The 139,725-nt window shown below is 39.3% G+C and overlaps 4 protein-coding genes, 1 non-coding gene and 1 pseudogene across 6 annotated transcripts; 5 read left to right on the forward strand and 1 right to left on the reverse strand.

The window, feature by feature from the left end:
* The first annotated feature begins 32,862 nt into the window (after window positions 1-32,862).
* On the forward strand, window positions 32,863-62,421 carry ACTL6A (actin like 6A). The gene is made up of 14 exons (XM_030329411.2): window positions 32,863-33,054; window positions 44,122-44,198; window positions 44,362-44,536; window positions 47,509-47,609; window positions 48,711-48,808; window positions 51,855-51,949; window positions 52,270-52,376; window positions 52,474-52,563; window positions 54,168-54,229; window positions 54,506-54,620; window positions 54,776-54,856; window positions 56,538-56,633; window positions 59,776-59,862; window positions 61,943-62,421. Exons 1-14 carry the CDS (start codon window positions 33,030-33,032, stop codon window positions 62,021-62,023), a joined length of 1,290 nt encoding a protein of 429 aa, XP_030185271.1. The 5' UTR covers window positions 32,863-33,029; the 3' UTR covers window positions 62,024-62,421.
* Window positions 36,740-38,454, forward strand: LOC115523790 (annotated as a pseudogene).
* A 327-nt stretch (window positions 62,422-62,748) lies between the features above and the next one.
* MRPL47 (mitochondrial ribosomal protein L47) lies at window positions 62,749-97,812 on the reverse strand. Its single transcript, XM_030329412.1, has 7 exons — window positions 97,679-97,812; window positions 94,710-94,861; window positions 94,075-94,135; window positions 75,843-75,939; window positions 70,257-70,387; window positions 67,402-67,497; window positions 62,749-62,958 (listed from the first exon to the last, which is right to left on the reverse strand). Exons 1-7 carry the CDS (start codon window positions 97,774-97,776, stop codon window positions 62,835-62,837), a joined length of 759 nt encoding a protein of 252 aa, XP_030185272.1. The 5' UTR covers window positions 97,777-97,812; the 3' UTR covers window positions 62,749-62,834.
* LOC115523401 (non-histone chromosomal protein HMG-17-like) lies at window positions 70,458-70,798 on the forward strand. The gene has a single exon (XM_032594709.1). The coding sequence runs from the start codon at window positions 70,526-70,528 to the stop codon at window positions 70,796-70,798; it is 273 nt and encodes a 90-aa protein (XP_032450600.1). The 5' UTR covers window positions 70,458-70,525.
* Window positions 97,813-97,883: 71 nt separating the features above from the next.
* On the forward strand, window positions 97,884-112,900 carry NDUFB5 (NADH:ubiquinone oxidoreductase subunit B5). Of its 2 annotated transcripts, XM_030330075.1 has the most exons (6): window positions 97,901-98,097; window positions 104,911-104,999; window positions 106,051-106,117; window positions 107,698-107,759; window positions 108,974-109,080; window positions 112,645-112,900. In XM_030330075.1, exons 1-6 carry the CDS (start codon window positions 97,974-97,976, stop codon window positions 112,763-112,765), a joined length of 570 nt encoding a protein of 189 aa, XP_030185935.1. In that variant the 5' UTR covers window positions 97,901-97,973; the 3' UTR covers window positions 112,766-112,900. The 2 variants fall into 2 exon arrangements, with proteins under 2 accessions (XP_030185936.1, XP_030185935.1); XM_030330076.1 differs by lacking the exon at window positions 108,974-109,080 and having other exon boundaries at window positions 97,884-98,097.
* A 24,736-nt stretch (window positions 112,901-137,636) lies between these two features.
* Window positions 137,637-137,779, forward strand: LOC115524428. Its single transcript, XR_003972104.1, has one exon. It is a non-coding gene; the product is annotated as a U4 spliceosomal RNA (small nuclear RNA).
* Window positions 137,780-139,725: the final 1,946 nt, after the last annotated feature.

The raw sequence follows: 139,725 nt of genomic DNA on the forward strand, positions 1-139,725 counted from the left end.
ATTTTTGGCATCATTCCCAGAATTAACAACAACAAAATATGCTTTTATATATGACCAGTACAAATGGTCATGATAGAATGCATAAGGAGGCTTAAGGGAAAGAGGAAGAGAAGTTCTGTGAATAATTCTCCAACCAGAGAATAAGAATGTTGTATGTGCATTGCTCTGGAAAAAGGGTCATTAGCAATTAAATAGTTAAACCTTGAGTGAATGCAGGCAGCAGCTGGAGAGAGTGTTTATAGTGCAAAGCAGGAAGCCGGGAGTCAGTGACTTCTGCTGGCAGGAAGGAGTAGAGAAGGCGGAGGGAGAGCTGAGCAGGGCACCGAATTTTTAGTTGCTCTCAGCCTGGAAGACTTTCTTTCACAATTTGAAGCCAGATATTGGCCAGAAAACTTCTCCTGTTCCTGCACAAAAGATGAAAAGGTGCTGAGTGCACATGGAGTGAAGCCAGAGTTGGGAGATACAGGCATTGTGACCAGAATACATTTGCAACTTCCAGCATTTGAATGGAACTACATGAAAGTAGAAATTGAGATGCTTAGACATCTAGAAATACTGTTGATGAAGTCTTCTTAAATAATAATCATAATACCTAACATTTATTTAGCCGTTCTTACATGCCAAGAACTATAATAATTGTTTAGCATTTCTCATCCCATTTAAGTCTCAAGAACCCAATGCGGAAAGTCCCTGTTTTAGAAGTTATTCCTCATTTTATAAGTGAGCAAACTGAAACTTTTCACGTTAAATCATTTGCCTGAAGTATAAATTTAAAGTTTGACCCTGTCAAAGTACACATTTTTAAAACTAGAAAAATGATCTTTATACAAACATATAATGTCCAACATTTACTTGCCTCATTTAGGAGGGAACTAGCTGGTTCAATGGAGAGGATACAAGATTGTGTGTGTGTGTGTGTGTGTGTGTGATCAATGGAAGAAAAGAATGCTGGACAAGATTGAAAAGATAGAGAATAGAGAGCTGACTAATGTTCTACAGAGCAATAAAACTAAAACATTTAGGGTAATTTTCTATCATATATAAATCATTTTTATCTCTAGAGGACAAAAATAACTTGCAACTTAACAACTTCTAGACATTATCTACTTTTTGAGGGTTTTTAAAAAATGTAGTTGATACACAATGTTACATTAATTTCAGGTATACAGCATAGTGATTTGACAAGTCCATACATTACGCTATGTTCACCACAAGTGTAGCTACCATCTGTCACCATACAACACTATTTTTTTTCAAATCTTTTATTTAAATTCTAGTTAGTTAACATATAGTGTAATATTGGTTTCAGGAGTAAAATTTAGCAATTCATCACTTACATAAAACACCCAGTGCTCATCATAAATGCAATCACCCATTTAACCCATCCCCCACCTACCTCCCTCCATTAACCCTCAGGTTGTTCTCTATCATTAAGAGTTTTTAATGGTTTGCTTCCCTCTATCTTTTTTTCCCCTTCCCATATGTTCATCTGTTTTGTTTCTTAAGTTCCACACATGAGTGAAATCATATGGTATTTGTCTTTCTCTGACTGAGTTATTTCGCTTAGCATAATATACTCTAGCTCCATCGACATCGTTGCAAATGGCAAGATTTCATTCTTTTTGATGGTTGAGTAATATTCCAGTGTGTGTGTGTGTGTGTGTGTGTGTGTGTGTGATATATGCCACATCTTCTTTATCCATTCATCAGTAAATGGACGTTTGGGCTCTTTCCATAGTTTAACTATTGTTGATAATGCTGCTATAAACTCTTAGGTGCATTCCCACCAGCAGTACAAAAGTGTTCCTTTTTTTCTGCATCTTTGCCAACATCTATGGTTTCCTGTGTTGTTAATTTTAGCCATTCTGACAGATGTGAAGTGGTATCTCATCGTGGTTTTGATTTGCATTTCCCTGATGGTGAGTGATGTTGAGCATCTTTTCATGTGCCTGTTAGCCATAAGTATGTCTTCTTTGGAAAAATGTCTATTCATGTCTTCTGCCCATTTTCTTAACTGTATTATTTGTTTTTCCGGTGCCATACAACACTATTTCAATACCATTCACTACAGTCTTCATGCTGTACCTTTTATCCTCATGATTTATTCTTTTTGTCACTGGAAGCCTTTACCTCCCACACTCCTTCACCCATTTTGCCCATCCCCTCACCTCCGCTCTGGCAACCATCAGTTTGCTCTCCATTAACATCTACTTTTAAAGGCTTGGAACCCTAACTAACGAAACAGAACAGATCAAACAAAATTACATCCCCACCAGGAGATCTCAGGTGGACTTATTAGACAATGTTGTCTACAGCACTAATAGAACTTTCCATGATGATGAAAATGTTCTACAGCCGCACTGTCCAGCAAAGTGGCCACAAGCCACATATGGCTATTCAGCACTTGAAATCTGACTAGTGTGACTGAGGAACTAAATTTTGATTCATTTAAATTTAGAGTCATGTATGATTAGTGACTACTGTATTGGATGTGGTAGATGACACAGCTCTATGACTTTGGAAGTCCACCGTCTGCAGAATATGCAGGTATATTTTTATTTTTTTAAATGTTTATTTATTTATTTTGAGACAGAGAGTGGAGGAGGGACAGAGAGAGAGGGAGAGAGAGAATCCCAAGTAGGCTCCATGCTGTCATGCTGAACCTGTTGAGGGGCTCCATCCCACAAACTGTGAGATTATTACCTGAGCCAAAATCAAGAGTCGGGCACTTAACCAACTGAGCCACTGAGGTGCCCCCAGGTAAATTTTTAGAAGCACTGTTATAGGCGATACTGACAAACATTGTTTGTTGACCACATTTTGACAAACACTGCTCAAATACATGCTCTTCTAGAATCCACTTTCTATAAGAGGAAAAGGTGTTGATGATCCCATTAAAGGGACAGATAATGGAGAGTCAGCTGCTGAAGGCAATACAATTAGTCAGTGGTAAAAGTGGGACTTGGACCCAAGTCTGCCTGGTTGAAGGGTTGAAATCTCAAATGCCTACAGAGGCTAAGTAGGTCAAACAGATGGGTCAAGTGGTTTGGTTATAAAACAAACTGAAAGCAGCTAGTTTCGATCCAGTTGATTTGGGTCCAGAATTTCCAGATCTTGTAATTTTTCAGAAAATTCATAATTCTGGACTTTTCTGTGAGATCATCTTGATTTTTAAAACCATGTATGGATGAACCGAAACAAATTTGTAGTCCTAATATAACCCATAGACCACCAGTTTTCAACCCTGGCTAGATCTACAGTGTAAAAACTTTTCTCTTTGCCTCACTGTTCCTACAAGGAATTGAAAACAAGGATTTGGTCTTTCCAGACCTTTCCAGGCAGAGTCAAGGACTTCTCACAGATATATGACCCTTTCAATATTTGTCACATATCGCTAAATGGTTATATACATGTTTGTCTTCTTGACTAGATTACAAGTCCCTGGAGGAGAGGACATCTACTCAGCTATCAACTGCCAGCACAATGCCTGGCAAATAGAAAGCATTTCATATGTGTTACTGAATGGGTCTGCTACCATCTTTTTAAAAGCCTGTTATGATAAATATATGATAAATAAATAAATAAATAAATGCCTGTTATGTGTAAGGTTTTCTATATATTATCTTATTTAATCCCTCCAGTAAACCAGGGAAGTGAGCATTATAACCTCTATTTTACTGAAGAGAAAACATGTTCAGAATTGTTAAGTAATTTGCCCAAGTTCACACATTTAATTCTGCCTCCAGTATTAATGCTCTATGAGTTCTGCTCAGTAACTCCCCCTCTACTTTTTTTTTTTTTTAATTTTTTTTTCAACGTTTTTATTTATTTTTGGGACAGAGAGACAGAGCACGAACGGGGGAGGGGCAGAGAGAGAGGGAGACACAGAATCGGAAACAGGCTCCAGGCTCTGAGCCATCAGCCCAGAGCCTGATGCGGGGCTCGAACTCACGGACCGCGAGATCGTGACCTGGCTGAAGTCAGACGCTTAACCGACTGCGCCACCCAGGCGCCCCCCCCTCTACTTTTTAAGTCTATCTGGCATAAGCTAACAAGTGTAATCTTTTCCTCTGGGGAGAAAGCTGGGATGGAGGAGGAAGGTGAGGCAGGGTTGGTCCCTGAGGCTCGGGCAAGTAGGAAGTGGCTCTCTTAGTGGGAATAGCCAGAATTAAGTGCCAGAATTAAGCAAATAGGGCAGGCGTGCTGCGGGAAGTGCAGAGCTGGTGCTGGTGCTGGTGAAACAAGGCAGGAGGTCTGAGCAGATCACTGCAAGGAGAGTTCGAAAAAAGAACACAAAGCTGGGGAGAATTTGTGAGGGATAGGAACTTAGGGAGGGGCAGATTGTGCCTGCATTAAAGAGTGAAGCTTGATACTTGGGGAAATCACAGGAGGGCACAGATACTGTAATATCCCAGTGTGGTGCCAGGCACCAAAGCGGGGACTCAGTTAATAGTCATTGACTGATTACCTGTCATAGAGTTGCCCATCAGGGATTCATTTGCAGATGTTTCTTACCCTTAAAATTCGAGCAAAACAGAGGTTCAGAAAATTTGAGAAAGGTAACATAATCCAGTGGGTATTTCGAATTGTAACTGTCTCCTCCCCACCCATTTCTCACACCGGCTGCTTCCACCCCATGGAGACTTTACCATTCGAAATTTATTAATCCACTCATTTGTTTTAAGGATCAGCCTGAAATCCATTTTACATGCCATGAAATAGTGATTACTCTCAAGGAAGACATCATGGAGCTGGGGAAGATCCAAAGCAGAAATTCCAAAATGACCAAAGGATAGAGAATGACCGCCAGGAGTCGTGGGCCTGTGGTAGAGACTCAGGAAAGTGGTATGATTCAGTCCTATGAAGTGAGGAAAGCAGTGGCGCGTGTCAATGGAGACAGAATTTTCCATCAAACTCTATACCCAAAGGGCACATGATTTGAAGCTTGAAAAGGGGTATGCTATAATCTCACACACTTGGGACTAAGTCTACGGAATCTTCTGCCCAGGAAATGGCCCAGGCTGAAAATAGAAATTGTCTCAAAAAAAGGTAAATATATTTGATCATGAAATTCATAATGGGCTCTTAAGAGAATCTTAGGGTGTTTGAGGACAGGTATATTTCTGATCCTCTATGGTTCACATCCTAGAGGCAAGCAAACTCAAGAACAAAGAGTCTCTGTATCTCATATAAATAATTTTCATTTTTTTATTAAAAAAATTTTTTTTAGTATTTATTTTTGACAGAGAGCGAGAGTGAGCGAGGGAGTGAGCGAGAGAGAGAGAAAATGGAGGAGGGGCAGAGAAAGAGAGAGACAGGGAGACACAGGATCCCAAGCAGGCTCTGCACTGAGAGCTGAGAGTCTGGCACAGGGTTCAAACCACAAACCATGAGATCATGACCTGAGCCAAAGTCAGACAGTTACTAGACTGAGCCACCCAGGTGCCCTTCATATAAACATTTCTTAAATATTCGTTCAAACATAAAACGACTTCTGTATTTTCCAAAAGATTTCCTTAGAAAACAACTTTTGCTTAATGTTTTCAGATTTCATTTGAAATGTAAATAAATGAATTTCAATAACACCAAAGCATACTTACTTAAGAGTGTACAATAATAACTTACTTTGAAATGAGTCACCAACAGAAATAGAGTATCGATGGGCACGCTAGAACTTAATTTTCTAATATTAGATTGCGTTCATTTCAAAACAGAATGAATTTCACCTTAACTGTGATGGGGTTTCTCCTCAACCCAGAATGGTTTATTTATTGCGGCCACAAAATAAGAACATATTTATTAATGTGTAAAGTTGTAAATCTTACACTTGTCTTGACATAAAACTTAGTGTGCTGTGACAGGTCTGTCCCATTAGAAACATATTAAACATGTTGACTGATAATCCCAAGTATTATTTCTTAATTTATTTTTAAAAATCAACTACTTTCCAGAGAACATGAAATATTCCTTTTTTTGTTAACAGATCCCAATTTTTTCCCATGCCTGCCATTGAGGTATGCTAGATCTTTCTATTGACTTTGCCAAAATGATTTTATGAAATACAACTGTACCTCCTCACATTTTTTCCCAGGAAGAAAAGAAAACTGTGGCATATATAAAAGCCTATATGTGCAGTTTTTGAGAAAATCCAGTCTTTTAAGGCAGAGCTGAAAAGACAAGGGAGGGGGAACTCTTTTCTGTACTGTGAAGTTTGGTTCTCTGTGAAGTAGAATTTCATCAAACTGAATGTGTTATGAATTTTAAATATATTTGATGCTAAAAGGGAAAAAATAAGTATGCTGTCCTTTCTTGTAGGCTTGTCTTTAGATGTGTCTGGTCATTACCTTGGCAACCCTTACAAATGGCAACTGACGTCAAGAAAAGAGGAAAAACACTGCTGAGAGCATACACTCTATGCATTATAGATCATTCTGAGGACTTCGAATTCTTAGGCTCATACAGACACTAAATGGCTTTAAGATGAGTACAAGAAATCTTCCATTTACAAACATTCTTCATAAACTTATTAAGATTGTGAGATCTGAAAAGAGTATCTTTGAGTTTTTAATTTAAGCAAAATACAATTCAGCTATTAGCTTAGATGTTAGGTCTCACAATAACTGACAAGTCCATAAAAATGGCACTAGCAAATCTCAAAAAAAAAAAAAAAAAAGGAAGCTGATCTTTTCTTCTGAAAGTATTTTCCTCAACATTTTAATATGAAAAGGTTCAGGCATAGGAAGTTGGAAGAATTTTACAGTGAACACCTGTATATTCATCACCTGATTACCCAGAGTCATCACCATTCTACTCTTCTGGCCTTATTACATACATATTCCTTTTATCTATCTCTCTCTCTCTCTCTCCATCCATCCATATATCCATCCCCTTATCCATACCTTAAGCCATGTATTTTTTAAAATATTTATTTATTTTGGGCAGAGCCCAAGTGGGGAAGTGGCAGAGAGAAGGAGACAGAGGATCTGAAGTGGGCTCTGTGCTGACAGGCTGACACAGTGAGCCCTATGTGGGCCTTGAACTCATGAACCACCAGATCATGACCTGAGCCAAAGCTGATTGCTCAACCGACTAAGCCACCCAGGTGCGCCCAAGCCATCTATTTTTTGATGCATTCCACATCAAAATTGCAGACATGAGTCTACTTCCCCTTAAATATCTCAATATGCATATCATTAACTACAGTTCAACATTTCTTTTGATATAACATTTATAAACAATGAAATGCACAAATATTAAATGTACATTTGCTGAATTTTGAAAAACACATACACATTTCTATCAAGATATAAAACACTACTATCAACCCATTCAGGGCCCATATACCTTTCCCATTCAATCCCACCCAACCACCTTCCCTAGGCAACCACTCTTCTGATTTCTGAAAGTATTTTTTAGATCTTTGTATTAGGGTTTATTACTTCTAAGAGCATTCTCCCCTGAACTGTCCCAAGAACTTCATTCATCTTTCAAATTATAAGTACACATGTTCAGTGACATTTAATATTAGTATATCTAGCATTTACTTCTGCTCTGTTCTAGCTTTCCCCTACTTCAAACATGTAATCATAATACTCCATTTCTGGGGATGAAAGGCAAAATCAAAACAGACTGCATAATTTTTTTAAAGTTTACTTATTTTGAGAGAGAGAAATAGCACATGCACGCACACATGAGCAGGAGAGGGGCAGAGACAGAGGGAGAGAGAGAATCCCAAGCAGGATCTGTGCTGTGAGAGTAAAGCCAGACAAGGGGCTTGAACCCACGAACCGGAAGATCATGACCTGAATCAAAAGCAAGAGTGGAATGATTAACAAACTGAGCCACCCAAGTGCCCCCAGGCTGCATAATTTTTGAGGCTGAGTGAAACACAAGGCCCTTGTTCAAAATTGATTAAGAATTCCAAGATGGTGGCAGTCAAGTATTAAACTAAGGGTAGGGCCCTTCTAAGTGCAGGGTCCATTTGGTTGCACAGGTTGCATACTCATGAAGCTGACCCTGGTCAAAATACAGCTGTTAACAGTGTAGCCGAGTCGGCCATAGCAGCCAAGCTGGGTGCTAAAAACTTCTCTTTGAGTAGCTGGATGATGAAGGGTGGTCCAGGGAACATGGCATGGGTAAACATAACTGGCAGCAGACAGGTACTTGGGGAGTCCAGCAGTGGTTCTATAACAATATATATGGATGTATCAGGATATCAGCCTTAAGGATGGCCCTACTGGTGTCCATGACTGATCAGCCCAGTCTGTGGCAAGTGAATCTGACTTAGCCTTTCTTGTCATCCATTCCCCTGAGTAAGTCATGAAGTAGGTTTGTAATGCAATCTGGACCCATCAGCTATGATTTTTCTGTTTTAAGCTACAGAAACAATACAATACCTTCCCCTCTCCCCCTCCTGCATCCCCATATGTACTGCATTCTTACAAGAGTACCAAACCAGGATATTTTTTCAGGGTTCTGATTACTTTCGAGTTTAGTGGAACAGTTTTTTCTAGGTTTATGGTCCCCTTTTCTCCAGGGTCTCTCTACATACTCTTCCTCTTTTTTTAAGTAGACTTTATTTTTAGAGTATTTTTAGGTTCTTAGCAGAATTGAGCAGAACGTGTGTACAGAGAATTCCCATATACTCTCGCCCTCTACACATGCACAATCTCCCCCACTACTGACATCACAAACTAGAACGGTAAATTTGTTGGAGTCATTGAAACTACATTATCACCCAAAGCCCGTAATTTACATTAGGGTTCACTCTTAGTATTGTTCTACGTTCTCTGAGTGTTGACAAATGTAGTATATTGGTACATACCCACCACTATAGTGTAATGCAGAATAGTTTCACTGCCCTAAAAATCTTCTCTATGCTACTCATTCATCTCTCCCTCACCCCTACCCCCTGGCAACCACTGATCTTTTCATTATCTCCATAGTTTAGCCTTTTCCAGAATGTCATACAGCTGGAATCATACAGTATGTTGTCTTCTCAAACTGTCTTCTTTCATTTAGTAATATGCATTTAAGTTTTCTCCATATTTTTTTGTTGTGGCTTGATGTAGCTGATTTCTTTTTAGTACTGGATAATACTCCACTGTCTAAGTGTATGGTAGTTTATGCATTTACCTACTGAAGGACATCTTGGTTGCTTTCAGGTTTTGGCAGTTACGAATAAAACCGCCATAAGCATCTGTGTGCAAGTTTTGTGTGGACTTAAGTTTCATCTTATCTGGGTAAATTTGAAGGAGTGCAATTGATGGATCGTATGGTAAGAGTGTATTCAGTTTTGTTAGAAACCATTAAACTGTCTCCCAAAGTGGCTGTAACATTCTGCATTCCTACCAGCAATAATGAGAGTTCCAGTTACGCTACATCCCTGTCCACATTCGGTGTTGGCAGTGTTTTGGATTTTGGCCATGCTAATGGGTATTTAGTGGTTTGCAATTCCTTAATGACATATAATATTCAGTGTGCTTATAATATAATATTCATGTGCTTATCTTCCATCTGCATATCTTCTTTTTTTTTTTTCATTGAAAAAATGTTATGGGCCTTTTGGATAGAAATAGGAATTTATTTGCAAGGAAGGATGATCCCATCATATTTCTATTGGAATCAGCATATGGCCCTCCTCTTTTTTTTTTAATGTTTATTTATTTATTTTGAGATAAAGAGATAGAGAGATAGAGGGAAAGAGAGTGCACGAGAGGGAGGGGAGATAGAGGGAGGGAGTGGCAGAGAAAGAGGGAGAGAGAAAATCCCAAGCAGGCTCCATGCTCAGGGGCTTGATCTCACAGCCCTGCAATCATGACCTGAGCCAAAATCAAGAATCAGATGCTTAACTAACCAAACTACCCAGGAGCCCCAGCACATAACTCTCTCTTTTCTAATTCTGTGATTGGCAGCTTGTCCCCTACTTCTTGTCTGCAGTGTTGACACCCGGCCTACCCAGCACCACATAGGAGCCCAGGCTGTGGATACCAGTGCTTGGGTCATATTTGATTCCCAGATCAATGTGTTCTTGGATCCCAAACCAAAGTTCCTAGCATCTGAGAAGTTACTTTTCTTAATTCATACACTCATGCCTTTAGACCTTTCTCCGGAATTTCTTCTGCGTTGGCCCCATGGACTGTGCAGTAGACAGCAATCTTTTCATTTCTTCTGATGCCAAAGGATCTGATGGTATATCTAGCTTTGGAGAATGCAGGGGTCTGGTTTTGAGCTGCTCCAGCACCTTGGTTGTCAGGATCAGTCTGTCTCCACTCTCTCAAACACAGACGTTGCGGCAGTTTGTGGATGCAAAGTTCCCACATGGGGTTCTCTTTTTCATCTGTGCCATGGGGTTCTCTTTTTCCTGATCTGTGCCATGATGGAGAATGGGAAAAGCATCTGTATATTTTCTTTAGTGATATAGTCTGTTCAGGACTTTTGCCTATTTTTTAAATCAAGCAGTTTGTTTTCCTTATTGTTGAAATTTTAAAGATTCTACATATATTTTTGACAATAGTTTTGGTTTTTTGTTTTATCAGATGTGTCTTTTGTAAACATTTTCTCCCAGTCTGCAATGTGTCTTCTCATTCTCTTAGCAGTGCCTTCCACGGAAGCATTATTCATTTTCTCATTCAAGAAATAGTCTATTCAACTGAGGGGACAACTCAGTAGATGAGGAGATCTCTGCCTTCATGAAGCCTACACTTTAATGGAGAAAAGGACAAAAAAACAGACAAGGAACAGACATATATCAGGCATTTAAGTGAAGATAGTTGCTGGGAAGAAAACATAAGTGGGGTAAAGGGATAGACACTGACTAGGTAGACCTAGTGGGGCCAAAAGTAGAATAGACCCTAGTGGGGGTAAGAATGGGGTAGGAAACCAGTTAGTAGTCCATTGCTCTCATACAAGCAAGACATGATGTGTGTATGTGCTGGGGTAGAAGTAGTGGAGGTGGTGAGAAGTATCCAGATTCTGGACACTTGTTAAAAGTGCAGCTGACGTAACTTGCTCATAGATTGGGTGTAAGAGAAATAAACAATTGGGGAATGAAAGTGAGGTTTGGGCCTCAGCAACCAAGTGAATGGTGATAAAACTGGAAGGGATTGGGGAAGGAATAGGATAGGTGGGGACCAGGCCAGGCAGGGGAAAATCAAGTGAAAATTCAGGTGAAGACGTTCAAGCAGGCCATTGTGATTCAACTTGAAATGTTAGGGTTAGAGCTATACAAACTTGGGGGTCTTCACGATATCTTTGTTGGCCTTCCAAATTCTCTCTGTGTGCCTCTCCACCTTTCTCTCTGCCTCCATACAGGCTAACCAGTATCAATTAAGTGGATGGACTCCAACCTTCTGGTTTCTAGCTGGATTCAGCCAGACTAGCAACAGATCAGAAGGGAGGAGAGTAGGATGGTGTAGTTTACTCGCCCTGCTCCCTCCCTGGACTTCCCCCTCAATTGTCTGAGTCCTCCACGAAAAGTCTCCACACAGCTGTCTCTCTTCAGATGCAATAGTTGCTTCCTCCCTTCACCCCCATGGATGGAGACAGCTCCTCCCCTGACTAGTCGCAGAGTACTGATATCCTTACACTTTTGTAAACAGTCCTTTAAGTGGACTCTGCTTGAATGACCTAAGTTTGAGTTTGCTGTCTATTTCCTGCTGGTACCTTGACTGAATTTAAAACCAGAGATTGGATGAGATTACTTAAGGAGTACAAAGAGATAGAAAAGAAAAGAGATTTGAGGACTGACTCTTATTTAGAGGTTGGAAAGAGGAGGTGAGTTCCACAAGGAGGAAGTCAGTGACACGGGCAGACAATCAGGAACACAGAGTATCTGGGTAGTGGCTCAGCGAAGACAGGTTTGAGAAAGAATCCTCCTAAAGTGGCCCAAGCCACCATTTCCCTGGGACTCTCAGGATCCCTAGCTTATCATCCCTGACTCCTTTGTACCTCTCAGGGGTCTTGAAATTGCTTAGTAATTAACTTCTGATATCCCCAGATCAGCCGATTTGTTGTATGTATGTACCTCAGCCCTAGTGGAAATGGTTTGAGTTCTCCTTGGAGGCTCTCAGCAGCCGCGCAAATCTACAGATGCATTAGGTATGGGAGGGAGAGGGAAATGGATAGGAATTGCCAAGGAGTTGACACACATGGGTGCACAAAATTCTGTACACGTTTCAAGTACTATGGCCAAAGCAGAAGCTGTTTCATATTCACCACAGATGTTGAGTATCTAACCTAACATTCAGTACACAGTGGCAGCTCAGTAGATTTTTTGGATGAATAAATGCTTGCTCTTGGTGCATGAAACCTCCTTTATAGACTTGACAACTAATTCCTTGAATTGCGCTATTATAATATGCCCCCTGATTATTCTTTTGTATACCCCATAATGCCTGGGTGTGAATGTTCTTTTCTTTTTTTAAAACAGAATTGTATTGAGAAGATGACAACATAAACTCTGCAGAAACAAAGGCTATGGATTTTGGTCACTTGGGCTCTGGGGCCATCAGATAAATGTATTACTAATGTACTTCTAACAACTATCGTCTTTGTTTAAAGTGTGAAATTGCTCTTCAGTAGTATCTTTTGCCACTCCCAGAAAGTGTGCTTTGTGTAACTGGCAAGTTTTTGCAGAGACTGTTAGCTGCTTGCAGCCTCTGTGTTAATGTGCTTTACTGATTTCCTCAAGTCCCTTTATCGTATCCTGACTCAGTATAGGTGAAAACAACTCCCTCTTCTACAAAATGGAGTTTGAATCCTGGCTGTGCCAATTTTACACACTGTAACTTTGTCTAAGATTTTAACTGTTTGAGTCTTAGTTTCTCTATCTATAAAATATTTCCTTTTTTTTAAGTTTATTTATTCATTTTGAGAGAAAGAGACATTTCTCATTTTGAGAGAAAGAGAGAGAGAGAAGGAGAGAGAGAATCCCAAGCAGGCTCCACACTGTCAGGGCAGAGCGTGATGCTGGGCTTGAACCCATGAACTATACGATCATGACCTGAGCCAAAACCAGGTCAGATGGTTAACCGACTGAGCCACACAGGCACCCCATCTATAAAATGAAATTAATAGTACAGTTGATTCTCATTTATGGATCCCTTATTTGCAAATTCATCTACTTGCTAGAATTTGTTGGTAATCCCCAAATCAATGTCACAGCACTTTTGCAGTCATTGGTCAACGTGTGCAGTGCAATGAAAAATCTGAGTCACCTGACAGACATGTTCCCAGCTGAGTTTTAACAAGGTGATACTTTGTCTTCTTGCTTCAGCTCATACTATAAACAAGTAATCCTTTTAGATCTATTTTGGACCACATTTTCCAATTTTTGTGATTTTTCTCAGTGATTTTGCTCTTTAAAATGGCTCCTGAGCATAGTGCTGAAATGCTGCCCAGTATTCCTAAGCACAAGAAGGCTGTGATGTACCTTACAGAAAAAAATACATGTGCTACATAAGCTTTGTTCAGGCATGTGTTCTAGTTCTGTTGACTGTTAGTTCAATGTTAATGAATCAACAATATATTTTATTTTATTTTTTTTAACGTTTATTCATTTTTGAGAGAGAGAGAGAGACAGCATGAATCGGGGAGGGTCAGAGAGAGGGAGACACAGAATCCGAAACAGGCTCCAGGCTCTGAGCTATCAGCACAGAGCCCAACGCGGGACTCGAACTCACGGACCATGAGATAATGACCTGAGCGAAGTCGTCCGCCCAACCGACTGAGCCACCCAGGCGCCCCAACAATATATTTTAAATAAGACATCTTTAGGGGCACCTGGGTGGCACAGTCGGTTAAGCGTCAGACTTCAGCCAGGTCACGATCTCGCGGTCCGGGAGTTCGAGCCCCGCGTCGGGCTCTGGGCTGATGGCTCAGAGCCTGGAGCCTGTTTCCGATTCTGTGTCTCCCTCTCTCTCTGCCCCTCCCCCGTTCATGCTCTGTCTCTCTCTGTCCCAAAAATAAATAAACGTTGAAAAAAAAATTAAAAAAATTAAAAAAAAAATAAGACATCTTTAAACAGAAACACACATAAAAGATTACATATTAATCAGTTGATGATACTGTGACCGGAGGTTTGTGGGAACCTAATCCTGTATCTCCTTCAATTTTTTTTTTTTTTTTTTGAGAGGTTGAGAGCAAGCAGCAGGGGGAGGAGCAGAGGTAGAGAGAGAATCTTAAGCAGGCTCCATGCTCAGCACAGAGCCTGATGCGGGGCTTGATCCGACAACCATGGGGTCATGACCTGGGCCGAAATCAAAAGTCAACTGACTGAGTCACCCAGGTGTCCCCTTGTATACCTTTTAGTAGCAATGGTTCAACATTAACTAATTCAGTGTTTGCAAAGACTTTATGAAAGATAACTAGTATTAAGATTAGGACGCACCTTAAAAGACCTCATTTTCATTTAATTACCTCTTTTTTTTTTAATGTTTATTTATTTTTGAGAGAGAGAGAGTGAAAGAGAGAGACAGAGTGTGAGCAGGGGAGGGGCAAAGAGAGAGGAAGACACAGAACCAATGAGGCTCTAGGCTCTGAGCTGTCAGCACAGAGCCTGACGCAGGGCTCAAACTCACAAACTGTGAGTTTATGACCTGAGCCAAAGTCAGGCGCTTAATCGACTGAGCCACCCAGGCACCCCTAACTTAATTACCTCTTTAAAGAATCTGTCTTTAAATACAGTTACATTCTGAGGTACTGGGATTAGGACTTCAACATACAAATTTTGGAGGGGACCCAATTCAACCCATAGCACATCCTATCCGTCCTCATTTCCCACACCTGGTTCTCTAGCCAGCCAAACTGGCCACTCAGCATCCCCTGAAGTTTTCTTGTTTCTGGGCTTTGCTCACAATATTGCATCCCTACAGCATTCTTTATCTCCGCCTGTTTAAGTCAGAGCTACCTTTTAAAAACCAGCATATTGATGAATGCTCATCAAAGAGGTAATTAAGTTAAAATGAAGTCTTTAAGGTGGACCCTAATCCAACATGATTAATGTCCTTACAAGAAGAGGAAATTTGGACACAGACACGCCCGCACACAGAGGAAAGACCATGTGAAGACAGAGGTAGAAGATGGTTATCTACAAGTCAAGAAGAGAGGCCTCAAAAGATACCAATCCTGTTGGTACCTTGATTTTAAACTTCTCAGCCTCCAGAACCATGAGAAATAAATCTCTGTTGTTTATAAGCTATCTAGTTTATGGTATTTTGCTATGGAAGCCCAAATGGTCTGAGATGCCAGGCAAATGAGTTGGGATTGGACCCTGTAGTTTGAACAACGAAATGTTTTAACTTTCTTTTTAATGTTTATTTATTTTGGGGAGAGAGAGAGAGTGTGTGTGTGTGACAGTAAGGGGCAGAGAGAGGGGACAGAAGATCCCAAGCAGGATCCATACTGGCAGCCCGATGCCATACAGAGAGCCCGATGTAGGGCTCAAACTCACAAACTGTGATATCATGTAAGCCGAAGTTGGATACTTAACTCAGCCACCCAGGTGCCCACATAACTAAACTTTTTAAAGAGGGGTAATGTGATCCATGCTGCCCTTCAGGAAGGGAACCGGAAACAGCTGAAGAGAACGAGCTAAAAAGAAGAAAGGTGGGAAGCTGGGTAGATTATTGCTGTTGAGGATTATTCTTCTAGGTTTATGTATCTGTATTTGAGGCTCACATAATGTTGTACATTGTTAGGCCCTGATACAAAAGGATAGTAGTGGAACAAGGTCATAGAGTCTGGGACAAGGCTGGGAGAATGCTCTAAGAAAACAGTGAAACTGAAAACAGGTTTCTGGAAAACTTTCACAACAGCATGTTTGAAATTTCCAGTGGGGAGGACTACAAAGGAATTGTGTAGCAATGGTCACTGAGCTTAAGATATACTATTTCCACGTGTGCCAAGGATATCATTGGGGATAGGAAATACTGAGACCCAAGTCATGAATAACAGATCTCTGGCAGGCATTCAACAGAGAGTCCTGAGCTGATATATGTGCCTGGACAAGAAGCAGCAACTTAAAACTTACTTTAATGTGTATTTTTCTCCATCATTTTGTTTCTTGCCTTCTGGAGTTTGATCATTTAAGGGAAACTGAGGCAATGATTGCCTCAGAATAACTTAGAGTTTGAATTTTGGGACAGCAGAGTAATTTCACTTTTGGACATGTTGAGTACAACGTGCGTTTCCAACTGGGACTTGTGAATGCAAAAGTCTAGCAGGACTGGACTGGAATACATAGATTTGAGAGCTGTTTGCTTGTGGGTGACAGATAGAGCCAAAGCTATCTGGGAATCTGCACTGCAAGAAAAGAAAGATAGAGGCTGTGAATAGCTCTTACCAGGCTGCAGTCGAAGGAAGTGAAGGCACAGGAGTGGTCAGAGATAGAAGAGGAAAGCCATGACACAAAAGCCACCAGCGGAGGAACCAGTGATGTGGTTATCTTTGGAAAAAAGATGAATAGATGAAAATACATAGGAATGGGGTTAAAGTGGAGGAAGTTTAAGACAGATGAACTTGATTTCAGAGAAGTGAAAAGCCAGCTCATCTTGGAGAGTAAGAAAGGAATTAAGGAGAATAGGAAGTGTTCGGTAAATAGGCACCATGAGAATATAATAGGAAGTAAACAAAGCTGAACAAAAGACTGCTCATCCCCGTGAGAATTCAGTAGATAGTCTATAGCATAAAAGTACAAGGAAAAATTCTACGGTGCTCTGATGTTTCCATTAATGCCTCAAGCTATTTTAGTCAGCACTTTTTCGGTTGCAATTGAAGGAAATCCCAACTCAAACTAGAGTCTAAAGGTAATCTATTGGCATATATAACAGGAAAAGTCTAAAGAAAGTCTTAAGACAAGGCTAAATCCAAGGCCTCAAATAATTGTCATCAAAAGTACATTTCTCTCCATTGTTTGGCTCTGCTTTCCTAGATAGCCACTGGCAGCTCCAAAAACATAGTCTCGCTGCTTTAGCAAAAGCCCACACAGAAAGAGCACTTCTTTCCCAATTTTTCCAGCCAAAACCTAGTAGAGACTATAATTGGCCCAGCTTGGATAAGGTGCCCAACATTGAACTAATCCCTGGGGCTAAGGGGCTGGGACAGTTGGATTGCCTGAATCACCCCTGAAGTCATTCTATAACATGGACCCAAAGTGAGGGAGGGGTGGTTTTTCAGAGGAATGCCAGTCAGGCAAAACAACCAGGTCCACTACAGACTGAGAACAGGAGTGGAAAAAACAGGTGGTAGGACCAGTATCTTTCAGGACAGCTTAGGTTATGCTATAATAACAGACACACCTGTAATCTCAAAGGCTTAAAACAGCAGAGATTTATTTCTTCTGTTGTTACATGCATTGTAGGTCTGTTGGGACCACTTTCCCCACTTTAGAGCGTGTTTCTTATAATATAGACAAAAGGAAAGAGATCATGACAAAGGAAGCATTATCTCTTTAAACGTTTATATTTTTGAGAGACAGAGAGAGACAGGGGGCGAGCAGGGGAGGGGCAGAGAAAGAGGGAGACACAGAATCCGAAGCAGGCTCCAGGCTCTGAGCTGTCAGCACAGAGTCCGATGTGGGGCTCAAACTCACGAACCGTGAGATCACAACCTGAGCCGAAGACAGAAATTCAACTGACTGAGCCACCCAGGAACCCCAGGAAGCACTATCTCTTAAAGCTTCTACCTGGAGATATGTCTTCTCAAAATTATTGACATTTCATTGGCCAAAGTAGAGGAATGGAGAAGTAAGACACTACCAGGTACCTGGAGGGAAGAGAACTGAAAGTTTTATAAATGGTCTTAATAATTATCCCAGGGACTAGCCAGGTTTGGAATACTGGCAGAGAGAATATGGCAGAGAAATCAAGACATGAGAGAATCTAAAATGGTTGAAATGTCCTGGAGCAGTGAGGGAGCGGTGCAATAAAGAAGTAGAGAGTCTGTGGGGCAAAGTAGATATTAAGAGACTAGAGAACAAAGGGAGATGGAAAATCTGGTTTGAAAGGAGTGAGAGAGTGGTAGAAAGCTGTGGGGGTGGGTATTATTGTATCTCCTTTCCATAGCTGGTCACAGAAAAGTTCACTGCAGCTTGGTGAGCTAGACTGAATTGAAGTTGGACCAGTCTGCTTTGGTGAGCAGGTGCCAGGAATAAAGATCCAGCTGTTGGTACCAAAAGAAAGTCTTGTCAAGCAGGCAGAACACAGTGTTAGGGAATAGTTGAACCTATAAAATTGAGAGCCCAGTGATGAATGGTCAGTCTCAGGGTGAACGCGGCTACCGGGATCTAGACCCAGGTAACATTCATAGAGTTGAGACAATACAAAGAGACAGGTTTTGGTACTAGGAAAGTTGGCCACAGATGAAGCCCCAGCCTTGGACTGCAAGTTTTGTTTTGTTTTGTTTTGTTTTGTTTTGGGAGAAGGAGGGAGGAAGAGAGAGAGGGAGAGCCCATGCCCATACAAGCGGGGAAAGGGCAGAGGGCAAGGGCAAGGGAGAATCTTAAGAAGACTCCATGCCCAGCGTGGAGCTCAATCTCACAAACATGAGATCATGATCTGAGCTGAAAAATCAAGAGTCAGACGCTTAACTGACTAAGCCAACCAGGCACCCCTGGACCACAGTTTTAAGGGAGAAGGATCAATTACTAAAAAAAAAATAAATAAACTTAAAAAAATGGGGGGAGCACCTGGCTGGATCAGTTGGAAGAACATGTGACTCTTGATCTCGGGTTTGTGAGTTCAGGCCCCATATTGTGTGTAGAGATTATTTAAAAATAAAATCTTAAATAAATACATCTTTATTCCTTGGTAAATTCTTGGTATCAAGTCAAAGCCTAGTTCCTAGAACTGAAAAATAAGAGTTCAATTATAAGGAAGTCTATTTGATTTTGAACTTTCCAAATGATGATGCAGAGCTTCTTAAAGCCTTTGACCGAGGAAAGTTGGGGCTGAATCACTGAGTGAGGGTTAAGTGGACCCAGTTGTCAAGGAGGGGAGGCATGTGAAGGCTAAGGAACATGTTGGTCCTAATAAGAATTGTTAGCCAGACTGTTGGAAAGTTGGCATGTGGCTGTTGAGATTGATGGCAGTGCTTCAGGTAGAGAGAAGGACTGAGATCCTGAAATGATCAACAAAAGTGGAGAATATTCTGGAGTTCCATAGATGATGATAGGGAAAGTGGGGGAAGAGGAGTATAAGTGAGTGGTTTGGGTTTCCTTCCAAAAAAAGGTACAGTGCTGAGAGGAGAGGGCAGTGGAGAGACGGTAGGAAACATGATGGGAAGTGGACTCCTTTGAAAGTGACAGTGTATTGGGGGAAAACCCAATCACATGAAGTAGGAACTATATTTAAAGGAAACTGTGTTCAAGGATGTAGGGGAGCTTGTTGACCCTAGGATAGGGAGTTCCTACTGCCCAAAAAGGAGATCCTAGTTAAAGGCCAGTCATAGGAGATATGAGAGTGGATGGAGCCAAGGTATGAAAGGGGGGAGCTAGCAGAGAGGGCATGTGGTTGTGTAATTACAGAAATAGGTCATTACAGAAGTATATTTGCCCTAATCTCTCCTTTTGTCTCTTTTCATGGGCGTAGCTATTGTCTTTATACTTTTTTTTTTTTGATGTTTATTTATTTGGAGAGAGAGAGACGGTGTATACACGAACAGGGGAGAGGCAGAGAAAGACAATCTGAAGAAGGCTCCACACTGTCCATGCAGAGCCTGGTGCAAGGCTCTATCTAATGAACCTTGAGATCATGACCTGAACTAAAATCAAGAGTTGAACGCTTAACTGACTGAACAACCCGGGTGCCCCTATACTTCAGTTTTAAAGGCAGAAAATATTAATGGTGTTTTTCTGTTAGTGTGTTAGTCTGGGCAAAATTATAGAGCAGATCAAGTATCTGACTACATTAGAACTCTGTCTATAATAGATAGAATAATGGTCCTCCCAAAGATGTCCATATATCCTAATCCCTGAAGCCTGTGAATACATTACCTGCCATGGCAAAATGGACTTTGCAGATGTGATTAAGGTAAAGATTGGGAGATTAACCTGGGTGGGCACAAGAAACCTTATGAAACAGACAGGAGGGTCAGAGTTAGAGAATGGGATGTGTTGACAGAAGCAGAGGACAGAGTGATATGGGACCATGAGCAAGGAATGCATATGCAGCCTCTAAAAACTGCAAAGGACAAGAAGGGGACTGTCCCTTGACCCTCCAGAACAAACACAGCCCTGCAGACACTTTGCTTCATTCCCTTAAGACCTGATTTTGGACTTCTGACCTTCAGAAACGTAAGAGAAAAAAATTTGTGCTGTTTTAAACCATTGATTTTGTGATACTTTGTCACAGCACCAATAGAAAATGAACACAACATCTAAGGAAAGAATGAGGAGAACCCAGGTTTTGACTTCCCAATGTTAGGAAAAGGCAAGAAACTGAGGGCTGGAGTTAGGTGAGAAAATAGTGTGGAATAGTTGTTTGCTATTCTTCGTCTTTAAAATCTAATAGGCTAAAATTCTAAAAGCTAAATTCTCTCCAGAACTAGTGTAATGGCTCTATGCTTGTACGCAAATTTCAAGGTGTTTTGAAGTTATGTTTGTCAGTTTGCAAAGGAAATTGGAAAATCTTTCTGAAAAGACTCAATGCAAGAGAGTTGTAAATGGTAAAAGAGAAGTTACAACAAGTAAATACTGCCCTTTAGAAATAGCTCTTCCATGCATTTATGTTTTTGCAAGATATTCTGTGCAGTTTGGGGGGAAATGGATTCTTGGGAGACCAGGAAAACTTGTGGCTGTAAGTTCTCATAAACTTTCAAGAAAGTTTTTTAAAAAAATTTATTGAAAATACCATTTTTGTAGTATAAATTATTATGCTGTAGCCCTTCTAGGTCTTCAGAATCAGTTAACTTTCCCTAAAAATGAGCTCATTGTAGGGGCGCCTAACTAACTTAGGAGAGCGTCTGATTCTTGATCTCAGGGTTATGAGTTTGAGCCCCACATCGGCTGTAGAGATTACTTTTAAAAAAAACAGCTAATTGGGGGTGCCTGGATGGCTCAGTCGGTTAAGCGTCTGACTTTGGCTCAGGTCATGATGCTGAGGTTTGTGAGTTCGAGCCCCTTATAGGGCTCTGTGCTGACAGCTCAGAGCCTGGAGCCTGCTTCAGATTCTGTGTCTCCCTCTGTCTCTGCCCCTCCCCTGCTCATGCTCTGTCTCTCTCTGTCTCAAAAATAAATAAAACATTAAAAAAAATTTTTTAAGCCAGCTAATTTTAAGAGTTAATTTTATTAATATAGACGTGTCCTTCTCACCTTTCTCACTGGTGCTCCCCGATCTTTTTTGGATGGTATTTGAGGTTCGCTGTCATTTAATTCAGGATTTTGCAGTACATGTGAGGCTTTACTTCAGAGGGCTAATTGGATTTTCCTAACATAATGGATTTTTTTCTTGAGTAACAAATAACACATGTATACAAACCCCATATACTGAGAGCTATTTGAAGAGGAATTTAATTTGGCAATGATTCTGTTAGCCTTTCCAAGTTGGTGACCACACAACAAAGAAGGCAAGCCAGGAGTTAAACAGTTGCAGTTAGGGGTGCTAGGTGGCTCAGTTGGTCGAGCCTCGGACTCTTGATTTCGGCTCAGGTCATGATCCCAGGGTCATGGGATCGAACCCCACATCTGGCTCTGCCCTCAGCATGGAGTCTGCTGATTGTGAAGCCTGCTTAAGATTCTCCCCCGCCTCGGGGGGCACCTGGGTGGCTCAGTCGGTTAAGCGTCCGACTTCGACTCAGGTCACAATCTCACGGTCTGTGAGTTCGAGCCCCGCGTCGGGCTCTGGGCTGATGGCTCAGAGCCTGGAGCCTGCTTCGGATTCTGTGTCTCCCTCTCTCTCTGACCCTCCCCCGTTCATGCTCTGTCTCTCTCTGTCTCAAAAATAAATAAACATTAAAAAAAAAAATTAAAAAATAAATAAAAAATAAAAAAAAAAAAAGATTCTCCCCCGCCTCCCTGTGCCCCTCTCCCCTACTTGCATGCTCCTTCTCTCTCTCTTTCTCTCTCCCTCAAATTAAAAAAAAAAAAAGTTGCAGTTAAGGGTATGAGACAAATTGGAAGGCATGAGCAAGTATGGAGTCCCAGAGGTTGCACGCTGAGAGCTGAGCTATGCCTGGCTAGCCAGGGGCACAGGCAGAGTAATGGGGAAGCCAAGTGTGAGACAGCCAGGCCAGGCAGGCCCCCAGTCAGGGTACTTCCGTGTGCCAGTCAGATTTCAGAGTTAGCAGGGAGATAAAGGAGTTCAGCCAGAGCCTGGAAACATCAACTCACTTGCCAGTAGTTGGAGCACAATCAGGACAGGGCAGCTGAGCCCTGGGCAGCAGCTATCCTCTGCTTGCTTTGCTTTTGAGTGGTTTTCCTGATGTAAATGGAAAGAGGAAAAACAGACCCATCCAAGTATTGAAGAATGCAGCCGAGGGCTAGACATTCTGAAAAAAACAAACAAAAACACACACACCCCCATTCCTAGTAGTTCTGGGTTGACTATTTTAACAAAAGTAAACTACCCACCTTTCTATGCATGATACTAAAGGCGAAAATCATAAAGGAAAAGACTGATGGACTAATATCAATGTCAATGTAAGACATTTTTAAACTTCTGTATGTCAGTAAATATTCACAAATATGCAAAGACAGACTTCCAAGATATTTACAACTCAACATAAAACTATTGTTTTATGAATGTTTATAACTACAGAAAATTAGAAATGATTGAAATGTCAATCAAAAGACAATTGCTTAAATTATGAAATATCCCGACAGTGAAACTTGAAGACTTTCTTTTTTTTTAAGATGCCAGATAAATATCTTAGGCTTGTGGGCCATGAAGTCCCTTTTGCAACTACTCAATTCTACAACTGTAGCACAAAACTTGCCATAGACAATAAGGAAACAAAAGAGCATGGGGTGTTCCAACAAAACTTTATTTATAAAAACATGTGGTCCATCTACAGGCTATAGTTTGCTGATCCCTTTTCTAAACAATAATTTTTGTAAAAATTAGGTAAATCTATATATAATACAGTGGAAGCCTGTTTAAATTACATTAAGCAAAAAAATACATGTTTCAGAACAGTAATTAATATTAAAATATTGTAATTATATATGTATACCCTTATATAGATAAAGAGATAGTACAAAGGAAAAAAGCCTGAAATAATATGTACCAAAATGTTAACCTGGAGACTAGTATCCCAATTTAGGATTGTAAAATGATTTTCCTAGTGTAAGATTTTAAATGACTTTTTAAAAATAATAATGCTTAGGGGTGCCTGGGTGGCTCAGTCAATTAAGTGTTCGACTTCGGCTCAGGTCATGATCTCATGGTCTGTGAGTTTGAGCCCTGTGTCAGGCTCTGTGCTGACAGCTTAAAGCCTGGAGCCTGCTTTGGATTCTCTGTCTCCCTCTCTCTCTGCCCCTCCCCCACTCGCATTTTTTCCTCTCTCTCTCTTGCTCTCGTTCTCGCTCTCACTCTCACTCTCTCTCTCAAGAATAAATAAAATATTTAAAAAAAATTTTTTTAAGTAACGCTTAAAACAATTTATGATGCTCGAGCGCCTGGGTTGCTCAGTTGGATAAGCATTGGACTTCAGCTCAGGTCATGATCTCTAGGTGCACCAGTTTGAGCCCTGGGTCAGAGTCTGTCCTGACAGCTCAGAGCCTGGAGCCTGCTTTGGATTCTCTGTCTCCCTCTCTCTGTCCCTCCCTCACTCATTCTCTCTCTCTCTCTCTCTCTCTCTCTCTCTCTCTCTCTCAAAAATAAACATTAAAAAAATTAAAAAAACAATGATGCAAAACAAAACATTAAAAATGTACATATAACTCTATTAGCTATGTACAACCATTTTTATTTCTCTGTGTTCTCTTTCAATCTTTATCTGCACTATATGCTTTCTCAAGGTGTATATTTTTTTCCTGATTTTCTTTTTTTTTTATTCTTTTAAAAATATTTATTCATTTATGAGAGACAGAGAACATAAGCAGGGTAGGGGCAGAGATAGGATGAGACACAGAATTGAAGCAGGCTCCAGGCTGTTAGCACAGAGCCCACAATGGGGCTTGAGCTCACAAGCTGCGGGATCATGACCTGAGTCAAAGTTGGACGCTTAGCTGACTGAGCCACCCAGGTGCCCCCCAATTTTCTTTGCCTTATTCCTGTTACATCTTCAGGGTCAGCAGTTTCCAATAAACACAGTTCAATAAATGTTAGTTAAGGGACACCTGGGTGGTTTAGTCAGTTAAGTGTCTGACTTTAGCTCAGGTCATGATCTTGCAGTTCGTGAGTTCGAGCCCTGCATTTAGCTCTGTGCTGACAGCTCAGAGTCTGAAGCCTGCTTTGGGTTCTGTGTCTCCCTCTCTCTCTGCCCCTCCCCTGCTCACACTCTGTCTCTCTCTCTCTTTCAAAAATAAACATAAAAAAATAAATGTTAGTTAATAGTTGTGATTATGATCATAGTGATAATGATGTGAAGTAGACCATTTTTAGGTTAAGTTTTTAATAAGACTTCTTGGGAAAAACTAGCAACCACATTCACAAAGGTTACTGTCAAGTGTTACTCAATAACCTTTCAGAAGGATTCTAAAATCCCTCAGAGTCTCTTCGTTCAGATGTCCCAGGGAATAGACACCAAAAAGTTTCCCAGAGCATTGCTATCTCCGTGTTTCTTACTATAGCCCAGTTGGCACAGTAGGAATAACTTTGATGCTTCTAACAGCTGACAGAATGATACAAGATGATCAAAGGTTTAGCTTGTGAATTATTTTGCTTGCTTGTGTTATCCAGAGTCTAGAGTCCCAAAAATGTACTCCCGGATTTGGTGCACCACTGATGGTACACGCAGTGAAATCAGAGGCTTTTTAATCCCTGTGTGACTTTATCAACGTCTGACAGTTGATAAGGTGAGTAATCTCAGTGTAGCATAATGTGATTCTGTATAAGCTATATCTGAGGAAAAGGGAGGGTGGGAAAGAGAGGCTGGACTCAAGGCTCAGAACTCATCATACTGATTAGGTACAATAGGCTAATTATGACCGAGTTTAATGCTCAAATTCTTCACTGTTTGGGTTTTTCCATCTGCATATGGGCACTTTTGACATTTTTATCAGAAATCAACAAACATAATGGTAAGCTTAAATACAGGTTTTCTTATAGTCAGTTTAGGTAGAGCCGGAAGACAACAGTTATTTGAATTATCTGCAAAGACTGATGGTTTTGATTTTTTTTAACGTTTTTTAATTTATTTTTGAGATAGAGAGAGACAGAGCATGAACGGGGGAGGGTCAGAGAGAGGGAGACACAGAATCCGAAACAGGCTCCAGGCTCTGAGCTGTCAGCACAGAGCCTGATGCAGGGCTCGAACTCATGGACCGCGAGATCGTGACCTGAGCCGAAGTCGGCCGCCCAACCGACTGAGCCACCCAGGCACCCCTAGACTGATGGTTTTGTAATTAACAATTCCTCTGTTTCTCATATATTTTTTCTAGAAAACTTTAAGCCCTCCCCTCCACACACAGAAAAACAGAACAAAAGAAACACCTTCTCACACCTACCAACAAAATAGACTATAAGCTGTTCCCCGGCTAGAGCCAGAGTGCATACTGCAATTAAGTGTGAGTACCTCCCATTAGGTGTGCCAAATGCTTTCTCTTTTCTTTGCAACTGTCTTATTCATATGCTAGAGTGGAGATAAAAGACTTTAAATGGAAGGATTGCACAACCACCACCCACATCTTTGCAAGCTCTGGTGGAAGCCTAAGCCTAAGCCTAAGTGAACATTTAGGATCCATTCTCCAAGTAGTAACTGGAATGTGTTAGCAGCCATTTTCATACACTGTGGGAACTGTTATAGTCCTTGAGTGCAGCCATTGCTCATTTCTCCTTGTATCCTCAGTGCCTGGCCTAGGGCAGGTATTCAATAAGTTAGGTGATCAAAGATTCAGCTTGCTTTTGGCATCCAGAGTCTAGAGCCCCCCAAATGTACTGCTGGATCTGGTATACCATTAATGATACAGTTGGTATAATTAGGGGCTCTGCCTAAACTACTAACGAATGAATGAATGAAACATAGAAACTCCACTGTGACAGAAGTTTGATAAAGTTCTGCGCTGGTGAGGTTTGGGGGAAAAGTATATTCCCAAACATGTTAATGGATGAATGTAAATTGTGCAATCTCTGAGTAATTTGGCAATGACCATTGAAAAAAAGGCATATACCCTGTGACCCAGCAATTCCACTTCGGGGAATTCATCCTGCATAAAAACTCTCTCACATACGCATACAGTAAAGAATAATCTCGAAGCATTCTTTATACCAGCAAAAGACTAGAACCAACTTAATGTCCGTATGTAGAGAACCGGTGAAATAAATTATGGTATATACATATCATGGAATTCTTTCTGATGTTAAAATGAATACGATAGAATTATATATACTGACATGGAATGATCTCCAAGGTATCATGGTTGAGTGAAAAAAGTCAGGTGCGAAACAACGTGTTCAGTATGCTATTGCATGTGTAAATAAGCAAAAAGAGTAGGGGAAAGGATACAAAGATATGCTTTCATTTAAAAAAACTGTCTCTGGAAGGTTACAAAAGAAACTGGTAAGAGTGGGTCAATCTGGATGGAGAAACAAGGAATTTCAAGGATTAGAGGGAGAGAGACTTGTTTTTTTCACTCTTTTGTATTCAATTGAAGCTGTGTATATAGACTACTAATTTAAACAAAAGTGCTCAAAAGTAAACATCTCAGAATTAGTTTCCCAAGAGAATGCCTTTTAGAACTCATCATAGTGTGAGTTACCATTTATATCAGGAAAACTGTGAGGAGGGGAGAGATATATCTACATAATTACTCATAGAAGCATAGAACATCTCTGAAGAAGAGAATGGGGCAGCTAGGGATCCAGGTGGATGGAAGACATTCCTGTATAACTTTTTGTACCTTTTAATTTTAAAAACATAGGTATATATAATAAAAATTAAAATTGTTTTTGTTTTTAAAGTTTACCGGACACGTAGAAGAAGTAGAAAGGAAAAGGTGTCTTGGGAAGTAGGAACAGCATGCTTGGTAGGATCAGGCAATCATAGTTTCAAATCCTGACTTTTTTTTTTCAGTTTATTTATTTTGAGAGATGGCAAGCGAGCAGGAGAGGGGCAGAGAGACAGGGAGAGAGAGAAAATCCCAAGCAAGCTCTGTGCTATCAGTGCATAGCTCCACGTGGGGCTCTATCTCACCAACTGCAAGATCATGACCTGAGAGGAAATCAAGAGTTCCACGCTCAACTGAGCCACCCAGGCACCCTCTGACTCTTTCAATAGCTGTGTGATGTTGGGCAACTTGCTGAAATCTCTGGGCCTCTTATGAAAAAACCCACATGGGAAGTTGTGTGGATTACACAGAAAATATAAAGCGTGTTTCCTATGATAGCACTTATTAGGAGGTCAGTAATTTGTAGTCGTTGTTACCATATGGCAGAGGCATTTGTTCTGTGTATTCCAAAAATAGTTTCAAGGATCTTAAAGAAACAATACAGAACAAGAACTTTGGACTCATTTGAGTGTTGCTACATGATGGAGGTAACAGCCCCATCACATAGCTCTGGTGCTGACCTAGATCAGTGGGAAATCCATGATTGGCCCTGAAGTGACCCCAGGTGGCATGGTGCCACTTTATACTACCAATTGATTAAATGTTGACAATGTTTGCTAGTGTTGTGATTTCTGAAAAGAGCCATATCAAGTGAACAAAGAGATTTTAAAAGCGATTATGAAATAACAAACACATGAAATCCACAGAGTATCTAACACTTCATCTTCTTTTCTTTCCTTATCTGTCTTTTCAGGATCACATTGTGAATATCATGACAAACCTGTTGATGTGTTACAAAGGTACAAGCTATAACCACATGTATTTTCATTTGCTTCTTTGTCTAGCTAGGTCATATTATCTGAAATGGTTAGCAGATCTCTTACTATTCTAATGGAAAACAGATGTATCAGTCTGACTGATCATATTTCTTTTTTTTTTTAAATTTTTTTTTTTTAACGTTTATTTATTTTTGAGACAGAGAGAGACAGAGCATGAACGGGGGAGGGTCAGAGAGAGGGAGACACAGAATCTGAAACAGGCTCCAGGCTCTGAGCTGTCAGCACAGAGCCCGATGCAGGGCTCCAACTCATGGACCGCGAGATCATGACCTGAGCCGAAGTTGGCCGCTTAACCGACTGAGCCACCCAGGCTCCCCTGACTGATCATATTTCTATTGGTGAAAAGCTCTAGGCTTCAGATATTTATCCTTTATCTCAGTAGTGCTTGCATTCATGTCACATTTTTGGAATTTCACTAAACAGAGAGTGGTACTCTTTATGCACACACAGAATTTCACTAAACAGTGGTACTCTTTATGCACACACAGATCCATCCACACAAAACTGCTTACAGTGAAATTAGTTTTTGATAATTATTTAAATAATTTTTTAATGTTTATTTACATTTGAAAGAGAGAGAGAGACACAGTGCATAACAGGGAAGGGGAAGAGAGATGGAGACAGAATCTGAAGCAGGTTCTAGGCTCTGAACTGTCAGCACAGTGCCCGACACAGGGCTTGAACCCACAAACACGAGATCATGACCTGAGCCGAAGTCTGGATGCTTAACCAACTGAGACACCCAGGTGCCCCAGTTTTTGATAATTACTAATGTCATATATTTTGCTGCATGAATAAAATAACTCTAAATGGACATAAGTTGTGTCATTATTTGTAACAAATGATAATCTCCTGAATTTGTTTCCTAGCTTGCATTTGTAAGTTGAAGTTTTTTTCAACTCTGAGACTGATAAAGGCGGAGATGGGATGAGATCGGTAATATTTTGTAATGAGTGCTGTAATTCCATAGTCTGAATTCTGCCAGAGCTGGTGAAAAAAGGCGTGAGGTACAGCGTCTTGGGCAGGCTGATGCAGCATTACAAGAATGGAAGACCAGCGACCCAGTGAGGCAAAATCAAGTGTTACACTGGGTCCTCACTCAGAAGACATTCTTGCTGCTTGGAGATTACAAAGGATTTCTAAAAGGGCGCTTATTTTTATTGATCTGGATTCAGAAGCAACCACTGAGCATCTACTAAAGGCTAATAAGTTTACATACATGTTACTTCAATATCTTTTATTTTTAGGTTGATAGAAGGAGAATGCTGGCTCAGGCGGGAAAATTGTAAGCATTGGTTGTTTTGGTACATTATGCCCTTGAAAATTGGCACAGACAATAATCTTGAGTTGCTGTTGTTGTTGTTGCTTTTTAATCCAACTAGCTCTCAGTAATGTTAATGTAGGCTCAGCCAAGACTTTAGGGAAAACATGTTAGGCTGCAGAGGAGAAATATTAACACACACACACACACACACACACACTCACATATTTTATATTTCACAAAGTAGATTCTGTTGGGTCAGTATTTTCCTTTTAATGTATTTTCTACTAGCTTTCCTAATTATGAAGAATGGAAGAAAACAAGTTGCCACAGTATAAGTCTTGCCACGAAAGAAACAATGTCATTATTACCAAGCATGTACAGTTCTCTGACATTGTTCTCTTGGGATACTGAATAGGTTTCCTTTCTCAACAGTCCCTCCAGCAATTCAATACTTTAGGGCCAACAATCTTAGTGCCCTATTACAATTTTGCTGATTAAAATTAATGAAAGACTTAAGTGTGCACTTTTATCTGCATTAACATGTCATTAGTCCTGACATACCAGATGACTCTGAAGTTCAGTTCATTTGAAGTTCATTACAATGGTTTATTATCATATAAAGTAATGTGTCCCGTGATACATCAAGAGAACAAGCTGACCTGAAATTATGAATGAATGATCTGTTTTCTAATATCTTTTTGAATTATCAAATAAAGCCAAGCCCTTATTATAAACAAAAACAACTAAGCATGACTTTCTAGCATTTTCTCAAGCTGTGTTCTTTGTGTTGTCATACTAAAGATTCTCCTGCACTCCAGTGTGTTCTTTATGGGTGGAGACATTCACAGCATCTCAGGCCTCCCTGAAGGCTAGCAGTATGGTCCTCATTAACCCTACTGAACTGTTTTGTTTTCTGACAAACACTGAAGTTGTAGGACAAATATTTTACTTTTACTTTTTTTTTTTTTTGAGAGGGAGAGAGAGAGAGAGAGAGAGAGAGAGAGAGAGAGAGAGCAGGGGAGGGGTAGAAAGAACGAGAGACAGGCTCCACACTGTTAGTACACTGTGAGATCATGACTGGAGCCGAAATCAAGAGGCAGATGCTTAAGCAACTGAGCCACCCCAGTGTCCCAACTTCTTCAACCCAACTCTATTTCTCCATGGATGGGAGAGGTTGTAGATAATACTGATGAGAGATATCAAGATACATAATCCATTTTAGTTGGTATATTGAATTACTATGCATTTAAGTTGGTATATTGAATTACTATGCATTTAAACTGTAAACTGATTTAAATGAATTACTGTGTATTTTCAACACAAATAGTATTGCTTCAACATTTAATTATTACCAAAGTACCACATGTTTTATAGCTCATTGGCTTTATTAGTCAAACAGCATAAAACCACAGAGTGGAAATGGAAATATTTTTGAGGATTTGATAGGTATTTATACAATGAAAGCTATTAGTCAAACAGCATAAAACCACAGAGTGGAAATGGGAATATTTTGAGGATTTGATAGGTATCTATATACTGAAAGCTATAATCATGGGGCAACAATTAACATAGAGTACTTAGTGCACTGTGCTAGATGTGTTACATGCATTATCTCAGGGGTCAGTAAACTCTTTCTACAAGGGGTCTGATAGGAAACATGTTCTCCAGTTTAGTGTCTGTCATAACTACTCAACTTGGCCTTATACCCCAAAAGCAGCCATAAATGAATAAGCTTGGCTGTGCTCTAGTAAAGCTTAGTTTATGGTCATTGAAATGTGAATTTCATATAATTTTCACATGTCACAAAATATTATTCCTAAAAATAATTTTAAAAACCATTTAAAAATGGAATAAACATTGTTAGCTCATAGGCCATACAAAAACAGAAAGCAGCTTGGGTTTGGCCATGGGGCTATAATTTGCTGACCTCTGCTTTATCTCATTGGGTTAATGGGAATTTCCTAAATGATCAGATACACTGAGATTATACTATTAAGTGAATGGGACTGTTTTCTCACTAGCTTTGTTCCTCACCCTACTACCACTCTGCCGCGCTGCTGGCACTGAGACTTACGGGACTTTATTCCATTATTCCTAGGGCTAAGAGCAGCCTATATGTCTAGACTTTAGATAGACCAACTCCAGGGAGAGATATCAGTGACCTGGACTGGGCTGGTAAAAACAGAGGACTAAGAACAACAGACAGGCTAGGTATATATTTAGAATCAGGTACTTGCTTGGATGAGGATTGACACCTGTCTCACAGGATAAAAAAAAGCGATGATACTTTTATGGGGTGTATATCAAAGCGATGATACTTTTATGGGGTGTATATCGGGCTCTGTGCTGACAGCTCAGAGCCTACAACCTGCTCTCCATTGTGTCTTTCTCTCTCTGCCCCTCCTCCACTCATGCTCTGTCTCCCTCCCTCTGTCTCAAAAATAAATAAACATTAAAAAAATCAATGATACTTTAAAAAATAATTTTAGGGGCGCCTAGGTGGCTCAGTTGTTTAAGGGTGTGACTCTTGATTTCAGCTCAGGTCATGATCTTCATGGTTTGTGAATTCAAGCCCTGCCTCCAACTCTGCACTGACAGCAAAGAGCCTGCTTGGGATTCTCTGTCTGCCTCTCTCTCTGCCCTTACCTTGTTCAGGGACCACACACTCTCTCTGTCACATAAATGAATAAATAAATAAATAAATAAATAAACAAACATTAAAAAAAAATTTTTTTTAATGTTTATTTATTTTTGACAGCGAGACAGAGCATAAGCGGGAGAAGGGCAGCGAGAGAGGGAGACACAGAATCGGAAGCAGGCTCCAGGCTCTGAGCTGTCAGCACAGAGCCCGACGCGGGGCTCGAACTCACAGACTGCGAGATCATGACCCGAGCCGAAGTCGGACGATGGACCGACTGAGCCACCCAGGCGCCCCTAAATAAACAAATATTTTAAGGAATAAAGAAAAAAATATTTTTTAAAGTGCTACCTAAATTTAGTTGGGAAAATATGTCATCTCTTTCTTCTTCTAATTATTAATAGCCATTTAAAAAATTGCAGGATCCTATAGGTTTATTTGATTTACTGTTCCCCTACCCCAAAGTTGAGCTTTTAACATAAAAGTTAGTTGAAAATCTTTTTAACATAAAAGTTAGCTGAACATACTTTTTCTGGAAAAAAAAAATTATGTATCCCCCACAACCCAAAACTGGGAGTCGCTGCGTGGAGACACTGTTATTTCCAGACTCTTTTCCAGGGTTTTACTTTCTTCTACTAGTGTCCCACCGCAGCTCGGCGCCCAGCCACACCCCTGGACCCGCCCGGACACTTCCCCTCTGACTCTCTCCTCCCTCTGCTGCTCCCTCTGCCGCACTCTCCCGCCCACTCAGGAAGCTCCGCCCACTCAGAAAGCTCCGCCCCCAGCTACCCCTCCCGCCTGGGGCCAGTTCCGCAACCCAACTCCTTCCCTCCTTCCGTCGCTTTACCCTTTCCCCGCCTCCATGGCTGCCCTCGATTGGCTAAACTGGCTGTGCCGCGGCAGGGATGCAGCACAACCTCTTTCTGATTGGCTAAAGGGTGCCCGGGCCTCTTGTGATTGGCTGATAAGAGCAGACAGCAAGTGTGACTGAGCTCCGGGGTGTGTGGACGCGGCTTTGTTGCCCGAGGGGGGTGGCGGTGGAAGTTAAGGGGGTAGGGGGTTAGTGCTTCTCGGGATCCACACTCGCGGCCGTCGCAGTCACTTCGCCCGGTGGCCTTTAGCGTAGGAGTCGCGCGGACAGCAGCCATGAGCGGCGGGGTGTACGGGGGAGGTGAGTGAGTGCGGCCGGACGAGAAAGCGCGCCTTTTTAGCGTGTGGGTTTTGTAACCGCCGCCCCCAGCCCTCCCCTCCACGGCGGCCCCTTCCGGTCTCCCCCGCTCGGGACCCCGGCCTCCCCGCCCCATCCCCGCCCCGCGCTCTGCCCGCCCCCGGAGCCCACCCGGCTCTTTTGAGAGCCTTGGGCGCCCGGAGTCGCCGCCCCCTGCGGTTCCTTCCAGCCTTGGCCCCCCGGAGGAGCAGGGTTTTGGGGGTGCTCTCCGGCCTCGGGCTGGGCGGGCACTTCATCCAAGGGGGTCGGCCCGCAGAACCCCGGCTTGAGTGGCCAGCCGCAGGGTCGCATCTCCTCCGGTGTCTCCACAAGTCTGCGACATCGGGGCGCGCGCGTGTGTTTAAACTTGGGAGGTTCCAGCAGTTTGCAAGTGTGGACGGAAGGTGTCCGCAAAGTCCCTTGGAGGGTAAAGCGAGCCGAGAGAGGTACCACTGCCTGGAGGAGTGGCGGCCACTCCCGACGCAGCCTCCTCGTTCCGTGCTCAGCAGCCTCACACCTTTCCGTAATTTCTGCCTGTTGACTGGGTTTTCCATAGTTACCCATGGGAACACCTGTAACTTACAGATGCTTTTCTTGGGCAGGCTGTAGTGTGGTGGAAAGACTGACACGGGTCTGGGAGTTACGCAGACCCGGCTTGTACTTTCAGCCCCACCATGTATTGAGCGCTTTAGCCTTGGGCAAGTTACTTAACTTTTCTCAACTTCGGGCTCATTTTGGGAAAGATAATTCCTGCCCAGTGGTGAGGTTGTGAAGATTCAATGAGATGATGCTATACGTGGCTCCGCAACGTGTGGTCCATGATCAGAAGAGTCAGCATCACCTGCAAGCTTTTTAGAACTGCAGACTCTCAAGCTCCAGTCTACATATACTGAATCAGAGCTTCCATTCTTGCTAGACAGGTAGAGGAAGCACTGATGTATATGATTCTGGTTTGTGTTGTGTTTGAGGAGTTTCCAGAACAAGGAGACAGATTTGAAGTGTTGCTTTTGTTACTGTGTCTAGTAAGGATGGATACTGTTTCTGAAGAGGATGGCATTTTACAGGTAGGGGATAGAAATTGGGTTTTCAAAGTTCTTAGGAGTTTTTGGAGTGTAGCTAGAGTCTCTTTGAAGTAATATGCTGACCCTCAGCCCCTTCTTTCCCGTTTATGTTCTTGGTTTTGATTTCTCACATGTGAGCGTCCGTAGTTTCCCATTTTTTACTTTGGAGAAAGCCTAGTGGATCTTCATGATTTACCTCTTCCTCATCTGAAGATGCAGTCCTGGATCTTTGTGCCTTTGCCTTACGGAGGCTGTTGACTCTATTCTGACCTTTAGGTTCACTGATCCAAGGACTTAGAGGCTGTCTGGGAGTATTTCCTTTGAAGGCATTGTTTAATATGACTGAGGCAGAAATGGATATTAATGATACCAGCAGCAAACATTTATTGAGTGCATACTGTGTACTAAGAACTGTTCCCAGAGACTTTTCATGTGTTGCATTTAATACATGCATTAGTCCAATCTATAACAACCATATAGGGGATGGTAATGCTGTCCCTGTATTACGGAATAAGAAAGTAATATGGAAAAGATGAACTGGCCAAGAGTTATCGAACTTCCTAAGAAATGGGGAACAAGAATCTCTGGGTTGAAGATGGCATTTCAGTAAAAACCTTTCCTATTTTAAAAATAAAAAGTTTTTTGGTTGTTTCTCCATAAGTCATTTTTCAGTTGTGTAGCCACAGCATATTCATGTATGGTTTAGGTATTCAGAATAAACGTCCTTTTTCTCATTTGCTTAGGAGGGGAATATGCCATAAAGCCTATTCCACATACAAAATATTTAAAACTTACGAAAATAAGTGTATGATTTTGTGTTTGTGCTACCACTGTATGGTCAGTATTTATATTGGGTGACATTTTCCAAAGGGTGTATTGTGAGAAGAAACCAAACTTCTTCTCTCCTAGGTTTTGTATAATTAACTTAAGAAGCTGTATTTTTAACTGACTTGCTTATTGAAAAGATCTTTGAAGTTTAAATTTTAAAATTTATGGCTGTCTTATTCTAATAATGATTTCTGACTAGATCTGACATTGATCTTTAGCGTTAGATATAATGCATAATTTACCCAGATTTCTATACTTTCTAACTGGTTTCTGGACCTACTCATTGTTCCTGTGACTATCTCTCATGGTGCTCCTTTACTTCAAACTCTGCATTATAAAAATAAACAGGCCATCTTTGATAAATTGTTTCATCATTCCTGCACTCCTGCCCCCCAGATCTCTAACCTTAAAATTTTCTCAAAATCTCCATCCCCATGAGTTGGGTGTACCCTGTCCAAACAAACAAACAAAAAATGATCTTCCCACTTTCTCCCAAAGTTATTAGCCTTCAGTATTATCTTGGAATGTTTTAAGACTAGGTTAGAAAATTGCCACCATTGTTTCATGTTTTCCCAGAAAAACCACCACACCTTTAAACTTGGAACCCATTTACTCCAGAAAAGCATCAATATCTTCAGAAAAGTGAAAACTGTGTTTTTAGTAGATAAGGGATCCAACTCTTGAGGACTTTTATCCATTAGAAATTGTATCCTGGTTTTTAAATATCCAGACCTCTGTGGTTATGGTTTAAGTCTCCTATGTCCCTTTGCCATTCTGTTTTGTGTTCATTGGTTCTAGTTGTTAACAACACGAGGTACAGGAGATAGACCTATACCTTTGAAAAAGGAAAAAAAAGCAGATGCAAAATTGTAAGCATCAGGAGTCTTACATTAAAATTCTGTGTCTAGTTTGCCTCTCATTAAGATAGGAACATAATTGATTTATTAGATTTTTATTTTTTTATTTTTTAATGTTTAGTTTTGAGAAGAGAGAGACTGTGTGAGCTGGGGAGGGGCAGAGAGAGGGGGAGACACAGAATCTGAAACAGGCTCCAGCTCTGAGCTGTCAGCGTAGAGCCCGATGCAGGGCCTGAACTCATGAACCGTGAGATCATGACCTGAGCCAAAGTGGGTGCTCAACCGACTGAGCCACCCAGTACCCCTAGATTTTCATTTCATAAAAAAATTTACCAGTAGGTATAGCCTCTGTCTCCAAGAAGCTCAGTCTTACAGGTGAGGCAGTCAAATAAATAGACACTGCATTTTATTTACTTCAGTTGTACATTCCCCCCTCCCCATATTTAAAGAGCTGAAGTTGGAATATTTCTTTTCTTTTTGAAGTTTTTCTATTTTACATATTAAATTTTTTTAAATTTTAATTCAAGTATAATTAACATGGAATATTTCTTAAAAAAAATTTTTTTTAATGTTTATTTATTTTTGAGAGACAGAGCACAAGCAGGGGAGGGGCAGAGAGAGAGGGAGACACAGAATCCAAAGCAGGCTCCAGGCTCCTAGCTGTCAGCACAGAGCCAGACGCAGGGCTGGAACCCACAAACTGTGAGATCATGACCTGATCCGAAGTCCGCAGTTAACCGACTGAGCCACCCAGGCACCCCGACATGGAATATTTCTTGATGGTGTGGCAGAGTTTAATTGGCAGCATGCTTTTTTTCTTGGTGCATGAAGAGATGGTGTGTCTTATCATTTATAAAATTTTATATTGATGAGAAAGGGTAATTCAACAAAGTGTGTTTGGTAATGACGATATGTCGAAGGTACAAAGGTAGAACAGAGAAGAAAGTTATTAACTCATTGTTGGGGAGTCAGAGGACTTTACAAGAGAGGTTGTAGGGATGATGGAAGAAGAGTAGAGAAGGACAGCATATGCAAAAATTAGCTGAGTGAGAGTATGTGGTGTGTTTAGGAGACAACATTATCCAGTCATACTAGTGTGTAAAGTGGGAAATGAGATTACTGCCAGATTTTGCTAGGTCTTGAATATCAACTGGGTGAAATGACTTGAATTTTATTTTGTAGATGATGGGAAACCACCAGATGATTCTCTTTTCGTTGAAGGATTTATGTACCAATATGTTGAGTTGTAATTTTGAAAGATCACAGTGCAGTAGTTTGTAAGGTGGATGGAAAAAATGAAGAGATGGGAAATACAATACTTACAGGGAATTGTAGTAATTCCCTGTTGAGATAAGAGCTTGACTCAAGACAGGGGCAATGGTAGTAAAGAGCAAGGGAATTGAGAAATATTTAGCAGAATGTTTGGCAGAACTTGGTGAGGGGTATGAAAATATGAAGGAATTCGCAATTCTTAGTTTTTTGTCTCTGCTGATTAGGCCACTAACTGGGATAGCACTGCTAAGATTAGGTTAAGTAAGATGGGGAAAGGAAGACAGTGCTTCAGATATGTTGAATATAAGGTAACCATGGGACATCAGGAGGAATCAATGTTGTACACTAAGAAGTTTGTCGTATGGCCTTTTGGCTCTCTGAGTAGCATCATGGCGGTCATCAAGAGCAAGTGCCTTATGAAAGGTGGCAGAAACGGAGTCAAGAAGAAAGTGGTTGATCTGTTTTGTTTTTCTTTTTAAAAATTTTTAAAAATGTTTTTATTTATTTTTGAGACAGAGAGAGACAGAGCATGAGCAGGGGAGGGGCAGAGAGAGAGGGAGACACAGAATCCAAAGCAGGCTCCAGGCTCCGAACTGTCAGCACAGAGCCTGGCGCTGGGCTCAAACTCATGGACTGTGAGATCATGAGCTGAGCTGCAGTCAGATGCTCCTGATCTGTTTGCTAAGAAAAATTGGTGTGATGTAAAAGCACCACCTGTGTTCAGTATAAGAAATATTGGAAAAACATTAGTCACAAGAACTCAAGGAATCAAAATTGTATCTGATTGCCTAAGGGTCATGTTTTTGAAGTGAGCCTTCTGCAGAGTGATGAAGTTGGCATTTAGAAAATTTAAGCTAATACTGAGGATGTTCAGGGCAAAAACTGCCTGACTAATTTCCATGCCATGGATTTTACCCATGACAAAATGTGCTTCATGGTCAAAAAAACGGCAAACCATGGTTGAAACTCCTGTTGAGGTCAAGGTTGCCGATGGTTATTTGCTTCATTTAGTTTATGTTGGTTTTACCGAAACAGGCAACAATCCAATTCGGAAGACCTCTTATGCTCAGTACCAACAGGTCCACCAAATCCAGAAAATGATGATGGAGATTATGACCTGAGGTGTGCAGACAAATGACTTGAAAGAAGTGGTAAATAAATTGATTCCAGACACCATCAGAAAAGATCTAAACAAGGTTTGCCGATCTATTTTTCCACTCTATGATGTCTTTGTTAGAAAAGTAAAAATGCTGAAGAAGCCCAAGTTTGAATTAGGAGCTCATGGAGCTTCATGGTGAAGGTAGTAATTCACTTTTCTTTTAAAAGGAAAAGCTACTGAAAATGAGACCAGTGCTAAAGTTTTTGTTTGTTTTAAAAAAATTTTTTTTAATGTTTGTTTATTTTTGAGAGAAAGAGAGGCGGAGGGACAGAGAGAGAATGAGAGAGGGAGAGGGAGAGAGAGAGGGAGAGGATCTAAAGCAGGCTCCAGGCTCTGAGATGTGAGCACAGCCCGACATGGAGCTCAAACTCCTGAACCATATAAGGTCATGACCTGAGCTGAAGTCAGACACTTAACCAACTGAGCCACCCAGGCACCCCTAGAGACCATTGCTAAAGTTGAACGAGCTGATGGATATGAGCCACCAGTCCAAGAATCTCTTAAAATCCAGACATTTAATGGTAACAAATAAAAAATCTTATTTGTGATGTTTTTTTAAAAAAGTTTGAGACATGGATCTAGATAAAGGTGAGGGCTTGAGAGAAAGATTTGAGCTTGAAATTATTAGTAGAAGTTGATGCCGTAGGAGTGGAGCAGATATACCTAAGAGAGGGTAATTTAAGGGAGGGGTTCCAGTGTGGGGTCCCTCACCTCCCCAAGGAATCCACAGGTAGAATTATGTTTTGTTATAATTGGCTTCTTTTATAATCTACTTTAGAACATTCTAAGAAGGGAGTCCTAAGTTTCCTAATGTATCTGTATTAGTTTTCCAGAGCTGCTGTAACAAAGTACCACAGACTGGGTAGCTTAAATAACAGAAATTAGTTTTCTCACAGTTCTGGAGTCAAGAAGTCTGATATCAAGGTGCTGGCAGGGTTGTTTTCCTCGGAGGTTTTTCTCCTTGGTTTGGAATGGCCATCCTCCCCGTGTCTTCACATGGTCTTCCCTCTGTACATATCTGTGTCTAAATTTCCTCTTTTTATAAGGACATCAGTCATATTGGGTTAGGGCATATCCTAGTGATCTCATTTTAATTTAATCACCTCTTTAAAGACCTTATCTCCAAATACAGTCATATTTTAAGGTACTAGGGGTGAAGACTTCAATGTACGGATTTTAGGGGGAAACACTTCAGCCCAGAGCTTTGTGAAAGGGGTCCATGATACAGAAAAGGTTAAGAGCCTTGATCCTTGAGAATGAGAGTTGAATATTTTGGTTAACCTGGCAAGTAATTCATTTAGTTAAGATATTTCTTTACCCAACATTGTAATTAGTCAGTCAGTGTTAAAGTTTATTAATTTATAGTCATTTGTTAACTTTACTGTTTGTACTTGAGTATACGTGCTATGGTGAAAACAAATGCAGTGTTCTGCTTTTTTTTTTTTTTAATTTTTTTTTTCAACGTTTTTATTTTTATTTTTATTTTTGGGACAGAGAGAGACAGAGCATGAACGGGGGAGGGGCAGAGAGAGAGGGAGACACAGAATCGGAAACAGGCTCCAGGCTCCGAGCCATCAGCCCAGAGCCTGACGCCGGGCTCGAACTCACGGACCGCGAGATCGTGACCTGGCTGAAGTCGGCCGCTTAACCGACTGCGCCACCCAGGCACCCCTCAGTGTTCTGCTTTTAAGGACCCCTATTTTCAGACAAAATAATTTGGATCAGAGAATTGTATCGAGAATGGGAAGTATAATAAATGAAGAAACTTCTTTTCAAATTAGGAATAAAAATAGGTGGCTCTTTATTTAAATAAAAATGAGATTATTATTCTGTAAAGATACCATCTCTTCACTATGAATATCTGTATAATCATTGGTTTTTCTTTATTTTAAAACTCAATTTTTAGTACTTCAAATATACTAATAATGAAACATATATGTAAGTTTGTATGTGATAGATGTAATATTTCACCATATTTGCCTGAGATATTTTAAGAAATAGAATGTTATTCATATAGAGTCCCCTTTTCTCCCTCCTTAGAGGTAACCACAGAACCGAAGTTGGGTATGCAGCATTACCAGGCCCCATGCATATTTTTAATACTAAGTGTGTGTGTATCCATAATGAATTAAACAGTGTCGCAGTGTGTATGTATGTATGTATAGTAACTAGCCTGCTTTCTTCCTTCCTTCCTTCCTTCCTTCCTTCCTTCCTTCCTTCCTTCCTTCTTTCCTTCCTTCCTTCCTTCCTTCCTTCCTTCCTTCTTCCTTTCTTTCCTTTCTTTCCTTTCTTTCCTTTCTTTCCTTTCTTTCCTTTCTTTCCTTTCTTGTTTATTTATTTATTTTGAGAAAGAGAGAGAGAAAAACCCAAGCAGACTCCGCACGGTCATCACACGGCCCACCATGGGCCTCGAACTCACAAACTGTGAGATCATGACCAGAGCCAAACATTTAACCTTCTGAGCTACCCAGGCGCCCATAGTAGCTAGCTTTTCAAACTAGTCATTTTTTTTTTTTTTAGATTTATCCATATTGATATGTAAATCTAGATCATTCATTTTAACTGCTGTACAGTATTTCATGGTATGAATAATTTATAGTTTATCTATTTCCCTACTGAGAGGCCATTAGATTATTTTTATCTTTTCCTGTGACAAGTAGTGTGGTGATAATAATGATAATGGCAGCTCCCACTTATTGTGATTATTATGTGCTGTTCCTGTTGTAAGTGCTTATGTGCATTAAAGCATTTAACACATTTATTTATTATAACATCCTATGTGTTAGAAACTATTATGTACGTTTACATACAAGAAAACTGAGGCAGAGAGGTTAGAAATCACCGAAGGTCACATAGCTAATGAACATTCTTTTTTTTTTTTTTTTTTTTTTAAATTTTTTTTTTTTTTTCAACGTTTATTTATTTTTGGGACAGAGAGAGACCGAGCATGAACGGGGGAGGGGCAGAGAGAGAGGGAGACACAGAATCGGAAACAGGCTCCAGGCTCTGAGCCATCAGCCCAGAGCCCGACGCGGGGCTCGAACTCCCGGACCGCGAGATCGTGACCTGGCTGAAGTCGGACGCTTAACCGACTGCGCCACCCAGGCGCCCCATTTTCTTTTTTTTTTTTTTAATTTTTTTTTTTCACATAGATAATGAACGTTCTTAAACGTGTTTCCTTGTGATGTGTGTGAGAGAGTTTCTGTAGAGAAAATAAAAAGTGTAATTTCTGTGTGTGTACATTTTCTGTGTGTGTGTGTGTGTGTGTGTGTGTGTGTGTGTCTGAATTCTCTATTTTGTTGGCTTATATGTCCGCTGATCTACATCATAGTATGTCAGTAACATAGTGTTTTGATTACTGTAACTTTAAGTCTATAAATAAGGTACTGTGAGTTTCCCACTTTTGTTCTTCCTTTTTAAAATAGTTTATTTTTTATTTTTTAATTTTTTAAAAATATATTTTTTTATATTTGAGAGAGAGACAGAGACAGAGAGAAAGAGCAAGCAGGGGAGGTGCAGAGAGATAAAGACAGAATCCAAAGCAGGCTCGAGGCTCTGAGCTGTCAGCACAGAGCCCGATGCGGGCTCAAACTCATAAACCACGAGGTCATGACCTGAGCCAAAGTCGAATGCCCAACGAACTGAGCCACCCAGGCGCCCGTATTTATTTTTAAATTTATATCCAAGTTTGTTAGCATATGGTACAACAATGATTTCAGGAATAGATTCCTTAATGCCTCTTAGCCCATCCTGCCTACCACAACCCCTCCAGCAACCCTCTGTTCTCTATATTTAAGGGTCTCATGTTTTGTCCCACTCCCTGTTTTTATATTATTTTTGTTTCCCTTCCCTTATGTTCATTTGTTTTGTATCTTGAAATCCTCATATGAGTGAAGTTATATGATATTTGTCTTTCTCCAGCTGATTAATTTCACTTAGCATAATACCCTCTAGTTCTATCCACGTAGTTGCAAATAGCAAGATTTCATTCTTTTTGATTGCCAAGTAATACTCCATTGTGTATGTGTGTGTGTGTGTGTGTGTGTGTGTGTGTACATATATATACCACATTTTCTTTATCCATTCATCTGTCGATGGGCATTTGGGCTCTTTCCATACTTTGGCTGTTGTCAATAGTGCTGCCATAAACGTTGGGGTGCATGTGCCCCTTCAAAACAGCATACCTGTATCCTTTGGATAAGTACCGTATCCTTTGGATAAATTGCCGGGTGGTAGGATAGTTCTATTTTTAATTTTTTTGAGTAACTTCCATACTGTTTTCCAGAGTGGCTACACTAGTTTGCATTACCATGTGTGTGAACATTTTCAACTTTAGTGTGTAGGACTAAATTGAGCGTTAGGGTTGTATCAGTTTATAGCTTTTATTAGTAAATGTGTAGGAGCTCCTCTTTCCCTATGTCTTTGACAGTACTTTGTCTTATCAGATGGATTTTGCCAATTTAATGGAGATAATAGCTCTTTATTATTTTTAATGATTGAAACAAATGAAAAATTAGTGCCTGGAAAACCCAAGTGTTTTGTTTTTGGACCATTGCTGTTTTGGGGGAAATATTTTCAAAGTATAATTAGAGACTTTTCTCTGAATTTGAATGTGAAAAAAAATCAGCTTTCTTTGCAGCATTAAATAAACTTTATCTACTACAAATCTTTGAAACGTGCAAACTTTGATAACTTTTTACTTGGCCTATGTAATTATGTTTTAAACTCTTACTCTTCAGGGTTCCTCTTTTTTTTGGGGTTTTGCTAAGTTTCTATCCTAATTGCATGGGATATAATTTCTATTAACATGAAAAAATGGCAACTAAGTGTACTGGATATCTTCCATTTGCCTCTCCACTTTCCACCATTTCCACCCTCTTTGTGCCCTTGAAGAGTGACCCTTACTGACTGTCTCAGTGGGTCTGTTAACCTGTGGTTTGGCCAGTGGTAGGGCAACCATGTTTCCTGCCTTATGCCTCTTGTCCTTGTATAATTATGAATAGGGAACTCTTTTTGCATTCAGAAGTGGCCCAGTTTGGGTGAGAAATTGTAAGATTACCCTAGGCAGTAGAGAGGAGGAAGAGAGAGGTTGACATATTTATTAGTCTGGTTCCTTCCCCTCAGGGTCAGCCATGGCTTACTGCATCCCTCAACTGAAGGTCACGGCTCCTATCAGGTAGCCCTCCCAACACAACTCTCTCCAGGTTCTGCTAACCATTCTTTTTCCGTGTTTCTTCAGTTCTAAGGGTGGCAACAGATCTGTTATTAGTGCTAGGGTAGCATACTATCCCTTTTGGTTTTCCTGTGTTGTGCCTATATCTTTATAAATAGTCCCTTTAATAAGTAAACTCTTGCAAATTACCCAGTGTTAGTGTACCATCTCTTTTCTGATTGAGCCTCTACTGATATACAAGGTATGACTTGTTATATTTTAACCGAATGAATCTTTATTTTAAGGTGTATTTGAAACTAAGTTCAAGCTTATAATAATAAGAATGTAATACCTGTTTTAATTTTTAATAGAACTTTTTTACATTCTCGTATTAACCACATTAAGTACTCTTTTTTATTAAAAATTTTTTAATGTTTGTTTATCTTTAAGAGAGAGAGAGCACACGAGTGGGGTAGGGGCAGAGAGAGAAGGAGACACAGAATCCAAAGCAGGCTCCAGGCTCTGAGCTGTCAGCACAGAGCCCGACACGGGGCTCAAACCCATATACTGTGAGATCATGACCTGAGCCAAAGTCGGACGCTCAAACGACTGAGCCACCCAGGTGCCCCAGCACATTAAGTACTCTTAATTTTCATATGAGACCTGTAAGTTGTTAATGTTAATTGTCCTTTGTTTTTTCAGATGAGGTTGGAGCTCTTGTTTTTGACATTGGATCCTATACTGTGAGAGCTGGTTATGCTGGTGAGGACTGTCCCAAGGTAAGTGTAGCGTTAGTTAATTGGATATGAAAGGATCATTTACTTGAGTAGAATTAAATTCATGCAGAAATTCTCACTCAGTTATGGTAAAAGATTTTAGTTGGGAAAAAATGACTACTTGATAAAGCAGGTAAAACTTGTATTATGTTTTTGACTCTTCCAGGTGGATTTCCCCACAGCTATTGGTATGGTGGTAGAAAGAGATGATGGAAGCACACTGATGGAAATAGATGGTGATAAAGGCAAACAAGGCGGCCCCACCTATTACATAGATACTAATGCCCTGCGTGTTCCCAGGGAGAATACGGAGGCCATTTCACCACTAAAAAATGGGATGGGTATGATGTTTGCTTGTATGGATTTGATTTATAGAGTATATATGGTACATTTTAGACATAAGACAATGGCTTCTTATAAGTTGAATATCAGGTATTTTGTTTTTAATTCCACAAATTGACGTTCCAGGCACTGAGAATACAAAGATGCATCAAACATGTTCCTCTTCCTCAAGAAACTCATAGGGAGGTAGATGTAGATATCCAAATATGTGGGATAAATGTTGTGTTTGATAAGCAGTGGGATTGGAGAGGAGAGGTATTTAACTCCCATCATTGGGGATCAGTGGTGGTTTTCATAAAGGAGGTAACTTTTGCACTGAATCTTGACGAATAAATAAGGATTAGCCTGACTAACAAGGCTCGGTAAAGGAGAGCAGCCAGCATGTGTGAAGAGGTGGAGCTGTGGAAGCGGCTTACATGTTTATTAGAAAGATCATCAATTAAGTATGGCTATTAACAGTGGGGTGCATTAGCATCAGTTGCAGGAGTGGTGGACAGAGAGCAATCATCATAGGGCTTGTAAACCATGCCAGGGGTGTATTAAGCTGGCAACTGAAAGATAACTCCAAAGGAATTTTTTTTAATTAAAAAATTAAAAAAATTTTTTTTCTAATTTGAGAGAGAGAGTGCGATGCAGGGAGAGAGGGGTGGAGAGAGAGAGAGAGAGACTGACTGACTGACTCATAAGCAGGCTCCATGCTCAGTGTGGAGCCCGATGTGGGGCTCAATCTCATGATCCTGGGATCATGGCTTGAGCCAAAATCAAGAGTTGGCTGCTCAACCAACTGAGCCACCCAGGCATCCCAACCCTAAAGGAATTTAAACAGTTGGGTGTTTGCCAGCTGGAGAGATTATTCTAAGAACAGTACATAGGCTAGATTGGGGAGAGATACTGGAGATAGGAGGATCAGTTAGGGAGGTGAGAATTCAGATGAGAAATGAAGAGGGTTTAAATTTTATCACTGATGGCCGAGATCTTGAGATGACTTTGAGAGATATCAAAGAGGTGAAAGGAGAATAATTGAGTTTCCTAGATTTTTGACTGGGGTAATTGAATAGAGGGTACCACACATTGAAGTAGGAATAGAATGGGAAGGAACAAGTTTTACCGGTCTTCAAAGGCAAATGTATTGGTAATATCTGCGGTCCCTGTTAGGTTCATTTATTCATTAGAAGGAACAGGACTCAGCATATAGTTGTACTCATGGCTAAGGTTTATTACACTGAGAGGATACAAAGCAAAATTGACAAAGGAAAAAAAAGGTATGGAGTGAAGTCCAGAGGAATCTAGGGCAAACTTCGCAGGGTCTTCTCACAGTGGAGTCATATGGGATGTACTTAATTCCTCCAGCGATGAGTTGTGACAACGCGTATGTTGTCTACCAGGGGAGCTCGTTAGAGACCATTTTTACTGGGGGAGGTCATGTAGGTACCACGTGTCTAGAATTTACTAAAATTCAAGACTCCCAGAGGGAAAGAAGGTGTTCAGCACAAACCACATTGTACAAACAGTTTAGGTGCAGTGAACTACTGTTATCATTTAGGGAAAGTTTTCTATCACTGTAGGGAACTGGTTATCAGTCAAGTTCTCAGATGGCAACAAAAGGTCAGCCTTATAAGCAGGCCTTTTTCTGTACAGCAAGTAAATGAGTTTGTTTTTGAGTTCAAAGTATTTGAATATAGGTGCTGTTCTATTCAGCAGGTGAGAAGATTTTAAGACATGGAGTTGCATTATTTATTAGCCAGAAAGAGTGTGGAATATGAGAAAAAGGTTGAGGATGGGTTTCCATGTGAAAACCTGTTCTCTGTTTAACCAAAGAGAAGAAAGGGTGCCCATGAAGGAGAATGAGAAAGAACAGTTAGGGATATAGAATATTCAGAAGGCCAAGAGAAGAAAAAGTTTTGGAAGCATAGAAGTCCAGTGATTCTCATTGTTCTCAGCTGTGACATTGAGAGTTACACTAAGAAGGGAAGAGAAAAGTTAGAATGACTAACGCAGTTCATTGACACCCGCCCTCCACCCCCCCCCCCCCCCCCCCCCCCCCGCCACCGCCTCCTCCAAAGCCTCATACGACTGTGGGAGTATGTTGTACAAGTAATGACATTTCTTCTTTGGATTGTGGCAGAACTGGTTTGCAAACTTTTGAGCAGTCAATAGTGTCAGATAATGTAAAGAGGTCAAGCTATATTACAAGTGAAGTTTCCACTGGATTTGTCTGTTAGAAGGTCATATCAAGGGGCGCCTTGGCGGCTCATTCAGTTGAGTGTCTGGCTTCAGCTCAGGTCACGATCTCATGGTTAGTGGGTTCGAGCACCGTGTCGGGCTCTGTGCTGACAGCTCGGAGCCTGGAGCCTGCTTCGGATTCTGTGTCGCCCTCTCTCTCTGCCCCTCCCCCACTCATGCTCTGTCTTTCAAAAATAAATAAAAATGTTAAAAAATAACATTAAAAAAAAAAGGTCATAGCGAAATGCAAGCACTTTCAATGGAATGTTTAAGTGGAAGCCAAATTGAAGGCATGTTATATTCTCTGAGGGTTTATATCTATATCTGTATCTATATTTATATCTTTTAATCTTTTTTCAGGTAGACTGTAAACTTTCTAAATATCAGGTTTAGATCCTACCATTCTTTTGTATTTCCTCTTACCATTCGAATTGTATACTGTGCCTCTAGTAAGTACTTAGTGAATAATATTTATTTGGTATTTTAGGTCTATTAGATGCACTGATTACATTTAGGACAGGTCTTAGGGGTTGTGATACTGTTGGGGTTGGATGAACAAAAAAGAGGTTCCATATTTTATAGAAGACAAAGATGGTGTTTATATAAAGTGCTATCTTATGAAATAAATCTGTAAAATAAATAGGTTCTATATATTAAAGTATTCTAAAACATAGAAACAGTCTCTTAAAAGATTCTGTATTCATCTTCAACTAAGCGTTGTTTTGAAGGTATTAATCTTATATTGTAGTTGAAGATTGGGATAGTTTCCAGGCTATTTTGGATCATACCTACAAAATGCATGTCAAGTCAGAAGCCAGCCTGCATCCTGTTCTCATGTCAGAAGCACCGGTAAGACAAAGACTTTCTTTTCTGAATTTCTCTAGTTGTTGTTGTTGTTGTTGTTTTTAACTGATTTGAAGAATGTTTTCCTTTTCTTTAAAAAGGCATAGAAGTTCATGTTTTGAATTTTGAAAATTAGGGGAAGGGGGATTAATTTTTATATACTATTAAAGTTTTTATGGGGCGCCTGGGTGGCTCAGTCGGTTGAGTGGCCGACTTCGGCTCATGTCATAATCTCGCGGTCTGTGAGTTCGAGCCCCGTGTCAGGCTCTGTGCTGACAACTCAGAGCCTGGAGCCTGTTTCAGATTCTGTGTCTCCCTCTCTCTTTCTGACCCTCCCCCGTTCATGCTCTGTCTCTCTGTCTCAAAAATAAATAAACGTTTAAAAAAAAATAAAGTTTTTATTATTTTAATAATTAAAATATTCAAAGAACAATAACAAAGCACCCTAAATGGGGTTCGGTTATTTATTTTTTCCAGGGATTTATTTAACATTTGAATTCCTTGGGCCACTTCCAATTTGGGTTTATGAATTGTCCCTTGTGCCCCAAAGGCAGAGTGTATCCACTTTTATATTCTCCTCTTCAGGAGAGGAGTCAAATATGGAACTAGGGCTAGAAATTACTAGATCGAGGTCTCTTGTGAAATACATTTGGTACAGAGTCCATAAAGAGCCCAGAAGGCTAGCATAATGATCATAAATTATCAATATTTTGTTACTGTTTTTAACCTCTAGTTTCCTTTATGAGTAGCAACTCTTAAATAGGAGAATTTGGTGGTTTAAAATGACTGGATTGACTCTTAAGATTTAATAATACTTCATAAGAATCCTGATTTTGGTACTGTGGAAAGTCTGTAACCTGTAAAATTCCTAGCAACAATTTTACTTTTTATTAAATAATAAATTTTAAATTATATTTATTAAATTTATTTACAAATAAATATAAATATACACAATTTTCTATGGTATTTTCTATGGTTATTTTCTATGGTATTCTGTTTTTAATGTTTATATTTTTTTAATATAGTGCTGTATTGAATCTTGAGATAAATCAACATTTTAGTTTTTAAACAGTAAATAACTTACATTTCTTTTTCCCCCTTCTCAAGTGGAATACTAGAGCAAAGAGAGAGAAACTGACAGAGTTAATGTTTGAACACTACAACATCCCTGCATTCTTCCTTTGCAAAACTGCAGTTTTGACAGCGTATCCTTGAAAGAGTAACATTCAGCTTTTCTTTAGAAGTAAATGTGGTGGGGCATGTTTTGTTTTCCAAAACCAAAAAAGTTATGAGAAGAGTGGAATTATTTTACTTTTTTTTTTCAAATCTCTTTAGGGTCAGTCTTAATAGGAAACATTGGATTCTCATATCTGTCTTTTGCATTCATTCTCGAATTTATGCAAATGAATATATGCAAATAAATTCATTCACACATGACATGGTCTCTGGAAAACTCCCCTATACACTCATGAGAGAGTGACCGTGAAAAAGGCAAATAACATCTTAGTATTACTTTAAAAATTCTTTTGGCTTCTCAAACATTATTGGCCTCAGGACCCTCAGGACTCCTGTACACTTTAACAAATTACTGAGGACTCCAAAAAGATTTTCTTTATGTTGGTTATATCTGTCAGTATTACTGTGAGAAATGAAAACTAAGAATTGGTTTAACATTTATTTATTCACTTAATAATGACAAAAAAAAACCTCCTTAAGGTTAACACAAATAACATTTTAATGAAAAAGATAATTATATTTTCCAAAACAAAAATATTAGTGAGAAGAGTAGTATTGTTTTATCTGACTTCATTGATAGCTGGTTTCTTATATCTGCCAACCTCAGGCTCTGTTCTCTTGACAAGTTAAGCTAGTAAGGAAGGTTTTCTGCTGTCCAAGCTGCATACTGTTGGAGAATGCATTTATCTAAAAATGTAGCAAAATCACAGAACTCTTAGGTGCTGCTCTGATTTTCAAGAATAGATTACTCTGGGCACCTGGGTGGCTCAGTCAGTGAAGTGTCCGCCTTTGGCTCAGGTCATGATCTCATGGTTCATGAGTTCAAGCCCCTTGTCGGGCTCTGTGCTGACAGTGCGGAGCCTGGAGCCTGCTTCGGATTCTGTGTTTCTCTGTCTCTCTGCCCCTCCTCCATTCGTGCTCTGTCTCTTTCTTTCTCAAAAATGAATAAACATTTAAAAAATTAAAAAAAAAAAAAAAGTGGATTACTCTCTGTTCTCCATGTTTTTGTTGGTCCCCCTGAAGTCCTGCTCCTGAATAGTATAGCAGTCAGTCAGAGATTTGGGTACCTTTTATACTCTGATTTTGGTTTTCACCCATTCTGTGGTTCTCTGGCTTCTAGGATTTCTACCTTAAGTGTCCAGCTTTTCTTTCAGCCCTGAAGTCCTTTACTGCTCCCTCAAGGTGGTAAAATTGCAGTTTTCCACCACTGCTTTCCCAAGCCATAGCCATGGAGCTGGGGAGCATTGTTAGCTATAAACTTCTTACCCCTTCCATTTGCAGTTTTATGAAAATAAATTTTGGGTAAATTTTGACTGCTTTTGAACACTTTCCAGAATCTTAAAATGATCATTTAAGATAATTTGTCTAGATTTTATGATTGTTATTTATAGGAAGGTCCACATACCTTCATGCCACTTTTTAGTGTGTTATCACTGTATCTGACATTGTACTTACAGAGCATAAAATTAATGTTTTGTATATAGTTGGCCAGAGGTCAATAAAGTACCAGTAATAGCAAAGATAACTCACCAACCTTTCTGGCCATCGATTTCATGGATTCTGATCATCCTTACCCATTGCTTGCTTTTCTCCCGTTAGCCCTTCATCTCTCTTGACATGCTCTTTCTGGTTTCAATTATCCATTTTCTTGGCTTCAGATCCCAGTTACACACTAACAAATTCCAAATCCGTATCTGTTCTGTGTCCCAGACCTTTCTTGTTCGCTGCAGGCCCACAATCAGCTGCCCTAGTAGAACTTTTTCTGTTCTTTGTTTAAGCACTTGAAACTCAGTATGTCTAAAATGGAATTAATCTCTCCCCTCGAATTTATTCCTTCTTCTTCTGTGTAGTTGCCCAGACCAGAAATCTTTCTCTTTAACCCTTCAAATTTAGTCCTTCATCAAGACCGATTTTTCTTCTCCCCACTACCTCTCAGATCCATTTATTTCTCTCCATTGCCACTGCATTACGTGCAAGCTCTTTCCGGGATTACTGCAACCCTTCCTCCTCTCTTCCCTGTTCTTCCCACTGCCATGCTAATGATCTTTGTTAATTGCCAAGCTGCTTTAAGCCAGAATCATCGTCCACATTCTTTCAGGCTCTGCCGAACTACTTACACTTCCCTGACCTCAGCATACCCTTGCTTCCTGGCCTTCCCACATATTCCTGTGTTCCCTGTCTTCTCCCTAGCTTACTTGGATTTCCCCAGGATTGCTTAGGTGGCCTCTCCTGTATACCCCTGGGGCACCGTGAGCTGTTATTTTCACAGCTTTCCTGATCTGTACTAAACAGGATATCCTTCAGGGCAGAGTCAGTTTGGGGTCACCTTTTTGTGCCTTCTGTGCACAGGAATGCCAGTGCCAGACGGACTACCCTCCCTTATTAAGCACCAGACTTGTCACTAGGCACATAATGCGCAGTAAATATTTGGTGACCAAGTGCATGGCCCTGCTCCTGATACTGGCTTATGATGCTCACGTGGTATGGGCCTTCTGCAGCTCAGAGCTGTGGAAGATGGGATCTGCCAATATTTGCTGACTGTTGAATCCACCTGGAATAGCTTTCCCATTGACTTGTGGGAACTGCCACTCAGCTGCCAAACTGCTGAGATGGTTTTTCTTTAATCCTATGTGGAGAATGGTTTTAGTTCCTAGCGCAAATGCCATAGCCCCCCACTGTTTTTACCCACTTTCTGTTAATTTTGTTCATTGCTTCTTAATTTAAGTCCTTTACTCTGGCTCCAGAGAGTTTGAATGATTGTGCTAATTTTGGCCAGTTTAACAGATGTCTCTCTGGGATAAAAGGTCTCTTTAACTTCCTCTCACCATCATTTCGGAAGTCCTGCCTGTTGTTATTTGTCTTTAAGCCAGAGTTTCTTCACACCAATATTTATCCCTAGATTAACACATTTTAAGCCATAATACACATTTAAAAATGCCTTAATGAAATTTTCCCTTTATAATAAACATTATTTTGGAACCTTGATACTTTCTTTTCCTTAATGCTTTATACTAGATTTGCTAATGGTCGTTCCACGGGTCTTATTTTGGACAGTGGAGCCACTCATACCACTGCAATTCCAGTCCATGATGGCTATGTCCTTCAGCAAGGTAATGTATTTAACTAGGGTACACGAGTTAAACAGGAGATGATGTTAGCTGTCATGACAACGTAGACAATGAAATAGAGCAGTGAATTGGACTATCAAGTCATATCAGTTTCCAAGTAGTATCTCTTTTTTTAGGAGTTTTAAAAAACCTTTAGTATATAACACATGTTTAAAACTGATGCAAGGCTTCATTCACGCTTAGAGAGATAGTTCAGTTGATTCTACTTGAAAAGATTATTCATATATAAATACACAGAAGAAATTTGTCCCAGGGAGTTTAGTTTTAATGCTGTCTTAGCCTCGTTTAATCTGTTTTCATAGGCATCGTGAAATCCCCTCTTGCTGGAGACTTTATTACTATGCAATGCAGAGAACTCTTCCAAGAAATGAATATAGAACTGATTCCTCCATATATGATTGCATCAAAAGTAGGTGATGCTTGAATTTTCATTTTGGAATTTATCTCCAGCTCCCCAGCCCCATGTCATGAACTCTCTTAACCTAGTACATGCTCTTGGTACTCAGGAAGCTGTTCGTGAAGGATCTCCAGCAAACTGGAAAAGAAAAGAGAAGTTGCCACAGGTTACAAGGTCTTGGCACAACTACATGTGTAATGTAAGTACCCTTATTTTCTTTACAGGAGTATTACAGGCTCTAAGTTGTGTGTGTGTGTGTGTGTGTGTGTTTTTTAATCTTTTGAGAGAGAGAGAGAGAGAGAGAGCGAGCGAGCGAGCGAGCATGTGAGGAAGGGAGGGGCAGAGAAAGAGGGAGAGAGAATCCCAAGCAGGCTCTGCACCGTCAAGCGCAGAGCCCAATGAGGGGCTTGAGGGCATGAACTGTGAGATCATGACCTGAGCCGAAATCAGGAGTCAGATGCTTAACTGACTGAACCACCCAGGCACCACCTAGGCTGTAAGTTTTTGAATAGAATGTGAGCACTTCATATTTTTAATGATATTTTGCAAACAAAATTATTATTTTGAGAAGAAAGGGGTGTTTTTGTGTTTGTCAAACTAATTATCTCAACAAACTAGTATATATTCATTTGGATTACTCTGATGAGACCTGGAAGGAACTTTGGTTTTGGAGTAAAAACAAGCATTATGTTATTCTGTACCTTTTTTTGTCTAAGAAAATGGTTTTAGTCTATAGAGACCTGGTAGTATGGCTCAGTTATGTTTGCTTTAACATCAGTCAGCCATATAAAAAAAGTGTCCTTATTCATAGCAAGGAGACAGTAAGAGTTTCTTTTACTAAAAAATTCCTCTCTGAACATATGCCTTACTGACAGGAGGACAGGTGAGTAAAACCTCTCACACTACAGATGTACATTCATTTCTAATAGTAAAAGGATTTGAAAGTCATAATTTATTATGTGAGGGATATATCCTATCTCACATTTTTTTGCACCTAAGATGAAGATTTTTTGTGGGTGTTCAGTAGAAGGAAAAATTGTGAAGTTGATTAACAGTTTGGCCTAGCTATTAGGATTTTTCTTTAGCAGCCCAGAGGTCACATGTATTTCACAGCAAAATTTTTAATTGTTTTAAACTATGTGCAGTCATTAAAAGTTACATATGATGCCATGTATGTGCACATGTATATACATTCAGAAAATGAAATCTTGCCTTTAAGTCTAGGCTTATTTTTAAGGAAAAAACAATGTTCTGAAACCAGTTTTGTAATGCAGGACTGTGGTAGGTATGGGGGTTTCAGATTGTTTTTATCTCATCAGTGTTCCATAATTGTTGTAATTTAAACATGATATAATTTAGCTTCTAGTTCAAATACTTAAAATTGGGTTTCTTGATACTCAAGAGTCCTTGCTAGGTAGGTTTATAGCCTTGAAATGACATAGCCATCCAGGAATGTGATCCGGTTTCATTAAGAAAAGTATTTTAAATACAATGTTACAAAATTATAGGGGCGCCTGGGTGGCTCAGTTGGTTGAGCAACTGACTTCGGCTCAGGTCATGATCTCGTGGTCTGTGAGTTCGAGCCCCACGTCGGGCTCTATGCTGACAGCTCGGCCTGGAGCCTGCTTCGGATTCTGTGTCTCCCTCTCTGTCTGCCCCTTCCCTGCTCATGCTCTGTCTCTGTCTCAAAAATAAATAAAAACATTAAAAAAAAAAAAAACAGCTCTACAATGTTACAAAAGTATAGATTGCCTGTTTCTAACCTGTTTCTTAAAATTTTTTTTTTTTTTTTTTTATCCATAGTGTGTTATCCAGGATTTTCAAGCTTCAGTACTTCAAGTATCAGATTCAACCTATGATGAACAGTATGTCTTCTTGTCTACAAGACTTAAAATAGCTCGTTGAAACCTTCATACTAATCTTCTAAACACCAAATACTTATAAATGAGGAAAGAAATTGATTCGTTTTGTTAAAAATTGTGGAGTATGCTTAACTGGTCTAAACGTAAAAAGTTAAGAACTATTGATTAACATAAAAGAAAGATTCTCTCTCTGCTTTCTTACAAGTTGATAATTTCTTAGTTTATAATTTTGAAGAATTTTTTTGGTCTTTTGTTTAATGTTGTTTAATATGTTTTCAGAGTAGCTGCACAGATGCCAACTGTTCATTATGAATTCCCCAACGGGTACAACTGTGACTTTGGAGCAGAGCGGTTAAAGATTCCTGAAGGGTTGTTTGACCCTTCCAACGTAAAGGTGTGAGCACTATTTCATAATCAGCTTGGCCTTTCCTGTGTGTGTGCACATCTTGTGTAATTATATAAAACCTACATAAGACCGATTGTAGAGATTTTTGGGTGTGCTGTGTTTGAAGTTCTTCTGTGTGACTACTCATTTTCATTTTGTTGTAGGGATTATCAGGAAATACAATGCTGGGAGTCAGTCATGTTGTCACTACAAGCGTTGGAATGTGTGATATTGACATCAGACCAGTAAGTGTCAGCCTCCTGTTTACGGTATAAAGGTATCTTTTAGGGTAATGAAATGCCCCTGAATCCTTATTTAAGTTGGCAACTTTGGCCATTCACTTTGAAGTCCATTTTAGAATGTGTAAAAATATGAAGTATTAGAAAAGGAAAAATGTAAAACTTTAGAGCTACGGTGTCCAGTGTACTAGCTACCAGCCACATGTGGCAATTTAAATTAAAAGAAGTAAAAATTTAAAATTCCGTTCTTCAGTTGCACTAGCCACATTATAAATGTAACCAATGGCTACTGTATGACACGCAGATAGGGAACATTTCTGTCATCACAGGAAGTTCTTTTGGACAGTGCTGTTCTAGAGAGTTCCTAAAATGTGACAAGCCAAAATATATATTATTGATTTTTTTCTATGTAGCAGTTTTGCTGTTTTTATTGTTCAGGAAGGTATGGATTTAAATTATGTAACTTTTACATGGAGTTTAGTTTAGATGATCTTCTTACCCTTCGTAATTTTTGTGTTTTGCCAGCTTTTAAATACTAACTCCATATTATACACATATTAATTATTAGATTGATTATATGTTATTTAAACCCTAGATTCAATTTGTAGCCAACATATGTTGCCTTGGTATTGTTGGAGTTGATTCATTTGCTTAGAGCATAGTACTGATAGCTAGGGGTGTATAAAAACCATGTTGTTTCAAAAAAGACTTTTGGATGACTATGCAAAATGTTTGTTTCAACTAGCCACCTAGCAGGCACTTGCTGCTTCTAAGATGATAGGGAGTAAGTATGGAGTAAGTTATAAGCGTGTAATAGATAACTTTGTTTTTAGTGCGATTTCTCCTCTCGTTAACTAACGTTAATTGCAGAGGACATGCTTGTTTTCCATTTTTCTTTCAAAAGTTAGATGACTTAGACATCTGGAATACATTTTTAAAATAGGAACTTAGCCACTAAAAAAGCATACAGGCTGACATGTATATTGACTAACAGGAATTCAGTAAGAACTTAAAAAAAAAAAAAGGCTGACATTTAGCTTTCTGATCCATACATGTAAATTACAGATAAATATACTCATAAGTAGATTGATTTATTTTTTTTTAGGGAGGTATCAGCATGTGGATTTTGAAAAAGTTCCCCATGTGGTTCTGATGCCTAATACCCTGCAAAAAAGAAAGGTCACAGTCATTTTGGCTAGGGATGTTATCAGATTATGCATTATCCATCATAATCATTAAATAATCTCATTGTCTAATTTTAAATACTGCAACTTCTACATGAGCTTTCTAATATGAAGCCAATATAAAATATACCTCTAAATATTGGCAGTTATCTGCCAAAAAATTATGCTTGGGTTTTAGAATAATTGCTTTAAGTTAGTGGTTCTTAAACTTTAATGCACATTAGAATCATCTTGAGTTTTAAACAAACTAACAAAACCTTGATCTGGGCTCCATTCCCAGATTTTTATTTAATTGCCCCCAGGCATTTGACGTTTTATAAATCCCATAAATGAGTTGAATGTGCAGCCAGGACTGAGAGCCACTGGATTAAGCTACTAGGTCTGTATAGAAGTAAAAATATTAAAAAAGAAAGGGTAAACTGTAGAGGAAGACAGTTTTAGTTGTAGTTGTGATTAAAACTTGGAAACATTTGGAACTAATTTGTTTCTGTTTTTTATCTTAGGGTCTCTATGGCAGTGTTATAGTGGCTGGAGGAAACACGCTAATACAGAGCTTTACTGACAGGTTGAATAGAGAGCTCTCTCAGAAAACTCCCCCAGTAAGTTGTTTGTTCTTTAGTGGTATTCTTCAGTCACAGGTATCCTCATCGCTGGTGTAGTCTTATAGATAAGGTTTGTTTTTCAGTAGTCGATTGATATTCTGTGTGTGCTTGATACAGTGTTACTTAAAGTTAATATCCCTTGTTAACCAGATTTTCATAGATGACATCTTTTAGTTACTCTTGTACTATTTGAATCTTTTATTCGTTGATTCCATCCTTAAGTACCTATAGTGTGCTAGGCACTAGGGCTGTAAATACAGTCCCTGCCCACTAAGGGCTCAGTCTGCTAGGATGAATAGAAATGTAAAAATAATGTGCTAAGTGGTTCAGTATGTCATGAATGAGACACCCTAGGGAACACTGTGGAGCAAGCACTTAACTCCCTCATGAAGAAGCTGCTTGAAGGAATAGGAGTTCAACTGGTTGGTAATTTATGAAAGAACATCTAGGTGGAAGTTATACCATGTGCAGAATATGAAGGGAGGATGGCATATTCCAGTACTTCAAAGTAGCTGGCTTGTAGTCTGCAGAAGTGGGAAGAGTGATGTGGCTGGAAAGATGGATGATGTATTGATTTCCTAGGGCTGCTGTAACGAAATACCACAAACTAAAGTAGGTGGCTTCAAACAACAGATAATTTATCCTTTCTCCATTCTGGAAGCTAGAAGTCTGAAATCCACATGTCCACAGGGCCATGCTCTCTCTGAAATGTAGAACTGAGAATTCTTCTTTTCCCTCTTCTTAGCATCTGATGGTTTGCCAGCAATCCTTTGTTGTTTCTTGGATTGCAGCTCCAACACTTCAGTCTGTCTCCATTGTCAGAGGGCATTCTCTCACAGATCTGTTCTCTTTATTATAAAAACTCCAGGGAGGTGCCTGAGTGGCTCGGTTGGTTAGGCATCTTGACTGTGGCTCAGGTCATGATCTCATGGTTTGTGTGTTTGAGCCCCGTGTTGGGCTCTGTGCTGACAGCTCAGAGCCTGGAGCCCGCTTCAGATTCTGTGTCTCCCTTTCTCTGTCCCTCTCCCACGAGCTCCCTTTCTCTCTCTCTCAAAAATAAACATTAAAAGAAACCCCAAAACTCCACAGTCATATGGGATTAAGGACCCACTCTGCTCCAGTATGACCTTATCTTTTTTTTTTTTAAATTAATATTTATTTCAAGAGAAAGAGTGCAAGTGGGAGAGGGGCAGAGAGGGGGGCGGGGAGAGAGAATCCCAAGCAGGCTCCTTGCTGCCCAATGCAGGGCTTGATCCTATGAATCATGAGATCATGACCTGAGCCAAAATCAAGAGTCAAGACACTCAACCAACTGAGCCATCCAGATACCCCACCAATATGACCTTATCTTAACTTGTATCCTAATTACATCTGCAAAGAACCTATTTCTAAATTATGTCACATTCACAGGCACCAGGGATTAGAACTTCAACATATCTCTTTGGAGGACACTGTTCCACCCACACAGTTGGGTATCAGGTCATGTTGCTTATTAATAGGGAACTTACAGAATAAAATTTGGCAGGGGACTGCAGAGCTCCTATGTTTTAAAAAGATCACTGGGTGCATTGTGACAACTTTTAAAAGGATTAGAAGAATGTGGTTTGGGGAGAAAGTCTGGTACCCGTTGATAACAGAGTAGTAGTCATAATCTTTATTTTTTAAAAAAAAAAATGTTTGTTTATTTTGAGAGAGAGAGAATGCACAAGCAGGCAGGGCCAGAGAGAAAGGGAGAGAGAGAGAATCCCAAGTAGGTTCCACACTGTCAGCACATAGCCTGACATGGGGCTCGATCTCTCAAATCATGAGATGACCTGGGCCGAAATCAAGAATCAGATGCTCAACCCACTGAGCCACACACGCTCCCCTACTCATAATCTTTTAAAACTTTTATCAAGTAGTTTTTTGTATGGTACTTTGTATTAGTTATTACATCAAAGGAAACTTAGGGGTTACATGGGTCCTAATAGTATCTGTAGAATTTGTATATTTGGCAGTCTTTTTGTTTCTCATACAAAGGAACATTTTACATATGGCACATTTTTGTAATTGTTAAGTTGTTATGTAAATACTGATATAGGCACAAGATTGACACTTGAATTGTATTTACTACATTCTTGGAGATACAGTCTGATCTGGAATAGAACTTAATTATAATACTAATCATTAGATTTGATAATAAGTCCCAGAATAACAAATACAGACCTGGGCTGTCCAAGGTCTTGGTCAAGAGCAGTTAGATATTATCCATCTCATTTAGGAGACAATTAAAAATAGATGAAATAACAGGAAAAAATTCCATTGCAACAGATACCCAGCAGTTCCTCATCTACAAAAATCCATATTCATCCCTCCTGCTCCCAGCACCCTCTCCTCCCATATCACTTATTTTACTCCTGAAACATATACATTTATTTCACTGTTGTATGAACACAAACTATGTGTTCATATAAAATAATAGAGTATCAACAATTTAAGAACTATCCCTGGAAACAAAGTCCTAGGTAGGGGGAAAATCTCTTGATGCAGGGAGACAGGAAGCAATAGTACTGAGCCACAAAACCATGTTTATCAAGAGAGTGTGAGTTCAAAACATAAACACTCATTTGGGAGGAAAGCAGTTATGAATAAAAAACCTGAGATCTAATGTCTGCATTTTGATGTGGAAGTGGAGTGGGGGGAGTGACCTTAAGATAGGAGGAATTAGGATAAGATACTAAAAAAGTAGTTAGAAAGGTGAGGACTATAGAAAGGGTGGCAGGTTGGGACAGTAATGGTATTTGGTATTGGAAGAAATGGAATACCACATGAAGCACTTAGCACGATACCTGATTTATAGGTAAGTGTTAAGTATGTGTTTACTGTTATTCTAGGATATTGTTGTGAATGCCATACTCTTTAGTATGCAGTTTTCTAAGGTTGATGTAATTATTAAATATTATACATTAAAAACCATAATCAAAGTACTTTCTATATAGTAATTCAACCTATGCCTACTATTAGCCTAGCTTTTGCAAAATAATCACGTGTAACTGGTGTTTGAACCAATTGTTAAGAAGTCCTCAAAGTTGAATTTTTTGAATTGAGTCACCTGTTTTACTTGATTGTACTAATACTTATTCTCCCCTCTCTATTTTAGAGTATGCGGTTGAAATTGATTGCAAATAATACAACAGTAGAACGGAGGTTTAGTTCATGGATTGGTGGCTCCATTCTAGCATCTTTGGTTAGTAAACTACTTTGAAAAATAGTCTTATTGAATGATTTAAGTGTACCAGTGAATATAAACTAAGTTTAGTAAAAAGACTAAAAATAATTTCAGTGCATCATTTATCTTTGTATAACTATCAAATGAATTACATGTTCTAATTTAACAAAATGCTTTAGTGCCTTATCAGTTGCTATTTGTCAGCCTAATTTCAGTTTCCCTTCTCAAAGGTGGGGATTCTACTAACATATTTGTGCCCTTTCGTACTCCCATTGGAACTGGTCAGGACTTAAATCATTCCTTCTCAGGTTCTGGTTGTTCCCTGGCCTCTTGGTGAGGTTGAGGAAGTCAGGAGTTGGTTCTTGGGGCAAATGGTTGAAGTCATGGTGCTGGGTTTTTCACATTGCTCAGATGGGTGCTTGCCTTGAATCAGGAGGAAAAGTCCTTGTATTTATCTGCACCCTAGACTTGGGGAATTTCCCCTTCACCTCAGAGCAGCCAAAGTAAATGTCAGGAAGTACTTCTTTTTTTTTTTTTTTTCTTTTTTGAGAGCAAGAGAGAGAGGGCACAAGTGAGCGAAGGGGCAGAGAGAGAGAGAGAGAGAGAATCCCAGGAGGGGAAGAGAGAGAAATGGGGCTTGCCTGAAGCAGGGCCTGTTTTTGTTTTTTACCAGAAGCAGGGCTGGTTGGTGTTTACCTGATGCGGGGTTCGATCTCATGAACTGTGAGATCATGACCTGAGCCAAAGTCAGATGCTTAACTACTGAGCCACCCAGGTGCCTTCATGAAGTATTTCTATTAAACAATTAAAAAAAATTCTTTTTTAACATTTATTTTTGAGAGAGAGCATGAGCAGTAGAGGAGCAGAGAGGGAGATACAGAATCCAAAGCAGGCTCCAGGCTCTGAGCTGTCAGCACAGAGCCCAACGTGGGGCTTGAACCCACAGACCCTGAGATCATGACCCAAGCCAAAGTCGGACACTTGGCCAACTGAGCCACCCAGGAGCCCCACTCCTAAACCTTTTTAAGCTAGTAAAAGTTTATAATAATACATGAGTGTATTATTATAAATGTATTATAGACATAAGTGTCTATGTATTCTATTTCCAGTCTTTTAATAGATCTTAGATCAAAGCTGGATACCACTGCAAGTCCACTTGAATAGAGTTAATCTTAGAGAATGGATTTCTCCTGCTTATATGTTTTTATTTTTAATGTAGCCTAGGTTTCTTCCTTCTTTGGTTATTTTCCTCCTTTCCATCTTCTATAGTGCTTATGCACTATATTTATTGTGTGTGTTCCTGTAAAACTTTATCCTACTCCTGATGAGCACTTTTGAGGGTTTTTTTTTTTTTTTTAAGTTTTATGTTTATTTTAGAGAGAGTATGAGCCAGGGAGGGGGCAGAGACAGAATCCCAAGCAGGCTCCTTGCTGCCAGCGCAGAGCCTAACACAGGGCTCGAACCCATGAACCATGAGCTCATGACCTGAGTTGAAATCAAGAGTCAGACACTTAATTGACTGAACCACCCAGGCACCCCATGCACTTCTGAGTTCTAAATGCTGCCATTAGTTAAGTGTTAGAACATCAATTCTGTACTGGGAGGAAACCTTCCGATAGTTTCTATTGTTGCCTCAGGTTGGCACCAAGCCATCATAGCTAAACCATCCATCTTCCTTTCACAGCCATTTTCTAAATCCTCATGACAGTTTAATAGGTATAGAAAGACTTATTCTTTCTAAATCATGTTTCTGGGTGTTCTAGAGGAGGGCAGAAATAAGGGAATAAGGGAGTACTATTTGGGCGAGGGGCTTAAGCGTTCTGCAAGATCAGTTTATTTTTTGAGAGACAGAGTGTGAGCAGGGGAGGGGCAGAAAGAGAGGGAGTCACAAAATCCAGAGCAGGCTCCAGTTTCTGAGCTATCAACAGAGAGCCTGACGTGGGGCTTGAACTCACGAACAGTGAGATCATGACCTGAGGCGAAGCTGGATACTTAACCGAGCCACCCAGGCGCCCCAAAATCAGTTATGAAAAAGATAATTTAAAAAGTATGTTCTAACAAAAAGGCACAATATATAATTTTTCTTTCCATTTTACAGGGCACCTTTCAACAGATGTGGATTTCCAAACAAGAATATGAAGAAGGAGGGAAGCAGTGTGTAGAAAGGAAATGCCCTTGAGGAGAGTTCCCAGACCTCTGCCTTCCCGTGTCACCTTAAGTTCCACAGCTTTAGTGTACTCAGGAAAAGAGTGACCATCTTTTGTAGAATGTTTATACATTTTTGCATATTTCAATTTCCACTTAAATTTTTTAAGGCTTTAACTGGCTCTATAAATTAAGATAAGTTTGTGCTTTCCTTGAAATGCACTTATTCTTATTACAAGCATTTTATAATTTTGTATAAATGTCTATTTTCTCTAAATATTTTGCTTTCAGTAAAATGCTTTTCAACTCTGTTTAGTATATTAATTACCAGTGATTGGTAGAATTGGTTTTTATTGACTAGTAAAATTTACTGCCTATGCTTTTTACCTTAGGCTTGCAAAATTAAATAAAAGTTATTAGCCATTCCAGAAATGTTTTGAATTATTGTTGTGTTGTGACTTAACTACTTTAAGTTTTACTAAATGTATTTATATTATTTTGAGTGAAAGTACTCATTGTTTATTAAAAGTAATGTCCACACCCCCTTCGTATGCTATTAATATAATAGTAGAAATGTTACCTGAATTCCAAAAATGACCTTACTGCCTTTGCTATTGCAGTTGACATCACTTTCCCACTGTAAGGTACAGGTGATGTTAAAGTTTGCTTAGATGTCAGAATTTTTAACTTCCAGAGTTAGCATGCCATATTAACCCTTAAACCAGTTGAGATAGTCATTTAACTAAAAAACACAATTTCTTTATAAATTACTTAATACATATTTACTTTTGTATATAGATTGTTATCCAAGGAAAACAAAATAGTAACTTCAGAATTCAGACATCTTAGACAACACTTGACTTCTGGGCTTCAGAATGACGTGGAAACTTTTCCTGAAGAAATTTTTCTTTCTTTTTCTCTAAACTTTTCTTCCTTGCTTCAATGCGGGCTTGTTTCTCAATTCTCAATCTAGAATAAAAGCATAACACCAATTTATACAAAAATATTTCCCTGTTACTCAATGTTCTCAAAGGATATCCAAATCAATTACTTAAAAGCCTCAATAATGCTAGTCTTCGTATTAGGTGTGTCATGTATATTATTATTATTTTTTTTTAAAGACTATTTTTTTTTTAATTTTTTTTTTTCAACGTTTTTTATTTATTTTTGGGACAGAGAGAGACAGAGCATGAACGGGGGAGGGGCAGAGAGAGAGGGAGACACAGAATCGGAAACAGGCTCCAGGCTCCGAGCCATCAGCCCAGAGCCTGACGCGGGGCTCGAACTCCCGGACCGCGAGATCGTGACCTGGCTGAAGTCGGACGCTTAACCGGCTGCACCACCCAGGCGCCCCTTTTAAGACTTTATTTTTAAGTAATGTCTTTACCCAACAAGGGACTCACAACCCCAAGATCAAGAGTTGCACGCTCTACTGACTGGGCTAGTCAGGTGTTCCCATGTATGTTATTAAACTTGAATAATCACTGTAAACCTACATAAGTCAAAGATAAACTTACAATCAAAAGCATTTGTAACCCTACACCAATGCTTCCTATTTCCTACATAGAAATGAACAGATCTTATGAGCCTGTAGCAGACTGGGCTACCTTTTCTCCTCTTTTAAAAACACCAGTTTTATTGAATACAATAGATTTTTTGTATCGTGTGATACATCCTGAGACTTTCTTGAATTCCTTAATTCCAAATACCTCAGTCTACCATATCATTTTCCCTACAACAAAGAGAATAAAACTATGCTAAGAGATGACGGTTAGGTGCTAGAGTGGTCCCTATGTGAGTTTGCATTCCAGAGCAGGAAGCATTTGTGCCTCAGCTAAATTATTTTGACCTCTAGGGTCACTTAAGACAAAGTTGCAAATGATAAATTCATAGATGCCAAGCCACTACTGTACTTAAGACAAGATTTTGCAGGATATTTTATTGATCACTAGGCATGAGTATATTTTAAAACAACATAAGAGATCATAGTGAGTAACTTACTTAGTATGGTCACAGAAATTTGAGCCAAGAATTCTATTTGGGTGAAGACCAAGATAGGTGTGTACTTTAAAAATATGAGCTATTTTGTAATTTAAGTATAAAGATCAAGCAAAGCTGAAATCAGATTACTCATGATAGTCCTCAGTCTTTGCTCCAACTAAATTTTGGCCGTTAAAAAAAATAAGCCCATAAAAATAAAGAATAAAGGTTTGCTATTCTGATTTTTTTGACGTTAATTTTTGAGAGACCGCATGCATGAGCGCAGGAGGGCAGAGAGAGAAGGAGACAGGATCTGAAGCGGGCTCTATACTGACAGCAGCGAGCCGGAAGCGGGGCTCAAACTCATGAACCATGAGACCATGACCTGAGCCAAAGTTGGACGTTTAACTGACTGAACCACCTTGGAGCCCCAAGGTTTGCTATTCTTAAGAATATTCAGAAGATTATGATGCATGCCCTGAAGGTAAGGCTAAAAAAGATAGGTTCAAAAATAGAACAATTAGGACATGTATTAGGCCTGTAAAAGCAACACTGGATTCATAAATTCTCATAGTCGTTTATAGCTTCACCTTATATGACTAAGGGACAAAAGGACCAATGGCACGGTAGGTCTAGAGAAGTTGTAGAGGAAAAAAAAAATGCAGTTAAATGTCTTCAACTACTTAGTATCTGAACTGGGCCTTAAAATGTGAATGGTGGATGGGTCACTTGGGAGGCTCAGTCAGTTAAGCACCTGACTTTGGCTCAGGTCATGATCTCACTGTTCAGGAGTTCGAGCCCCACGTTGGGCTCTGTGCTGACAGCTTGGAGCCTGGAGCCTGCTTCAGATTCTAGATCTCCCTCTCTCTCTGTTCCTCCCCCACTCGTGTGTTCTATCTATAAAATAAAGATTAAAAAAAATTTTTTTAAATGTGAATGGTAGAAGGATTTCAGAGCTGTACATAAAAGAGGGGAAAATGAGCAAGACTGTTGAGGAAACAAGGAGAAAGGTCTGACTTTGATGAGGGTAAGCAGGTAAGACTTAAAGTGTGGGAACCCTGGGTGGGAAGGAGTTTGGATTTATCTGTAGACAAGAAGCAACTATAGGTTTCTGAATAAGTTATGTGATAAAAAGGTTTGAGGAGAATTAGCCAGGAAGCAGTATTTGAATGGACTGGAGTGAGGAAGAGGTTCAATAATTCATCTTGATGAAGAGGGAGGGCACCAGGGCAGAGACAGTGGGAGCACAAAGGACAGATCCTGGAGACCTTCTGCAGGAAGAATGAAATCAAAGACTGACTGTTTCTAGGGCACTGATGATGAAAAATGCCCATGTAGAATGGATATACTATTTAAGGGGTGCTGGACCTCATTCCACTGGTGGTGGTCCCCCCACCTCTACCCTCCCATCAAGCAATTCTCAGACACCAGCAGAATGAGCAACAGTTCAACTCCATTCTGACACTACGTGGAGATCGTGTCAGAGGATGTCACACATGCTTCTTAACCAACAACTTGCCACAGATCAGACGCTCCCACAACTCCCTCTTTGGACTTCAGACAGCAGTCACAAGTCCAGGCTGTTACCTGTACTTTCAATCAGAGGCTACCAAGACCTCCTCCGTGGGTTCGATTAATTTGCTAGAGTCACTCACAGAACTCAGGAAACCCCTTTACTCACTATTATGGATTTATTATAAAAGGATATGAACTCAGGAGTAGCCAGACATGAGGTACACAGGACAAGGAGTGGGGAGAGGGCATGAGGCTTCCATGCCCTCTTCTAGGCACGCCACTCTCCTCCAGTCTCCATATGCTCACCAACAGAAAAGCTCTCTGAACCCTATCCTTTTTACAGAGGCCTCATTACACAGGCACAGTCAATTAAAGCAAATCATTGTCCACTGGCTACCGATTCACCTCCAGCCCTGTTCCCCTCTCCAGAAGTCAGGCTGTGGGACTGAAAGTTTCAACCATCTATTCCAAGTTGGTTCCTCTAGCAATTAGCCCCCATTCTTAGGTGCTCCCCAAAAACCATGTCATTAACATAACAAAAGATACCACCCCACCTAGAAAATTCCAAGGGTTTTAGGAGTCCTGTGTCAGGAACAAGGAGGAAGACCAAATATATGTACCTTTTATTATAAATCACATCACAAAGATAAAACTGAAAATGAGGAGAGGGAGCTGGTTTAATGGGGAAGATAAATTTTTTTTTTTTTTAACATTTATTTATTTTTGAGACAGAGAGAGACAGAGCATAAACGGGGGAGGGTCAGAGAGAGGGAGACACAGAATCCGAAACAGGCTCCAGGCTCCGAGCTGTCAGCACAGAGCCCGACGCGGGGCTCGAACTCACGGACCGCGAGATCATGACCTGAGCCGAAGTCGGCCGCTTAACCGACTGAGCCACCCAGGCGCCCCAAGATAAAAATTTTTAATTGTGATTCTAAAATGTACCAAGACACCTTAAAGCCAGTTTAAAGGTATATTTCATTCCTGTTTAAATTATTTTTTTAAGTGTTTTTATTTGTTTGGTATGGAAACAAGCTCTTGGGAGAGAACATCAGTTTTTAAAGAACTCTTGATGAAAGTAGACTGTATTATCTAAGGCAGTTGTTACAAGCTGTGGTTTTTGTGCTGCTAGAATTTCCTTCTTAAATTTCCAGCTGCTTTCCTGCTTGAATTCTGACCTCTAGCACCTTTAGCCAGTAACTTTGAAGTTTTCCTCACCCAGCTTCTCTCTGCAGCCACAGACAGCCATGGAAGTGGAGTAGCATGCTTGCCCTGAAACCACAAACTTGTAATTCTCTCCCCTTCCAACTTCAGTTTGGTTTCTGTCTGCTTTTGGATGTGGATCCAGTGTTCTAAAATAGCCATTTTCTAAAATCTTTCATTTTTATAATTATTAGCTGGGGGCTCGTGGGACCACTTCATTCCTCTATAACAGAAGCCCTATAATAAACCTCATGCAGAAAAAAAAATTGTTGTACTAAATATTTGGAAACCACCATTCTGCAGGGTAACATGACAGCAGACATAATGCAGCAGGCTCGTCTCCTCACCCTAGCCCCTTTTCATTTCATCAACCTTGCAGTAACATGAGCTCATATCTTATGTAACTGAAGTATTTAGACCTTCCTTTTCACATTACAGAAAGACTTAGTAACGTACTTACATACAGACTGATGAATAGAAAGGCAATAAAACTTTTTGAAAGGATATACACTAGAATGTTAACAAGTTATTTTTGGATGATGAGATTATGTAAGATTTTAATTTCATCTTTTCTACCCGATTTTTCTATTTTTTCCACAATACACATGTATTACTTATGTAAAAGCTTAACTTATTACTTATGTAAAAGCTTAACTTGTGTTATCTGATATAAAGGTAAGTTTTGTTACTAAAGGGTATTTGGGTTGTGCTCACCTCATAAAACGTTCCACATAGGGCATTGCAAAGAATCGTTTCCTGTTGTATCTTTTATTTAGGTACCAAGGTATAGGCCACTGTTTGAACTTGTGCCTGCCAAGAAAGCAAAGAGATATTGCCTTAATAGAAGATATTTCATACATTTTTCATTTTTTACAAATAGAGTTTTAGCCATCTTTGAGCTAAATATATTTTCAATAAAATGAGATGTAGTTGGCTTTTAAAAGATTTTTACAATTTTTATAAATTATGAAATACTCTAAACTTAGAAAAAAGTACAGACATGAACCCACTGAGTTCATGAGTGTACGTATGTTTTGCAATGTCTGCTTCAGATCACTTTTGAAAAAATATATATAAAAACTTAAAGACGCAGGTTAAGTTCTGTATTTCCACAGCAGCTCTGAGCCATACACTGGAGTGTATCACTACCAGATGTATTTCACACTTTTACTCCATACATATGTATGTATGTACTTATATACACATGTATATACATACATACATAATATATAATACATACAAGTGTATGTATAGTTTTTTGCTTTTAAATTATAAATAAATTGCACCAACTGATGTAGGTATCTACATTTACCTCAACACAATGAAACCTAAAAAATCATAATGTTGAGCGGGAAAAAGAAAGCTGTGAATTCATACTATATATAACATTCATTTGAAAGTACTTCAATGAAAAAAGTAACAAAAGGATTAATTTCAGGCCATTTAACCAATCTTTTCTGATTGGTTTAATCCAGGATTAATCTGTAATATTAGAAGCCAAAGTTCCAATCTCTTTATAATTTCAGCCTTTACTATATAATGTGACAGTGCCACAAGAAATTTGGACCACTGCTTTAAGCAGGATAGATAACGGTACTGTATTTCCCTCAGTTCATCAGGATGACAATCTACCACTCCTCAATAGACAAGGGCATGACGTGTCCAAAAAGTAATCTCCGATATTACTGCCACATGTTCTTTTGACAGAAAAAAAAAATTTAGATGAAATGTTTTTAAGAAGGAGCTCTGCATTTAAAAGGCTACCTTAAATATTATAACATGGAATAAAAAATTAGGGAAAAGGTACTGGAATTAATAATGTTTGAGTTAATAAGCTATGTTGGAAAGATGATATAATTACTACTTTGTTTAGCTCTGGAAAAGTTAAAAAGCAAAATTTTAAAAACCTAGAAGAGACTAGCACTCATACATATTCTCTCCTCTGTCCTCACCCTTCCCTAACTGACCTCAATTGTATTAATCCAAATAAAAATTAGAAAATAAAGTTTCTAGCTAGACATTTTGGTAATTTCTCTTTACCATTACAGACATACAGCTACTCCCCTACATTTTGCTCCAAGCAGCCCTATTACTGCAAACTCAATTAAAAAAGACTACCAGGTACGCCTGGGTGATTCAGTCAGATGAGCGTCCAACTCTTGATTTTGGCTCTGGTCACGATCCCAGGGTTATGAGATTAAGCCCCATGTCGGGCTCCATGGAGCCCGGGGAACCTGCTTGAGATTCTCTCTCCCTCTCTCTCTCTCTCTTACTCTCTCTCTCTGCCCCTACCCCCAACTTGTGCACTCTCTCTTTTTAAAAAAAAAAAAAAAGAGCCTATCAAATGAATAAGCACTACTATGTGGTATAATTTCAAGAGTACAGGGAGTGTCTCTTATTTTGCTATGCCTCTTTTGCTGACCCTTAGCAGCTCAACCCAAATGTAAATAAAGCCCTGAAGACAGAGACTACACTGGGTCTCCTCATTTATTTATACCTCAGTTTGAATGTTTATTATCAGATCCTTTCCCAGGGTCTGACAGGACTTCGGGAGCTAGACACAGGGGACAAAAGGTGGAAAGACTAATGAAAATAAACAGTTTCATAATTTGAACTAGGGCTTATCCTGATATGGCAGCAATGCTTTTTTTGAAAAGGGTTCATGTGGCCTTATTCCCTGAAAACTCTTTTTTTTTTGAGAACTTTTTTTTAATCTCAAGTTCTTTTTTTTAATTAAAAAAATTTTTTTATTTATTTTTGAGAGAGAGACAGAGCGTGAGCTGGGGAAGGGCAGAGAGAGAGAGGGAGACACAGAATCCCACGTAGGCTCCAGGCTCTGAGCTGTCAGCACAGAGCCCGACACGGGGCTCAAATTCACGAATCATGAGATTATGACCTGAGCTAAAGTCGGCAGCTTAACCAACTGAGCCACCCAGGCACCCCTAATCTCAAGTTCTTAATGGGCAGGTACATGTCCTAAAATTAGCTTCATGGTGTTTGTTAATGCTCTATAATTCTATGTGCATATGTACATTTCTCTGGGTAAAAGATCTATAACTTTCACCAGATTCCCAAAAGGTCACATGATTGACAGAAGATTAAGCACCACTGTTATAAAGAACCTACAGGGTCACCTGGGTGGTTCAGTCGGTTGGGCGTCCGACTTTGGCTCAGGTCATGATCTCACAGCTTGTGAGTTCAAGCCCTACGTTGGGTTCTGTGCTGACAGCTCAGAGCCTGGAGCCTGCTTCAGATTCTATGCCTCCCTCTCTCTGTATCCCTCCCCTGTTGTACTCTGTCTCTCACTCAAAAATAAATAGATAAAAAAAATTAAAAAGTAAAAAAAAAACTAAAAATAATTGAATCATGAGAATGGGGTGCCTGGGCTACCAAATAAAGCTACCTTCATTCATATCTTGGGGTTCCAAAGGGGTCTGGGGACTTCTGTTTACATTAGATACATCTGTAATAAATTTCATATAAGAGTTTTTGTAAAAGATACCGGACAGGAGAATGGGGCATGAGATTTCCATTCTCATCTTAGAAAAACCACAGTGGAAACTATGTACCAGATGATTCTTCCAAAGATGTCTCTTCTCCAGGCACCAGGTCTAGCTTTTTCTTGACCAGTCTGAAGAAGTCTTAGGGCATCCTCTCTTTCCTGGACAACTTTATCTAAGGCATCCATGGAATCTATTACCTGGTAAGAGATTAGGAAGATACAATTTCAACAATCACCTACAACAGAAAGGTGGGGAGAAAGACCCCGGGCCCCACCAAAGTTTGTGCTCCACTGAATCCCCACATCCAGCGCCTATGTCCTGCCACAGTCGCCACCATGCCCAAGAGAAAGAATGAAAGGGATGCTAAAGGACATAAAGCCAAGGTGAAGGATGAGCCACAGAGAAGATGTGCAAGATTTCCTGCTAAACCTGCTCCTCCAAAGCCAGGGCCCAAACCTAAAAAGGCCCCTGCACAAAAGGGAGAGAAGGTACCCAAAGGGAAAAAGGGGAAAGCTGATGCTGGCAAGGATGGGGATGGCCCTACAGAAAACAGAGATGCCAAAACAGACCAGGCACAGAAAGCTGAGGGTGTTGGAGATGCCAAGTGAAGTGTGTGATTTTCGATAACTGTGTACTTCTGGTGACTGTACAGTTTGAAATACTATTTATCAAGTTTCATAAAAATGCAGAATTGTCTTCTACTTAAAAAAAAATTTTTTTTTAATATTTATTTATTTTTGAGAGAAAGAGAGACAGAGCATGAGCAGGGGAGGGGCAGATAAAGAGGGAATCGGAAGCAGACTCCAGGCTCTGAGCTGTCAACACAGAACCCAATGCGGGGCTCGAACTTGTGGACCATGAGATCATGACCTGAGTGGAAGTCGGATGCTTAACCAACTGAGCCACCCAGGTGCCCCATGTTTTACTTTTTTTTTTTAAGCTATGTTGTTAGCACAAAGAACACTTCATTGTTGTTTTGAGGGAGGGCATATGTCACTAACAGAGTATCTCCAAAGCTAGATTGATACAAGGGGAAAAACACCCTTCCCTTCTAGTTTTGAGAAACTTCCTCATGGCTTCCAGGAGGAGGGATTCCTTGATGTCAACCCACATTAGCCACCTTGGCACAAATGCCTTGTGGTGTGGAAAAACTAAAATTCATTAAAAAAAATTCTTTTTGGATGTTTTTTATTTTTGAGAGAGGGACAGTGAGAGGGAGAGGCAGAGAGAGGGAGAGAATCCCAAGCAGGCTCCATGCCGTCAGTGTAGAGCCTGACACAAGGCTCGATCCCACGAACCCGTGAGATCATGACCTGAGCTGAGATCAAGAGTTGGACACTTAACCAACTGAGCCACCCAGGTGCCCCGACACAGATGTTCCTACCTGATTGGCAGCTGCTGCTATTACAGAGAATGGAATATCGGTCTACCCTGATCCTACTCTCCAATGATCCATCAAGATGCAAGAAGATCCTACTGGAACCCCTATTTATTTTTATCTCTTTCTTTTAACATTTCTATTGAAGTTTAAAATGTATACAGTAATATATTAGCAGGGCAAAATATATTCTTTATAAATAAATATTCATCTTTGGGGACTCTAGTGACAGATGAGCTAAATTTTTTCATAGCTCTAAATACTGAGGCATTTTTTCAGTTATGTGTATTACCTGTGAGCATCATAACAAATAGAAATACTGTATACACACATTTGTTTCTTTTAAGAGCCCTCAAAAACAGGGTGGCAGATTAGATTATAAAGGTAAACTTCCAGGTAGCTGCAGCATCCAAAAGAGATGTGAAAACCACAAATTTAGATAGACTACCTCATAACCTGTATATGCAGCTCACACTCTATGTATCTGCTCTCCCCTACTTCAATCAAAGCCACACTGAGCAGCTGATTCCACACGTACCTCCTCTTAACTGTATGAATTTCTACAAAACCCCTGAGAAATAAAAGATGGGTGAGAATGGTGAATCCTATTTGGAAGACAGACAAACTTAGAAGAGTGAAGTGCCGTGTAGCCCTTAGGAACCTAGTGAGCCTGGCTGTTCACCGACTACATTAGGGTTTGCCCATGCAAGGTTGCTGCTGGGGCTCCTAACGGAAATCATACCCGATTACTCATGCTCATGCCTCCAGATGAGAAGGAAAATCAGAAATATCAATTAGATACACTTTATTCAAAACAAGCCAACCTTGGAGAGCTTTCTTTCCTTTCAGCTTAACTCTTCTAGAGCCAAGAATGTCCTTACACACTTCCACACCTTCAATTATATCTTGAGAAGGATTCTTTTTAATTTTTTCTCTTGATAAATTTTCCTTAGTAGTATGTCACAAAACTGAGAAGATGCATACATTTGAGGCTTAAAAACAAAATCATGATTGGGATGCCTGGGTGGCTCAGTTGGTTAAGCATCTGACTTTGGCTCAAGTCATGATCTTGCAGTCTGTGAGTTAAAGCTCCACGATGGGCTCTGTGCTGACAGCTCAGATACTGGAGCCTGCTTTGAATTCTCTGTCTCCCTCTCTGTCTGCCCTACCCTGCTCATGTTCTGTCTGTCTGTCTCTCTCTCTCTCTATCAAAAAAAATAAATAAATAAACATAAAAACTGAAAAAAAAAATTACAATCACGTTCAGTTTATCTGGAGAAAGCTTTCATTATTTTTGGAATTTACTAATCCAGAAAGTGCAATATATATGACCTATGGGGATGAAGCTCACTTCTGAAATGTATTTTTTTATAGCAGGGAGATGGGGTAATCTATTACTGAAGTTTAAAAGTCTTACAACAGCACCATTCTAACAAAAGCTTATTCAACAAATAAACAATGCGCTATCCATAACTTTCCTTATAGCAGAATTAGCAAATATCCTGAAAATAAAATCTCAATGCTTTATAAATGTTATGTGGCAATCATCAGGTCTTAGTTTCTAAATACGTCATTCGTCATTAAAAGGAATCAGGGTATTCCTCTGTAAAATGGCTGATTCCAGGGATGGGGCAGGAAACGTACAAAATGAATCCAGAACAACTTGCTATGCCTCATAAAAGTGATGAGAACACAGGGGCGAGCCTGAAGGAATCCACACTGGTCCTTAAATCTGGGATGAAGGTATTCAAGAATTATAACTCACTGAATAAAACTGAAATCCCTGAGTCCACAGTGATAGGATAGAAGAAAGTGAAGGGAAAGCCATTCCTTACATAAGAAAGCTAACCAATAAATGTAGAATGAATCATGGGATGAAAAAAATGCCCATTTAGCAAACATTGTAGTAATAACTAATCAATAGATGTTAAACTCAGTGAGTGCAAGTTTGAGAAATTACAGGATGTTTATATATGATCTCAATACAAAGAAAAATTAGTAACTATATACACCGTGGAGAAACCTGGCAGACATCACACTAAAAAATTATTTTTACTTAAACAAAAAATTTTTTAATGTTTATTTATTATTGAGACAGAAAGAGACAGAGCGTGAGCATGGGAGGGGCACAGAGAGGGGGAGACACAGAATCTGAAGCAGGCTCCAGGCTCTGAGCTGTCAGCCCAGAGCCTGACGTGGGGCTCAAACTCACAAACCACGAGATCATGACTTGAGCCAAAGTCGGATTCTTAACCAACTGAGCCACCCAGGCACCCCACACTAAAAAATTATTGATGTGAACACCGGTAACAAAACAAATCCACATCCTGTGCCTCCTAATATTATGTACTGTGAAGAAAACTGTATCACTTCTATGATACTTCCGCCAATCATCATGATTATAATGAGAAACATTAAACAAACCCAAATTGGCCTACACTCTTCAAAAAGAATCAATGTTCTGATACACAAAGAAAGACTGAGTATCCAGATTAAAGAAGACTAACGAGATAACAACTGGAAAATGATCCAGAATTTTATTTTGCTATAAATTAGAGGACAACGTCCAGATAACTGATGAAATAGATCTGCAGATTAGATAATAGTATTATATCAATTTCCTGATTTTGAAAGTTGTACAGTGGTTATGTAAGGAAATATCCTTGTTTTTTCGCAACACATACTTAATTATTTATGGATGTGTATAACTGATTCAAACTTCTGAAGAAAAAATGTGTTATTTCGAGAAGGAGGCAGAGAAGGATAAAGCAAATGGGTAAAATATTCACTTAGGGAAACTGGGTGAAAGGTACCTTTGTACTATTCTCTTAACTTTTCTGTCAATCTCATGTTGTGTCAAAATAAAGTTTCAAATAAAAATAAATATGCTATGGAATTCAATTTTCATTAAGTCAGAATAACTTCTTCCTAGTGAGGCTAAATAACTAAAACTTTACTCCCTACATTCTTTGACTCTCTGCAGGGATATTAGGTCCGCCCCTCTCAGAGGCAGTGTGGCAATAACGGCTGTGAGTAGCGTGGGGAAACGAACGAACGTGAAGCAGCTGAGGTTAGGCAAAAAGCTGAGTTCTATTTACGATGGCACAGAAACATCAACAAAGAATTAACCTCGTAAGCAATCCAGGCAAAAAACCTTGAGAAATTCAACTAAATAAAACACAAAACTTCTACATGGAAGAAATAGCTTAAACGTGTACAGCCATTGGGATGCCCGGGTGGCTCAGTTGGTTAAGTGTCCAACTCTTGATTTCGGCTCAAGTCATGGTCTCATCTCATGGTCGTGAGATTGAGCTCCACGTCTGGCTTGCTTGGGATTCTCATACTCTCCCTGTGCCCCTCCCCCCACACTCGCATGCACTGTCTCTCTCAAAATAAATAAACAAACATTTAAAAAAAAATGTGTACAGCCTTGAAAAAGAAAAGGCAGATCTACATATACTGAAAGGGAAAAGTACCCAGGATATACTAGGTAAGTGAAAGTACAAATGTCAGGAGAGTTTTTAAGAGTTTATAACCAAATTAGATAAATTATGTATTAAATAATTATGTAATAATTTTATTATGTAAATAAAAATAATTAGGCACACTTCTACACGCAGAAAAAAATTCTGCTGGATAAACAGGAAACATATACAAATAATTACTTGTAGGAGTGGAAATCATGAACCTAAGGGGATTTTTTTTTTAATGATGAAGAAAACCTAATTTGAACAATAGTTGACCTTTTCACAACAATGTGAATGTACTTAATACTACTAAACTATACTGTTAAAAATGATTTAAGAAGGTAAGTTTTATGTTATGTGTTTTTTACTACAATAAAAAAAAAAAAAATGCACTCAAAACTTTGACCTGGTTGGTAGGGCAGTGGCTAAACTGAAACCAGCAATTTAAAATGGTGCAGCTACTTTAAAGAACAGTTGGGCTGTTTCCCAAAATGTTAAACATAGATTTACCATATGACCCAGCAATTTCACTCCTATCTATGTACCCAAGAGAAATAAAAGCCCATGTCCACACATCTGTTGAGGGTTGCAGATGGGAATGGTGAGGGACTACAGATTGGCATGACACTTCATTTTGGAGTGATGGAGATATTCTACAATAGTGATGTTGCACAACTCTGTACATTTACTAAACATCAAGCAGAAACTTTAAAAAAGAAATCTACTTGCCAAGAAATACAGGAACCATAGACTTACATGTTTTGGCCTTTATCCCACACAATAGTCTCTAGCCTCCACAAATGTTACCTTTTCTAACCGCTCCGGACTTGGCATTGGCAACCTCTGCCGCTTGGCCTCCTGCTCTAAAGTTAAGAGCATGTTTCTTTCTTTCAGTAGGACATACCTGTGTCAAAGAACACAAAGCTTGTGATGCCATTCTATGATTACATTAAGGCTATAGTTTTTGACATCAAAACTAATGATCTGTACTCAAAAATCCTTTAGAAATCTCAATATACAGAACATCATTACAAAGAATTATCGTTTAAACAGAGCTGTATGAATTCTTACTCATTTGTTCAGTAAATTTTCCATGTGCCACATACTGTATTAAGTGCCAAGAGAGTTACATAAAATATAAAAAATAATCCCTACACTCCAAGTGGAGAGAGAAGATGGACGGTAACATTCACTTACTGCCTATTACATGCCACGCAATGTGCTAATAAGCGCTTTATATATATTACCTCATCTAATTCTCACATCAACCCTTTGGAGTTGGTACTATTTCCACTTTTTTTTTTTTTTTTAATTTTAGAGAGGCGGTTGGAGAGAAGGGCAGAGGGAGAGGAAGAGAGAGAATCTTAAGCAGGCTCCATGCTCAGCACAGAGACAGATTTGGGGCTCTATCCCATGACCATGACATCATGACCATGACATCATGACCTGAGCCAAAATCAAGAGTTGAACCTTCAACCAACTGAGCTACCCAGGCGCCCCTCTACTTTGTAAAAGAAGAAAGTAAGGGTGACAGAAGTAAGGTATTCTGGGGCACATAACTAATTCAAGATTCATAATATGGACTCCCTGTGTGCAATATTCGTTTTATTTCTACTTCACTAGGCTGCCTCAGAAAATGTAGTGTGATGTGGTGAACTGAGTGGTACAGACGAGAGAGGGAAGATTTATGTGGGAGAGGTGAGAACATCTCTTCTAGCCAGGATGATCAAAGCAAGCTTCAGAAAGATGGGTTTTGTTAGGCTGGAAAGGAAACCAAAGCAAACATAACCAAAGGTACTAAAGTGGCAAAGGTAAAGTGGGGTAAGTTTTGTGAATAAATGTTTGAGAATTAGAGCTGGAAGAAAGGAAAGGAAATAAATGTCAAGGGCACTGAAAATGACACAAAAGCACTGGGGTATTTTAAGTTATGGAGGAAGACAATTTTGGGGAAGGAGATAAAATCAGAAGATAAATAGGTTTTAGCCAAGATGAATACTGAACAGCCCTACCTATCCCTTCACCAGTAACCCATGGTAACAGTGCTTTCATACAACTAATTTTTCTACAATGAATCTGTGCTGTTCTACACATAACACTTCTGACACCAAATGAAAGGTTTTTTTTTCCATCCTGATGCCAAATACACGTTGACTTTTCAACACCACTTCTCCAGCACTCTGACACTGAGTACCTGTGGTGCCAGATTACAGATTGAAGGGTACAGTCCCACAAAACTGTCCCCCCACTTCACATGCCAATAGCAAGTTCCAAAGCCTGCATACATTTGACTAACAACTATAAATTCGGTTTCCAATGACCCCTCCTCCTCTGGTTTGATAATTTAATAGAACTGGTTTATTATAAAGGATACAACTCAGAAGCAGCCAAACAGAAGAGATGCATACGGCGTGGTGTGTGGAAGGGGTGAATAGCGTCCCTGTCTTTTCAGGGTATGTTACCCTAACAGCACCTCCATGTGTTCACCAACTTAGAAGCTCTTCAAACCCAGTTATTCAGGGATTTTTATGGAGGTTTCATACATAAGCACAATTGACTAAATCATGATTCTGGTTAAAGTCAATCCCAGTCCATCTCCTCTCACCAGAGATGAGGGTGGTGATGAGGCTGAAAGCCCCACACTCCAATCATGCCTCAAGTCTTTGTGGCGACTAGCCTCTGTCCTGAAGCTACCAAAGGACCCACTAGAAGTTGCTGAATTAGAACAAAAGACACTCCTCTTGGGAAATTCCAAGAGATTTAGGAGCTATGTGTCAAGGAATTAGAGACAAAGACCAAATACATATTTCTTATTTTGTCACATGAGTAAGCCAATAATATTAATGGTTTTAATAAGTATTTTACAATTATTTAATCTGTCATTAAAGATAAATAACCTTTAAATCAGGGGATACAACTTTAAATGTCTACTACATTGCCTAGACAGATAAACAATTGTAAGTGAAGTGGGCTCACTGAAGGAACAGATGGGTAAAAAGTGGTCTGTATGGCTCCATTTAGATGGGGCAGTTGCTATATACAGCAGCCAGTTGTTACAACGCAGGAAGGCAGGTCCAGTGTTGCCAGAGTGCACTTCTGATTATTTAAGAGGAACCAGAAATCCTTATTTTTGTGTTAAATTTCCCAATTTTAAAAACAGTACACTCCAAACAAACCCTATCAGCTCAGAGAAATCACTGTCCAGATTGGGAATGAATCTCACTCTGTCTCTACTGACATGAGAGCTACAGTGTTAAGTGTATCCCATCTCCCACTGCTATAAAGGAGCCTCTGTCTCAGAGTACTAATAAAACAGTTCAAATACTAGGGGTCTTTAACAGACCTCAACAGGTTCCTGCCTCTGAACCTCTTCTCTTTTGTCTAGGCACTTTGAGAGACAGAACTCTTTCTCCTCAGTTCCTCTGCCCCTATTGGGTGAAGATCTCTCAGAAAAATACCATACCAGAATTCCTTTCTTCCAAAATGGGGAAATAATTCTAGAATTTGACAGCAGTAATGAAAATAGCCAATCAGATAAATTAAATGGCTCTTTGGGGTGCCTGGGTGGCTCAGTAGGTTAAGCATCTGACTTTGGCTCAGGCCATGATCTCACGGTTTGTGTGTTTGAGCTCTACACTGGGTGAGCTCAAGCCCTGCTTTGGGTAAAAATATGAGCTCTGCTTCGGTTGAACCCTTGAACCCCTTCTCTCTCCCTCTCTCTGCCCCTCGCTCACTGCACTCTCTCTCTCGCAAAAAAAAAAAAAAAAAAAAAAAAAAAAAAATTAATTAATTTAAAAAATAGCCCTTTGACATCTTTTTTTGCTCCATCTCTGACAGCACTATAGCTGGAGTCCGGGGACACTGATCATTTGTCCCTATTGGATCAGTTACCGTTCTCTTTAGGGGCAAGGTCTCCAACTGATATTGGTAGAATCCACAGTTCATCTCCCATCAAGATTCAAACAGATCCCTCAAAACCTGTCCCCAGAATTAATGAATATCCTATAAAGAAGCCTTGCAAGGCATCAAGCCCATAATAAAAGATTACACTAGTCCCTGTAATACCTCTAATTTTACCTATAAGAAAACCCAATGGCTGAGGATGGAGGTTTGTACAGGACCTCCAAGTAATAAATAACATTGTTATCCTTTGGCATCTTGTTCCTAACCCCTCCCCCCATGTTAGTGACACCCAATCCTACTGAAAGCAAAATTTTCACCACAACTGATCTATGCAGTGCATATTTTAGTATTTCAGTTGATGAGGATAGCCAAACTTGCACTTGGGAAGAATGGAAAATACACCTGGACAATAATGCTCCAGGACTAGAAAGTCCTTACTTTTAGAAACCTTAAAAACTGATGTGGATGACAGAGTTTTCTGGAGGCTCTACTTTATTAAAATATGTAGATTATTTGCCTCCTTGCTTCCCTTCTCAAAACTCTTCACAGGAAAATAGCATCTACCTGTTACAAGTTTTGGCTTTAGGGACATAAACTCTCCAAAGAAAAATTGCAGTTTGCTCAAACTCAGGTTTGATACTTAGGGCACCTGATCTTGGAACAAGGACATCTGGATTCAGGTAGACTTCAAGACATCCTGAACTTCCCCAAACCTACAACTAAGCGCCAATTATGAGGTTTCCTTGGACTTATTTGCTACTGTTGAAAATGAGATTCCAAACTTCTTACTGCTCTAACTCTATATATGCTTTACTAAAAAATGACAAGACTGACCTTATTATTTGGAAAGGATGGGAAGACATAGCCTTTGGGAACTTTAAAGAAGAGCCTAATAAATGCCTCCTGCCCTCTGGAATGCTAATTATCAACTTTCCTTTTTCCTCTTAGATAAAAGGGAAGGGAATGCCCTTGGGGGAGTACTCACCCAAAAACATGGGGACCATCATCAACACACAGGGCATTATACCTACCAACTACACCCTGGGGCACAGGAGTCCCCCTTGTCTCAGAGCCATTCCTACCACCACCCTTTTAGTTAAGACCACTAAAGAAATAGTAATGGGATCCCCTTTACCATCCTTGTATTGTGGCGAAGGACAAAACCACAAACATTTATGCCAATGGCTGGTATGCCTTTAGAGTAGCTGATGAGTTTGGAATATTATGGAAACAAGGTTTCCTTACATCTAATGGGGATAAAATTAAAAATGACTCCTATGTCCAAAATTTACTAGATGTCATACTTAAAAAAATTTTCTTAACGTTTATTTATTACTGAGAGAGAGAGACACCATGAGCATGGGAGGCGCAGAGATAGGAGGAGACACAGAATCTGAAGCAGGCTCCAGGCTCTGAGCCAATGGCATAGAGCCTGACGTGGCCTTGAACCCACGAACCGCGAGATCAGGACCTGAGCCGAAGACAGACGCTTAACCAACTGAGCCACCCAGGTGTCCCAATATGCCATACTTTTACTAGCTGTTCTGGCTATTATTTATTTACTTATTTTTTTTGGTTTCAAGAGTAGAATTTAGTAGGGCCCCCCAGTTGGCTCAGTCGGTTAAGTGACCAACTTTGAATTTGTGAGTTCAGGCCCTGCATTGGGCTCTATGCTGACAGCTCAGAGCCTGGAGCCTGCTTTGGATTCTGTGTCTCCCTCTCCTCCTCTCCTCTTCGTGCTCTGTCTTTCTCTCTCTCAAAAATAAATAAACGTTAAAAAATTAAAAAAAATTTTTTTTAACGTTTATTTATTTTTGAGACAGAGACAGAGCATGAACAGGGGAGGGGCAGAGAGAGAGGGGGAGACACAGAATCTGAAACAGGCTCCAGGCTCTGAGCTGTCAGCACAGAGCCCGACGTGGGGCTCGAACTCACGGACTGTGAGATCATGACCTGAGCCGAAGTCGGACGCTTAACCGACCAAGCCACCCAGGTGCCCCCCAAAAAATTTTTTTTAAATAAAGAGAATTTAATGATTCATCACTTACATATAAAGCTCTGGCTATTATTAATATTCCAGGGGATTCCAGACTTAACTTCCTGGAGGCCAAAGGAAACCACCTCACTGATATTTCTGCCTAAAACGCTGCTCTCAAGGAAACCAGGAGCCAAACCTCTGTCATGGTCCAAAGGGATGTTCTCCCAAACAGTAATTTGGAAAAAAAATGATCAGAAATACCCAACAATTGCCCCAGAGAGGGAATAACAATATTGGAAATCTAATTAATTGTTCCATAAGAAAGAGAGAACTCTGGTTTGGATCAAGTAACAATCCTGCCCTACCAGAAAATCTAAAATTCCCAATTACCACTGTATATGCATAAACAGTATCTACTCACATGATAGCATTCATGAACCAATATTGGTGGGGAAATGTTAATAAGGTAACAAACAGTGCCTACCTCCCTTGTCCCACCAAAATGCAATACAAAGAAACCTGTTCACACAAATGAATTTCATACAGTTCCCCCGTTTCATGGATGTATATATGTTTTAGTCATGGTTTGTATGTTTTCTCACTCACCAAAGCTTTCTCTTGTAGATAGGTTAATGCTTCTTCTGTGGCTAAAATTCTGTTAGAAAAAGATTATCCCTACCTGGGGAAACCCTCTTGAACTCCACAATGATTGGTGAATGCACTTTACTGATTAGGTGCTTCAACCAGTCTGTGCTGTTTGGCTGGTTTTATAACACTTTTATTGTGCATATCGTCCTCAAACCTTGGGGTAGTTGAATGTACTAACAGCACTATTAAGACTCAATTGGGCAAAATTTGTAGAGACCCTCCAAATACCCTGGCCAAAAGTACTGCTATTAGTCTTTCTAAATCTCAAATCTACCCCCTTTGAAATTCATAAGCTTTCATCCCATGAGATAGTCACAGAACATCCACTGTAGTTGGCCCCTGCCTCCTGTGACCCAGAGCTGATAGAAGGAAGACAGACGTCAATATTGTAAAGGCCCATTTACTTCCATTAAAACTAACTATGCTTTGGGGCGCCTGGGTGGCGCAGTCGGTTAAGCGTCCGACTTCAGCCAGGTCACGATCTCACGGTCCGTGAGTTCGAGCCCCGCGTCGGGCTCTGGGCTGATGGCTCAGAGCCTGGAGCCTGTTTCCGATTCTGTGTCTCCCTCTCTCTCTGCCCCTCCCCCGTTCATGCTCTGTCTCTCTCTGTCCCAAAAATAAATAAAACGTTTAAAAAAAAATAAAAAAAAAAAACTAACTATGCTTTGTTAGAGCCATCTTTTCACAGTGCACTCCCTGGAGACGGCAACCTTAAGCATCACATTTTGCAACCTGGAGATTTCATCTACTGAAAAAGACTAAAACTACTCTCCAAACTCCAAAACTACTCTCTTCAACCTTGCTGGGAAGGTACGTACCTGCATGAGAAACTGCTAACTAACCCTCGTGCCACCAAACTCCAAGGAATAGAATCCTGGATTCACATGACACATCTAAAGAAATCACTAAACCCTGACTGGACCTGCATACCATCTAGTGACCTGAAAGTAAATATTTCCTGGAAATGAAGCAGAAATGACAAGACAGCTTTATCAACATGTCCAGACCAGGCCTGCATACCTTTTCCTGTTTGCTTTTTCCAACTCTTTAGCTGAAAGTGGAAAGAAAACACCCTTATGTGCATTTCCCAAATGCTTGAGAAAGGGGGCAACATCTTTTTTTCTCATTATGGGCTTTCAGAAACAGCTTCATCATGATCTTGTGATGAACTACTTTTTCACTTGTTTTTTTCTGAAGGGTTAGAAGGTTCAGAATTCCAAAAGTCTTTCATCTAACCTATTATCTGATTCTGGATTCTTATCCAAATTCACAGTCTCTGAATATGCAACCTTACAGGTTGTATAACTGGATAATGTCTACTTTCTTTTCTTTTTTTTTTTAACATTTCTTTATTTTTGAGAGAGAGACAGAGTACGAGCGGGAGAGGGGCAGAGATAGAGAGGGATACACAGAATTGGAAGCAGGATCCAGGCTCTGAGCTGCCAGCACAGAGCCCGACATGGGGCTCGAACCCACGAACCGTGAGATCATGACCTGAGCTGAAGTCAGATGCTTATCCAACTAAGCCACCCAGGCACCCTGGATAATGTCTATTTTCAAATAGTTCTTTTGAGATAATACTGTTTTAATACATCTCTGAAGTTTTGCTATTTTTTGCAAAAGCTCATTAACTATTGCTTCATGTGTATACCTGCACTGTATCTTCCAAAATGCACTTGATCAATTCTTCCAATGAGCTCTTGCAGAGTCCCCTATTTTGCTTTCATGGCCACTTTAAGTGGGGACTTGCAGGAGGCATACATGACTCTGGGATGGAGTTTGCCTCTGTATGGAGAACTTTCTCCTATAAGTTGGAGAAAGTGCCAATAAATATTTTCAGCTGACTACTTTCAGACCTAAGGTCTTATTTAGAACCATAAAACAATTTTGAATTATGTTACTTCTTGTGTTTTATATAATTACTTAAAATTTTTATACTTTGTTTCCTGTTACACTTCTGTAAAAACGATGCCCCAGACACATGGAAGATGGCAGAGTAGGAGGATCCTAGGCTCACCTCATCCCATGGACACACCTCGATAACACCCACCTCAGTGTAAGTAACCCAGAAAATGACCCAAAGACTGGCATAATAGACTTTTTCACAGCTAAATGTAGAGAAGAGGCCACACCGAAGAGGGTAGGAAGGATGGAGACATAGTGGAGAGCCAAACAAACACAGGACCGTATGTAAGAGGGACAGGGTGGGCACAGAAGAGAGGAGAGAGGAGCAGACCCCACACCAGGCACCCCAGGCATGCAGGACCAGCACTGGGAAGATAAATTCCCAGGACATAAAATTCCCATCCCATAATTCTCCCTTTGAAAACCAGAGGGGCTTAATTTCTTGAGTTCTTGTTGTCATGGGGGTTTAACACTTAGAACTTTAAAAATCAGCAGGCTTGGGTCAGGTAGAGTAGAAGGCCAAGAGGAAACTGAGTCCCCATCCTTAAAGAGACAAGAGAACAAATAGCCCCGCTGAGATTCAGCACAGAGCACCAGTTTGAAAGACGCCTGGGGTGTACAAGGAGATTTGTTTGCTAATTTTGGGGCCTATGCTGGAGGGGCAAGTCTTAGGGAGACTTCTCCAGGAACAAAGGAATTGGTGGGCACCATCTCCTTCCCCCACTCCCCAGCCTAGATACAGACACCGGTGGGAACCAATGTAGTGCAAATAGTCTCTACCTAGCTCACTAACAGTGTGCCTGGCCCCCAACCACTTTTGCAGATCTACCCCTCCAACCCAGCTTCTTCCTATAGCAGACCTGAGCAAACCCTGCTATCACTGTGCACCCTGTGTTCCTCTGTGGACTTGCTCCCTCCAACTCTCTCTCAGTAGGCGTCCATCCAAAGTGACACCACAAGCCTGGCAGTGTGCAAGCAGCCCTGATGGGTTAGCATCACCCCAAATTGATTCCTGTCCCGGGGAAAGAGGAAGATAACCGCACACACTAGTTCCACTGTGGTCCCAGCAGTGGACTGGGGGCAGACATCGGTGTGACTGCAGGCCTTGTCCGACAATGAAAGCTTCTTAGAGGACAACACAAAGAATACCCTACAGTTCAGTGCAACTGCAACTCTGGCAAACACCTAGTCTGACCCAACTCAAGCTAAGGTTACCCCAGACAGGCCCACTAACAACACAGGAACAAAACCCTGCCTGCAACATGCAGAGAACTGTTGTAAATGACTGACAAGGCAAACACACTTCAGCCGCAAGAGTAAGGTGCATGCCACACACGTAGGAAACACCCCTGAAGCACCAGGTTCGGGTGAAGTGCAGGGCACTTTAGGACCTCTTCTTCATAAGACCACTACTTTCAAGACCAGGAGAGATAGCTGACTTTCCCAGCACATAGAAACAGATGAAAAGAGTTAGACAAAACGAGGAGACAGAGGAATATGTCCCAAGTGAAAGAACAGGACAAAATCACAGCAAGAGACCTAAACGGAATGGAAGTAAGCAATATTCGTGACAAAGAATTTAAACTAATAGTCATAAAGATACTCCCTGGACTTGAGAAAAGAGTGGAGGACCTTGGTGAGACCCTCAACAAAGAGACAGAAAATGTAACTCAATAACTTATATTAAAAATACACTAAACAGGGGTGCCTGGATGGCTCAGTTGGTTAAGCGTCCAACTCTTGATCTCAGCTCGGGTCTTTGAGTTTGAGACCCACGTTGGGCTCTGCACTGACAGTGCAGAGTCTTCTTGGGATTCTCTCTCTCTCCCACTCTCTCTCTGCCAATCCCCCACTCATGCGTGCACAATCTCAATCTCTCTCTCTAAAAATAAATAAATAAATAAACTTAAAAAAAAACACACATAAAAAAATACATTAAATAGAATAAATGCTAGACTAGAGGAAGCAGAAGTATGGATCAACAACCTGGGGTGCAAAGTAATGGAAAGCAATCTTGCTGAATGGGAGAGAGAAAAAAAATAATTAAAAAAAAATATTTTAAATAGGCTTAGAGAACTCAGCAACACCATCAAACATAATAACATTAGCATTATAGAGATCCCAGAAGGGGAAGAGAGAGAAAAGGGGGCAGAAGAGTTTTGTGAAGAAATAATAGCTGAAAACTTCCCGAATCTGAGAAAGGAAACAGAAATCCAGGAGGCACAGAGCACTCCCAACAAAATCAACCCAAGGAAGGCCACACCAAGACACTTAGTAATTCAAAGGGCAAAAAGTAGTGAACAATTTTAAAAGTAGCAAAAGAAAACTGTTACATACAAGGGGAATCTCCTAAGGCTATCAGTTGATTGTCAACAGAAACTTTCTAGGCCAGAAGGGAGTGGCATGATAAATATTAAGTGCTGAAAGAAAAAAACCTTCAACAAAGAATATTCTAACATTCAGGAAGGCTATCACTCAGAATAACAGGAGAGATAAAGAGTTTCCCAGACAAAAGCTAAAGGAATTCATCACTAAACCAGCTTTATAAGAAATGTTAAAGAGGACTCTGAGTAGAAAGGAAAGACCAAAGGAAAGTAGGAAGCAAAGAGCAATAAAATTAAGTATATCTATAAAAATCAATCAAGGATTTTACAAAATAAAAGGATGTAAAGTAGGACACTATATACCTAAAATGTGAGGGGGAGAGGAGTAAAAATTTAGTGATTTTAGGATGGGTTCCAAACTCAAGCGACATTAACTTAATGCAGACTGCTATATGCACAAAATGTTATATATAAACCTTATAGTAATCACAAATCAAAAACTGGTAATAGATATATAAAAAATGAGAAAGGAATCCAAGTATATTCCTAAAGAAAGCCAGCAAACTGTAAGAGAGCGAGAGAAGGAACAGAGAAGGACAAAAATAATCATAAAACAATAACAAAATGGTTACATGCCTATCAATAACTACTTTGAATATAAATGGACTAAACACCAAATCAAAAGACATAAGGCGATGGAATGGATAAAAAAAGCAAGATCCATCTATATGCTGCCTACACAAGACTCATTTCCGACCTAAACACACATGCAGATTCAAAGTAGAGGGATGGAAAAGCATTTATCTGCAAACAGAAGTGAAAGGAAACCTGGGGTAGCAATACTTACAATGGACAAAATGGATTTTAAAACAAACACTGTAACAAGAGACAAGGAAGGATGCTATATAATCATAAAGGGAAAAATCCAACAAGAATATGTAACAATTGTATTTATGCACCTAAAAACCTAAACCAGCTAATAACAAACATAAAGGAAATAATCAACAGTAATACAATAATAGCAGGGGACTTTATTTTTTTATTTATTTTTTTTTTAATTTTTTTTTTCAACGTTTATTTATTTTTGGGACAGAGAGAGACAGAGCATGAACAGGGGAGGGGCAGAGAGAGAGGGAGACACAGAATCGGAAACAGGCTCCAGGCTCTGAGCCATCAGCCCAGAGCCTGATGCGGGGCTCGAACTCACAGACCGCGAGATCGTGACCTGGCTGAAGTCGGACGCTTAACCGACTGCGCCACCCAGGCGCCCCTAGCAGGGGACTTTAATACCCCACTTATATCAATGGATAGATCATCTAAACAGAAAATCAACAAGGAAACAGTGGCTCTGAATGACACACGGAACCAGATGGATCTAAAAGATATAGTCAGAATATTCCATCCTAAAACAGCAGAATACACAGTCTTTTCAAGTGTAGAAAAGAACATTCTCCAGAGTAGATCACATGTTAGGGCACAAAAGAAGTCTTAACAAATTCAAAAAATTCAAAGCCATACTATGCATCTTTTCTGACCACAATGCTATGAAACCAGAAATCAACTACAAGAAAAATCTGGAAAGAACACAAATACATGGAGGTTAAATAACATGCTACTAAACAATGAATATGGGCGCTTGGTTGGATCAGTAGGTTAAGCGTTCTGATTTCAGCTCAGGTCATGATCTAGCAAGTTCGTGAGTTCAAGCCCCGCATCAGGCTCTATGCTGACAGCTCAGAGCCTGGAGCCTGCTTTGGATTCTGTGTCTCCCTCTCTCTCTGCCCCTCCTCCGCTTGTGCTCTGTCTCTCTCTCAAAAATAAATAAACATTAAAAAAAAAATTTTTTTTTTAAAACAGTGAATGGGGACAAAAAAATCCAATGAACACAATGAATGGGTCAACCAAGAAATCAAAAAGGAAATTATAAAATACACGGAGACAAATGAAAATGAAGACACAGCACTCTGAAATCACTGGGATGCAGCAAAAGTAGTTCTAAGAGGGGAATTAATAGCAATACAGGCCTATATTAATAAGCAAGAAAAATCTCAAATAAACAACCTAACCTTACACCTAAAGGAGTTAGAAAAAGAACAACAAACAACCCAAAGCCAGTAGGAAGAAGGAAGGAATAAAGATTAGGGCAGAGATCAATGAAACAGAAACAAAAACAATAGAACAGCTCAATGAAACTAGGAGCTGGTTCTTTGAAAAGATCAATAAAATTAACAAACCTTTAGCCAGGCTCATTAAAAAAAAGAGGGAGAGAAAGAACTCAAAATCAGAAAGAGGAGAAATAACTGACAACATAGAAATAACAAGGATTATAAGAGAATATTATGAAAAATTATATGCCAACAAATTGGACAACCTAGAAAAAATGAATTCCTAGAAACATATAACCTCCCAAAACAGAATCAGGAAGAAATAGACAACTTGAACAGACCAATGACCAGCAATGAAATTGAAGCAGTAATCAAAAAATTCCCAACACACAAAACTAAAGGACCGGATGGCTTCACAGGAGAATTCTATCAAACACTTTTTATAAAAGAGTTAATACTTACTCTTCTCAAACTATTCCAAACAATAGAAAAGGAAAGAAAGCTTCCAAATTCATTCTATGAGGCCAGCAGTACCCTGATACCAAAACTAGATAAAGACACTACAAAATCCAGGCCAATAGCTCCAAAGAACATAATGCAAAAATCCTCAACAAAATACTAGTGAAACAAATCCAACAATACATTAAAAACAATAATTTACCACAATCAAGTAGGATTTATTCCTGGGATGCAAGGGTGGTTCAAAAATCACAAATCAATCAGTGTGATACATCACAGCAACAAGAGAAAAAAGAAAAAAACCCTATGATCATTTGAATAGATGCAGAAAAAGCATCTGACAAAATACAACATCTATTCATGATAAAAACCCTCAACAAAGTAGATTTAGAGGGACTATATCTCAACATAAAAAAGGCCATATATGAAAAACCCATAGCTAACATTATACTCAATGGTGAAAAACTGAGAGCTTTTCCCCTAAGATCAGGAACAAGACAAGGATGTCCACTCTCATCACTTATATTCAACATAGTACGAGGAAGTCCTAGCTACAGCAATCAGACAACAAAAAGAAATAAAAGGCATCAAAATTGGTAAGGAAAAAATAAAACTTTTGCTATTTGCAGATGACTTGATACTATATATAGAAAATGCTAAAGACTCTACCAAAAGAACTACCAGAACTGACAAATGAATTCAGTAAGGTCACAGGATACAAAATCAATCCACAGAAATCTGTTGTATTTTTATACACTAATAATGAAGCAACAGAAAGAGAAATTAAGAAAACAATCCCATTTATAACTGCACCAAAAATAGTAAGGTACCTAGGAATAAATTTTTTTTTCAACGTTTTTTTTTTTTTATTTTATTTTTGGGACAGAGAGAGACAGAGCATGAACGAGGGAGGGGCAGAGAGAGAGGGAGACACAGAATCGGAAACAGGCTCCAGGCTCTGAGCCATCAGCCCAGAGCCCGACGCGGGGCTCGAACTCACGGACCGCGAGATCGTGACCTGGCTGAAGTCGGACGCTTAACCGACTGCGCCACCCAGGCGCCCCAGGAATAAATTTAACCAAGGAGGTGAAAGATCTGTACTCTGAAAATTAAAACACTGATGAATGAAACTGAAGATGATACAAACAAAAAGATATTCCATGCTCATGGACTGGAGAACAAATATTATTCAAATGGCCATACTACCCAAAGCAATCTATAGATTTAATGCAGTCCCTATCAAAATACCACCAGCATTTTTCATAGAACCAGAATAAACACTCCTAAAATTCATATGAAACCACAGAAGACCCTGAATAGCCAAAGCAATCTTGAAAAAGAAGAACAAAACTGGAGGTATCACAATCCCAGATTTCAAGTCATATTACACACCTGTAGTAATCAAGAGAGTATGGTACTGATGCAAAAAGAGACACATAGATCAACAAAACAGAATAGAGAGCTCAAAAATAAACCCACCATTATCTGGTCAATTAATCTTTGACAAAGGAGGCAAGACTATGCAGTGGGAAAGACAGTCTCTTCAACCTTCAACAAATGGTGTCGGGAAAACTGGACTGCTACATGCAAAAGAATGAAACTGGACTGCTTTCTTACACTATACACAAAAGTAAACTCAAAGTGTATTAAAGATCTAAATGAGAGACCCAAAACCATAAAAATCCTACAAGAGGGTATATGCAGCAATTTCTTTGATATCCGCTGTTAACAGTATTTTTCTAGATAGATCTCCCGAGGTAAAGGAAACAAAAACAAAAATAAACTATTGGAACTACTCAAAATAAAAAGCTTCCACACCGCAAAGGAAATAATCAAGAAAACAAAAAGACAACATAGTTAATGGGAGAGGATGTTTGCAAATAACATATATGATAAAACATCAGTATCCAAAATATATAAAGAACTTATATAACTCAACACTAAAAAACCCCACAAATAACCCAATTAAAAAATAAACAGAAGGCATTAGCAGACATTTCCCCAAAGAGCACACACACAGATGGCCAACAGACACATGAAAAGATGCTCAACATTACTCATCATCAGGCGAATGCAAATCAAAATCACAATGAGGTATTATTTCATACCTATCAGAATGGCTAAAATAAAAAACACAAGAAACAAGTATTGGCGAGGATGTGGAGAAAAAGGAACTCTTGTGTACTGTTAGTGGGAATGTAAACTGGTACAGCCACTGTAGAAAACAGCATGGAGGTTCCTCAAAAAATTAAAAATAGAATTACCAAATGATCCAGTAATCCCACTATTAGGTATTTACCCAAAGAATACTAAAACACTGGGGCACCTGGGTGGCTCAGTCAGTTAAGTGTCTTACTTTGGCTCAGGTCATGATCTCACCGTTCATGAGTTCGAGCGCCATATCGGGCTCTGTGCCAACTGCTTGGGGCCTGGAGCTTGCTTCAGATTTTGTGTCTCTCTCTACCCCTCCCCTACTCACACTCTGTCTCTGTCTCTCAAAAATGAATAAATGTTTAAAAAAATAAATAAAAAATACTAAAACACTAACTTGAAAAGATATATGCACCATGTTTACTGCAACATTATTTACAATAGCCAAAGTATGGAAGCAACCCAAGTATCCATCAATAGAAGAATGGATAAAGAAGATGTGGTATATATGTACACTAGAATATTAGTCATAAAGAATGAAATCTTGACATTTGCAACAACACAGATGGATCTAGAGGGTACAATGTTAAAATGAAATAAGTCAGAGAATGACAAATAGTGTATGATTTCACTCATATGTGGAATTTAAGAAACAAAACAAAGTGTAAAAGAGACAAAAAAAAAAAAAAAAGAGAGTCTTAGAGAACAAACTGATGGTTACCAGAGCGTAGGTAGGCACTGAGATGGGTGAAACAGGTGAAGATTAGTAAGAGTACACTTATGGTGAAGAGCACTGAGTAACTGGGTCAATCAGGTATTGTATACCTGAAACTAATATAACACTAAGTTAATTATACTGGAAGTTTAAAAAAAGAAAATGATGCACCCAATAAGGAGATGATCTCCAACAGTTGGGACCTAGAGAAAATATAAACTTTAGATGGGAAGTGCCTAAGAATTCTCCCTCCTAATCTTCCTGTTACTTAAATGTGATCTGAAGTGGTTTCCAACTATTAGGTACCTTCCCTCCAAGGTAGGACGTGACAACCAGGAAAGGTTCTTCCTGACACTGAAGGAAAAAAACCACTAAATACAGAAAAACGGGCTCTTCCTCAGCACTGCTTTCAAGGAGAGATCTTGATCAAAAGGGGGAAATGTGAGGGGCACCTGGGTGACTCAGTCAGTTAGCATCCGACTTCAGCTCAGGTCATGATCTCGCAGTTTGTGAATTCGGGCCCTGTGCTGACAACTCTGAGCCTGGAGCCTGCTTTGGCTTCTGTGTCTCCCTCTCTATCTGTCCCTCTCCTACTCACACTCTTTCTCTCTCCAAAATAAATAAACGTTAAAAAAATTGAAAAAAAAAAAAAAGGAGGGGAATGTGAAAATTAATAAAAGGAAACCTCACTAAAGTAGACTGGAGATCCTAGAAGGGGAGCCATACCATTCCATGTCAATTACAGGAAAACTGTCAATTACAGATCCCTAATAGAAGACTCAACAGGAAAGAATCATCAATTACAGGCCCCAAAAGGAAAGATAAACAAGCCCATCTATAAGAAATTGACTACCTCTGAAACTCAGCCAATGAATAACCATCATCACTCTGAACTCTTGCTTTTGTACAACACTTTCATTCCGAACAATCCCTTCCAACCTCCTCTTCCTTCTCCATAAAATAATATTCCTTTGTTGGATTTGCCTATGGTTTTGCCACAGCTTGCTTGTCCTTAATTACAAGTGTCTAATTCCCAAATAAACCCACTTTTGCTGGTAAAATAACTTATTTTATTTATTAAAGTTTATTTATTTTGAGAGATAGAGACAGCATGAGTAGGGGAGTAGAGAGAGAGGCAGAGAGAGAGAGAGAATCCAAGCAGGCTCCACATCATCAGTGCACAGCCCAATATGGGGCTCAAACTCACGAAACTGCGAGATCATGACCTGAGCTGAAACCAAGAGTAGGACACTTAACCAACGGAGCCACCCAGATGCCCCTATTTTTATTCTATTAAAAAAAAATGTTTATTTATTTTGAGAAAGACGAGTGTGTGTGCACACGTTGAGGAGGAGCAGAGAGAGGGAGAAGGAATCACGAGCAGGCTCCATGCTGTCAGCAGCAGAGCCCTATGTAGGGCTCAATCTCACAAACCACACCAAATGAACCTCATGAACTGTGAGATCAAGACCTGAGCCAAAGAGTTGAATGCTTAACCGACTGAGCCACCCAAGCGCTCCAATTATTTTATTGTTAGGTTAATAGCAAAATGGATGAAGGGGGTAAGAAAGTACAAATTTCCAGTTACAATGTAGCAGGACTCTTGCAGAGATTCCTGACACCGAGGCCTTTCTTTCCAGTAAACAACTTTATTCCTGCAGGCACTGCTTAGTTGGGTTCCTACAAGAAAAACTGAGTCCCGAATGCCACGCGGCACAGTTTTTTATATGTTTTCTATTTCTTTGTCTCCCATATATGGTAACACACAAACATGCAGTCTGATTAAGTGGTCTCGTGTTACAAGGTCATGATGGATGTTGTCACAGAGGTGTATAGCCAGGTTGCCTTCAGGTTTTTTGCGTTTTTTCTCTCCTTAGGGAGGGGACCCTACCACAAAATAAGTCATGGTGATATAATGTACAGCATGGTGACTGTAGTTAATAATACTGTACTGCATATTTGAAAATAGGTAGGAAAGCAGATCTTGAAAGTTCTCATCACAAGGAAAAGAACTTTTCTATCTATGGTGACATATCTGAACCAGACTTACTAAGGTGATCATTTTATAATGCATACAAATACCGAATCATTACAGTGTATCCCTGAAATACAGCGTTATATCAATTACTCCTCAATAAAAATACAAGTAAATAAATAAATAAATCATCCATTAAAAATGCTGAATGGATGCATTAAACCACACTGACTTAAATCCTCTCAACCCTCTCTAATTCATCAGGAAAATTTGCCAGAAAAATTTAGCTAAATTCCCAATTAAATGCACCCTCCAACATTTCCCCAGGGCAAATAAGCTAAAGATTCCAGACCATGGATAAGGTAATAAAAAGGAGGAAGGCTTAAATGTGACAAACTCTTCCTATTTCATTTTATTAGTTTACTAAAATTGTTAGTGTAAAAATGCTAGTATGGGGATGCCTGGGTGGCTCAGTTGGTTAAACTCTCAACTCTTGATTTCCACTCAGGTCATCATCTCACAGTGAGTTTAAGCCTCTCATCAGGCTCAGTGCCGACTGTACAGAGCCTGCTTGAGAGTCTCTCTCTGCCCCCCCCCACCAAAAATTATGCTTTCTCTCTCAAAATAAATAAAATAAATTTAAAGAAAAAGATGCTAGTATGACTGGTAGCAGTTACAGTAAAATTTCTTAATCCCCAACTATTTGAGAACACTAATACATCTGTCTTAAAATCTTTACTGGTTTTACATATCATCCATAGTATTATAAGACAAATCACTTTCTCAATTTCTTACATCAAATAGATGTAAAGTTTATACCTCATTGTCATATTTTAACTGCTTCCAACACCTACATATTAATGTATTCAGTATACTTACCAAAGTTTATGTAAATCTTCATTACTTTTATTCCTTAATTGCTGACAGGTCCATGAAGCTCCTATTAAAATTATGAAATTCACAGACACACACAGAAAAATTTATGAAATTCACAACATGAAATAATTTTCTAGCTATGTGCCTTGTGGCAGATTATTCAACTTCTCTAAACCTGTTTCCTTATCTGTAAAATATAATAGTTTTATCATATCATGGTATAATACACAATTAGGACTAAACTGGCATTAAATTAGATAACACATAAAATATTAGTAATGTCACTGGCAATAGCATTAAAAAAATGTTAGTACTAAAAAAGAATGTGTTTCCACAGTTTAATACCAAAATATTTCATATCATTATAAACATGTAATTATCTCTAAAAAATGAAATCTAAACCAAATCTCTGACCTCACTTCAGTTAACAATTTCAATTTACTCCTCTTCTAAGCCTTTTGTCAACCTGCCAATCAACAATTAACTGTACTATTACATTGTCCTTTTAATTTTCTCTCACATTCCCAAAAGAAATAAAAAAAGGAAACACCTAAATGATCCCCAAGGTGGATAAATAATCCCAAAGTAATGGAGGATTTAATAAATATATTTAATATCAGTCAACCCAAATATCTTACCAGATTTCACTTTTTCTTCCCCCCAATTCTTTGGGTCATCAAAAAATTCTTCCAGTCCTTTTCTTGACAATGTGGTATGAAGTAATCTACACTGGTGAAAAGATGTGACATTTGGTATATTCTTAGGCAAAAGACTAAGAGAAAACCTGCAACTGAACATATATAAACAAGTGATCAGAGTTTTGCAACATTTGGATTTTACAAGCAATAATTGGAATCATTTCCTCATCTACAATGTTAAAAAAAAATTATTCAGGGTTTCTGCACAAAGAACAAACTTATAAAATGCTTTAGAAATAATTTTCAATATTGCATTATAGATGCTGCTACCCTTTAATTTCAGAGGTTAATATATTCACATAATTTTGGAGACAGTATCTTGATACAATTATACTTAAGGTAACACTTTTAGGCTTTTCATACCTGGCTAGTGGTTACATAAGCAGATAAAAACATTCTGAAGATTAATTTTGCAACATGTATCACAAGCCTCAATGCTTCCCCCTTCAACCCAAAATTCATCTAGAAATTTCAACTAAAAATATGAGAATTAATAAAAATATCTATTAAAGCATTATATGTGATATCCAAAAGTTGGTAATAATGTAAATATGCAACCAGGAAATGGTTAAAAAATTACTGTGCATTTGTATAATAATTTATTATGCAGTAATTTAAAAATCACGTTTAAAAAAATTTTTTTTTCAATGTTTATTTATTTTTGGGACAGAGAGAGACAGAGCATGAATGGGGGAGGGGGCAGAGAGAGAGGGAGACACAGAATCGGAAACAGGCTCCAGGCTCTGAGCCATCAGCCCAGAGCCTGACGCGGGGCTCGAACTCACGGACCGCGAGATCGTGACCTGGCTGAAGTCGGACGCTTAACCAACTGCGCCACCGAGGCGCCCCAAAAAATCACGTTTTTAAAGAATATTTAATAAGCTGGTGAAATAATGTAAAACTCAATAGCAAAGTGTATCACAAGTGTTGTATTCCTACCAAAAAAAATTAACTTGAATCTAACCATGAGGGCACAATCAGACAAATCTAAATGGAAGGATAATCTGAAAAGGCTGATCTGCTCAAAAATGTTCTGGATTAAAGATGACTAACAAGACATGACAACCAACGACAGTAATGAATGATCGTTGGTTGGACCCTGGATAAAAAATTAAGAAAAAATTTGAACTGTATGCTATGTAAAAGCACGGTGACAGTAGTATATTAAATACTCCAGCGTGATCATTGTAGTATTGTAGTTATAAAGACAGTGTTCTCGTTCTTAGGAGACATATACTGAAGTGTCACAATGCCTCAAATAGCTCAGAAAAAAATACACATAAGCATGGATATAAAGAGACATAAAAATGTGACAAAATGCTAAGGTTTGCTTAACGTAGATGAAGAGTGGTTATTCTTTGTAGTACTCTTAAAATTTTTCTGTTGGTTTGAAATTTTTAAATATAAAAAATTGGGGAAACTGGGTAGAGCACCAAGATGCATACATGTAAATATGATTCTGGCTTTATTTTAAAATTACATGTATGTGGGGGCACCTGGGTGGTTCAGTCAGTTAAGTGTCTGACTCTTGATTTCAGCTCAGGTCATGATCTCATGGTTTGTGAGTTCAATCCCTGAGTCAAGCTCTGCTCTGACAGCTCAGAGCCTGCTTGGGATTCTCCCTCTTCTCTGTCTCCCACTGCTCCTCCCACCCGCACACCTGCTCTGTCTCTCTCTCTCTCTCAAAAATAAATAAACTTAGAATTACATGTATATGTATATATAAAAAGGAATGTAAGGAAATCTTTGAGTGGCAAAAATTATAGTTGATTATTATTTTCTTCAAAACACTTGCCTTATTTTCCATTTGCCTTATTGTCTGCAAATGAAGCAATATTCATTTTGATAATAAAAATCTAAAATTTATTTTATTTACAATTTTTTTTTAACGTTTAGTTCTGAGACAGAGCATGAGCAGGTGAGGAGCAGAAACAGAGAGAGACACAGAATCTGAAGCAGGCTCCAGGCTCTGAGCTGCCAGCACAGAGCCCGACTCAGGGCTTGAACTCACTGACTATGAGATCATGACCTGAGCTGAAGTCAGATGCTTAACCCACTGAGCCACCCAGGTGCCCCTCTAAAATTTATTTTTAAGAAAAAACGACAGTAAATTACAGACAATTGATCCAAGTTTGTCACCTTTATCAAGTTACAACCTATCAATCTCTGCAAAATGAAAAAAATATTGCTTATCTCTAAAGTTAAGTGCAAGTAATATATAGCACATAATAGATGCTCAACAATTGTCTGTGCTGGATTCAAGGACACATACATTACTTCCTTTAAAAAAAATCCGACATACCCAATGATTTATAAAATCCAACTCATTAGAGACAAAATCCAATAAAAGGGAGGAAACCATACACCATAAACTTGTCAGTTTGTCCAGAAGACAGGCTGTCTTTCCAGAAATAATAAACACCATATGTAGGATGTTCCTTTCTCACACCAGCAGAGCTACTTTCCGTTCTTTTGACTACTTTCACTTATTCACTCCACATTTACTGAAAAATCTTTCTGATATATTCTGGAGATACAAAAGCGCCTTGGTTTTTATCCATCCAAACTTGACATAATCTTCAGTTCCATAACCAAATCCTCTTCAGTGCAGTTTTTTCCCAACTCACCCATCCAAAGAGGATGCTTCTGTACCTCTAGGTTTAAGTCAACAAATACTGGTTATCTACAGACCCCATGGACTGTCTGGTCCGCACTAGGTAACAAGAAAAAGTTTAAGAAAAGACCGGAAATGTCGGAGGTGGACGACTTCTCTAAGGGCATTCCCTTCTCACGCAGGTGAGTTCGGGTTCGGTTATGCGCGCGGCCTCTCAGCTGTTTTCCAGCATCTCGGCAACCAAACAAGATCCAAAGTCGGAGAGGAGAACAAACCTACTCCTCACATCACTTACCCTGTGCTAGGTGGGGCCTGAAGACTTATTAGCGACTTAGAAGCTTTCAGCCCGGTTAAGACTTTTCTGCAAACACTGCCCAAACTGGCCGCAGCCATGTCTCCACAGAAAGTAAGGATACCGCGGTTTCTCCACAATGATGTCACTTCCTGTGTCTCAGGCCGACCGGATGGAGAAAACAGAAATAGGCTTTGCCCTCACTCAAGATGGCCACTTTCCGCCTTCGCTCTCGTTGGTAAATTGGCTCTTTCGGCTCCTGTTACTCGCCCCAGCTTTTCAATTGCCCGTAGTAGCCATGGCGGCCATGAGTCTATTGCAGCGGGCCTCGGTCACTGCAGTGGCCGCTCTCTCCGGCCGCCGGCTTGGCGCTCGACTTGGATTCGGAGGCTTCCTCACCCGTGGCTTTCCGAAGACCGTCGGTGGGTGCTAGCTTTGGGAAAAGCGCGCTCAGGGAATGTGGGATGAGAGATGAAGAGCTCCTCCGGAGTGACCTTGGTGGGATCTGGAAGGAGCTGGGAGAAATTGCGGGCTTGGGGCTTGAGAGGAGAGATGGAGCGTGGGCTTTGTGAGGAGGTCGAGGGTTTTCCTGAGGTAATCAGATCGATCGTGTTTAAATCATTAATTAGCATTTGTCAAACACTTTACCACTCAGCCATCCCAGTTGGTGCTAATTTGCGGATGAAGTTGAGGTTAAAAAGGCACAGACCAGAGACCTAGGTGTCTCAGGCACCGGATTCTCTTTGTACATTCCACCCTAGGTTCTAGTCCCACAAGGTTGTAAGTCATGTTGCCCAGGAGCTCACTGATGTTAGTAGGCAGGTGGAGAGGCTCAGGGTTCACTCCTTCAGTAGGCACAGTGCCTACACCATACTTTTAGGGGTCCCTGCAAATGTTTTCTCTTTCTTTTAAAACCAGGAGGAAGAAAAAAAAAAAACAACAACCTGTAATGTTAATGAATGTGTGGTAAGGAATCCAGCCTGGATTGTATTCGTTTTATATCAACGGAGTCATAAAATAGTAATTTTTAATATCTTCTTACAGTGGAAGGGGCCCATGAAGGAAAAATCCCTAGGTCCAGGAAAGTCATAATGCAGTCATGCCAGGGTTATTTGAAGCTTCTTGGAGACTGTATTGACTTCTAGGAGAGTGAATAATTATAATAGCAAAGTCTCAGATGCATTGTATTCAATCTAATTCTTTCAAAGACTCTGCGAAGTAAGTACAATGTTACTATTCCCATTTTACTAATGTAGGGACTGTGACTCCGTTATTACAAAAATAATGCACTAGAGCACCAAATGTAGTATCTATTGAACACCTATGTACCATGTACCATCCTAAGATCTTAAAGATATTAATTCACTTAATCCTCTTGATCAAAAATATACTATAAGCTGTCTGCCCTGTGCAATACAAGAAGGTAGAGAAGAAGTGTACTCGAAAGCCAAAAAGATCTCCAACCTCAAAATATCTTTCTCTACCCCTTTTTTCTTCTCCCAATTTAATTTGAATTATGTCACTTCACATAGAGACTTGTCACAAAAATGATGGAAACAACTAGTGGAATTCAAGGATTTCCAGCAGGAATTTGAACCTGTTTAAAAAAAAAAACTACATGTGCTAACATTTCTTGATAAAATCCCTTTGTAAGCCATTTCTGATTACAAATATCCTCCTCTTCGAATACTCCCTGGAGATAGTATTTATTCATGTCTTGCTGGAGATAAAAGGTGAAAACCTCACTCCCAGATCCCTTTTATACGTTATTCCCCCTTTCTTGGAGTTCTGGAAGGATCAGTACCAATAATCTATACCCTTTCCACTGGGACCAGGGAAGGATCTGATAGCTATATTAGAGTCTGTGTTTCAGCCTGATACCTGCTTTCAAAGGTATTTTGCAGGTGGTTTCATCTGTCACTGTGGAATGAAAGGTTTTAATCTGTTATGTTATTGCTTATGTCTGCCCCTATGAGACTGTAAGACCCAGGAGCAGAAAACCTTGTTTTGTTTTCTCTGGAGCTAGACTGCCTACATTCAAATCCTGGCTCCAGAGTTAGTAGTTATGTGACCTTGGGTCATCATATCTTGGAAGCTAAATGGAAAGTACTTAATTGCTTGGAACCTGTGTTTCTTTATCTTTAAAAAAGAAGATGTTTATTACAAGTGTGCTTATATTCTGTTGACAGGGAAATAAATCTAATCTCTTTACTATTGACAAATATTTATAATCCTGAAATATATTTCTGCATAAGTTAGCATCTTTCTAGAATGTCATTTTGAAAGGTGCTTGTCTCTTACCATAAGAACTGTTAGAAAAAAAAAAAAAGAGGATGATAATTTTAACCTGCCTCATAAGGTAGTTGTGAAGAGTGAGTGGGAAAATCGGCAGCACCTAGATTTAGAAGCATTGGTTTACTAACAGGCCCTGTGGCCACCCCTTTCTTATACGTGTAGTACTGACATGTTATCTTCATTCACCGTCCTTGAAAACTTTTCTCAGGAAATAAGCAGATACAAGTGTTCTATTTAAATTGTTTATTAAGTGTCTAATATCAAGGAATTATAGAAATGAGTTTAAGTTCTTCCCTCAGCTGCAGTAGCTTTAATATGAAGACTGATGTGTGGGGGCGCCTGGGTGGCGCAGTCGGTTAAGCGTCCGACTTCTGTCAGGTCACGATCTCGCGGTTCGTGGGTTCGAGCCCCGCGTCGGGCTCTGGGCTGATGGCTCAGAGCCTGGAGCCTGTTTCCGATTCTGTGTCTCCCTCTCTCTCTGCCCCTCCCCCGTTCATGCTCTGTCTCTCTCTGTCCCAAAAAAATAAATAAAAAACGTGGAAAAAAAAAAAAAAAAAAAGACTGATGTGTGCACATTATGGTTTAAAAAAACTGAGAAGAAATATTTAAATGATTACATAAACAAAGTGATATGGAGTTAATTCAGATGTAGAAGATGGGGCATTTTAAGTGGATTCTGGATAGTTTTAACAGCTGCCATTGGCAGAAGAATAGAGGATGTATTTTCTGATATATCTGAATATGGGGGGTCTTGAGATAGGTAGATGTTGAAAGAAAAGGCTTAAGAAAGGGAACTTGGGACCAAGTTGGGGGAGTGGAGGACTGAATACAAAACCAAAGTATCTTAACTGTTTTGTAGGCTGCAGAGAGTGTTTTAGCAGGAGACCAAATCAGTAGTGTGTTTTGGGAAGATGCTTCTGAATTTGGATGGCTTATAAGGGGGTGTTGGTTACTTAAGCCAGTGAGGTAAAGAAGGCAGGAAAGAAAAGTTGAATCTTAGAATCAAGAGGCCTTGACAATTGATGAATGAGGGGTAGGTGCAAGGAAGATGAATGAGTTTTTTAGCCTGGGTAATTGAGCTGGTGGAGTCATTAACTGGGAATAGTCTGAGAATGAAGGAAAGAAAATGGCTAGTTTTTGATTGTTGTCTTAGAGACACAAAACCTACGTTATCTTACTTGATCTTCACAAATATCACAGTTGTCAAAAACCATGTAAGCAGTATTCACCCTAATATTTTTAGATTGTAAGCAGGTGGCCTGACTACATCAACAACAAATCATGAAGGCTCAGAATGTTTGAGAAGAGTTTAGTGCTATGAAATATACTTTAGAACAGTTAACAATAATAATAATAACAGTAATAAAATAATAATAGTTATTTAGCACATTTAATGACATGAATAACTTGTTTAACAGTATAGGTAATTATATGGAAAGCAAGCAAGCAGTTCACTTTACTAACTGCATTAATATTGCTAGAATACAGCCAGACCAAGCATTCTTCCATAGTTTTTTTATGTTACATTTTTTTAATCTGTTAATGGTGTTATGCATAATCAGTTGTCCCTAAAACCAGGTAGGGTTTAGTCCATGTCTTTCTCTCTGGGTAGTGTGTGTGTGTTTGCCTGCCTACCTGCCTGCCCAGTTGAAAGGGAAAGTTGGGAGTACACTGTCTCTTCTGAGTAGATTTACTTTCAGAGAGTGAGGAAGGATCCCAACTGACATTTAATTTACTTAAGAAATGTAAATTCCAGCGTATTTATGGAGCATCCACTATGTGGCAGACACTAAAAGGTACTGGGGATACAGTACTGAATAATGCAGTCCTTGACCTCATGGACTTCAACAAAATAATCAGGCTTAGTGTGTATTGCTCTAAAAGAACTAACCAAATGATATCACGGAGGATAAGTAGGAGGCCAGCTTTGGATAGGGTAGTCAGAGAAGACCTCTTCGAGGAGGTTACATTTGAACTTGGTCCTGAAGGATGGAGGTGCGGCGGTAACTGTTCAAAGAGCCTGGGGAAAAGCTTTTCGGCAAAGAGTGCAAAAACTTGAAGTCTAGAAAGAGTTCTTGGAGTTGGAAGGAAATCATTGAGACTGATAAGTTGGAAAGGTATGCCTTTTTGTTCTAAGACAGGCCATGTGTTCTGATTCTTCGAGGAAAAGGACCTTAGATATCCTCTAGGCCAACCTGTAGAATATCCTTTTTACATCCCACTGTTGACACTTGAATAACTCCAAAAAGGGGACTGGAGAGGCAGTCCGATTTTATTTTGAACCACTAAAATGGTTAGAAACTTCTTCCTTGTATTAAGCTGAAAATTACTCCCGGTTCCTCCTTTCAGGTCAGCACAGAATAGTGTGACCCTTTGTTATGGGATAGCCCTTCACCTATTTAAAGACACTTCTCTGCTTTCTACCCAGACTTCTTTTTTGTAGGCCAAACAATCAGTTGCACTTCTTTAAGCTTCAGTATATCAGTTTCCAGGTTGTTTGCCATACTGGTTGCTTAAGTTGGGGTATGCTCCAGATTGTTCCTCTAAAACAGTATACCCTGGGATGGACACACTTCTGCAGGTGTAATTAGGAGATGGAGGTGGGTCTTCTTCCTGTTTTGACCCTACACTTCTCGTACATAAGATTAGGATTGAATTGTCTTTGACTTTCTTGGTTACCATATCACACCAATGACTCTGCTTAAGCCTGTGAGCAACTTTTGGGAGGTCCAATCAGGACTTTCCACTTCTTATATTTAATCCTTTTAGATTTACCTTTTTATAAATGTGTGTGAGGACTTTTGGGGATCCTATTTCATCATTAGTGTAGTAGCCATCCTTGTAGCAGTAGCTTTGTGTCCTCAGGAATGCCATTTTCACCTCATCCAGGCCATTTGTAGAAATCTCAACTTCTCAGAGCTTTGGATGGAGCCTTTTGGCAGGTTGTTGGATTAAGTAATCAGCACCTTTTGGGTATAATCGATCAGTTACCCATTATAAATTCATCTAATTTGCTACTTCTCTCACCTTTTAATGCTCCTTCCTCATACCCCCCATCTCCACCATCCTGTCTATACAGGAACCTTACTTCTGGGCCTGGTTTTTTCTGACATTGCATCCTATTTCTTTTCTTTGTTGGAAAGAATAGCCTAGCACAGGGCCTACACATAGTAGAATAGAATTAATGAGTGGTTTGTACTGTTAACCAGCTCTTTTTTTTTGCATCTAGTCCACAAAGAATTCCAATGTACCTTTCAAATGATTTTCTGAAATATATAATCACTTTGCCACATTCTCTTGCTATTTTAGAAACTTTAGTAGTGTGAATTGTACACAGTAAATGCATGCCAGCTTCGAATTCTCTTGTGAATTAACTTCCTAAATTCATTGCAAGCTACTATAGGTGATACCAAAATTAAGAATATAGTTCCTACCTTCAAGACATTTATATTTCAGTGGAAGCGGTGAAAGCAAGTATGCATATCACTAGAATATACAACAGTTCAGAAGTAGGAGACATCTCATGTGATTGGGAATAATGTTGGTTTTTGGAGGTTAAAATGTCATCTGGGCCTAATAATATCAGGAGAGGGAAAGGCATTCCAGACATTTAAGCTTGAACAAAGGATACAAATCTTTATGACCTCTATTATAACTAAAATTACTTTAATGGGAAATTAGTTTTGTATTCTGCAGTGACTCCCATGGGAAATTTTTTTGAATACACTTTCATACAGCAGAAACCATAATCTCAGTTTCCCAGTAACAGTGAGATCCTATCCTGCTTTCAGCACAAGTGCTTAGAGTGCCTGCAGTGATCCTTCCAGGCATCCAAGAAAGGGAAATCATGTAGAAATAAGCTTAGGGGTGAAATTTTGCCTCAGTTTATCTCCAGTGAGGCTTGACTGCATACTGTCCAAGGGAGAATTTGAAAAGGAGAGTATTCACAACCAGAAATGGCTTACAAGGGTGCCTGGGTGACTCAGTCAGTTCAGTGTCCGACTCTTGATTTCAGCTCAGGTCATGATCCCAGGGTTGTGGGTTCGAGCTGCATTGGGCTCTGCACTGAGCATGGAGCCTGCTTAGGATTCTCTCTCTCTTTTTCTCCCTCTCTCTCTTTCTCTCTTTTCCTCTGCTCATGCTCTCTCTCTCTCTCTAAAATAAAATTGAAGAAAAAAAGAAAGAAATGGCTTACAGACCGATTTTATCAAGGTATGTTAGAGTATTTACTTTTAACAAGTTCAAGTTCCTGCTGGAGATATGTGGAATAAATATCTTTGCATCTATTTTGCTGCAAGTCCCTGATGTATATTTCCTCATCATGTGAAGTGACACAATTTAAATTTATTTATTTTATAGCATTAGCAGATATTTATTGTAGAGATAAACAAAGATAATTAGCCCACCAAGAGTATCTAACCTCCCTTACTGCTCTGGAAACAAATTCAGACAATTATTTAGATATCTCTTTAAAGTTGAATAAAAATGAAGAGAGCTTTGGGGCGCCTGGGTGGCACAGTCAGTTAAGCGTCCGACTTCGGCCAGGTCACGATCTCGCGGTCAGTGAGTTTGAGCCCCGCGTCGGGCTCTGGGCTGATGGCTCAGAGCCTGGAGCCTGTTTCCGATTCTGTGTCTCCCTCTCTCTCTGCCCCTCCCCCGCTCATGCTCTGTCTCTCTCTCTGTCCCAAAAATAAATAAACGTTGAAAAAAATAAAAAAAAAAAAATGAAGAGAGCTAGAGTTTACAATAGTACATTAGTGTTTGTTGAAAGATACCCTATCTGCCCTGCCTTTAGTACTCAAATAAGTATGTATTTTTTGTCTTAATTCATATTAAACATTTATGAACATACATTTTCTTATAACCTGATTTTATGTCAGAATAGAACAGTATACGTTTATGAGCCTTGTATATGTAACAGGGTAATTTAATATTGCCAGCTCCTGTGCGACACAGTGGAGATCATGGGAAAAGACTGTTTATCATCAAACCTTCTGGATTCTATGACAGGCGTTTTTTGAGTTTAATGGTGAGTCAAAAATTTTGCTAAACTAAACTCTTTATATACAAATAGGAATTTTTTTTTTTGGCCTATTTAGAAAATAAGCATCTTTCATTTCGTAAAAGGTGTTGTTTCGTAAATTCACATTTCTTTTTTAAAAGATAATTGAGATTTTGTACTGTAATGTCTGATTTGTTACTGAATTTCTTTTTAAATTAGTGAGCTTTTCGTTCGTCATAAAAAAGGATTCATATGTATTAGAGGTAAAAAATGAGCCATTCCTTTATTCTCAAGATTGTGGGGTTTTGAAATGTAATCTGTGTTCACTGTGCATGCATGCGTGCATGCACACACCCACACACATACACTAAAGTCTATAAGTTATTAAACTTTGAAAATGGATTCATTTGGGGATAATTATTTATATTATTAAAATATTCTTTAAAATACCAAGGAACTCCTTGAAAGCCTTCCTTAAAGTAACTACATTATTTTGGACTACAATTTTTTATTTCTATATTGTTCAGGAACACTGATTTCAGAGGATGAAGTGGGGTACCAGCTATATATTTGTATCTCAAGGCTCTTTAAGGAAAAGTAGAGGCCTGGCAGATAGAAGATTGTCTGGACGCTGCCCTCTAGACCTCTTGCTCGCCCATTGTGCTCAATGCCCCTCTTCACTCTTCTGGTTGAGCTCCCACTTCTCTTGTCATGACCAACTCAAACTCTACAGTGGGTAACAACACCCAGATGTTTTTGCACTTCCCATCTTAATACAAAAATTTCTCAACTTTTATTACATCGCCTTAACCAAAAGTGGGAAAATCACTTAAACATATATTGTATTACCCTTTTACAATTAATCCTTACTTTTTCTTTCATTTTTGCTTCCAAATATAGGCATCTAAAAGAGCAAAAGAAAATCTCAGAAATAAATACTTTGGTACCACATCTCCAATATGGCAAATTTATTTTATAGGCAATGGAAGGAAATCCAAAATTGAAGACAGTTTAAGAGTGGGGAAAGAAAGTTAGGTAATGGTTATGTTACGTGAAAACTATTTTTTAATCTCAACAGAAATTCTACATTTTGTTGACTGGGATTCCAGTAGCAATTGGCATAACTCTGGTGAATATATTCATTGGTAAGTACCTCTCCCACCAAACTGGTAAATTTTTTTTTTTAATTTTTTTTTTTTCAACGTTTATTTATTTTTGGGACAGAGAGAGACAGAGCATGAACGGGGGAGGGGCAGAGAGAGAGGGAGACACAGAACCGGAAACAGGCTCCAGGCTCTGAGCCATCAGCCCAGAGCCCGACGCGGGGCTCGAACTCACAGACAGCGAGATCGTGACCTGGCTGAAGTCGGACGCTTAACCGACTGCGCCACCCAGGCGCCCCTAAACTGGTAAATTTTTAAAACCTATGTACATTAATAACAAAAGGAAATTATGAATGTTATAAGAAAATATTATTTAAATAATAAACATGAGATTTTATTTTACAGTAACCAGATCTCAATCTGCAACAGGGTACAATGTTGTTTTTTTAAAGATTTTTTTTTCCCTTCAAGAATCTTGAAGGTCACCAACTCTGTAGAGGCCACAAATGGCTTCAGAAAGCCTTGTTTTCCTCCTTCTTGTTATTTCTCCAAACTAGCTTTGACAAGTCTGAATAAAAAAAAAAAAAAATAGAGATAGAGGTGGAAGAGAGGCTAAAGGATGGAAGAATTTTTTTATGCATCTTGGAACATGTAAAATTATAATCTAAAAAAGAATGAAACTGTGAATGACAGTGCAAATTAGATTTTCATGGGAAACTCTGCCCAAACTACTTCTAACATCTTGACTCCTAAAATATCTGTCTAGTAGTGGTAGGGAAAACCAGAGGGAATAATGTGTCTTTTATTATATTTTGTTACATTGTATAAAAACAATGTGAAACTCTCCTATCATGCCTTAGACAATAGACAATGCCTTACAAGTAGAAGACATCTAAAAAATATCTAATGAATGAAATGATTTTAAACCACATTAAAGTTAATCTAAAATACAGGTGACCCTTGAACGACGTGGTGGTATCAACCCCTTGCTCAGTCAGAGATCCACATATAAGTTTTTGACTCCCCCAAAACTTAACTACTGATTGCCTGTTGTTGACCAGAAACCTTACTGATAACATAAACAGTTGGTTAACACATACTTTGTGTATTTTTTATATTATACAAAGTATTCTTTGTATAAAGTGATAAAGAATTCTTGTGATAAAGTTAGCTAGAGAAAAGACAGTGTTATTAAAACAATGATAAGGAAGGGTGCTTAGGTGGCTCAGTTGGTTAAGCGTCCAACTCTTGATTTCAGCTCGAGTTATCCCATGGTTCGAGTTCAAGCTTCATATCGGGCTCTGTGCTGAGTTGCAGAGCCTGCTTGGGATTCTCTGTCTCCCTCTCTCTCTGCTCCTCCCCTGCTCCCACACTCTCCTCTCAAATAAATAAACTTTAAGAAAAAAAGAGAGAGAGAAAATACAGTACTGTACTGTAAAAAAATCCACGTGTAAGTGACCCCATGCCATTCAAACCCATGTTGTTCAAGGGTCAACTGTATTTGATATCTTCATTAGTACAGAGCTTTCTTTAAAACCACAAAAGGTTGGTTTCTTAAATAGTGGAAAATTAATATTACAAACTGCTGATACTAATTGGACATCACTATTTTCTCTTATTAGGTGAGGCTGAGTTAGCAGAAATTCCAGAAGGCTATATCCCAGAACACTGGGAATACTTCAAGGTTGGTATGGGCCATTGAAAGTTACTTTCCATTAGGTGTCTTGTCAGTGTACTGATTAATGTCTCAATTTAGCAATTATGATATATTCAATTTTTGGTATGAGGGAGATGACACATTTTGTGCTCACTTTTTACAAGCAACTTCTTTTGGTCATTTGTTTTATTGCTTTACGCTGTATGGTTTTTTAAAGAATGATTCTGCAGTGCGTTCTCATCCTAGCATATTAACCATCAGAACATATCCTAAGTTCAATGCCATAGGAAAGATTTTACCAATACTAATGCTTAGCTATTCTTTATCAAGCACCTACTGCGTAGCAGGGTCTGTGGTAGTGTTTTGTAAATATTACCGTGTTCCATGTGAAATGTGCTATTATTATCTCCAATTCAGAGGTGAGGAAACTGAGGCATAAAAGAGGAGAAGTGATCTGTCCAAAAGGTAGGGCCAGTATTTGGACCTACGCAGGCTTGATCTGAGAGCCTGCACTGTCATTTTAGCACACTGTCCCTGCTACTAAAACAGCAGCGTCGGGCTGCTACGAAAGCATCATCAGGTTCTGCACTGACGGTGTGGGGCCTGCTTGGGAATCTCTAAAGTTAATTCTGTTACGTGTCTTTATAAGTGTTGTGGTGAGATGGCCTTGAGTAGAGTATATTCTGTCATGTTTTATTATCTGACTGAACTATATTTCAGAAAAATATATCATTAATATAGCATTATTATATCTTAAGGCAAGCCATACAAATAGTTTATCTGTGCTGAGACAAGGAGCTTCAGTTTTTCATCACCAAACCCTGCGTTTAGCTCCTAAATTAGCCACTTAAGATCCTCAGTGTAGTATAATGGCAAAACGCACAGATTTTGGAGTCAGACAGACCCAGTTTGCATCCAGATCCTGGCACTTAGTAACTGTATAACTTTGCAAAATTTGCTCATCTATAAAATGGGGACAAAAATAATATCCACCTAATGGATTAAAGTAATTTAAAAAATATATAAAGTAGTTAGCATTTAGTTAGTATTATTGATTTACCTGAGATGGGCATTTTTTTAATATTAAATATAATTTATTATCAGATTGGTTTCCATACAACACCCAGTGTTCATCTCAACAGGTGTCCTTCTCAATGCCGAAGAGATGGCCATTTTGAAGAATAGTAAACTGAAAAAGCAAAGTAGTGTTCAGAAAATAATAAACAAATTTTCTCTTGTAGCATCCTATCTCAAGATGGATTGCCCGAACTTTCTTTGATAGTCCTGAAAAGAATTATGAAAAAACAATGGCTATCCTTCGAATTGAAGCTGAAAAGGCTGATTTACGGTAAAAAAGGGGAGGGGGGCAGGAAAGAAATTCCTTCCTTACTATTGTAAGCCATAACAAAAAAATGAAACTGTTTCAACACTTTAGGATGCTCCATGTAAAACAATGAAGATGGGGATGGATCTGGCCTGTTTACAGTGGAGTTTATGAGTTGAAAACTGAGACTATTGGTTGATAATATCTGTCAGAGTAAAAGGAATTCTTCTTAAAATATCTCACTCTTTTGGGGCGCCTGGGTGGCTCAGTCGATTGAGCGTCCGACTTTGGCTCAGGTCTCATGATCTCACGGTTCATGGGTTTGAGCCCCACATTGGGCTCTGTGCTGACAGCTCAGAGCCTGGAGCCTGCTTCGGATTCTGTGTCTCCCTCTCTCTCTGCACCCAGCCCCACCCCCGCCCCCTGCGCCGGGCTCACTCTCTCTCACTCTCTCTCTCAAAAAAAGACATTAAAAAAAAATTTTTTTTTAATTCTCACTCTTTTAAATGCAGGGAAGCCCTCTCCTCCATCTATGCCCCACCTCCCTCAATTTCCTTTCCTCCTCTACCTAGTCTCATCCTTAAAAGTGACTATTTAATTATTTCTTGTATATGTCCCTATAAGAAAATTTATGCCTTAAAAATATATTTTGTATATCATTTGAAAATATATTAACACAAATAGAATCCTCTTATAGACATCACTCTGTACCTTGCCTTCATTTCACTTAAATAGATCTTGGTGATCTTTCTATAATAGTACACACCCTGTTCATTTTAATGGCTGCATTATATATTTTACTGGATGGGTGTACCTTAATTTTTTTAACCAGTCCCTTATTGTTGGTACTTCAGTTCTTTATAAGTTTTTTGATAATATACATAGTGCTGTAGTCAATATCCTTCTACATAGACTGCTGCATATTTATTTAGTATATCTGGAATATAAATTTCCTAGCAGTGGCACTGATAAACCAAATGTTATATGTTTAGATTTTAGATAGATGTTGCCACTTTCCCAAAACATTGTTTATCAGTTGTTTTTTCTGTCACCAATACATGATAATTTCTGCTTTCCATACCATTCCCTGTAAATGGAATTTATCAAGCCTAAACATTTTGCTGATAAGATAGTTGAAACATGTTATTTCATTATTTCAATTTTGTATTTTTTTGTAAGGTTGAGTATTTTTTCACAAATAAATCTACTAGTTGTATTTGCTTTCCCGTAAATTGCCTTTTTTTCTACTAATGTATACATTTAACTAAAATATCTTTTTGTTTTTGTTGCAAGTATGTATTCCTGACTTGTCATTTGTGTTTTGATAGTGTAAAATTTTTTGCAGCCTAAGTGTTTTTATGTTTCAGGTTAACAAAAGTGTAGTAGTGGTAATGTGTTTCTGAACACTTACTACGTATCAGTGTTTTAATTACTTTATATATATTTACTCATTTAATTATTGTCAAGTTTGTCAGTCCTTTTCTTTAGCTTTTGGGATTTTGTGTCGTGCATAGGTTTTTGATAGTAATTAAATAGGGAAATATTTAAGTCCAAAATTATTATTTTTTTTAATGTTCACTCATGTTTCCTTTTGCTACTTTTAAATGTGATCCTGTCTGAGATTTATTTTAGTGTTTGTAGTGAGGTTTACATACAGTCATATGCATCCATTAAGTTCAGTGGGTTTTGACCAAGGAAAATAGCTGTGTAACCATCATAGCCAAGGTCATTTCAATCACCTACTGAGCCTCTTTCTTGTGCCTTCAGTCATTCCCCATCCCCTACTCTTGGCCCCAGTCTACCACTGATCTGCTTTCTGTTATTCTCTTTTAATAGTTTATAAAAATTGCTATGATAGTAAAAAAAATATATATATATATTTAAATGATTAAAAGAACTAGATATGTAATTATACATGTATATAGTTACCATATGGAATTGTTGTTATGTATTTAAGAGCATGGAACCAGCAGTATGGCTCATACTTAGTAACATTGGACTTTTTTGAACTTCAGACATACACCTTTGAGTTCCAATTAAAAGATAGATCCTAGAATTCCTTAGACATATAGAAATTTTAAATAATTTCCAGACAAAGTAAAAACCAAAACAAAAGCGTGACTTCTACCCCCAAAGGAAAGATGCTGTTGTGAGGATGGAACAGGAGTACCTATGTTTTTAAAGTATATGTTTAGGTGGGCGCCTGGGTGGCTCAGTTGGTTAAGCGTTGGATTCTTGATTTTGGCTCAGGTCATGATCTCACGGTTCATGGGTTTGAGCCCCACGTTGGGCTCTGCACTGATAGCATCAGGCCTGCTTGGGATTCTCTCTTCCCCTCCTCTGCTCATGCTGTCTCTCTCAAAAATAAGTAAACATTAAAAAAAAATTTTTTTAAGTATATGTATAGGTATTTGGAAAACTGAAGCATAAAAGAAAGATACAAAATAGAAAGGGACTGTCTCCCATAATTGTTTCTGCCTAAAGATAACTATTATTTTTTGCCCTCCACATTTTTTAATACTCTCTGCATGTGTATGAATACATATTAGTTTCTGTTTTTTAGTGAAATGGGAAGACGCTACACATACTCATTTTATACTTTGCATTTTTAATCTAACCCTATATGTATCATCTCTATTTACTATATACAGATTTTCTTCATTCTTTTTAACAGGTGCCTAGTAGTCTATTGTAAGGGTAAAACCAGTCCTTATGAATATTTTAATATTTGCATTTTGGATAATTACATTCTAAAGAGTAGAAAAAAGGATAATATGATATATAATCCTTAAAAAAAAAAAGAATACACTCTCTTACACAATACAAAGGTAGGTAGTCTCTCATAGGTAGGGTTAGTGAGCTGGTTAAGGTTAATAAAGTACATTATTTAACTATGATAAATTTCCAGTCAGATGAAAAACTTAATATGTAGTCTATAAAAATGGAAAGGAAAGGTTTTGTGGAAAGGGCCTATTTCAAAAATATGTGGTCTCAAGAGGGTTTTCTAGAAGGCAAGAAGATAGGAGATGCATTACCACTATTCAAGTGAAAGTGATCCGTCCAGATAAAGAGCTGGGACAAGAGGAAAGAATAGATTACCAATTCAAGTGATGTTTTAGTGATTAAAAACAGTATCTGTGGGCTAACTACATAAGCAAGATAATGAAAGTCAAAAATAAGCCCCCAATTTTTCTTATAGGTGCATATCAGATAAATGTATACACATGGATCTGTGGAGGTATATTAATACTTTACATACATACATACATAAATTTATTTATTTATTTAGAGAGAAAGAGAGTATGTGTGAGCATGGGAGGAGCAGAGGGAGAGAGAATTTGAAGAAGAATTTGAAGAATAGTCAGTTCAGAGCCTGATACGAGACTTGCTCCCCTGACCCTGGGATCATGACCTGAGCTGAAATCAAGAGTCAGATGCCCAAACGACTGAGTCACCCTGGTGTCCCTTACATAAAGTACTTTAGATAATACTTTACACAAAATCAAAAGACTCTCCTTATGGAGATAATTCATTAATTTTGCAGTTGGAAATGATGGAATCACAGTATTGCTGTTCTGTTTGTTACAGGTTAAAGGAGCTAGAAGTCCGAAAGTTAATGCGTGCAAGAGGCGATGGTCCCTGGTATCAGTATCCAACCATTGACAAGGCGCTGATTGATCATTCTCCAAAAGCAACTCCTGACAACTAATCCTTTGTTTCTCTAAATAGAAAATATATTCTCTTTAGGGGAAAATTAATTAATATATTCTGTATTTTTTGTTCACGTGATGAATAAAAGATCTTCCATTGCTTTTTTCCTCAGCATTGGTTGAGATTAAAATTTCGTGTGGGATTTTAATTTTTTTCAGTTTTATTGAGGCATAATTGACAAAATTGCAAGACATTTGAAGTGTACATTATGATGATTTGGTATACACTGTGAAAGGCAGATTAAGACTTGATTTGTGGGTTTTGCTTCCTCTAAGGTTTATCATATAATAAAAAAAAACTTGGACAAATAGAAATTTACGAACTACTAATGGTGTAACTTTAAAAGTCTAATGTTTTAATTGTCTGATAACTAGAAATTAGAGAAGTCTAATTATGTTAAATATCAGGAAATCTAGTAGTTTGCATACATATCTGTATTGTAGATATCTAGATTATTTAGAGGCAATTCAGAATTTTAAAGTACATATACTGAACTAATGATATAACATAATGACACCTTTTTTTTTTTTCAGTATATGAAGTTTATTGTCAAATTGGTTTCCATACAACACCCAGTGCTCATCCCAAAAGGGGCCCTCCTCAATACCCATCACCCACCCTCCCCTCCCTCCCACCCCCCATCAACCCTCAGTTTGTTCTCAGTTTTTAAGAGTCTCTTATGCTTTGGCTCTCTTCCACTCTAACCTGTTTTGTTTTTTTTTCCTTCCCCTCCCCCATGGGTTTCTGTTAAGTTTCTCAGGATCCACGTAAGAGTGAAAACATATGGTATCTTTCTTTCTCTGTATGGCTTAGTTCACTTAGCATCACACTCTTCAGTTCCATCCATGTTGCTACAAAGGGCCATATTTAGTTCTTTCTCATTGCCACGTAGTACTCCATTGTGTATATAAACCACAATTTCTTTATCCATTCATCAGTTGATGGACATTTAGGCTCTTTCCATAATTTGGCTATTGTTGAGAGTGCTGCTATAAACATTGGGGTACAAGTGCCCCTATGCATCAGTACTCCTGTATCCCTTGGGTAAATTCCTAGCAGTGCTATTGCTGGGTCATAGGGTAGGTCTATTTTTAATTTTTTGAGGAACCTCCACACTGTTTTCCAGAGTGGCTGCACCAATTTGCATTCCCACCAACAGTGCAAGAGTGTTCCCCTTTCTCCACATCCTCTCCAGCATCTATAGTCTCCCGATTTGTTCATTTTGGTATGCTGAAAACTATAGAAAGCTTATGAAGGAAATTGAAGAAGATTTAAAGAAATGGAAAAACATTCCGTGCTCATGGATTGGAAGAATAAATATTGTCAAAATGTCAATACTACCCAAAGCTATCTACACATTTAATGGCACCTTAATAAACAGTTTTTCAGTGAACAAATCTCAGTTTAATATTTTCATGTTTTTTGGCCATAAACTGTTTTTTTGTCATTAAAGTGATTTTTATTGAAGTACAGTTGACACACAATGTTACATTAGTTTCAGATGTAGTATAATATTGTGCTTTTTATTTTTATTATGTTTATTTATTTTTGAGAGAGAGACAGAGTATGAGCAAGGGAGGGGCAGAGACAGATGGAGATACAGAATCTGAAGCAGGCTCCAGGCTCTGAGCTGTCAGCGCAGAGCCTGACACAGGGCTCAAACCCAGGAGCTGTGAGATCATGACCTGAGCCGAAGTCAGATGCTTAACTGACTGAGCCACTCAGGTGCCCCTATGTTGTTCTTTTTAAATGCACACAGATGTGCACATCTTTTGCTTAGATACAATCTCTTTAAGATTCTTAGAGTCCTTTTTTTGTAAACATGAGATGTTCCACAAGGTAAAATGATTACTTGCCAAGATTATAAAATGTGAGTAAAAGCTAAAATAATGGTTGTCATGTGTTAAGCATTTACTGTTGGTTGAGCACTATGCTAAATGACTGCATTTTCACATTAATTTCAAAATCACCTTATGAGGTACTATATCACTTTATGTTTTACAGATGAGAGATTGAGGCTCAGATTTTAAACACATATTCAATATTTACAAAAATCAATATTTCCACTTCAACTTCCAGAATGACCTCTAGCTTCAAAAGTCCATATTTTCAGGAAATATCTTTTCAGTGCCCTGATGCCCTGAAGGCACTTAATGCCCTTTGCAATCCAGCCAAGATCCTCTAGAGTAGCTGTGTTTTCTTATTTACCCAGCAGAGGGCTGCCTCACCTAGCTACTTCCAAATTTCATTCTGAAGGTTTCCCCATGTGGTCTACTTACCACCTTGTATTTTTTTTTTTTTTTATGTTTATTTTTGAGAGAGAGAGAGAGAGAGCGAGTAGGGGAGGGGCAGAGAGAGAGGGAGACACAGATCTGAAACAGGCTCCAGGCTCTGTGCTGACAGTTCAGGGCTTGAGCTCACGAACGGTGAGATCATGACCTGAGACAAGTCACTCCTCAACCGACAGAGTCACCTAGGCGCCCCAACCACCTCATATTTTTAACAAAGGATTTGAGAGAAGGGTATGCTGTCCCTAAGCCTCTGTTTGCATGAATCATTCAGTTTTGTAGGAGAGGGTAAGGAGAATGGAAGAATATAGGTCTTGAGTATGATAATTGTACATGATGCTATATGCACATTTACGTTCGTATTTTTTAGACTTTACAGGTTATTTTCTGGCATCATTAGGTTTTACGTTATTTTCTACTAATATAGATGTAAGAAACACAACATAGAAAAATGGAAAGTATTATAAAAAATACTATTAATCCCACCACCCATAAAGAAATTTGAGAAATTTCTTTCAGTTTTTATTTTTTACATAGCCGGGATCATATATAATAGGGTTTTTTGGGGTGTGTGTATGTGTGTGTGTGTTTTAAGGTTTTTACGTGTTTCTTGAAGGTAAATATCAATATAAAGCTAGAATATATATGTTTATACTGATTTTTATGCAATTTTTTTTCTAATTCAAATATTTAAGCTTATTGGTCACTATGATACATATAAGGGATAAAGTGGTCATCGCAGTAAACATGTTTCCTCCCCAGAGTTTAGTTTACTCTTTAGCATAGATGGTAGACCTCAAAGCAGAAATAATTCTATGCATTGGGTTTGATAGGAAGAAAAGGGCACTGTAGCAACCTGTGGAATCCCAAGCTAGCCTGAGTGTACATGGAATGATTGTAAGCTCATTTCATAGCATCTGGAACATAGTAAACAACTGAGTAAAGATCTGTTGAGTGGATGATACATGGAATTACTATTGTTTGGGTTTATCTATCTTTTTTCTTCTGCCATTCTGCAGAGCCCAGCATGGTGTTACACAAAGGCATGGACCTGCTTGGATCGAGCAGACCTCAGACTAAATCCTAAGTTGCTAATTACTAGGCCAATAATGATGACTACCATCTACTTGGTATCTGCTACACGTGCCAGGCACTACACTAGGAATTTAAAATTTTTTAAAAATGTTTATTTATCTTAGAGAGAGAGAGAGAGGGAGACACAGAATCCGAAGCAGGCTCCAGGCTCTGAGCTGTCAGCACAGAGCCTGACATGGGGCTCAAATCCACGAACCGTGAGATCATGACCTAAGCCGAAGTTGGATGCATAACCAACTGAGCCACCCAGACACCCCAACACTAGGAATTTTATATTTAATCTTCCCTTCTGTCTTACATTGGGAAATTTCCTTCACTGCTTTGAGCCCTGTCTCTAAAAGAGATTATGTTCTTCATCCCCCGGTACTGTTGTATAGATTACTGGGACAATGTATGTAAAGTGCCTACTACACCAGTAAATAATAGGTGATAAAGACTTATGTCTGCCAACTAAAGATTGAAATGGTCCACTCCTTTTTCAAGAAAATTACTAAATATCCCTTACTATCTCTGCTTCAGGCCTATTGACTTCAAAGAATAATGGAGTTAAAGATAGACTAAAGCCAATAGGCAATGTTTTTGACACTAGTTCCAAATCATGGGAAAAGTTCAAATTTTACAGTGTAAATGTACCAAATTTTACAATGTAAATTAACCATACTGTTCTTGTAGAAACAAATACACTCTGCTGGAGATCAAAAAAGAGTTTGCAGTAAATTCCCGAGCCCAATCCCTTTCCTTATGTCACTATTTTTCAAATTTCAGTGCTTGATTTTAACCATTTATATTTTGCCTCCACATGAAAATGGAGAATTCTAAAAGGAAATTAGTGGTGTTAAAACATACCAGTACCAAATCGAGGCTTTCTTTTATGTAATCAAATGGAGAATTGAAAAAGCAGTAATTCAGTCATGATATGATGAATTATTATATCCTCCAGGAACATGTCCACATTTTTTTTTTTGCTTTTATATTATTTTTTAGTGAAAAATAACTGACACAATATCATATGCGTTTCAGGTGTATAACAGTAATTCAATATTCATATACATTATGAAATGGTCACCACAATAAGTCTAGTTATCATCTGTCACCATTGTGCTGTACATGACAACCCTGTGTCTTATTTAGGACTGTTAGTTTGTACTTCTTAATCCCCTTCACCTATTTTGTCCATCCCCCTAACGCCCTTCCCTCTGGCAACCGTCAATTTGTTCTTTGTATCTATGAGTCAGTTTCTGTTTTGTTTGTTTTGTTTTTTAGATTCCACATATAAGTGAAGTCATATGTTATTTCTCTCTTCTGATTTATTTATTTCATTTAACATAATACTCTCTGAGTCCATCCATGTTGTCACAAATGGCAAGAATTCATTCTTTTTTATGGCTGAGTAATATTCCATTGTATATAAATGTCACATTTGCTTTATCCATTCATCCATGGACATTTAGGTTGTTTCCATATCTTGGCTATTGTAAATAATGCTGTGATGAACATAGTAATGCATATTTCTTTTCAAATTAGTGTTTTCATTTTCTTTGGATAAGTACTTAGAAGTGGAATTGCTGGATTGTATGGTAGTTCTACATATGCTTACATTTTGCAAATATTTGTATGTTTCATTAAGATGGAAGTACCATTGACATTGGAAAATATGGAAATAAATATCCTCTCATGCATCAATTATAACTAACCTTAATTCACATTTTGATTTGTTTTTATTATTTTTTTTTAATTTTTTTTCAACGTTTATTTATTTTTGGGACAGAGAGAGACAGAGCATGAACGGGGGAGGGGCAGAGAGAGAGGGAGACACAGAATCGGAAACAGGCTCCAGGCTCTGAGCCATCAGCCCAGAGCCCGACGCGGGGCTCGAACTCCCGGACCGCGAGATCGTGACCTGGCTGAAGTCGGACGCTTAACCGACTGCGCCACCCAGGCGCCCCTTGATTTGTTTTTAAACTATATATTAATTGCTGAAGAAAATCACTTAGCATCACATTAAGTTAATTATCCAAAAGCATAAGTTATTTAGCACTGCATATCAGAATCCAACCACAGAATTTCTTTTTTGGAAAACGTTTGAACAAAACATACCTAGAGCTGTGATCTCTTTTCTATTTTTAACCTAATAATCACATATCTAGGAATTTACCTTAAGAAAATAATCCACAAAAATGAAAAAGTTATATATACTAAACTCTTAATTATAACATTATATATAATAGGGGAAAAACATAAGCAATACATACTTACTAGGAAAATGGTTGTTAATTTATTAGCACATCACTTGATGGAATATTATATAGCAGTTAAAAACAATTATGAAACTATGTGGCAACAAGGATAAACACCTATGTTAGTTAAAAAAAAGTTACTGAAGCTATTACAGAAACCTAAAATATATCACAAATGTGATGGAAGTTTACTTTTTTTACTTTGTCAAAGTGTCAGAAGGTATGGTGGCTCTCCCCCATGAAAATAGCAGGATGCTAGCTGGGCTCCTTCTGTCTCGTGGCCCTGCCATTCTCCACATGCAGCTCCTGTTGCATGGTCCAAGATGACTAATCTAGCCTTCACTGTCAGGATTAAATCCCAGCCCATGGGAAGAGGGAAATAAAAAAGGGAGACATGCTCTTTCCCTCTAAAACACAGGCCTGGAAATCACATGTCACTTCTGTTCCCACATCATTGGACAGGACCTAATCATGTGATTATAACCAATTTCAAGAAATGTGTCCAGCTTAAAATTTTGGAGAATGGATGTTGAAGAGAAACTTGTGGTCTCTGCCAATCTTCTATATTGTTTTTTTTTTTTTCAATCTTCTATAATGTTAAGTGAAAAGAGCAGGATGCAAAAGTAACTGCACACTAAACAGTAATTTTGGAGGTAGCTGGGTGGCTCAGTCAGTTAAGCCTCAGACTCTTGGTTTCGGCTCAGGTCATGATCTCCCAGTTCATGGGTTCGAGCCCCACATCAGGCCCTGCACTGACAGCACGGAGCCTGCTTGGGATTCTGTCTCTCTCTCTCTCTGCCCCTCCCCTGCTCGCTCTCTCTCTGTCTAAAAGAATGAATAAATAAACATTAAAAAAAAAAAGGTAGAAAGAAAAGAGCAAGGAGCTTTAAAAAAAAAACAAAACAGTAATTATGCAGTGGAGAAGTCAGGCAACACCTTGACCTAATGGCCTGACCTCACACACACAAAAATTAACACCACATATGATGGACACATGTATAATACCCTAGGAAGAACACGACCTATGTAGTATGCCAACCAAGAATGAGCACTGCTAGGAATTTGCTCAAGGGATACAGGAGTGCTGATGCATAGGGGCACATGTACCCCAATGTTTATAGCAGCCCTTTCAACAATAGCCAAATTATGGAAAGAGCCTAAATGTCCATCAACTGATGAATGGATAAAGAAGACATGGTTTATATATATAATGGAATACTATTTGGCAATGAGAAAGTATAAAATCCTGCCATTCGCAGCAATGTGGATGGAACTGAAGGTATTATGCTAAGTGAAATAAGTCAGTCAGAGAAAGACAGATACCATATGTTTTCACTCATATGTGGATCTTGAGAAACTTAACAGAAGACCATGGGGAAGGGGAGAGGGGAAAATAGTTACAAACAGAAAGGGAGGGAGGCAAACTCTTAATACAGAGAACAGGGGCGCCTGGGTGGCGCAGTCGGTTGAGCGTCCGACTTCAGCCAGGTCACGATCTCGCGGTCCGTGAGTTCGAGCCCCGCGTCGGGCTCTGTGCTGACAGCTCAGGGCCTGGAGCCTGTTTCAGATTCTGTGTCTCCCTCTCTCTCTGACCCTCCCCGTTCATCCTCTCTCTCTCTCTCTCTCTGTCTCAAAAATAAATAAACGTTAAAAAAAAAAAAAAAAAAAAAAATTTAAAAAAAAAAAAAAAAAAAAAAAAAACAGAAAAAAAACAGAGGGTTGATGGGGGGGTGGCAGAGAGGGGAAAGTGGGTGATGGGCATTGAGGAGGACACTTGTTAGGATGAGCACTGGGTGTTGTATGGAAGCCAATTTGACAAAAATTATATTAAAAATAAAAAAATAATTGTAAAAAAAAGAATGTATAACCTCAGTGTAATTCAACCTAATCACAAGGAAACATCAGCCAAATAAAAATGGTAAGTATTCCATTTTTTAAAAAACCTGAAGTGTATTTATTGAAAATATGAATGCCATAAAACACCAGGAAAGTCTGTGGAAATCTTCCACATAAAAAGAAGATGAAGAGAGACATGCAATTAAATGCAATACTTGACACTGTGCTGCACTGGTGCGAGAGGAATTGTTATGAAGAATATTAGATCAACTGGCAAAATCAGAGTGTGGAATGTGAATCACATAAAAGTAGCATGACAGTAAGAAGTTGATAACACTATGGTTGTATGAGAAACTTAGGAAATAGACATATTTAGGGTAAAGGTGATATATGTGATATGTCTGTGACCTACCCTCACATGGTTCAGAAAAAATATCGTTTATATTTTATATTTATCAATGTGTGTATATACATGTACACATAGGCATGTGTATAGATACATATACATATGCATATGTATATGAATATGCGTACACATATATACATGTATTATGTATATGTGCATCTGTGTGTGTCTCTATATATAGGTTTAGATCTCTGTGTGTGTGTGTGTGTGTGTGTGTGTGTGTGTGTGTTATGGGCTGAATTGTGTCTCCTCCACAATTCATATGTTGAAGTCTTAACTCAGTAGCTGAGACTATGACTGTATTTGAGGTAGGGTCTTTAAAGAGGTAATTAAGTTAAAATGAGTCATTGGGTAGGTCCTAATCCAACATGACTGGTCTTTTAAGGGGAGGAGATTAGAATACAAATATGTATGGGGCTCCTGGGTGGTTCAGTCAGTTAAGCATCTGACTTCAGTTCAGGTCATGAATTCACCGCTCATGAGTTGGAGCCCCACATCGGGTTCTGTGCTGATGGCTTGCAGCCAGGAGCCTGCTTCGAATTCAGTGTCTCCCTCTCTTCCCTGCCCCTCCCCCATTACATTCTATCTCTGTCTCTCTCTCAAAAATAAACATTTTTAAAAAAAGAACAAAACATGTCCAGACAGAAGATCATGGGAAGATGAAGGGAGATGACAGCCTTCTACAAGGAGAGCTGCCTCAGGAGAAACCAATGCTGCTGACTCCCCAATCTTGGCCTGCTGGCCTTCAGAGTTGTGAGAAAATGTTTTCTGTTGGTTAAGTCCCTCTGTCTATGTGCTTTGTTCTGGCAGCACTTGTAGACTAATGCAACATATGTGTATATCTATATATCTGTACGTGTGTGTGTGTACGTATGTGTGTTTCACTCACTTACCACCCTTATATACACACAGGAGTGAGAGCAAATTCAAGTATGTGAAGTACAAGAATTCTGGATAATCTGGGTAAAGAGTATGTGAGCATTCCTTGTACTATTTTATTTTGTATTACTTTCAAATTTAAAAGTTTTTAAATAATATGCAAAAGAAATAAGTGTATGCCCACCATGATGGCAAATGTGAACAAAATCTAAAAGTGAAACAAGAAGAGATAAAATCATTGACATAAGGTAGAAGAATTAGTTTTTCTCTCAAATATCCAACTTCTTGTGATACTATTTTATTGTGTTTGACATTTAAAAAAAATGAATTAGAAGTAGCTACCCCTTACTGAGTCTAAAACATAGCAAACACTAAGCACTTTGTCTATTTTATCCTATTTATTTCTTACAATAATGCTGGAGTATAGATATGACTGTTTTCACTTAAATAAGAAAACTGAGGCTCAGAAGGTTAAATAAAGTAAGTAGCTTAAGGTTGCATCAAATAAACCTTGTACCAGGGGCACGTGGGTGGGCACCTGGGTGGCTTAGTCGGTTAAATGTCTGGCTTCTGCTCTGGTCATGATCTCACGGTTTGTGGCAGCCCCACATCAGGCTCTCTGCTGTCAGCACACAGCCTTCTTCAGATCCTCTGTCTCCCTTTTTCTGCCCCTCCCCTGCTTGTGCACGTGTTGTCTCTTTCTCAAATATAAACATTAAAAAATAAACATAAAAATCCTACCATATTTCAAAAATAATTAAAAATAAACAAATAAAAGCACACCTATCTCAGAGGGGAAGGGGCAGGACTGGCTTTGGTACACAGCAAAGTGACTTTCATTCTAGCACATTTCTTTCTAAGTGCCCAGTCTCCTCCTTCCCCTTGGATGTGCATGATTTATTTAACAATCCCTAATTTTTGGATATTTATATTGCTTCTAATATCATAATTAAACCTTTCCATGCATTCTTAATTTTTTCTTTGGAAGAAACTCCCAGAAGGGAGATTTTAGCCAAAGAGTATGTTTTTTAGGCTTTAGACGTTGGACTTTGAAGTTGCCCTCCTGTCGATGTTGAACCAATTCATACTCCCGTAGACTGTGTAAGAGGGCATCAATTTCCTCAAGGCCTAAAGATGTAAAGTCTTCAAGTCTGTTGAAGACCTGATGGTACGATGTTGTCACAGATTGTTTCTTTTGACACTGGAATTCTCAACATATTATGTCCCACTCAGCACAGACCTTACACCTTTGCTCAGCATTCCAGATCTTGGCATTTGACACTGTTTACTAAATTGTTTGATATCTTCATTGAATTGCCATAAAAGATGATTAATGCCAACAAAACACATTTCTTCGGAAAATAGTCTTCTGTTCCCTGTAGGCATTTAAAAATCTGTCTTTCATTTCTTTGAACATGATAATCATAGTTATTTTATATTCTGTGTTTGAGAATTCAAGGACCTGAAGTCTTGCAGGCACGTCTTTGTGTGTTGGTTATTTCAGCTGTCTTCCTTCATCACGCGTTTTCTTGTGTGCCTGATGTTTCACTGTGAGCTTTTGATTTCCCTGACATTTGCTTCTGTCAACCATTGCCAGTCCAAATCATGTTAAGGATGAAATTGGTCTCCACAGAGCCAGTCGGGCCCCACTTATAGCCACTGATGATAGAGTGGGGTGCTGATGGAGCATCTGGGGGAACCAGTTCACAAATGCTGATGGCATTGTAGGTTCCCTACTGCAAGGAAGAATGTAAAGCATTTGGGGTTGTAAGAGCTGCTTTTGTCAAACACCTGCTGGGTGATGGACCTGAAGGAAATATTCAGCATGTTCGGCAATATGGCTTTGCTGTGTTCCACCTTCACCTTCAATTGTCTTATTCAGGGGCACATCCCTCAGGCTTTCGATTGTATCCCTGAGACATTGGTTGTGATGTTCAAGGCTGGAAAAAAGGAAGTTTTCCTAGACCCAGTTTTGGACTGAGTATGTGACCTTGCACGGAGCTGTGGCATCAACATAAGCAGTGGCTGGCAGCTATTTGGCAAGCTGCGCATCTTTCATCTCAGAGTCCTTCTTGGGAAACATGAAGACCACTTTACCCTGGATATGAGACCATGGTTTCTCCTTAGCCGGATTGTTTTCCAGATGTCGTTCCATTTGTTATGCATATCATGGTGTTCTTTTAAGATTTTTTTTTTTCAACGTTTATTTATTTTTGGGGGGACAGAGAGAGACAGAGCATGAACGGGGGAGGGGCAGAGAGAGAGGGAGACACAGAATCGGAAACAGGCTCCAGGCTCTGAGCCATCAGCCCAGAGCCCGACGCGGGGCTCGAACTCACGGACCGCGAGATCGTGACCTGGCTGAAGTCGGACGCTTAACCGACTGCGCCACCCAGGCGCCCCAAGATTTTTTTTTTTTAACGTTTATTTATTTTTGAGACAGAGAGAGTCAGAGCATGAACGGGGGAGGGGCAGAGAGAAAGGGAGAGACAGAACCGGAAGCAAGCTCCAGGCTCTGAGCCATCAGCCCGGAGCCCCACGCGGGGCTCGAACCCACCAACCGCGAGATCGTGACCTGAGCTGAAGTCGGACGCTTAACTGACTGAGCCACCCAGGCGCCCCTGCATATCATGGTGTTCTTGCTCTTCAGCACCAGAGCCTTTCCCTATACCTAGAAGGAAGCACGGCTCTGTTGCATTTACTTGAAGACCACAGTTTTTGCTCCCATAGCAAAATACTTTAGAAAATCTTTCAAAAGTTGGATTTTTAAGAAGGGAGATTTCCAGGTTGCTGTGTCTTCTTTGGACATCATGTCAGTACACCAACAGTGACATGTGAGATCCAAAGATGATGTTGTGCTCGCACGAATGCATAGGGATCGGAAGTAGATTCTTAAAAACCTTTATTATACACTTTGTGCTCTCATAACTGTAGCATCATTTTATGACTCTAGTAAAAGGGGAAGATTGATGCCAACTTGAAGGTAAGGGAAGTCCTTACAGGAAAGAAAAGGAAAGAAAACAGGAAAGAAAAGACCTCAGATCCTTGAAGGAATAAAGGGAAGGAGGGAGAAAGAAAGGGAGAAGGGAGAGGAGGGGGAAGAGAGAGAGAGAGAGAATGAAGTCAGACATGAGTATCCTTTCATTTTTACCTACTCGAGGTCAAACATTTTTGGGGAGGGAAGGAAGTGAGAAAGAGATGGGAGGCATGCTGTAGCAGAAATATGGTAACAGGTATTGAAGAACCCAAGGACACTGGCATTAGTAGCTCACTTCCTTGGAGAAGGCAGTGAGAATAAGCCTCTTGGGAAGCCCTCCTCTGGCCCAATGCCCCATTTGTTCAACATGAAATAGGAGCAAGCACTAAAATCCTTGAGGTAAGAAGGGAATTTCTAAGAAATGGAGGAAGAAACTAAGCCAATGCTAAAAAAGACATACTATGCTCTAGGAAATAATGGATGCTAAAATGGGGGTGTCTGGGTGGCTCAGTTGGTTGCGTCTAATTTTGGCTCAGGTCCAAGCCCCGCGCTGGGCTCTGTGACAGCTCAGAGCCTGGAGCCTGCTTTGGATTCTGTCTCCCTCTCTCTGTGCCCCTCCCTTGCTCGTGCTCATCTTTCAAAAAATAAAATGTTAAAAACTTTTTAAAAAAATAGGTGCTAAAACGTATTCTAATTTAATAGCATTTAGGGCTTAAAAATGAGGGAAATAGGGAGAAGTTGGTTAAAGGGTACAAGCTTTCAGCTATAAGATGAATACATACTGAGACTCTAATGTATAACATGGTGGCTGTAGTTGATAAAACCGTGTTGGATTAGAAAAAAATAAAAAATAACATGAGGGTAGGGAAATTTCCAGGCAGAAAAGTCAGATCATTTATAGGTAGAAAAGTCAAGCTTACTTCAAGTATCATGTGTTTCATTTTTAAGAAATTATTTCTGACTAGCCATCCATCTACCTTTTAATCCATAGATATACAGAGAGAGATACCCGGAGTGAAGTTCACCTATTATTAATAATGTTAGCTCTGAGTGAAAGAATTCTGGATGATTTTTGTGCTTTACTCCTTGTAACTTTGTTTTGTCTCAATGTTTTCATGTTGTTTCTATTTCTAGGACCACCATGGTGGGAAAATGTAATGATCATTTCTATCTGAGTGAACTAATGTTTAGTTCCAGAAACATTTTTGTCTATATTAAAAATAGGAGGGGGGTGGGCACCGGGGTGGTTCAACTGGTTAAGCAACCGACCCTTGATTTTGGCTCAGGTCATGATCTCATGGTTCATGAGTTCGAGCCCCACCTCAGGCTCTGTGCTGATAGTACAGAGCTTGCTTGGGATTCTCTCTCTCTGCCTCTCTCTTTCAAAATAAATAAATAAACTTAAAAAAAAGGGGATAAAGGGATATTGCTTTTTGTTTTGGCAAAAAATGGAAAGAGGAATAAAGTTTAGCTGGAAACTTGAATACCAGTAGCAATATTGTACATTTAGGTCTGTGTTAGTCAGCTTCTGCTCTGGTAACAACCCCAACATCTCAGTGGCTTATGATAATGATCAACTATTTCTTAGTCTTAAGGGCTGGGAGTTAGCTTTGAGTCTGCTGGGCTCTTCACTACGTGTCTTCAATCAACCTTTGATGACCCTATTCTACCCAGAGGGAAGCATGAGAAGGGCAGAATAGGGATGAACAAGTTTGAACAAATAATGTAATATATAACATGGACCTTGATTCCATGCTGTCTTGTCTTGTTTCTTCATTTGTGCCACGTATTTAACTTTTGTCTTATGAAACTATAAGCTTCTTCTTTTTTTTTTTGAAACTATAAGCTTCTTAATTTTTTTTTTTAACGTTTTATTTATTTTTGAGACAGAGAGAGACAGAGCATGAACGGGGGAGGGGCAGAGAGAGAGGGAGACACAGAATTGGAAGCAGGCTCCAGGCTCTGAGCCATCAGCCCAGAGCCCGACGCGGGGCTCGAACTCACGGACCGCGAGATCGTGACCTGAGCTGAAGTCGGACGCTTAACCGACTGAGCCACCCAGGCACCCCTGAAACTATAAGCTTCTTAAAGGGCAGGCATTAGGGCTTTGGATTCTAATTCTTTCATTTCCTAGAGGTGTTACCTTGGCAAGTTATTTGATCTTGTATAGTCTTGATGTCCTCATCTGTGAAATGGGGAGAATAACTGGCCCTACCTCTAGGGTTTTGCTAAGATTAAATGATATAACACATATGTAGCCCGAGGTGTAACAGAAGCTTAATATGTTGTTGCTCTTTTCCTATTTCTCTCCCTCTCTTTTCCTTCCCCCTCCCCCCTTCCCCCCTCCTCCTCATCCTTTTATTGTCCTTCTTCTCTTGTCAATTTCATAGGACATACTTTTCTTGAGAAATATTCATCTATTTAAGCTGTACTTGCAAACCATTTAATTTGATGGGGCTGTCAAGATGACATTGGAAATGATACAACACAGTTTACAATGACTGACACCACACGTATGTGTCAGAAGTTTCATTAGCACATCTTAACTTCCTCCATATTTTGGAGCTTTCTCCCAGTGTGGTCTCTTGTCATGGCATCCTTTCAGGAGGATTTAGGAGACGTCTGAGTTTGAAAAAAAATACAGAAATTAATGAATGTGCAAAGCAGAGGGAAGGTGCAATTCTAATATAATTTTTTTTCATCCATAGAAAAAGAAAAAATATATATATATATTTTATCTTCTGAACACTCTACAGATGAAGAGACACAGTATGGAGTTGTTACCTAATTCTCTCAGGTGATATAGGTAGGAAGCACAACTGGATAGCCACAGCTGGGAGCAGAGTGCTGGCCTTCACTCTCCCAAATCAATGTCCTGTTGATTTTTACTTTGCAAATTCTCTCACATAACATGATTTCCACTGGCTTCCCCCGGTTTGGTCATTCTTGCTACATGCACTGTTACAATATCCCCCTGCAGGCTCTTTCTACCAGCTGCTGTCCCCCTGCAACTTAAGTCATATCTTGCCACCAACTTCATCTTCCTCAAAGGTCAGTTTCATGTGTGTCACTTTCCTACTCACCATTTTCAGTGACCCTCCATTGCCTGTAAGAAGGAGACCCAAAGTCCTTTCCCTTCTCCAATCTTCCTGCAATGTCATATTCTTTTCAATGATAAACTTCCTGGATCCTTGATTCTTGTCAAACTAGTCTGTTCTTTGAATTTATTTTGTGCATTCCCCCAGTAAGCTAATTGTTACCTGTGTCATGCAGTTGACAATTAACCCTGTGTATATTGTTTGTGAAATGTTGCATCTTAGGTAAGCAAGGGAAAAGTATGGACTTACACATTTATCAACTATATTTTGGGCATTGGTGATGTGTCGGGCATGAGATGCTGGGAGGTAGGAGTTGAAAAGGTAATAGGTAATTTATAGAAGAAAGTATAGTTCCTTATTAGAAGAGAAGTAGAGAGGTAATTCAAGTGGTATTAATTTGGGGCACCTGGGTGGCTCAGTCGGTTAGGCCTCCAACTTCGCTCAGGTCATGATCTTCCCATTTGTGAGTTCGAACCCCACATCAGGCTCTGTGCTGACAGCTCAGAGCCTGGAACCTGCTTCAGATTCTGTGTCTCCCTCTCTCTCTGACCCTCCCCTGCTCATGCTCTCTCTGTCTCAAAAATAAACACCAAAAAAATAAAAATAAAGTGGTATTAATTTCTTATGACTGCTGTGACAAATTACCACAAATATGGTGGCTTAAAATGACAGAAGTTTATTTTTTCACAGTTCTGGAAGTCAAGCCCAAAATCAGTATCACTGAGCTGAAGTCAAGGGGTTGCCAGGGCCATGCTCCTATGGAGGCTCTAGGAGAGAACTTGTCCTTGCCTCTTGCAGCTTCTTGTGGCTATCAGCATTCATTGGCTAGTAGCCACATCATTCCAATCTTTGCCTACATCATCACATTGCCCTTTCGTCGTCTATGTATGTCAAAGCTCATTCTGCTCTCTCTCTTATAAGAAAATTTGTAATCACATTTAGGGCTCACTCCAATAATCTAGTATCATCTCTCCATCTCAGGATCCTTAATTTAATCACACATGCCAAGCACAAACTTTTTTTTTTTCTATGTAAGGCAATATTTATAAATTCCAGAAATTAGGAAGTGAATATCTTTAGGGAGCTGTTATTTAGTTTATTGTACAAGTCATGAGATCATAAGAGCTTTTAATTAAGTATAATTACTTAGTACTAAATAATAAGTCATCAGAGTTTTAAAAATTTGGTCTGAATTTTCTAATAGTAGCTGTACCATTTAGAAATTGTATTCAGCTCTTTGTAACAGAGCATCACCCACTGACTACCCCTTTCAAAAAAAGGTGACAAACAAGATAAAAGATAAAAAATTATTTAACTTTTATGTAAGACCATTCAGAAGAAGGCAGCTCTAAGATATTTTCAAGGACACAGTATATTTCCATTTTTATGCTCTGTCACACTTGGATTCCATTCTTAGGGTCACCTCAAGTTCCAAGATGGCTGCTGGAGTTCCAGGCGTCACATCCAGATGCTGGGCATCAGAGAGGCATAACCTTCTGCTTACATCTTAATGTCTAGAACATACTAGATGCACTGAGATGCAAATTTGGAACATATGGTTTTCCTTCTGAGCATATTAGACAGTTTATTTTTCTAAGGGAGTAGGAGATGGTTATTGGAAATTAATTAGCAATATTTCTACAGTAATAAACATTCTTAAAAACAAACATTTTTGAGAAACTTCTTTTCTTTTTTCTTTTCTTTTTTTCATATATATTTAAAGCTTATAATGTGATGATATGATATATATACCCATTGTGATATGATTACCAACATCAAGATAATTAACATATACATTGTCTCACATAATTAACTCTCCTCTTTCTCTCTTTCTTTCTCTCTTTCTTTCTTTTTTTCTTTCTTTTTGTGGCAAAATCCCATAATATCTACTCTCAGCAAATTTTAAGTATACCATACCATATTATTAAGTATAATCATCATGCTGTACATTAGATTCTCCAAACTTGTGCATCTTACAACAAGAAGTTTGTGTCCTTTGACCTCCAGCTCTCACTTTTCCCTCACCATGGCCCCTGGCAACCACCACACTGTTTCTATGAAATCAGCTTTTCTGTTTTTTAAAGATTCCATATGTAAGTGATACCGTACAGTATTTGTCTTTCTTTGTCTAATTTATTTCACTTAGCATAATGCCCTCCAAGTTTATCCATGTTGTCTCAAATGGCAAGAGTTCACTCTTTTTATGGCTGAATAATATTCCATTATATATATATAATATACATATACACCACATTTTCTTCATTCATCTAGTGAGCAGATAAAAACATTCCTGCTTTGTCAAAGATTAGTTGGCCATACGTTTGTGGGTCTGTTCCATTGATCTGGGTTGGGTGTCAGACTTTGGCTCAGGTCAAGATCTCACAGTTCTTGAATTCGAGCCCCACGTTGAGCTCTCTGCTCTGACAGTGAAGAGCCTGCCTCAGATCCTCTGTCTCCCTCTTTCTCTGCACAAGAAACAAAGCCTCCAGCTTTGGTTTCCTTTTCCTTTTTCTTTTTTTTATGCTCTCTCTTTTTTTTTAATTTTATTTTTTAAATTTACATCCAAATTAGTTAGCATATAGTGCAACAATGATTTCAAGAGCAGATTCCTTAATGCCCCTTATCCCTTTAGCCCATCCCTCCTCCCACAACCCCTCCAGTAACCCTCTGTTCTCCATATTTAAGAGTCTCTTATGTTTTGTCCCCCTCCCTGTTTTTGTATTATTTTTGCTTCCCTTCCCTTATGTTCATCTGTTCTGTGTCTTAAAGTCTTCATATGAGTGAAGTCATATGATATTTGTCTTTCTCTGACTAATTTCACTTAGCATAATACCCCCTAGTTCCATCCACATAGTTGCAAATGGCAAGATTTCATTCTTTCTGATTGCTGAGTAATACTCCATTGTGTGTGTGTGTGTGTGTGTGTGTGTGTGTGTGTGTGTGTGTATCACCTCTTTTTTATCTTTTCTTTTTCAAGATTGATTTGGCTATTTGGGGTCTTTCTGGTTCCATACAAATTTTAGGATTGTTTGTTCTAGCTCTGTGAAGAATGTTGGTGTTATTTTGATACGGATCACGAGCAACTTTTCTATGTAGAAGCAAGGTTTAGGCCTGGGGATACAAAGACGTATTACAATGATCTCTGGCCGCATGCAGCTTACAATTTAGTTAGGGCAATTTAGAGTGCATAAATAAAAGATCAAAAAATATATATATTTATATATGGGGTGCCTGATGGCTCAGTCAGATGAGCATCTGCTTCTTGATTACAGTTCAGGTCATGATCCCAGTGTTGTGGGATCAAGCCCAGCATCAGGCTCTGTGCTTGCTGAGCATAAAGCCTGCTTAAGATTCTCTCTCTGTCTCTCTCTGTCTCTCTCTCTCTCTTTCTCTTCCTCTGCCCCTCTCCCTTGTTCCCCGGCTTGCACTCTGTCTCTAAAAACAAACAAAAAAATTAGAAAAAAAAATATATACACACGTTAGTAGCTAACGAGTGATATAGACAGTATGTGTATGTGATAGGCTTTCTGGACAATGTGGGGCAAGTAGAATTTAGATAAATCTAGTGAATGAAGGAGAATATATTCCAACTGGGGTACATCATGACCAAAAATTAAAAGCATGAATGTTCATGAAGTAGTCAATGAATATTGGGTAGACTGATACAGTTAATAGATATGTATGGAGGAAAGCAGTTCCCCAAAGTAACCTGCTGTCATTCCCATAGACAGGAAGGAAAGAGTCAGATTTGTGGATAATGACAGAAACAATAAGAATGGTTAGCATGTTCCAAGAAGTCGACTAAGAGCTTTACAGATATTTCAAATCCTTGTAACAAATTCTGCAAGGTGAGTATAGTAGCAATTATGCACGTATGTATGTATGTATGTATGTATGTATGTATTGGTGATCAACATACCTTCTTTGCAGAATGGCCTGTTTTCCATGAGAAAAATCTGGATCCTGAGCAGAGACACATACGGATGGAATGAAATTATTGTCCCATTAACAGGTGGCAGCATCTGGAAAGAAGGTCTATAAGTGGCCACTACTGTGACCTTGGACCTTTAGTTTGTGGTAGTTCAGCCTATCCTTCAGTATTGGGAGTCATCGATTACTGTTACAAGACACTCCTTATTGCTTAGGTAGGCCAGAGCTGGTTTCTATTGCTTATAATAGAAGAACTCTAACTTTGTGAGTCTCAGAGAATGTGTTGCAAGCTGCAGCTTCTGAGATGAGGGGGTATTGGAATTGTTTTCCAGTTACAAATTGAATAGAAGGCAGTTAGATTTCCATTCAAATTTCAAGACAGAAACTAGCAGCCCATAAATACTGAGTGGTGAAATAGATCAACCAAGGTAGCATTTGTGTTGTCTGTGATTGTATGTCCAGAACCACGAAGATCTGGGGGAAGGTTGCTGCCTTAGACCCCAGGGAAAAGGAAATGTCAGGGCTCTGTTTTAAAAGACATTGGACAATTTTGATGCAAGAGATGGGCATGCTCAAATATTTATAGTCTTTAAGGAATAGGATGAATCTCAAAGTATTTATGTGACCATGATAAAGTGATTATTTCCTGCTTGCAGCTGCAGAATCAGAGTCCAGAAATCAAATCCAACTTTTGAAAGTGCTGTCTCACTTTTCTTTTCACTTATTTTATGTTCATGTTACAGCACAGATGAGAAAAGAGTAGGGTCCCCATAACTGACGTGGAAAATCTAGGAGTATGTAGGAGACATGGAGAATCTCCAATTCTGAAATCCTTCTGAACTCCATCTCTAACACTTCCTTTTCTAAGGAAGCTATGCTTCCTTTCAGAATCTCATTAGCATTGTTCCCTTTAGGCACTCCTGCAGTGTTTTCTACTGATAACTGTTTTCATTGATAACTCAACGTGGTCCCTAAGGGTAAACTGCAGAATCAGAGTGGAAAGAATTCAGCAGCTATAGTCAAAGGAATCATGGGGATCAGCTGAGCATAAAATGAGTATAATTCTGTAAAATGGGGCAATATTTGTGGGAATGAATTTTGAGGATATTTAATCAAGCAGGGCAAAACATGAATTTGGATCAAGCCAATTTGATCAATGTGTATTTACTCAGCAGGCATTCTGTATAAAATGTATTGGCATGGGCATGATCCTAATACAAACTTGGGTTGCCCAAATGCTGACTCATGCTAAAGGATGACAAAAGGGTTAGAAGTCCCTTGGCATAGCATAGAAGAAGGGACTGAAGACACAGAAATGCTGAATCTGACCTATCTAATATATCTCCAATGGGGCTCAGAGTCTTTCAAAAGCAATTTACTAATCATTCCAACAGGTCGGAGTGCTTCTTACAAAAGTTTTCCCTGAAGTGGGCTTTCTGATCTCTGTGGGGCTAAGAGTCCTAGAAAGATGTCCCGGGTGGTAGTAATTCATACCACGAGCAAAGCTGGCATGGTTATGGTATTAGGCAGCAATCTAAACGTGATTAACAGATCTTAGGGAACAGCTAATTCACAGATAACTCTGGCTATCGTTTATCGTGGGGCTCCTGGGAGTGCAAGCAGTGGACATTCCACTAAGATGTATCCCACCCTCCTCAAATCCAAGTTTAGCAAGCAAAGACCTGCATCAAGCCACCATGCTATATAGTCACAGTCACAGACAGGAGTTAGTTGATACCACAGTTGTGGTATCTCTTTTTTTTTAATTTTTTTTTTTTTAACGTTCATTTACTTTTGAGACAGAGAGAGACAGAGCATGAACGGGGGAGGGTCAGAGAGAGAGAGGGAGACACAGAATCTGAAACAGGCTCCAGGCTCTGTGCTGACAGCCCAGAGCCCGATGCGGGGCTCGAACTCACGAACCGCGAGATCATGACCTGAGCCGAAGTCGGACGCTTAACTGACTGAGCCACCCAGGCGCCCCTACTACAGAGCTTCTTGATTGAAGAAAAGGCTGGGTTCCTCAAGAAAGATACTACAGTATTACCAAATATGGACACTGTGCACCTTCCTTCTAGCCTTCTCTGTAACCACTCCCCTAGTAACTGTGTCCTGGAGAATGAGAAATATCCAAACTTTTTAGAGACTATTGGAAACTGGCTCTGATGAGAACTATAGCCTGGTGGAATGCCACTCTTATCTGCCAGAGCAGAGGCTTATTGGGAATAGATGATGTGTGAGTTTATGAGTTTTTTTGTAATTTTTATTTTATTTACTTTTATTTTTATTGTATTATTTTTAATGTTTATGTTATTCTCTCTCTCATGCAGAGAGAGAAAGAGCTGCATGAGCGGGGGAGTGGCAGAGAGAGAGGGAGGCAGAAAATCTGAGGTGGGATCTTCACTGTCAGAGCAGAGCTCAACGTGGGGCTCGAACTCAAGAACTGTGAGATCGTGACCTGAGCCGAAGTCTGACACCCAACTGACTGAGCCACCTAGGTGCCCCTATTTATTTTTAAGTGTTTATTTATTTTGAGAGAGAGAGAGAGAGAGAGAGAGAGAGAGAGAAAATGAGAAAGGGGGAGAGGGGCAGAGACGGAGGGAGAGAGAGAATCCCAAGCAGGCTCCATGCTATTTGTGCAGAGCCTGAATGCGGGGATTGATCCCACAAACTGTGAGATCATGACCTGAGCTGAAATCAAGAGTTGGATGCTTAACCAAATGAGCACCCAGGTGCCCCTGATGTGTGAGCTTCTGACTCCTGTTTGCCTCATGGTAGGCAGAGAGGGACCCAAGCTCATCCTGTAGATAGTACTCTAGCTCTTGAAAGTATTATTGGAATACATGACCTTAGTGAACTGTAGGATCTACACAATGGCTCCCTTCCCTGTTGGAGTAATCATGACTAGAGTAGGAAAAACCAAGAGGGAGCCACTGGTGTTTTCTCTCCCTAACAACAGTGTAAACATGAAATAAAGCTGCTCTTCCAGTGAAACTATATCAAAGACCAGGAAGACACAGAGTTGATGATTGCTATCATATTCCCATTCCTTCTCCCATCATTTCCTATTATTTTCACCATTAGAATGGAGAATGCTGGTGGACTGGGGTAAAGTTAACAGGGTGGTGATTTCAACTTAGCTGGTATTCTAGAGATGATCTCCTTACTGAAGCAAATGAACACATCTCCTGGCATTTGTTTTGCAGCTACTGATCTGGTGAAAGCATTTGTTCCATTCAGATAAACAGGTTTGCCATCATCTGGAGGTAAGTAGCACAAGTCCAAAGTGATGCCAATTCTCTGATTCTGGATCATAACGTATAACCTGTATTGATCTTGACCAATGGTTGGCAAACTTTTCTATAAAGGGTCAGATATAAATACTCTGGGTCCATATGGTTTCTGTTGCACTTTGCTGTTATAGCCCAAAAGCAGTCATAGATGATATGCAAATGGATGAGTGTGGTTGGAGTCCAACAAAACTTTATTTACAAAGCAGATGGCAGGCTGGATTTGGTCCATGGGCCGCAGTGCACCGACTCCTGGTCTTGGCCATCAGCATCTACAGGACATCATGTTAATCCCGACAGTAATGACAATGTGCAGACAGGACCTGGGGAGCAGGAAGTGGCAGATGTCCTGTGACAGAGGGTAGGAGATATATTCTGAGAAATACAGGGGCTTGCCATCCCAGTGAAATTCCGGAGGGGAGTTTAATAATATAGAAAAATGAAGGTTAAGTTCTTCATCTTGAGCTCCCTATCACTAACAATGAGGCACAATGTTTGATGAGTTTCTTTGGATTTTGGAGCCAGTATGTATCATATTTAGGTTGCTTTGCCCATTTACTAGGAAGCCTGAAAAGTAATCTGTGGCCCCATGGTGTGTGTGTGTGTGTGTGTGTGTGTGTTTTACTGTATTTACAATAGTCTTTTCTACACCTAAGCAGAGGACATGTCTTCCTGTGTGTACATGGAAATGACAGTGGACATGAGTAGGGATGGTGTCAGACTGGCCTGAAAGGCAATATGCCTACCTATCTCTATGAGTAACTTATGAGTCAGGCTTCTGGAAGAACTGTGGCGAGTATTACACATCACAGAACCCCAAGAGGTGAACAGGGATCTCAGATTTCCTTTTAAATTGACTAACAGCTTATCTCATCTTGATGTTAAGAATTGTTCAAGGAGTTTGCTCATTCCAGTGTGAACCTACCTTTTACTTATGCAGATTGTCCATAAGAAACTTGTTTAGTTTTATATGCGTGGTGAAAGGGACAAACAGATAAGAAAGAGGGCAAGTGGCCAAGAAATTGACATAATCAGTGATAGTATAAAAAGTTAATATCTCCCCTATTAAAAAAATAATAAATGGGGGCGCCTGGGTGGCTCAGTCGGTTGGGCGACCGACTTCGGCTCAGGTCATGATCTCGCAGTCCATGAGTTCAAGCCCCGCATCGGGCTCTGTGCTGACAGCTCAGAGCCTGAAGCCTGTTTCAGATTCTGTGTCTCCCTCTCTCTGACCCTCCCCCGTTCATGCTCTCTCTCTGTCTCAAAAATAAATAAACATTAAAAAAAATAATAAATGGATAGTTAATGTAAAACATTGCAGTAACACAGAAAAGCACAAAATTTCTTTTTTTCACTTAGAGATAACTACCATTAACATATGACCCATTCCAATCTAATCCCTATTCTATGCTATGCCTATATATATGTGTGTGTGTATATGTATTTAAGCAAATAATAGTGTATATGTTTATTTATTACCAATTCTTGAAGTTTGCATTATAGTGAACATTTTTCCATGTCAATGAGTATTCTTATAACACGACTTTTGATGGTAATATAGAATTTTCTTTTTTTTAATGTTTATTTTTGAGAGGGGGGAGGGGCAGAGATAGAGGGAGACAGAGGATCCAAGGCAGGCTCTGTGCTGACAGGAGACACGCCTATGTGGGGCTTGAACTCATGAACCACAAGAATCATGACCTGAACCAATGCTGGATGCTTAACTGACTAAGCCACCCAGGAGTCCCTAGAGATTTTCTTAAATGGAAAAAGCAGTACATTTCTCAAGCAGTGACCTATTGTTTTTACACTTAATAACCCGTGCTTCTTGTGGAGGCTACCTGCCAGGATAGAAAATTTTATGGATATGCCCCACAACAAGCTATCACCGTATATGGCTTTACTAGATCACTGAGCATTATTGGAGGGCATCTGAGGTCAAGAGCTATTCCACTAATTGAAATACTTAAGATATCTTTTTTCTCTGTAGATTTCCCCAATTCCCCTTTTTGGCATTAGTCACAGTAACATTCATGTCATGTTTTAATGTAACCTATGTCAGTTCTGGGAACAGCATTTGTGAAACAATGTATTTTACATAAAACACAAAGCTGACTGCAAAACATATCTATTACAATGTCACAGATGTGAGTCATTCACCTCGTAGATACTTATTGGGTGCCCAAAATAAACAGAGCAGTACCTTTATGGGCACGCACTATTCCACTGAGTTTCCACAATGTGCAAGGATCCTAAGAAACAGAGTTTCTTTCAAACAGTGTATTATCTCTAGAGAGGGAAAGGATAGGGAACGAAGATGAATTAACAGTAAAAAAGAAGTCACATGGCAGTATGCGATGATAGGCACAGGCAGTAGGGGCTGTCTGCATTTAAGACCCATCCCTGAGGGTTGGAACAGTCAGAAAAGGCTTGAAAGGATTGAGAAGATACAAATGAGAGTGGAGAGCTTTCAACCAAGGCTAGGAGACAAGTACATGTATCCCTGGGTACAATATAATTCACCTCACCGAAGAAGGTGTGGGAGTCAAGTCTGAGAGAGTGCCAAAGAGCGAGGTCCTTGAATGCAAGGCCATGGGAGGCAAACTCACTGCCAATGTCCTACAAAGAGACTTTTGAGCAGTAGAGTGACATGGTGGACTGAATACTTGATGGGACACAAGTTAGTTCTTAGTCTTAGGTTCTCTGACATCTCTTCAGAAGGACAGTGAACTTATGTTGGAAGTGAAAATTGTTTACCCATCATCACTTTATTCCTGTTCTTTGATCAAGATCTACATGCAGAAACTGGCCCATTAGTAAAATAGTCAGGTTGAACTTTGGGCAGTGGCAGTGTTGGTGCCAATGAGGTTTACATGAAGCACCACTATTGCTGGTTGAAAACTTTTCTCATTGAAATAGTCCGGTTATAAATTCATATGTAGAATTTGTAAAATTAAATTAAAAGTTTCTGTAATTGATCCAGGTTTTTTCAGTGAAGTTTCTCTTTTTGTCTTGGTACATTTTTATATTATAAACCAAATGTAATATCATTGAAGACATTTTGAAAATAGAAACAAAATCCTATAACCAAATTCTAAACATAACTCTTTAAATTTTACATGTCTTTCCAGTCTTGCCAAAATGTATGTTGGTTTTTACCCATTTGCAATGACATCTTGAAAGCAATATAAGTATGTGAACCTAATATATCAAAAACATGTTAACTGATTATTGAACTTAGAGTGTATAATTGAGTTTTAATTATTATTATTTTTAAATTTTTATTTATTTTTAAGTTTTATTATTTTTGAGAGAGAGAGAGAGAGAGAGAGAGAGAGAGAGAGAGAGAGAGAGAGAAAGAGGGCAAGTGGGGGAAGGGTAGAGAAAGGGAGACACAGAATCTGAAGCAGATTCCAGGCTCTGAGCTGTCAGCACAGAGCCCAACTCAGGGCTCAAACTCTCCAGCCATGAGATTATGACCTGAGCCAAAGTCGGAAGCTCAACTGACTGAGCCACCCAGGCTACTTTAATTATTTTTTAAAGTAATAGTTGCACATAATAAAAATGTACCTTTCTAGAGAAAGGTAAAGACTGGCTGTAGATCGCTCTCTAATCGCTGGCTTTATGTTCCTCTCCATAGAGCCTGACTGTCATTAGTTTCTTATGTAGTCTTCTAGAAACATCTGAAGGCCAAACACACAGACACACACACGCACGCATGCACCTGCATGCGCACACATATACTATGTGTGTGCGCGCTTGCGTGTGCGTGTGTATATATATATATATATATATATATATATATATAGTAGCCTCTGGATGTGTATAGATAGAATATTTACCACAGGTGCAACCACCTGCAAGGAAGGCCTGTGGTATGCAGGGTGTACCCGAGTGCCTTGCATGCAGTCCTTGCTTTTGCACACCGATATACACTTTGCTTTTTTTCTCAAGTAATGTGATTTGGATATTGCTGCACATCACCACACACCAAGTGCTTCCTTCTTCTCAACAGTGCTGTATTTTAACCACTTCCTGCACATGGATCTTTAGGCTGTTTCCTTTTTTTTTTTTTACTATGAACAATGCTCTAACAAATATCCTTACGCAGTGTGAAGTTATTTGTAGCATAAATGTCTAGATGAGGAATTCCTGGTCATCTGCAGCGTCATATACTGGAAACAGTATATGCATATAAAATTATGGTCAATAATATTGTTATTGTTTACTGTTTTTACTCCCACCAACAACGTATATGAGGCCTGTTTCCTATACCCAGGCCAACGCAATACATGTTAATCAGTCTGAAGGGTGAAAAACTGTCTCGATTTAAATTGCGTTTAATCTAAAAAATTTTTAAACTGTAGGTTTTGAGTGCTTTTGGGTAAAGTTTTTCCTGTAATTAGACAAGCAAGCATCATCCATGAACCTGGATGTGAAGTCTGCTTGAGCCTTGCCTGTTGGTATGAGAATTTAGAAGAGCTGGGCAAGCGGGGCGCCTGGGTGGCTCAGTTGGTTGGGCGGCCGACTTCGGCTCAGGTCATGATCTCGCGGTCTGTGGGTTCGAGCCCTGCGTCGGGCTCTGGGCTGACAGCTCAGAGCCTGGGGCCTGTTTCAGATTCTGTGTCTCCCTCTCTCTGACCCTCCCCCGTTCATGCTCTGTCTCTCCCTGTCTCAAAAATAAATAAAACGTTAAAAAAAATTGAAAAAAAATAAAAAGAAGAGCTGGGCAAGCGAGGGTTCATCTCTGCCTGTTTCACATCAAATTCTAGGTACCTGTCTCCCAGCTGAACCCGCACATCTGCAGAATCACGCAGAGTAACAGAAATAATGGGAAGGAGAAAAAAACCCGATATTTTAAAGACAATTTGATCTGGGAGAGGCTTATAGAAATAAGCATTTTTATTCACTATTTCTTGCTA

This window comes from Lynx canadensis, chromosome C2, assembly GCF_007474595.2.
Source record: "Lynx canadensis isolate LIC74 chromosome C2, mLynCan4.pri.v2, whole genome shotgun sequence".
In the NCBI taxonomy this organism is placed as follows: domain Eukaryota; kingdom Metazoa; phylum Chordata; class Mammalia; order Carnivora; family Felidae; genus Lynx; species Lynx canadensis.

Bases quoted from the DNA above. Each gene is read 5' to 3' on its own strand.
- LOC115523401 (XM_032594709.1), top strand. From the start codon at position 70,526: ATGCCCAAGAGAAAGAATGAAAGGGATGCTAAAGGACATAAAGCCAAG.
- ACTL6A (XM_030329411.2), top strand. From the start codon at position 33,030: ATGAGCGGCGGGGTGTACGGGGGAG. The intron at 33,055-44,121 runs GTGAGTGAGTGC...TTGTTTTTTCAG, and splicing joins CGGCGGGGTGTACGGGGGAG to ATGAGGTTGGAGCTCTTGTT. The intron at 44,199-44,361 runs GTAAGTGTAGCG...TGACTCTTCCAG, and splicing joins CTGGTGAGGACTGTCCCAAG to GTGGATTTCCCCACAGCTAT.
- MRPL47 (XM_030329412.1), bottom strand. From the start codon at position 97,776: ATGGCTGCGGCCAGTTTGGGCAGTGTTTGCAGAAAAGTCTTAACCGGG. The intron at 70,388-75,842 runs GTAACATTTGTG...ATCTCTTACCAG, and splicing joins GTCCGGAGCGGTTAGAAAAG to GTAATAGATTCCATGGATGC. The intron at 62,959-67,401 runs GTGAGCACAACC...CTTTTATTCTAG, and splicing joins TATGTGGAACGTTTTATGAG to ATTGAGAATTGAGAAACAAG.
- NDUFB5 (XM_030330075.1), top strand. From the start codon at position 97,974: ATGGCGGCCATGAGTCTATTGCAGCGGGCCTCGGTCACTGCAGTGGCC. The intron at 98,098-104,910 runs GTGGGTGCTAGC...TAATATTGCCAG, and splicing joins TGGCTTTCCGAAGACCGTCG to CTCCTGTGCGACACAGTGGA. The intron at 106,118-107,697 runs GTAAGTACCTCT...TTCTCTTATTAG, and splicing joins TCTGGTGAATATATTCATTG to GTGAGGCTGAGTTAGCAGAA.